Source organism: Lissotriton helveticus, chromosome 5_1, assembly GCF_964261635.1.
Source record: "Lissotriton helveticus chromosome 5_1, aLisHel1.1, whole genome shotgun sequence".
Classification (NCBI taxonomy): Eukaryota; Metazoa; Chordata; class Amphibia; order Caudata; family Salamandridae; genus Lissotriton; species Lissotriton helveticus.
The window spans coordinates 71,526,062-71,670,240 of record NC_136065.1 but is presented as its reverse complement, the minus strand read 5'-3'; the positions used below and the strand labels follow the sequence as shown (position 1 = coordinate 71,670,240).

General features: G+C 48.9%; 1 protein-coding gene across 1 annotated transcript; it reads left to right on the top strand.

The window, feature by feature from the left end:
• Nucleotides 1-32,928: 32,928 nt before the first annotated feature.
• Nucleotides 32,929-137,237, top strand: LOC144754142 (uncharacterized). Its single transcript, XM_078641722.1, has 9 exons — nucleotides 32,929-33,004; nucleotides 61,090-61,281; nucleotides 72,914-73,105; nucleotides 73,943-74,134; nucleotides 74,972-75,163; nucleotides 76,001-76,192; nucleotides 77,029-77,220; nucleotides 133,573-133,663; nucleotides 136,904-137,237. The coding sequence occupies exons 2-8, from the start codon at nucleotides 61,275-61,277 to the stop codon at nucleotides 133,626-133,628; spliced, it is 1,023 nt and encodes a 340-aa protein (XP_078497848.1). The 5' UTR covers nucleotides 32,929-33,004; nucleotides 61,090-61,274; the 3' UTR covers nucleotides 133,629-133,663; nucleotides 136,904-137,237.
• Nucleotides 137,238-144,179: the final 6,942 nt, after the last annotated feature.

Here is a 144,179-nt window from a genome sequence, read left to right as displayed (position 1 = left end):
ATGCACTTTCCAGCACGTAGCCGCACGAAATATGCCCAAAATGGCGCCCGAAAATTACAACTGCCCAATAGCATCTAAACTACTAAAAATACATCACCGCGAACACCAATGACCATTCACATAATAAAAAAACTAAGGAATGTTTAAGGAATGTGTCTTTCGCTAGCCCTTAACACACTTTTTTTCTTTCTGTACTAATAGGATCTCGGCGCTGCGCCCCGAGCCCTACAAACTGAGCAACCGCTACTGTACACGGCACTAATAGCGGATTGTCCAGGAGCGGGATATTATTGGCCAAGTCTTCTTCCAGAAAAATACTTTCTAGCCCAACCACTGGTTCATATTTGCGATTAAAATCGCCTCCCACTATCTTCAATGCCCTTGACTCAATCATGCTTAAAAAATTATCTAACTGCTCAATTACCGTTGATGGTTTACTTGTTAAATATGGTCCAGAGTATATATTTATTATATAGACTTCCTTTTCATCTGGTGTTTGAAATTTTATTCCCAGGATGTCCTCTGAGCAAATATCGACTTGTTTGACTTCTAGACCGAGAGTAACTTTAACCCAAATACAAAGGCCTTCCGGAGGCCTCCCTTTAACAGAAGGAATAGCCCTTTTACTAAAGGTTTTATATCCTACTTTATGTAAAGGATCTACAGACCAAGTTTCCTGCAGCATAATTATATCGTTTTGATCAATATATTCCTGCAACACCACATCCTCTAAGTTCCTTCTAAGGCCTGCAACGTTCCAGGAGATCAATACTATCTCCTTTAAGTTTCCGACCTCGCTTTCTTTCATACACCCTGTTACTGTGCTTAATACACTATCTGATGTAGTATGACTTTTACAACAATTAACATTATTAGCAGGAGCCATGCTTAAAGAAGAGGTTAAAATCGTTGCGGGCCTTTCCTCCTGGGTTTGCAAATGGACTACAGAGAATTCTACACATGGCGCTAGTAATTGTCAGTCTTGAACATCCAAGTCTGACAATGCATGGTATCTGTTTCTCAGTGGCACTGTATACTGCCTAGATGTTGAGTTCCGTGATGGTGGTCTATAAAAAAAAACCAATGGGAGTGCACAGATGTTAGTATTCATCAAGCTTATTTCCTCACCCCTAGTCAGAATACGGCGCACCAACTGCGGTCGACGAAAATGTACCACTATTTAATCCCCTTCTATACTTTTAGAGGAGCAGCCAAGCCAGCCTACCCTGCGAACCATTAGTATATCCTTTGTGTCCCCTAGATGAAAGTTCTTATTTTTAGCTAGCCAATCTATGGTTTTATTCCGGAGGTCTTTCCAACGTTCTTTCTTTCTCATTTGATCCAAGGGCAGGGACGCCAGCTAGTATTATCGTGTTTGGGCATGAAGCAGGCGGCAGATTTAAAATATCCGTGTTGGCAATTCTATTCGAATTCGACCCATCATGTACCCTATCCATTTTAGGGACTACTATACAATCCCTCAATGCTACTGGCGATCCTGGGCCAGTTGATGACGCCTGGGTTCTATCACCTATATCAGTCTGCATAATCTGATTAGTTACCTTTATTTCCTTCACTCGATTGCTGGGCATTTCTTTGTATTGTTCTATCCACTCTTCCGACCCTTTCAATATTTCTCCCAGTATTATCTCCAACTGGTCTGGCCTCCCTATTTCTCTCTAAGTTTTTTTACTATTATTTCTAGGGTATTCAATGTGTCCCATAGCTGTGTAAGGCCCTTATCAAGTAAGCCCTGCATCTCATTGACCATTATTTCAATACTACTAGTGGCATCTGTCTTGGCTTCTTTGAAGTTAGTTGTGCCTACATCAAAGATCACAGAAGTAGTAAGAATTTGACCCCTATTAGGCACATTTTCCTTGTTGGTACTATCCATTACCTTTACAGCCCCCCCACATTTAGGTTTTCTTGCAAGGGCCACCCGCTTCCCTTTTGTTTTGATTGCAGCTTTTCCCTTAGCCGCCGCATTTTTTTGCACCTTATGCCTAGTAACTCTACACTCCACTGCTTCCGGCGTCAGTTCCTGGGCACAACCAATGGAAGGGGAGCTTAGCAAGGATGAAGGAATGGTAGATGAATTGATAACTGACCCATTATTCACACTCAAATCTGTACCCGCCCGTTGAGATTCTCTTAATGTTAAGGGGTCCTTAGATAATCGACATTCTGTTAGTTCGATTTCATGAATCAATAATGATTCTGCCCTGACCAAAAAAGCGTCCAGTGTCCCGTCTGCACCCTACATTTCTCCATCTCCTAAGAAATAATTAGTTATTTGACTACCAAAGGAAAAGAACGGTAGATAGAAGGTTATACGCTTGCGCTCAATTGTCAAAAGTAATTATGAAACTTTATAAGGCTGCTACTAGGGATAGAGATGAAGTCTATCAAACCGTCACCATTAAATGTAGAAATCCACATCCACAAAGATATACACGTTGTATCCTGAGCAAATTAGAACAATCGTATAATGCAAATTATTAGTCCAGATGAAACATCATGATCCAAATTAGTGTCAATCTTCTTCTTTAATGTTCAAAATAGCATCCTTTTCAGTTCTAACCAACACGTGTGTCGTCTAATTAGCAGAATATGCATACAGACTTCATCAGGGTCAGTAAATGTTCAAAGTAGAATCCACAAAGAAGTAACACTTCAAGTTTAAAAGCTATCGATACCCTCATCAGGGCATAATCAGGTCACACAATCGAGTAAACTGCGTGTTTCGAGTGAAAGTGGCAGCACGAGTACTTCTTCGTGGTGGATTCTACTTTGAACATTTACTTACCCTGATTAGACGAAACACGTGTTGGCTAGAACTGAAAAGGATGCTGTTTTGAACATTAAAGAAAAAGATTGACACTAATTTGGATTATGATGTTTCATTTGGACTAATAATTTGCATTATACGATTGTTCTAATTTGCTCGGGATACAACGTGTATAGTTATTTGACTATGCAGCTTAGTCTCAAAACAGAGAGCAGGACAACAGTTTTAAGGAGTTTCACAGAGCACAATACTTCCCTGTGACAGCGCCCAACTTGTGTTTTTCCTGGAGGCAAATGTTAGTGAGGTGGCCCAGCCCAGCCTCTTCCGGGCAGTGACGGGTGCGGATGGGCCTGCCCTTGGCCCGGGCTTTGCCCGCGGGAGGCCCGTCAGAGTTTTAAGCGCCAGCTGGCGCGATGATGGTGTGCGACTTCCTTCTTGACGCAATGCCCCCTGGAAATTGCAGTCACTGGGGCAAACCGCTGATGCAGAGCGTAGGGCTTTCCAGGCGGTAAGAGTGAGCAAAATCCATAGCATGGGTCAGAACAGTGACCAGACCAGCAGCGAGTGGCGAGTGCTAGGGCGTCCCAATTAAATTATAACATCCCTACCAAGAAAAATATATTCGTTTTCAGCAGCGAGTCCCATCAGGAGACCAGGGAGAGGCTCGGCCAATGGGCTCCCTCCCCATGATCCCCCGGCGGTGCTCGCAACACCAGATTGCAACTTCCTACCCAGTGAACGCGTACAAATTGCCAGTTTTGAGGAGCCCAACGCCTCGGGTGCTTCTGCAGCCTTTCCCCAACTGCAAGCAGTCTACCAGCCCCGCCCACTTCGGGTTCCTTCCTGCACCACCTGTGTTCAATGTCCTGAAGGCAAAGAAAAAAGCTAGTTCAAAGCCTGTTGGGTGCGACCTATGGAATGTTCACGACTAATATTAAAGGTGTAGCTATTTTAGTGGCAATGGAAAGGGGCTATTGCTGCAAGAGGTCAAAGGCAATCTAAAAGGAAGATGGGTCCTGACACAATTAAAATACTACAATTAAGAGGAACTCTTTCAGTGGACAAAGCTGATGGAGACAACAAGAAAGTTTGAGAAAAATCCCAGCTGATTAATTTCCTACACTCTATAGAATCACAGCAGATAACAATCTAGGCCTTCCCCAAGAAAGATTAAAATGTGTACATTCTCATCTACTAACATGTACTAACAGGAGGTGTGCGAGATTGGTGATAAAACATGATGCGGTTAGTCAACTTAATGGGTGTGCTGAGGATTAGGAAAAACAAAGGAGAGAGCAAGGGATGATGCCCACTCCAAGTGGGCAGAAGGTACTCCTGTTCCCCTGGACAAGGATATGAAAAACAAAAGAAGGAGTATGCTCCGGCGTGTCAGGTGGGGGTCAACACTAGGAAAGGAGAAATGTTCCTTTTCTTTAATAAACCCCTCACTCACCACCTAGTGGTGACATGCTTCATCATCGGGGTCCACCCTGGTGGCCTAGCGTCACCAGGGTGTGCTTCGACACCTGAAATACAGTGGAGCGGGTTTGTGAAGTGTAAGTGCAAAAAAAAAGGGTGATGTTAAAAAATGTCCTGGTTTGTCTTTCAAAATTGAGTTTTATTAAAAAGCAACTGGACAATATTAAAACAAAATGCGAGATACTGGAAGGGGGAAGTTACGACCTACGTATCTCTCTATGTGTTGGTGGTGTTTTTAGGTCAACATGTTTCTACCATATGGGATAGTTCCCGGTATTCTTCAGGACCAAAGGAGATGGACGGTATGAGCCTCCTAAAGGACTCACCCTATCCTAAATCCTTGTGCAACCTGAGGCACAGTGTGTCTCGGTAAAAATGCTCACAACGTTGTGGAGCAAAAATTAAAACAAAAACCTGTGGGGAAAAAAAGAAATGAGTTGGCGTTAGGCGCAAAGCGTTATTACTAGCCTGTAACGTCGTGCAGATTCTTAGTGCAGTCATTCTGCATGCCACAGTGGTGATTATAGGACCTCAAATTATTGATGAGCATTGTGATATATCGTGGGTGACCGCTTATTATTAGGCCAGTAGGAGATATATCAATATCTGGTAGGTGCGTGCTAAATCACATGCTGTTTACCGCTATACCGCCATATTATTGTCTTGATCTGAATCACGGACACAACACCTCTTTATTTAGAGTATGTTGTATCGCGTGATGTACCTACCCCCTGCCCGACGAGGCATCAAACAAAAACGAAAATAGTAAGCCTGACCCCCGCCATCCTATATTTTTGTCACCTTCTGTGTAATCCATGTTCTGTCAGTCTTGTCTGTCTATTCACTTGGAGTCACCCCCAGCCACCAGAGTTTGACTCGTGATAAACCACATTGCGCGTCACAATAGCCACGCGCTGCTAAGATAATATGCTTATATTTTTTCTTTTATCCAACTAACCTCAGCGATAAAATGGTACTATCTGCATGTGATTTAGCACGCACCTACCAGATATTGATATATCTCCTACTGGCCTAATAATAAGCGGTCACCCACGATATATCACAATGCTCATCAATAATTTGAGGTCCTATAATCACCACTGTGGCATGCAGAATGACTGCACTAAGAATCTGCACGACGTTACAGGCTAGTAATAACGCTTTGCGCCTAACGCCAACTCATTTCTTTTTTTCCCCACAGGTTTTTGTTTTAATTTTTGCTCCACAACGTTGTGAGCATTTTTACCGAGACACACTGTGCCTCAGGTTGCACAAGGATTTAGGATAGGGTGAGTCCTTTAGGAGGCTCATACCGTCCATCTCCTTTGGTCCTGAAGAATACCGGGAACTATCCCATATGGTAGAAACATGTTGACCTAAAAACACCACCAACACATAGAGAGATACGTAGGTCGTAACTTCCCCCTTCCAGTATCTCGCATTTTGTTTTAATATTGTCCAGTTGCTTTTTAATAAAACTCAATTTTGAAAGACAAACCAGGACATTTTTTAACATCACCCTTTTTTTTTGCACTTACACTTCACAAACCCGCTCCACTGTATTTCAGGTGTCGAAGCACACCCTGGTGACGCTAGGCCACCAGGGTGGACCCCGATGATGAAGCATGTCACCACTAGGTGGTGAGTGAGGGGTTTATTAAAGAAAAGGAACATTTCTCCTTTCCTAGTGTTGACCCCCACCTGACACGCCGGAGCATACTCCTTCTTTTGTTTTTCATGTGCTGAGGATTAGCCATGCACATATGGGGTGTATACACTAACCCTGGATAAAGCACTACGCTATGCTCGCGTCGTTTGCGAAGTTTGCGCTACTTTGCACTACGCGAACTGCACGTAGCACTGTGCGAACACGCATAGCGTAGCGCAGCAGTCATTTTTTCCTCGTTCACGATCAGCAACATCAAGTTGCCGATCGGGAGCGTGAAAAATAAACCTCCCGGCAAGATTCTCAACGCGGGGAGGTCAGGTTTCCCATTGTGAGTGGTCACGTATGCTCGCGACCGCTCACGATGAGAAACTACCAGTAAGCGTTGAGAAAGCTGCTGCTCGAGTAAAAATCTACTAGAGTGGCAGAACACTACAGCTCGCACTGTGCAAGATGCCGTTTTCAATGCTTGTCCGCACTGTGCAATTATTGAAAAAAGCATCTAGCACAGTGCAAACAGGGTACTACGCAGTTCGCGTAGTGCTACGCGTAGCGCGAAGTGCACTTTGCAAAGCTACGCGTGGCGCTACTTCGTGAACTACGCGCAGGGTTAGTACACACTATGCTCAGAGAAGCATCAAAAACTCTAGGATAAATTACGAGAAAGATATTGCTTGTTGCAGATTACACTATAATGATCACTTCAAGGCGTGTGTAGGTAAAATCAAAACAAAGTAAATGTATTCTTTATTTGATGCAAATCTATGACTTTTGTTTACATCCATAAACATTGCGGTGGTACCTTGAAAAGAGTGTAACAGATAATAGTCTTGGAGGACAACAATAACAAATCTAATTGCTTTGATGGAAGAATAACAGCAAAACGATAAAGGGAAAAATAAAAAAAAGTCAATAAGAGTTAGTCAGGACTAACAAAGACAGTAACTACATTAAAATGTGTACTGGCAAAATTTGTAATCTCCTCAGAAAAAACAACTTTCTTAAACAAAGGAATTTCTGCATGGTAGATTAAAATACTGGCAGAAGCAACAGACACCTTAAGACACCAAAGACCAGTTAGTTCCAAGATGCCACAGTAGCAGTTTTATAGATGTCTTTAAAACCTACCAGAAGTCAAATGTATCTTGTAGAACCCATGAGGACGTGAGTTTGTACTAGGAAGTGCAGAGACCAATTTGATCATTGAGACACCACGCTGTGAACTATTCCAGTTCCACCGCGGCCTAACCAACCTTTCACATGCATGGGCTTATTGCAATAATACTTCCTGAGACTTCAGTAGCCAGCCACACATACTTTGACCAAGTTCCTGTATGGGTGGGGGTGTCCTTCAGTTCTGATATCTAGGGCCAGATGTAGGTAATTCGTATTTACCGATTCATAAATACCGAATTTTACCGATTCGGTATTTATGAATCGGTAAATACCGATTCAAGCAAGGGTGCAGGGGGTGTCACTTTGACACCCTCTAGCACCCCAAATACTGGCATGTGTCCCACCTACATCCCGAAGTTACCGAATCGGTAAAATTACCGATTCAGTATTTTACCGATCGGTAAATGGCCTCCTACATCTGGCCCTGAGTTCTTTCTGCAGTCAGATAGGACCTAACTTGCAGGACAGCGTATTTTCCAGGTTTTCCTCAGAAAATCAGGTAAACAAGCAATGTCAATGCCATAACGTTTACTTTATGATAATACTTCATCTTGGAGATCATTTTTATTGTGTGATGATGTATTGTACTCTTGAAGTGTAAATGGTCCCTGGTGCATTCCAACACAAGAGCTCTCAAAGAGGTTGAATACCGAAGCAAACAGCCAATAGCATAATGTGCGAAAAAGAATACTCCTTTGGGTGGGGTCAAAGGCCACACAATGCATTTTTAAAGTATTTGTAACAATAGGTCACACAGAGGTCAGAGCTGTCAAGCCAGGTCTAAAAAGATGAGAGCAACACGCCTAACCAGAAAATGTGCACTCGAGTAATATGGGAGCCAGAGATATCAATGAAAGGTTCACATGTAACACCTTCAAAGGCCCTGCATGATTCTGCCCTCTCCTGCAAGGGTTCCTGGGAGTACTATTGACAAATGGGAGCATGGCAAAGAAACACAGGGCCCAATCTTTATGTATAAGGCAGCAAGGCACTGATTGTAAGTGTGCACACCCTTTCAAACCTTGTCTCAGCATCGGTGGCATATTAATCTTAGCCACTTCCTGCTAAAAACAGGAAGATAAAGTGCACAGCTGTGTGCAGCTCATAAGGAGGCCTGACAAGCACATGGCAGAACCAAGCCAGCAAAACACAGCCCAGACATTCACCGGCAAATGTCAAAATGAGGACCGCGCCTGCGATCTGCCTATTATTGTGAGCCGCCCAAATAGCAACACTGTGCCTCTTGAGTGGAGCTGACCAAAATGAAATGATGCTACTGTTGAGAGACCATGATGACAAAGTACTGAAATACATTTGACCACAGCACTTCTCTTCCTTATTATTTTTGGTAAAGAAGGTAGGCAGAAGCAAACTTAACAAGCATTGGCATAGCCAATAGGTCTCGCCTTTGGGACCTTATAAATGTTTAGCCATGCAACGGTTGATGTTGTTGCACCAAGGATATTGTGCTGCATAACTAAATACTTATAAGGTCCCAAAAGCGAGACCTATTGGCTACGCCAATGCTTGTTTAAGATTATTTTGTGGATTTTATTACTGGATGGCGACAAAGTAGTCACAAACGGGATACACATATTGGCCTGCCTCTGCTTGCCAGGTAGTAGTGACTTCATAGGGCAATAGCAAGCCCATTTAATAATCGAGAAATCAAATGTTTTGGGTAGCTCCTGTCAAGAAATTTGTTTGCAAGGACCACTGACTCTTGGAAATAGTCACTGCGCCATTTGCAATTTGTTAGAATTGGGGGTCTCTGGTTGGCACAGGTATACACTTGTGACAAACAGGGACCCTCTCCTCTAATCAGGGTGTGAATTTTCCCCTAGAATAACCCCTGCTCACCCTTTAGGTTGCGTGGCGCAAGCAGTCAAGGCTAAACCCAGGAGAGGTAAGTTAGTTAAGCATTTGTAACCTTTCACAGTAAAACACACTGATTCCCCCCACAAATGGACACCAGGCGGTATTTCTATAAAAAAATACGTACTTTATGTAATATATATATATGTATGCAGGCAAATTAGTACAAGACCTTCTATAACGTTTCTTAGCTTGGGCCACAAGATATCAAATAATGGCAAGTGTTCTTTTTGGTTGCAAGTTACTTCTTGGTAGTCCTTGTTACTTGTAAACGCTAATTTTAAGTTCCAGGTACAGTTCTAAGCTATTGGGGCCAAGGTCGTGAGGGCGGGAGGCTTTCGTGCGCTTCTAGGCGCGTCGCACGGCCTGTTGAACGGGCCTCGCCGATCCTCACGCTTTAGGCGGTGCGCCGCGTAAAGTACGTCGCTTTCCACTACTGGGTACGCCTCGTACCGCTCTAGTGCAACTCGCACTGAGAGGCGAACAGGAGCTTCGGAAGCTCGGATATGCACCTCACCCTGTCAGCGCACAAGTGGACAAGCAGGAGCGTCCTCGGCGAACAGGCAGGGAACGTACCGATGCAGGTCTCAGTGTATGAGACCCCGGGGAAAACAGAACGTTGCGGGCCCGAGCCCAGTGCGGACAATAGATGGAGCGTACCATCAAAACGAGGAACAAGGATTCAGTCGTCCCTCGATGCAGGGGGACGGATCAGGCTCTTGGTGCGCTTCGTAGCGCAGACGTACCTTGGGGTCTGGAGAGTAGCAGGAGGATTCCGAAGTCAGGGCGTGGCACGGGGGCCTCCAGCACGGTCCGTACTGGGGCGGTTTCCTTCGTTGTGCGGTGCGGCATCTCCACAAGTCAGAGGGCACAGCGGTGCAGCCGGGTGCGTTCGCAGCGCACGGGTGGCCGTCCAAGCTTTAGAAGTGTGCTCAAGAGAGAAGGATTCCGGCGGGAGGGGGGAAGACAAGCACTCCAGGCACTCCAGTAACGAGCAGGGGCAGAGGAGCAGGCAGCCTGACCCGAGGGGCAGAGAGCGGCTCTTTGGCAGAGCGAGGCTCTCAACGGGTAAAAGGGTGGGCCGCTCCCGAGTGCCACAACTCTCGGAGGGGGCGAGGGGGCGCAGTCTTGCCTCCGGCGGGAGGAAACACACGGCTCAGTTGCAGACGAGCCAAGGCACAGAGAACCCACTAGTCCTGGGGTTCAGTTCAGGGGGCAAGCTCAGTCAAGCCCTTGGAGATAGCTTAGAGCACAAGTCAGCAAAGTCCTTCTCTGGTCTTTTCCTCTCCTTCCTCAGCAAGGCAAACTGCAGGCCAGTCCTTCCAGCTTCTTCTTCTTCCTTCTAGTTGGGCAGAGGTTCGTTGTGGTAAAACTAGATCTAGTTTCTTGGGAGCAGGGCTCCTTCTTTTATACAGCATTTCTTTTGTCCTGGCAGGCCAGGGGGGCCTTTGCATAGTTCCTTTTCAGCCCCTGAGTACTTTGTTGTGCAGACTCTGCCTTCTGCTTTCAGTGTGTGGGGCAGGGCCATCAGACGCTCCGCAGGAGGTGGACCCGGCATTGAGGAGACAAGTACACTCAGAAGCATTCTGATGACAGTCTTCCCTCTTCCTGGCCAGGTGTCGGGGCACTCCCACCACCCACTTAGGTGTAATCCTTGCATTCACCACCTGTCATCCCCCAGCCCTATCACTCACACAACCCAGACAGCAGATACACATCCTAGCAGAGGCATGCTGAAATGGTTAGGCAAGCAAATGCTAACTTTCTAAAAGTAGCATTTGCAAACACAGGATATTAAAATAAACTTTACTAAAAGAAGTATTTTATTATTCTGAGTTCAGGCATACTAAACGTGACCTTCTACCATGTTCCCTAAGCCTGCTGGGATTATAGGGTGTAATTATTCCAGCAGCCCATCTTGGCTGATGAGAACAGGTAGCCTTACAATAGTGAAAAACGAAAATGGCTGTTAATTCACTATCAGGACATGCCACACACACCAGGGCATGTCCTACCTTATGCTTACAAAGCACCCTGCCCTAGGGCCTACCATAGGGGTGACTCACATGAAGCAAAGGGAAGGTTTAGAGGCTGGCAAGTGTGTGCACTTGCCCAGCCAGCATGACAGTACCAGACTGCACACAGGTTCTGCAAGGGCAGACCCTAGACACATTTTAAAAGGCTGCTTCTGTGGGGGGCAAAACCAGCGCTGCAGGCCCACTAGCAGTATTGGCATTCACAAGCCCTGGCACTCCTGGTGCACTCTACTGGGGACTGACAGTAAATCCAATGAACCAATCATGGACATCAATCACATATACACTTTACAGTAGGGAGAGCATATGCACTTTAGCACTGGTCAGCAGTGGTAAAGTGCCCAGAGTCATTAACCCAACAAAAACAGGTCAGAGAGAATATTGGAGGAAGGCAAAAAGTTCAGGGATGACCCTGCAGAAAGGGCCGAGTCCAACACAACCCCCTTCCAGCCAAAATGCAGGGTAGACCAATCACTACCGTGATGGGCTTCCCTGCTCAGGGCAATAGAACATGGACCTGGCCCGCAACAGGAGGGGCATATTCCAGTTCTATGCCAATCTGAACCTATTTCAAATCCTCTGTCCATACTCTCAGGGTCCACCCAGCCAATCCATGGGGCACCCTTCTCTTCCTCTGTGGACACCACCTGTGCAGCATCTAACCTTAACCTGCGCACAGGTGTGTCCCAACAGACAGACAGCAAGTTACAGTGGCCACTGACAGTAGTCAGGGTGGAGACCCAGGCCTCATGCCTCTCAGGGCTCTCAAACCTCTGTGGCATCAGAGAGCGGGGGCAGTATCCCCAGGTGCTTGGCACCTTTTGTCCATTCTCTCTCCTGTCAGTCCAGGTATGACATCCTGGCACTGACCCACCAGCCCCAGGCCTGTACCTGGCGGCTGGACCAAAGACTTGGGTGGGCTCTCCCACACCCGGTCCTCCTCCTTGCGGCTCTGTACCCTCCCACCTGGAGTGGTACCCCCTTCCAGAATTGTCAGGGCACCTGTGGCAGGTGACCCGCACAATTCGCCCACCAGTTCAGGGGTGCTATCCTGCAACTGGGGTACCAGGTCAGGGGGGACACCCTGCACCTGGCCCTCTATCCCAGGGTCTAAACCCTCTAGTTGAACCGGGGTCAGAAGCGAGGACTCCCTCCCACTGCACCCCCTCCCAGACGGTTGTACCCTCCCACCTGGAGTGGCACACCTAAAAGACAGACTGGTAGGGACACTGATTACAGTGGTCCTACCCTCCAGGTCATACAGCCTATGAACCTGGCTTCCCAACTCCGGGACCCAATCCTGCAGTTGAACACTCACCTGGCGCTCCAGGACTTCCTGGGGAGCACACATGCCCCCCTGAGGGTAACACATACTTCCTGTGTTGTGTGACAGTCTGCCTGGCATCGATCTCCCAACCCCTATCCATCTGACAGTGTGCGAAGATCCCCCAGGACAGAAGTGGTGTCACCATGGTCACTTCCTGGGGATGCAGCCCTTCTAGCTGGCCCCTGACCCACTGGTTCTTCCACTGGGGACTCTCTCCCCCCCTCACCCCTCCATCTGGACCTCTGCACCCTCCCAACTGGAGCGGTACTGCCAGATATCAGAACAACTGGAGCTCCACTTACAGAGTCTCCACGTTCTCTAGCCCCTGGGAGATCCTTCTCAAATGGCCTACAAGTACAGCCTAGGCCCCCGACCTGATGTTCCCTTAAGAAATCATCCAGGCACTGAGACTGGGTTTCGGGTACCTTGGGACAGATCCCACACTCACTCCTCCTCCTCTAAGACAGGACGTGATCCCCTACACCCTCCCCACTACACTGAGACCAAGCTGGGCTACACTGAACCTCTTCCATCACACAGGACTGGAAGTTACCTGAGCCACTCTTGTTGGAATCACTCCCCAATGCTTCTTCAGACCCTCTGGAATCCACCAAAGGGTCAGCCTCCAATGTGAGCTCCCTGGGGTCAGAGAACTCACTCTCAAACAGATGTTGGCATAGCTCTGGAAAATAGGGACTTAAAATATGCTCTCCCAGAATTGGATCACGCAGCCCCCTACAACGGTCAACCAAACTATCCTTCACCTCACCATCCAGTACCTCCCACACATACTCCACACCACTCTCCTGAGATTGGCAAGACAGTATCTGACTGTCTCTATCCCACAACCCACACTCTTCTGGGCGGTTTCCATACTCACATTCCAGGACTTCAACTATGGGGGAATCCCTCCCACTACTAGGACAGTGAACCCCTGCGCCAGTTACCCTATTCCCTTCAGGGACGCTGCGCACTACTGGAGCTACCTCATGTCCTTGAACCTCCTGGCGTATGTTAACCCCCTCCTTCAAGTCAGGCGCCACATCTCTGGGTGTGTATACTATTCATTCAGCACTAGATACCGAAATGTTGCTGCCACCATCTGAGCTGGACTCCACCTCCAACTCAGCAAAGCTCAATCTCTGAGCTACACACATTTCTGGTTGTTGGGCTGAAGCCCTCCTGGCTTCAAGCCCCTCAAGCTCCAAATCAATTTTCCTCATTCTCAAGTCATGTTCCAATTGGAGCTTTTTCTCTTCCATTGCCAACTTTTGTTTTTCCATTTCCATCTGTCCCCTCAATTTTGCCATCTCCATTTCATGTGCCCTGGTTGCTGCCCTGTCTGCCAACTCCTCTGGCGACAGGCCTCTGCTGGGATCCACCATGCCATCTGGTGGTATGACTTCCACCACATTCTGTGACTCTCTTGACTCCTTCCAGGCTCTCAGCGCCTTCATGTATTGGGCTTTCTTTTTGCACCCTGTTTGTGCAACTCTGAACTTTTGGCAGTAGCCTCTCAATTGCTCTACTGTGTAGCCCTCCAGTCCCCGGTGTTCCCAATCCACATCTTCAATTCCAGAGATCACAGAGAGTGCTCTTCCAGCAGGGAGTGAGCCAGGCATGGCTTCAAAAATGGGAGATCTCTCAACAAAATTAAAGGACCAGAAATCTGTGGCTGCGTTATAGGTCTGCTCTCACTATGTGGTGATCAGCAATTTTACTGTAAATAAACTACAAATGCAAATTCGAATCCTCACCGCTGCCAACAATGTTAGAATTGGGGGCCTCTGGTTGGCACAGGTATACACTTGTGACAAACAGGGACCCTCTCCTCTAATCAGGGTGTGAATTATCCCCCTAGAATAACCCCTGCTCACCCTTTAGGTTGCGTGGCGCAAGCAGTCAAGGCTAAACCCAGGAGAGATAAGTTAGTTAAGCATTTGTAACCTTTCACAGTAAAACACACTGATTCCCCCCCACAAATGGACACCAGGCGGTATTTCTATGAAAAATACGTACTTTATGTAAAATATATATATATGTATGCAGGCAAATTAGTACAAGACCTTCTATAACGTTTCTTAGCTTGGGCCACAAGATATCAAATAATGGCAAGTGTTCTTTTTGGTTGCAAGTTACTTCTTGGTAGTCCTTGTTACTTGTAAACGGTAATTTTAAGTTCCAGGTACAGTTCTAAGCTATTGGGGCCAAGGTCATGAGGGCGGGAGGCTTTCGTGCGCTTCTGGGCGCGTTGTACGGCCTGTTGAACGGGCCTCGCCGATCCTCACGCTTTAGGGGGTGCGCCGCGTACAGTACGTCACTTTCCACTACTGGGTACGCCTCGTACGGCTCTAGTGCGACTTGCACTGAGAGGCGAACAGGAGCTTCGGAAGCCCGGGTACGCGCCTCACCCTGTCAGCGCACAAGCGGACAGGCAGGAGCGTACGCGGCGAACAGGCAGGGAACGTACCGATGCAGGACTCAGCGTATGAGACCCCGGGGAAAACAGAACGTTGCGAGCCCCGAGCCCGGTGCGGACAATAGATGGAGCGTACCTTCGAAACGAGGAACAAGGATTCAGTCGTCCCTCGATGCATGGGGACGGATCAGGCACTTGGTGCGCTTCGTAGCGCAGACGTACCTTGGGGTCTGGAGAGTAGCAGGAGGATTCCGAAGGCGGGGCGCGGCACGGGGGCCTCCAGCACGGTCCGAACTAGGGGCGGATTCCTTCGTTGTGCAGCGCGGCCTCTCCACAGGTCAGAGGGCACAGCGGGGCAGCCGGGTGCGTTCGCAGCGCACGGGCGGCCGTCCAAGCTTTAGAAGTGCGCTCAGGAGACCAGGATTCCGGTGGGAGGGGGGAAGACAAGCACTCCAGGCACTCCAGTAACGAGCAGGGGCAGAGGAGCAGGCGGCCTGACCCGAGGGGCAGAGAGCGGCTCTTTGGCAGAGCGAGGCTCTCAAAGGGTAAAAGGGCGGGCCGCTCCCGAGTGCCACAACTCTCGGAGGGGGCGAGGGGGCGCAGTCTTGCCTCCGGCGAGAGGAAACACACGGCTCAGTTGCAGACGAGCCAAGGCACAGAGAACCCACTAGTCCTGGGGTTCAGTTCTGGGGGCAAGCTCAGTCAATAGCCCTTGGAGATAGCTTGGAGCACGAGTCAGTAAAGTCCTTCTCTGGTCTTTACCTCTACTTCCTCAGCAAGGCAAACTGCAGGCCAGTCCTTCCAGCTTCTTCTTCTTCCTTCTAGTTGGGCAGAGGTTCGTTGTGGTAAAACTAGATCTAGTTTCTTGGGAGCAAGGCTCCTTCTTTTATACAGCAATTCTTTTTGTCCTGGCAGGCCAGGGGGGCCTTTGCATAGTTCCTTTTCAGCCCATGAGTACTTTGTTGTGCAGACTCTGCCTTCTGCTTTCAGTGTGTGGGTCAGGGCCATCAGACGCTCCACAGGAGGTGGAGCCGGCGTTGAGGAGACAAGTACAGTCAGGAGCATTCTGATGACAGTCTTCCCTCTTCCTGGACAGGTGTCGGGCTGAGTCATCAGTCGCTCCCCAAGAGGTGGGGCCAGCATTGTGGTGGCAGAGCACAGCTTTATTCAGAGTGAAGGACTGGGATATTTAAGGCCCAGCGGTGCCAGGGAACAACACCTATAACCTTCGAGGGATACCTGTTTCGGCGCACTAAAGACAGAGACACGGGAGACTTCCTTCGGCGTCAAAGATCAGAGTTTATTACTGCAGGGAGGCAAAAGTCACTAGAAGTACAACAGCGTGTAGATTCTACGAGTCTGCTTCAAATTGCATATGTGAGTCGCTCTCTTTTATACAAGATTTTGCCATTGCACAACATGTGAACAAAAGGTTACAACCCAGTTCCCATACTAAACTTCAAAAAGGGTCGCTTTCATGCTTTCAGAACCCCGGAACATAATTACAGTAACATCACCGGTTCCCAACTGTAAAAGCACATCTTCCCATCATTAGGCACATTCCACTTGAGTTGTAAATGAGCAAGAGAAAAGAGACAAGAACAGCTGCTAGGAAGTCAGGCACACCTAGAGAGAAGAGTTTGGGGGTAATATTGGAAACATGATCATAGGATCAAAGAGCTTGATCCCAGCACATGCACGGCTGAAACAATAGGCCGGCACGGCAAGATTACCCTCAAGCTGAGCCATTTGCCTCTGCAGTGTCATTCCTCCGGTCATAAAGACGCATGAAAGGAATATGCGTCTTCCGTATGGCTTGGGAACTAAAGGGTCATGAAGCGAACAGTTGCCTGCTCGCTGACTACGTGAGGGCAAGAAACAAAATGGGTGCCGTATCTAAAATGGAACCCGAGGGTTCAGATGAAGAAACACGTATTTAGGCGAACCGTGTCAAGTAGTGTAGCGAAAACGCGTACACTTACCGAACTCGCCATTTACGGTTCCTAGATACCAAACTCGTCCATATTCGGCAATGCCCAAAACACCGTAATGATTTTCACGGAACCTCAGATGCTCCTTTTGCCCTCATGTAGGCAAGCACTAGTCGAAATCATAATCGATCTCGATATTCATCAGATCATTCAGATGTTGCTGAAACATTATTCTATCCATCAATGCCTCATTGGTAACAGATGGCCTTCTTATACACGTTGTAGCACACAGGCCACATAAGGCAGGACCACACTGTACACAAAGACAACACGTGAACAGGAACGTCACAACAACCCCTATAATCATCAGAATCTTCCAACCCAGGTCGACATCAGGCCCCAAAACCATCCTAGAAGCGTCCAATTTCCCTCGTCCACGTGTATGGACTCCGAGATTTTGTGCAACTTGGAGATGGCTTGATAAACCGTTGGAGCGTTATCAGGTATGAATATGCAGCAGCTCGAATGGATGACCTTGCACACACCTCCTCTATCTGCTAGAACAATGTCTAGAACCATACGGTTCTGTAACGTCATAAGCCTATCCGCTTGAAGCTCTGCTGTCAAATTACCAAGGGCACTTGCGGTTATGTTAGCAGTTGACTCTACTACACAAGTTAACTGTCTCAGATTTCTGCTATTGACCATAGGGCCCCAAAACGGTAGGAAACCCTTAAAGAAGTCTCCTGCTTCTTGACCGGCAGTATCTTCTTTGCTAATAACACCTCTCTCAACTCTAGTTCTGTGATAATCTGAGGCAACAGTGAAAGTCGGAGGCAAGAGATTTGCAATATAGCAGGTACCTGAGAAGTCATGAGGTAACCACGTATATGCTCGATCATAACATACAAAATAGGTACCCTTGGCAGTTAGGAAGACAGGGGAAGAGAGCATCGGTAGAACATAAGTATCCACACAAGCGCTCTTCCCAAGCTGGGCTCTTGGATTTCGGCCACGACCTTGCAGACAAAAGTGGCCCAGGTGAGGTACAATCCAGATTGGAGATGAGCTTTTAAGCTGCCTATCACCCACTGATACACTATACTCAGTCTCACTTAGTTCCTTATATGCTCGCACCTCCTCCTCTGGGATAAGCGATGCGTCAAAAATATCTCTATCTAAATCAGCAATAGCTATCGCCAGAGACTTGTGGTACGGGCCAGGACCAAAGTTTGCTGAGCGTGGCTCTCGATGGGGGTAGGAATCTAGTGCACTACGAAACATAGTTTGAAATGCTCGAGCTGACCCTTGGGGGCTGTACGGAAGAACAAAATACGGGATACCCCTGTCCATGGTATGTGGCATTAGCCCACACACCCAACAATTTGTAGTATTTACCACCAACTGATGCTGATGCAAAAGTTGCACAAAAGAATTATTTCTAAATTCCGCACGTCTGACTTGCTCATGTTGGGGCAGTATGTGAAAAGAATGTGGAGAAACAGTAGAGACGAAATTTAGATCATGAGAAGGAGGAGTAGGTATAGTAGAAGGCAACAGTGATTGAAAACCAAAATATACTTCACCTACTAGCAGCATAGATACAGTCAGGAACAACATGGAAACCTGTAGCAAAAAACATCTTGTACGAAACACCTTATTTAACGTAGATCTTTGCGCCGACATTTTCTCTCCTTTCGACAGCTTAGAAAATTCCATCCTCTAACGACCGCCGCGACGTTCTTGACGCACTTTGTTCTGAGTAGCGATTATCAATTCCCGGGAGTTCCCAGAAATTGACAAAAGAAACCGACCTAGTGTCGATAGCTGCTAAACAGAAGAAAGTACCCGCACGGCCCTACGGCCAACCCAGATGATAGGTTCTCGATAAATTGAACATTCAATTTACTATAAGATTCTTGGCTGCACGAAAGAAAAAAAATAAAGGAAAAAGGTACACAAAAATGTCCACAATGTTCAGGGCAAATGTGAATTCCAAAAACTAATAAAAAAAAGTATTTTATTAGTCTTTTGTGCGTGGACGGAAAAAGTATCGGCTGCTCCCAGGGCGAGTCTGATCTTCAAACAGTGGATTGGATGGCAAATGAGTGTTCGATCGTTCAGGCAATTGTTCAGCACTCGAATTCTCCGAGGTTGACGGTAAGGAAATTGTTTGAGGGGGGTCAACAGGGGTGTCAGATATGGGCTGAGCTTCGCTGAACGGGACAAAGCGTTGTGGAGCGTCGGTTTCAGATGAGGAAAAACCTCTTCTCATCCAAGTATCCGCCGGCAAAGGAAGCGGGACCTTCTTGGTGTGGGTGGCATGCACCCAGTGCTTCCGTCCCTCTAGCCGAACCGCCGTCCTCGTTGCCAGTAGCACCTGGAAGGGTCCCACAAACCTCGGCTCAAGGTTTCGTTTTCGTCCGAAGTTACGGGTCAAAACCCAGTCCCCTGGTTGGAGCCGATGACCAGGACCCTCTTTTGTGATGGCAGAGCCTCAAAGACCTGTTGATGAATCAAACTCAATTTAGCAGTCAGATCATGAAGATAATCAATCAACATTGGATATTCAATTCTATCAAATTCTTTAGGCCTCGGGACTCCCCAAATATTAGCAGGACGGCCGAACACAATCTCATATGGGCTAAGCCCTACTCGAGAGTGTACAGTTGCCCTGGTCGATAAGAGAGCTAGAGGCAAAGAGTCAGGCCATGATAAACCAGTCGTTGCCTGAATTTTAGCAAGTTTTAGTTTCAGGGTGCCATTGTATCCTTCCACCAAGCCCGCTGACTGAGGATGATTAGCACTATGAAATTTCTGTACTATCCCTAAGCCACGACACACACTCTTCATCACACTCCCCACAAACTCACTTCCGTTGTCCGACCATACAATCCGAGGCATGCCGTATCTGGGGAAATACTCTTTGAGCAGACTTTTTGCTGTGGATAGGGCAGTATTATCCTTAAGGGGGTAAGCTTCAATCCATCTGGAGAATGCACATACTTCAACCAAAACATACTTCAAATTGTTGCATCTCTCCATGTGGATGAAGTCCAACTGGATAACTTCGAAAGGGCATGTAGGAGGGGCAAAATGACCAGGTGGAGTGGGAGTGCCCTTACCGGGATTATACATCAAGCACACCATACAATTCTTAACCACTCTCTCTGCACATTTAGTAATACCATCATTCTTCCATACAGGAGACAACAACTTGCATATGCCTTTTGCGCTTATGTGTGCTGTACCATGAGCCATTGTAACAACAGCGAGCACATATGCATCCGGTAACATCCATCTCTGTTTTTCTGACAAATCAACCCAACATCCATTCTCATCCAACTTCCCCGTACTCTCTTTCCATTTAGTCTTTTCCGCCTTAGTGGCCTCATTCTGTATTCCCTTCACACTCTCAACTGTGTCTTCACACATACTAGTCTCCGTTGGCCATCTTACTGAACTCGTAACATACATTCGATTTGTCAGATCTTTAGCTGTCTCCTTAGCAATCTCATCAGCAAACGCATTACCACGACCAACATCATCCGTCACTTTCCGATGCGCACTACATTTGATTATGGCCACCTGCTTAGGCAATGTAAGTGCATCTAGAAGGTCGTTCACAAGCTGTCCATGCTGAATCTTCGTGCCATGCGACGTTAAGAATCCTCCTTCTCTCCACAATCGCCCAAAACTGTGCGCCACACCAAAAGCATACTGGCTGTCGGTAAACACATTCACCCGTTTTTCTCTGGACAACACACATGCTCTCGTCAAGGCGATCAGCTCAGCAGCCTGAGCCGAATTCTGACTCAATCTTGCAGTTTCTACAACCGTACTCAATGTCACTACAGCATACGCGGTCGTCACATCACCATTCGGCAACTTAAAACAGGAACCATCCACATACAAAGTACCATCGGGATCTACCAATGGAGTATCTCTCAGGTCAATACGACCCTTTGTTTCCTCCTCAGTTCTCAGATAACAGTCATGTGGTGTTTCACCACTTGACTCCATGTTGATCGGTAACAATGTTGCTGGGTTCAACATATTACATCGTTTTATGCGTATGTGACTAGCCAGTAACGTCAACTCATACCCAGACAACCTTGCGCTCGTCAAATGTTGAGTTTTCGTTCGGTTCAAGAGAGTGTCAACTGCATGCGGAACCATCACCGTAAGCATGTTATCCATGACCAGACCTGCGGACTGTCGAATGGACGCCGCGGCTGCCGCTGTTGCTCTTAAACAACGCGGCAAAGCTCTAGCTACTGGGTCTAAGGTCGAAGAAAAATATGCGCATGGGCGCTGTTTGTCACCGAATTGTTGCGCCAGAACACTCAACGCACAACCATCCCTCTCGTGAACGTACAGTGTAAACGGCTTACTGTAATCAGGAGTACCTAACACAGGAGCCGAACACAACGCATCACGTAATTCAGAGAAACTTTTCTGACACTCTTCAGTCCATGGCAAAGGAGTCGGAACATCCTTGCACGTGAGAGCTAACAATGGTTTCGCCAATAGAGAAAAATTTGGGATCCATTGTCTGCAGTATGACGTAATACCTAGAAAGGCACGTCCGTCTCTCTGAGTTTTTGGCACAGTCATTCGAGAAATCGCTGCAATTCTCTCTGGGGTCAACCTTCTCCCTTCTTTTGACAATAAGTGACCTAAGTAGGTTACTTCTTGGCAACAATATTGCAGCTTGGAAGGTGACACCTTGTGATGTAAGTCATGTAGATAGCGCAATAGTGATACTGTAGCCGTTTTGCAAATAGCCTCCGTATCAGCTGCCACTAATAGGTCGTCAACGTATTGAATCAAAGCCGCACCCGTCGGTAACACAAATGCATCCAGTTGGCTTTTAAGTGCTTGGCTATAGATCGACGGACTTTCACAATAGCCTTGTGGTGCGCGTTTTAGTCTGAAACTGCGACCACCTAATGAAAATCCGAATAGGTCTCTGCTTTCCTCAGCGATCGGGATACTAAAGAAAGCATTCTTTAGGTCGATCACCGTGAACCAGGAGGCAGAAGCCGGAATCAGGGTTAGCAAGGCCGTGATATCAGGGACCACGGGAAATTGTGGAATCACTATTTTATTCACCTCTCTCAAGTCGATTATGAAGCGGTACACAGGAGGTTTAGATGGATCAGTTCGTTTCAAAATAGGCAACACAGGACTATTACACACGTTTCCTCGAGTTTCTTCAACGACATCCTTTTTGATCAGGTCGTGTATAATTGCTAATAGCGCCCGTTCTCCCTCAATGGAGATACGATATTGTGGTATACGTGGCAGTCCCACATTTGGTTTCAGCTTGATCATATAAGGTGGGATGTCCAAGAGACCCACGTCATTGGGACCTGTGGCCCATAGAGACGCAGGAAGGGAGCTCAATTCCGGTGGGAATTTATCGATCGACAAGTACATAGGAGAGATTACTCTCCGACCTAATGTAAGCTCCACTCCTTCAGGAGAGCAATACAAAGTCGCATATAACCGTTTTAACAAATCCAAGCCCAAAAGATTTTCACCACAACCAGTAGATAGAATCAATGGAGCCTCCAGCTCACAAGGGCCAATCGTAAGTCACAAAGGGCTGGAAACAAGATTGCTAACAGGGGCGCCAGAGAATCCAACGGAAACATTTGTTAAGCCAGACAAAGGTGCGCCAGGGAGTTTCGAATGCATGATGGAACTTTTCGTCGCACCAGTGTCTAACAGAAAAGGCTCAACTACGCCAGATGTAGCAACTGCGACGTAAGGCCCACTCTGATCAACCGGAACTGATACTACTCCCTCTCTTTGTCGGTGGCTGTCCTAGTAATGATCGTTTGCAACAGTCTCATGCTCTGCGTAGTAATCGTCCACATGATACTGTGTAGATCTAACTGACCCCGCATTTCGCTGGTCAAAACAATTATTCGCATCTGCTGACGTATTAGAGCGCTCAGTTTGATTTTGGGAGGTACCGCGGCCTCTACCTCGAGATGCTTGTTGAGGACCACCACGACTTCCACGTGCCGATACACCATTAAGTCGATCACGCAAAGCCGGACAATCATATTTTATATGTCCCTCTCTTCTACAATATGCGCACTGATTATACCCAAGCATAGATCTATAGTCAGGGGAATCAGATCGTGACTGCGTTCTGGAGGACTGTGACTGCGGCCTATACCGCTGTTGCGAATCATTTTGATTAGAACGTGGAGGATACGCTTGTTGCAACAAAACCTTCGTTTTAAGCTCTTTCGTTTTCTTGTCTGAATGATCACTTTCTTCTTTCTCTCTATTCTCATAATATTGAGCCGTTGCTAATATCTGTGCAGTGGTTGAAACAGCCCATGCACTTTCTGAATTTTTCAATTTGTTGCATAGTTCAGGCAACAAATTCGCTACAAATTTGTCAACAAATAACCGTTGACCTCCCTCAGTACCCATGTCCTGACCACTGTGATCAACAAATGCCTCTTCGAACCTCGTAAAGAAATCGGAGACACTCTCATCCTTCTTTTGTTTACAAGCTGCTAATTTGTCCCAGTTCACCTTCATCGCCGGCATGAGAGTTTTCATAAGTGTAATGATTTTGTGAGGTAAATCTAAAATTAACTGATCAGGCTTAGCCCCACCAACTTGTAATCCATCAGCCGTTAATAGTGCTGCCCAATCACCACCTAACTCGTTTGCATGATTTGCTTGGCGAATTTTCGCCCAAACCGGTTGCGGTACGACATTACCAAACAGCATGTCGATGTCGGCAAGGTTCATAACAGAAGCGTCCACCAATTGGGATAACTCCTTATAGTAACCAGCCGGATTTTTACGCGGATCAGGCAAAGATTGCTTCACTTGCAAAACTTCGGATCGTTTCCATGGGAGGTGTATCCAAACTCTTCGGAAGTGCGGTAAAACCGGAGGGTGAGCTTGTGGATCACCTGGCACCCAAAGTGGCGGAACCTCTCGCATAGGATACTGACCAGGAGCCGCTTTCCAATTCTCAGAGTCGACATCAAACGACACTCGAGAAGGCACTGTCGACCTATGGGCTAACAATCGCTCTAAGGCACGTCGTACATCTCCACCTACGATCATACCGTTCGAAAATTGACTCTGAAGCTCAGTCACATCGGGCGGTACGGTATCTAAATCATCATTATACCATTGCTCCCTCAAAAAGTTACACATTTCTTCGAACACGAGTCTCTGTGTAGGCTCATTAAACTGAGAAAACGTGTCGAAGACCACACGTGGAGGGTAATTAACAGGATGTCTTATCCACCTATGTGCCATTGTCACTAACGTCTCTCTCTCCCTTCCACCAGGGATTTGACTTCGTCTCTGAGAAGTTTCAGAAACGCTGGGTGGTAGTATGGATCCAGATAGTGGTGAATAGAGCGTAGCAACAGTATTAGGAATACGGGTACGAGCAGAAGGAGAAGAAGGAAAAAGAACAGGAGCGACAATATTAGAAGTGAACGTAGGAACAGTAGAGACAGACGAGACAGTCGAAGTAGCAGAAACTAGCGGTTGAGGAGGTACAGGCAAAGGTGCAGTAGGAATAGGAACAGGTGGTGGGACAAACGTAGGATTAACAACGGGCTGACCAGCAGCCGCCGGAACAACAGGAGGGACAACAGGAGGAACGACAGGCGGTACCACAGGAGGAACTACAGGGGCTGTAGCACCCTGTGCATAAGGAGGTGGCGAGTTCATGAAATACGTTAACAGGGGATCCTCCTTCGGATCCTCCTCTTTCTTATCAGGACTAGTTGGTAAAACCGGATAACATTTGTCTATCCTCATGTGATGTAATCTAGTAGAAACTTCTATTTGTTTTTCTTCTTTATCTCGCTGACATTGTTGTACAACTTGCATTATCGGAACAATACCTTCTCTTCGATCCTTTTTAAGCTGTTTGATTTCTTTCTGCTTGGCCTCTTTACGCCACAACCGAAAAGAATCAAACATAGCTGGCCTAGCTTTCTTTTTAAATAATTTAGCTTCAAGATTATCCAAAATCGTAAGTTCAAAACTTCCATGTGGTGGCCAACTAAGGACACCATCTTTTTTCGTGTAACGGACCCAATATTTATTATAAATAATAGGACCCACACCATGTCGACTATAGAGCTCATATATCGGAGTTCCAACTGGAGGTATCGGACACGAGTCCTCCAACCGGGAATCCTTGTTGCAACATTGAAAGAAACCAAGAAATCCACTATGGCTAGGCATCGTGCACACTAACCTAGTATCAAACTTCAAGGGTTACCGAAGCACTAATTCTTCGTGGAAGACAAAACCCTCGGTTTTTGGCAATTGCAACTGTCAAATAACAACTAAGGACCAACAACTAAGAACCACAAATGCAATGGAACCATGCATACAACAAAGCTTCAATAAGCTGCAACAACCACTAAGGACTGGGAGCGACCCACAAATACTTAACTGAGAGCTTCAATGGCGTCACCAGGAAGGCCCGTCTATCGTCTCGCTTGTACGAAAGGTCTACGCCGGGCGTCGAAAACAGGTCGACAGTCAGGGCATCGGTCCGTCGCAGCCGTCAGGAGGCGGGAATCTTCGCGGGAAAAAATCTTCGGACCACTTATTTCGATAACAGGATCGATGAAGCGGGGTGCACCTTTTCCTCGGAGATTTCACACGAAGTTCCTCACAATCGTCAGGCTTTGGACCGGTACCGCCGATGTCGCCCCGAGTTGGGCGCCTACTGAAGGACTGGGATATTTAAGGCCCAGCGGTGCCAGGGAACAACACCTATAACCTTCGAGGGATACCTGTTTCGGCGCACTAAAGACAGAGACACGGGAGACTTCCTTCGGCGTCAAAGATCAGAGTTTATTACTGCAGGGAGGCAAAAGTCACTAGAAGTACAACAGCGTGTAGGTTCTACGAGTCTGCTTCAAATTGCATATGTGAGTCGCTCTCTTTTATACAAGATTTTGCCATTGCACAACATGTGAACAAAAGGTTACAACCCAGTTCCCATAATAAACTTCAAAAAGGGTCGCTTTCATGCTTTCAGAACCCCGGAACATAATCACAGTAACATCACCGGTTCCCAACTGTAAAAGCACATCTTCCCACCATTAGGCACATTCCACTTGAGTTGTAAATGAGCAAGAGAAAAAAGACAAGAACAGCTGCTAGGAAGTCAGGCACACCTAGAGAGAAGAGTTTGGGGGTAATATTGGAAACATGATCATAGGATCAAAGAGCTTGATCCCAGCACATGCACGGCTGAAACAATAGGCCGGCACGGCAAGATTACCCTCAAGCTGAGCCATTTGCCTCTGCAGTGTCATTCCTCCGGTCATAAAGACGCATAAAAGGAATATGCGTCTTCCGTATGGCTTGGGAACTAAAGGGTCATGAAGCGAACAGTTGCCTGCTCGCTGACTACGTGAGGGCAAGAAACAAAATGGGTGCCGTATCTAAAATGGAACCCGAGGGTTCAGATGAAGAAACACGTATTTAGGCGAACCGTGTCAAGTAGTGTAGCGAAAACGCGTACACTTACCGAACTCGCCATTTACGGTTCGTAGATACCAAACTCGTCCATATTCGGCAATGCCCAAAACACCGTAATGATTTTCACGGAACCTCAAGAGTCCACCCACCTAGGTGTAATCCTTGCATTCACCACCTATCATCCCCCAGCCCTGTCACTCACACAACCCAGACAGCAGATACACATCCTAGCAGAGGCGGGCTGAAATGGTTAGGCAAGCAAATGCTAACTTTCTAAAAGTAGCATTTGCAAACACAGGATATTAAAATAAACTTTACTAAAAGAAGTATTTTATTATTCTGAGTTCAGGCATACTAAACTTGACCTTCTACCATGTTCCCTGAGCCCACTGGGATTATAGGGTGTAATAATTCTAGCAGCCCATCTTGGCCTATGAGAACAGGTAGCCTTACAATAGTGAAAAACGAAAATGGCTGTTAATTCACTATTAGGACATGCCACACACACCAGGCCATGTCCTACCTTATGCTTACAAAGCACCCTGCCCTAGGGCCTACCATAGGGGTGACTCACATGAAGCAAAGGGAAGATTTAGAGGCTGGCAAGTGTGTGCACTTGCCCAGCCAGCATGACAGTACCAGACTGCACACAGGTTCTTCAAGGGCAGACCCTAGACACATTTTAAAAGGCTGCTTCTGTGGGTGGCGCCACCAGCGCTGCAGGCCGACTAGCAGTATTGGCATTCACAAGCCCTGGCACTCCTGGTGCACTCTACTGGGGACTGACAGTAAATCCAATGAACCAATCATGGACATCAATCACATATACACTTTACAGTAGGGAGAGCATATGTACTTTGGCACTAGTCAGCAGGGGTAAAGTGCCCAAAGTCATTAAACCAACAAAAACAGGTCAGAGAGAATATTGGAGGAAAGCAAAAGTTCAGGGATGACCCTGCAGAAAGGGCCTAGTCCAACACAAATATTATGAATCCGTAGTGGTTGTCCAAGTGGTAAACCGTCACGCAATCCACTAGGATGGTTAATTGGATATTGTAGGAGCGTGTTTCTTTCATTTGGTTGCCGATACAGAAACGTGCCAAGTTTGGCATCACAGATCCAAATAGTTAAGTCAAAAAAAGGTAGCTTGTTGATTTTTGCATCAAAATTGAATGTGAGGGGAGAATTAATTGTTCAGCCAGTTAATAAAACTGGAGAGTGGTTCAGTGTTGCCTCCGAAAATTAATAAAACCTTGTTGCTGTACTCTGTCCGCTGGTAGATGTTGTCAAAAAACCGATTATTGGGTGAAAGCACTCGAAGTCGTCTACATAAAGAACTACAAAATTTGGAGCAAACCAGCCCCGATTGATAGCCCTTTCTTTTGTAGGTAGAAAGTGTCTTTGTACAGAAAGGGCCAAATTTACAATGAAAGTGACTCAGTGCGTGCTGCAAGCCATTTGTCTGCGCCGCACTGAGTAACTTTCAAAGCACAGGGATGCGTCATATTTATACAATATGTGGCATTCCTATGCTTCCCCCTGCACTGGTGCACAATGAGCTGCCATGCGCTGATGCAGGCACCCTTGCACCATGGTGCAAGGATGCCTGCGTTACAGGGATGATTGTTTATGTGCCGGAAGGTGTCCCTTCCTGCACATAAACAATCTAAAATGGCGTTTTTCACCTTCTATGTATGCTGATTAATGCACCACACACAGAACTTGTAAAACGTAATTTATTTAAACGATTGTTTATGTGCAGGAAGGGACACCTTCCTGCACATAAACAATCATTAAAGGTTATTTCCTCGTTATACGTGTGCTGCAGAATGCAGCACGCATAAAAAGAGGACAAAAAATGAGGAGAAATTAATACATTGCACCTTCCAGCGTCTAATGCAACCATTGACATTAGCAATTTGTAGGGCGCAGGATTCCAGATTCACTTGATTTAAGCCACACCCTTAGTTACATAGCCCACACCCCATTAAAGGACTCCTTTTTACACCTCTTTGGCTACACCTCTTTCAGAGACCCGTTTTTAGGTCTCACCTAGCCACGCACTGCAAGTGCTGTCCGCCTTGGCGAGACGTATTGTCATCGGTTTCTCTGCCGAAGCGGGACAGGAGATGTGCACGCGTACGGACAGGAGATGTGCACTTTGTATGCGTACACATCTCCTGTCCCCGCGTAGGGCTGGCTTTTGAACACAGCACGCGCATGGCGTATGTTGGACAGGCCCTTTTTGCAGGGTCATCCCTGAACTTATTGCCTTCCTCCTGTATTTTGTCTGTCTTGTTTTTGTTGGTTTTATGACTCTGGGCACTTTACCACTGCTGATCAGTGCTAAAGTGCATATGCTCTCCCTATTATAAATTAATGTATGGATTAGTGATTCCAGATTGGCGTGTTTGGTTTACTTGTCAGACCCTAGTACAGTGCACCGAGTGTGCCCAGGGCTTGTAAATCCAAATGCTGCTGGTGGGCTTGCAGCACTGGTTTTGACACCCAAAGAAGCAGCCTTGTGAAATGTGTCTAAGGCCTGCCATTGCAGAGCCTGTGTGCAGTCTCTTACTGCCATGTTGATTGAGCCAGTCCCTAAACCTTCCCTTTTCTTCATATAAGACACGCCTATGGTAGGCCCAAGGGCAGGGTGCATTGTCAGTATAAGGTAGGACATGCCCTGGTGTGCATGGCATGTCCTAATAGTGAATTACAGCCATTTTCGTTTTTCACTATTGCAAGGCTACCTGTTCTCCATAGGCCAGAATGGGCAGTAAGATTATTACATTTTGTAATCCTAACTGACTCAGAAAACATGGTAGAAATTCGAGTTTAGTATGCCTGAACTCAGAATGATAAGATACATCTTTAGTGAAGTTGATTCTAACATTCTGTATTTGAAAATACCACTTTTAGAAACTAGGTATTTTCTGGTCTAACTATCCAAACCTGCCTCTGCTAGGTTGTGTATTCCTTATCTGGAGCTTGAGTGACAGGGCTGGGGGATTCCAGGAGACAGGATGAGTCCGCCCAGTGTTGAATAGAGAGACCTGCATCTAGATGGGAGGGAGGAGTTGCACCTGGGACCTGAATAGGAAAGTGCTTGCCCCCCACAGTGCTGGCTCCACCCCCTGTGGTGCGTCTTATGTCTCTGCCCTTCACCGTGAAAGAAGAGAAGGAATCATGTCAACAAGGTGCTCCAGGGCTGTACTTTCCCTCCACAATGCTGGCTACACCTCCTGTGGGGCGTCTGATGTTTCTGCCCTGCACTGTGAAAGGAAAAAAAGAGTCAGGTAAACAGAGGGCTCCAGACTGGTTTGGACTGGGCACAGGCCCCTCTACCCTCAGAGGACAAAGGATTTTGGGGTATAAGTATTGGGACCATGATCCCAAGAAATCAGATCACTTTTGGACTACAAGAAGAAACCTTTGCTGAGGAGAGGAAGCTGAAGAGACTGAGGAGAGACTATCCCTAAGCTGAAGTGCTGCATGGGGGATTGACCTGCAGTGGTTGCCTGACTGCCAAAGAAAGGAGAAATAACTTTGTGTGCTTTATTTTCAACTTGTGAAGGATCTCCAAGGGCTTGGAAGAGAGCTTGCCCCCTGACCTAAGTCTTAGGACCAGTAGACTTCACCAGCCTTTGTGGATTGCTGCTGGAAACACTGTTTCAGTGGCTACATAGGCAGGGAGCTGTGGCCGACTGTAACGACCGGCCCGGTGTCCTGTAGGCACCGCATTGAACAACGCCCGCATGTTGCAATGTAAGCTCTGAGCTCACCGACTCCGTCCTGACGGCGTCACCGAGCCGTTGCCTGCACTGTAACCTGTGGACACCGCGACGTGCAACGCCTCGCTACACCGACTCGTACTGGTTTGACCGACGCAGTCACTGGTGCTGACTTCGAGTCCGTTGAACGCATCGGAGTTGGGCACCGTTTCGCACGCTTCGCGACACTCCGCCCGACTCGTAGCACTGTCTGGACTGATCGATGCCAGCTCCCGATCTCTGGCTCTGAAGCCGCACTGCAAGCTGGAAGCACCGCAACGAAGCACAGTCTCGCCCTGCAACGTACGCATTGGACCCACCGACTCTGTCAACTGGCCGCTGCCTGCAACGCATCGAGGGACAACGCGTCCTGCAACGCTTTCTTTTCTGCACCGTGACGAACGCCGGAACCGGCTTGCACGCCTTGCCTGCCGCATCAAGTAAAGGTACTGTGACCGAGTCTGTCTACCCTTGAGTGGGCCCGTATCGACGCGGTCTGCTGGATTTGTTAGACTCTGTGTTATTTTCATCATCGCTGTAGCCGGACAGGGCTACCGACTCGCATAGAACTCTGATTTAAGCCTTTTTAACAAGAACTCTTGATTTTTAATAGTACTGTGTATTATTCATATCGTTTTTGGTCTTGTGGTAAATCTATATAAAAGATACCTTTTTTTTTATAAATATACAACCTGTGTGGTGTCCATTTGTAGTGTTGTCACTAGAATACTGTATGTGTTCACAAATGCTTTACATACTCAGCCTCTGAGATAAGCCTGTCTGCTCGTGCCAAGCTACCAAGGGGGTGAGCAGGTGTTATTTTAGGAGTGTACCCCCTTACTCTGACTAGAGGAGAGGGTCAAGTACCTACCTGTGCCAACTAGAGACCCCCAATTCTAACAGCGCAATTTCATTTTCCCTCCCTCCCTCCCCCGTCCTCCTAGTTAGTTTCAGTGTTGTGCTCGGTGGTTTCTAATGGGAGACATGTGGTCTCGAGGGACCTGCGTCATCGGGACTAATGAACCACGAGATGAACGCGCTTTTGATGCCTAAACACATACCTGCTGCATCATCCCCTTTTGTATCGCTTTGTTCGCCCTAAGTGTGGCAGGGTATGCTCAGACGTGAGTCCCTTGTTCACTCGGCCACTGGATTCAAGATAGCCTGGCTGATGAGGATTATGAATCCGAAACCAGTCCCAGGATGCTTGTTTCCAGTCTAGGGAAGACATGGCTTGGCAGTTCGGGCTGTACTGTTCCCATGAGGCATAGGGTCAGACTGATTTGCATATAGCCATGTCTGAACTGGGGTGGCTGAGTGAACTAAAGAATGGTGATGGATTAAACCCAGATCAGTTGACTGGGGGTGAGTGTTTGATTTGTTCAAACGCTCCGTCCATCATCCCCTTTTGTATCGCTTCGCTGCAGAGGAGCAGTACAGATGACCCCTCCCCGCCCCCATGCCTTGTTAACCGCTGGACCACTTACGAACATGTCTTTCAGGGGCCTGCGCATAGGGACAGGAGAGGTGAACGCGTGCACATCGCCAGTCCCTCCCTGTCTCCTGCTCGCTGTGCCAGCACGGACGGGAGATGTGCCCGCGCACGGCCGTCAATTTTAAGCCTCGCAACATCTCTGTGTACGGTGATCAAAGTCACAGGCAGGGCTCGAGTCGGGGTACCACGCGTGTGGACGGCGTCCCCCCACTTATTTTACCGGGAGCTCGATAACTGTAGCAAATGGAGCCACACATTCACTCATTGGCCTCTCTGGGGCGAGATCGGAGCCCATTCAGAACGCTGCTCGTGCGCTGGCTTCTCAGATGCAATCGCATCTAAGGGGTAAGCGAGGGGAGTCAATGAGTCTGACGGTGCAAGCCCCCTTTCATGACGTCACTTCCTGCCGTGACGTCAGCGTCCCCCCACTTCTTTTTTTAGGACTTGTGCCCTGGTCACAGGGTGTTTTTATTTTCACCATCGTAGACTCTGCTACCACTGGACAGCACAATGCGGGCCTCCTCCCATGGTGCTATCATCAAACAGCATATATGTTGCTGCATACATCAAAGCAGCATCCGTTTACATCTTAGAATAAGAACAAAGGAAGCCCGGCTGCTAAGAAATAGGCGACGAGCCTGGTAACACCCTTGCGTACAGTGATAGGAGAGACAGGGTGTTTCCATTTAACATCGTAAACTCTGCAACTGCTGTATAGCACAATTTCCACCTCCTCCCGCCCTGCTTTAATTAAACAGCATATATTTGGTGTGTATTATGCGCGTACATTTTTTTTGTGAAAACATTATGTTGTATTAAGTTACAAAATATATTAAATTATTTAAGCAGCTAACAAATGCAGTGCCCTTGAAAGACCATCCTCCTTTAGCAGCGTTTTCCGTTCACCTTTCACCTTCTGACATTATAAATAACAAACCTTTTATCTATTTGCTGGTTTTAAAAACAAATAAATAAAAGACATTGCCATTTACAATACCAATAACTTTAAACTTTGCAAATGCGAGACCTATTTCATTGCAAATGCTTGTTTTTAATCCCAATTAACGCCATCTGCTTTAGGCATGTAATGATGTGTGTGTGTTAGGGATGTAATGTGCGTGTGCGCATGCCTGGGACGTGACGTCCTTCATGTGTGTGCATATGTTGTGGGGATGTGATTGTGATATGGTATGTGTTAGTGTGGTGTTCTGTTGAAAACATATGTTCCCAGCTTTATGAATGACTCCTATGTCTCTTTTCCTTACAGACTCCTTTCCACTCGATGGGGTCAAAGGTCAGGGCGTCCAGGAAGTGCCTTACACCTCCAGTAATGCAGGTACATTTGGGTCAAACACAGGTGACCTTCAGCACAAAGTCTAGAAACTCCTTTGAAATACAGAATTTGTAGCCAATAGGCTCAAGTCCCAGCAGTTTTGATAGCTCTTGTTTTTCTACAGGCTCCGGAGGGGTGACAAGCGCCCCCTTCAACGATTCTGGGGCGACAGGTGGAGCCGCGGGAGTGGGTGGAAATCAAGGTAAGATGCGCCCTCGCAGGCCACCAACAAAAGTGTAAAAAGTGAATGTATAACCCTGTGTGTTTGCCACGCCTCGTGCACTTCTCTTGCCCCCCTCTGTGTCCCTCCCTCCCGTGGGCTGCTTGTCCCCCTTGTCACCCCCACTTCCGTGTTTGTCCCTGCTGTTGCTTGCTCCGCCCACCCACCATTGTCCATCCAGACACCGACTCACCCTCCCTCGTCTTTTCCTTCCGCACCGCCATAAGCTAAACAAGCATTGAAAATGTAACAGGTCTCACCTTTGATTAAGTTAAAGCCATTTGCTTTGCTAATGGTATTGTATAGCAAAGATAATGGCTTTTACTTAATGAAAGGCGCGACCGATTGCATTTTTAATGCTTGTTCACTTTTGTTGCGTCACTTCAACACCCTAACTATTCCAAAATAACGTTTTCCTATTGTTGAAGCTACATACCGTATGCTGAGTCCTACGTCGGCTGATGGACAGCTGCTAATGTGCAAAGGGGTCACATTGATGGAGTGCAGAACACTAAGGGAGCATGTTAACAATAGTTGTCTCACATCAAATGGCTAGACTTGCCTGACCAAACCCGTTTCCCCCAACCTTTGAAAAAAGGTTTATGTAATGTCAGTTGGATAGCATGGAAGACGATGACATCGGCAGCTCTGGTGATGTAAGTGTCCCACGCCTCCCAAGTGACAGCACACTCTGTGCCCCTTAGCATAAGACCTTACTCGTGTTCGTGCTCAATGTCAATAAACGCGTTTATTTCACATTAAGAGTGCAGGGCTCGTCGTTGCAGTATTGGCGACATGGCGAACATGGAAGGTATTTCAGGAAGAAACGTTGTAAGTAGTGTTTATCGAGTTGTATTTCCGCATCATTAGTGGATGTTTGAGACATTATGGATATTGGTATTGGCAGGGCACAAGTCCTAAAAAAAGAAGTGGGGGGACGCTGTCACCGGAAGTGACGTCACAACAGGAAGTGACATCACAAAAGGTGGCTTGCACCATCAGACTCATTGCCTCCCCTCGCTCACCCCTTAGATGTGATTGCATCTGAGAAGCCAGCGCGTGAGCAGCACGCTGTGAGCTCCGAGCTCCTCGTCCCAGAGAGGCCAAAGAGTGAAGTCCAGCTGTTTGGCAGGGGGACGGCGTCCACCCGGTAAAATAAGTGGGGGGACGCCGTCCACCCACGTGGTACCCCGACTCGAGCCCTGGGTATTGGCTGATAAAGAGGCACAAGCGAGCCTAAAGGAAAGGAAGGCGGGAGTCCAGGTGGCCAAGGGACACCGCAGAGCTTAAACCTTTTGGGAGGACCTGATCCAGGAAGCATCTGCCACAAAGCATCTCGCTCTTCCCTCTGAAGGGAGGAGATAGTCTGAGGCAACGGACAGGTGTGAAGATGAGAGGGAAAGAGGGCGAGGGTTAGAGTGTGCAATGAGGAAAGAAGAGCAAGGAAGATGGAAGGACAAGAGCGAGATGGTCAGGAGAAAGGAGAGACGCACATGAGAGGTAGAGAAGGGACAGAATGATGGTTACCAGAGGGAACGAGAAGAAGAAAGTGAGAGGCCGGGATGAGGGGATGAAAATGAGAGACGATTGGGAACCCAGCGTGATGAAAGAAAAAGGGAAGACAAGGAGAGGGGAGAGCAAGAATGGAAAGCAGGAGTACAGCGGGTTTGGAGTGAAGGAGGTAGATAATTAAAGGAGAAAATAAAGGTGAAGCAATGAGAAGACACAGGGTGGAGAGAGGTAGGGGAATCCTGAGGGGAAAAGAAACGGACAGGATTAAAGTGTGGGGAGAAGGTTGGCAGGAGAAAGAGAGTGAGGATGTGTTAGATTTGGAGGTCTCTTGTTGGCACAGGTAGGTACTTGTGACAAATAGGGACCCTTGCCTCTAGTCAGGATAAGGGGATCACACTCCTAAATAACCCCTGCTCACCCCTTGGTAGCTTGGCACGAGCAGACAGGCTTATCACAGAGGCTGTATGTAAAGCATTTGTGACCACATACAGTAACCCAGTGACAACACTACAGATGGACACCATACAAGGTTTTATATCAAAAATAAGTATACTTTTATATAGATTTACCTCAAGACCGTAAACGACAAAAATACACAATACTGTTACTTTAAGATGGTACATTTAGCTTAGTTCAGTTCAGTTCTTAAGATGCAACACTTTGCATCAATGTACCTTAGGTTGCGTTGCGCTTCCACGACAAGCAAAGTCGCAGCGAGGGAAATACCGCAAAGTTCAGGTGCAAAGAAATAAAGACGTGAAGATCTTCCAGATGCGGCACGCTTCTCGGCGGATGCAAGAAGTTCTCGGTTCGATGCGTGGACTGCAGCGGTGAGACCCTTGTTCCGCGATGAGACAGCAGCAGCTCCAGTTCCGCACGATGCGACAACTACAGCGGCGACATCCAAGATGCGACGGCATCAACACCGGCGGCGGCGCGCATCTCGATGATGCGAGGAGCTATTCTTCGATGCAGTTCAGTGCGACAGTTCCAGCGGCGACACCCTCCTTCGGAGTTGCGACGGCGACACGCTGCGACCTCATTGCGAGATTCTTCTCCTGATGCGGTGCAGTGCAACAACTACAGCGGTGACACCCTCCTTCGGAGTTGCGACGGCAGCAGCAGCGACGGCGACACACTTCCTCTTTGTTGCGGAACGCTTCTCTTCAATGTGGTGCAATGCAATAGTTCCAGCGGTGACACCCTCCTTCGGAGTTGCGACGGCAGGCACAGTGACGGCGACACGCTTCTTCTCGTTGAGTCGCGCTTCCAGCTCCTTGCGACACGCAGTCCTTCAGAAGGCCCAAAACAGCAGCAGGCACTTCCAAAGAACTCTGGGGAGCTGGGGGTAGAAGTCTGTTGTCCCCCTTTTGTACCGTCCCTGAGACTTCAGCAGGAGGCAAGCTCTTTTCCAAGCCCTTGGAGATCCTTCATAAGTTGAAAGCAAAGTACACAAAGTTCCTTTCTCCTTCCTTTGGCAGTAAGGCAACCACTGCAGGCCAATCCCCCTAGCGGCACTTCAGCTTGGGAATAGTCTCTCCTCCGTTTCTTCAGGTTCCTCTCCTCAGCAAAGGTTTCTTCTTGTAGTCCAAAAGTGATCTAATTTCTTGGGATCAGGGTCCCAATATTTATACCCCAAAATACTTTGTTCTCTAAGGGGAAAGGGGCCTTTTCCCATTCCAAACCAGTTCCTGAGCACTCTGTTTACCAGACTTCTCCTTTCCTTTCACAGTGTAGGGCAGAAACATCAGACGCCCCAAAGGAGGTGGAGCCAGCATTGTGGAAGGCAAGTATAGTCCTGGAGCACTTTGTTGACAGGACTCCTTCTCTTCTTTCAGTGTGCAGGGCAGAGACATCAGCCGCACCCCAGGAGGTGGAGCCAGCATTGTGGAAGGCAGGCACAGACCTATTCAGAGTTCAGGTGCAACTCCTCCCTCCCATCTAGATGCAGATCTCTCTATTCACCACTGGGTGACTCATCCTGTCTCTTGGAATCCCCCAGCCCTGTCACTCACAAAACCAGACAAAGGAATACACAACCTAGTAGAGGCAAGCTTGAAAGGTTAGGCAAGCAAATACCTACTTTCTAAAAGTGTCTGCCACTGTCATTAGTCGTATCTGTACATCAGCCTCATTAGAATGTTGAGTTCGAGCTCACTTCTTAAACGCGCCTCAGAGTCTCCTCACGCATAAAGGTGTGTGTGGCGAAGCTATAATTGCCTTTGCGTGTGGTACAGAGAGGATTTGACAGTGTTTACTTTTTCCGTTGTCAGCCATTCTGCACGAAAGATTATTTGAGGAAACCAATGTGAATCGCAGCAATGTGCACTCTTACAAAATATTCAAGTTTATCTACATTGGGATGTGTTTAAAGCTTAGTGCAGCATTCAACAACCTGCAAGTTAAAAAATATATAAATAATCCGAGTGCGGTGTCCATTAAAAAGGGTGTCGGGCTCTCCACATCTGATCTGTATGTCCATGCGCGTGCATTTTTTTGTCCGTCCATAGGCGTGCTTTTGAGAATCGATTGCAAAAGGCCCTCGTATGCCGAGAGAAGCGCATGCACGCTTCTAATGCCAGGCGAGACCTTAAAAAAAGTGCTCAGTTGCAGCAATTCTGCTGCACCGCAACCTCGCTAACACATTGACAAAGCAACAGCTTTCACATACTTTCACATAGGCCGGCGACACCTACGAGCTTTGCCAAAGCCTCTTTAGAGTGTTGGAAAGTAGGGGATGGCGCAGGATCGCGGTTCTGGTCCTAGGCCGGATCTGGCACTCGGCAGACCAAGGGAACATGTTGAATTTTGCCTGGTGTCAGGGGAATAATTCAGCAGTGCCCGCACTGAGTCTGCTCGGAGCAGCAAGGTTGAGGTAGAGGAGGCATTCTAGTTTGAGATTTCTGCTGGGCTCAAAACAAAGGACTGATTTAAAGGTCCATCAGCCCCCCTTTTGCTCATATATCAGTCTTGCTGGGAGCCATCCGGAGCCTAACACCTAGACACCAATACAACAGAAGGAAATAAAGGAGCACATCTGTTATCACTTTACAAGTACTTAAGAGAAACTATTGGAGGCAGGCTCTTAACTGTATTCACCTCACGACATAAGAAATGTGCTTGCAAGAATGCAAGATGTATCTGTCTGTATGAGTATTTACCCAATGTTGATTTCGATGGCATCTACTCATTAGCTCGAGCCTGGGCAGCGCATGCGCTGCGAGCCATGCTGTATTGGAGTATGTACTTCAGACCCCGCCTACTCTCCGCCCATATTTGTCATTGGCTTGTGTCATTGTTCTGGGAAATGCTGGCTTCTGATTCGTTATTAGGCTTCTTAGTCCTCCCTTAGTACCGCCTTGTCTTAATTTGTAACCTCCCATGAGGACTGGCCTTTTTACTTTGGTTGTTACGCGGTACGTATTCTTTAGTCTGTAAGCTCTATTTTCTTTAATAATTTTCTCTTACGGCAGGAGGGTCAAGCATTTGGACTGCAAGAGTTTAAGCTATTGGCATTGTAAATGACCATGCCTTTTATTTATGTTTTAATAACCAAAGCATAAATAAAAGCCATTGTCATTTACATTGCCAATAGCTCAAACTCGCGTAAATGCGAGATCTATTGCATTGCAGATTCTTGTTTTTTTATTACATCAATGCACAGGAACTGTTACGTGAGACAAAAGGGTTATAAGGCTTAGCAATCACACATCATCCGTACTTGTAGACATTACCTGTTAAGAGTGAATGGTGGGAGAAACACAAAGTCAGGATGTAAAATGTAACGCAGTGATTGGGATTCTCTGTGGTAACAAGACTTTGTACCTCTCAAAGGACCCCCTGTTGTTAATCTAACAATAACCGCTGATTGAGAAAAAACACCATGATCTAAACCCATGACTTGCAGTTTGCATGCAGTTCCTTGATGCCGGTAAACAGGTCACTGCGCTATATTAGAAGGATTGCAGCCTATGAACTAGCAGTAGCAAAATTATCTCAGTGTCAAGAGCAGTTGCCCACTTTCCAACCTGCATGAAATACAAATCTGTGCTCTGCATGTTATGTAATATGCTTTGCAGCAGGCGCACTAACCCTCTGTGCTACTTTATGAGTCAAAACTGTGACTGGACCAAACACAGAGCTCTCCCTTGAATTGAAGGTGAGACGAGCGCTCACCGAGCACTAAATCCTCACGCGCTGTTGCTTAAGATAATTGTTTTATAGATTTGTTTTAACATTGGGTCCACCACACATCGTTTTTAACATCCTTATTTGAAGCACTTTAGTAGTTCGTCATTTTAAAATAATTATCATGTAGGCATCTTTGCACATTTTACCTTGCTGCTGAGTTTGGCTGATTTTCATTTTTAAACTCCGTCTCCGCTTTGCCGGTCCAACGCGGCTAACGCCGTTTGATTGGAGGGATGCGAACACACCTTCAGGCAGGAGCGGCCTGACTTCCGGTGGAGAAAGCCGAACACAGCATTCTCCCGCGCCGGGCCAGCTACTTAGGCAGATGCTGGGCTGGACGCGCAGTGGGCGTGCAAAAGGCAAGCTCGTCTGCGCCCGTCCGTGCCAAGTCCACAACAAGGGCAGGAAATGCTGCCCAAAATAAAAATTGAATACTCCTCAGCTGCATTACACATGTTTAATCTTGGTGGGCGGTGTAAGAGCTTGATAACCCCTGAGAAGCTACAAGAGAAATGCTCATGCCTCCACTGCAAAGTGGAAATCCCCAGTATAGGCACTATCCTCAAGTCAAAGATATCCACCAGCACGGTCCAATTTAAAGGGGGACTAATCAATGCCCGTTCACTGTGCAAGCACGGCCAAGACATTAGAGTACTTATAACGGAGCAACAACTTGACTTCCTATTTATTACTGAGACATGGTTGAAAGAGTGGTGCAAGCCAGATATTACGGTAGCTCCCTCTTCTTTATTCGAACCATAGGAAAGACAGAGGGAATGTATATCGCTGCAACCACTGGACTCAACCCTCCGTGGGGAAATCCATAAAATTATAACTGCGCTCAGGAAGACCATCTCAGTCTCTAGCTTTTGCTGTTCAAGGCCCAACGCCTTAAGACTCAACTCCTGAGCCCATAATGCCTTTTTCTCCTCTAAGGCTAGCTTCCTATTCTCCAACTCCAATTTCCGAGCTTCCATATGCTCATAGCTCTCGTTCTGGAGTTTCTCTAAAGCCAGCTGATGCTCCCTTTCTTCCCTCCTATCTACCCACTCCTCTGGGGACAGGGAAAGGGATGGGGCGCTGCCCCCTACACTGGACCCAGCAGGGGACTCCCTATCTATGGGTTCTTCACTATCTGCTGGCATCCATACACCGTCATCTTCTTCCTCTTCTTCAGACTCTTCAGGGCTCCCCACAGACCCACCAACCTCATTGCGTGCGGCCCGGGCCCTATCTTCCTCACTACACTCAAGATCCCATTAACCATTTTGCCATAGGATCAGGATGTTCCTAAGTTTGGACTGGGTGACTGACCCACCCACCTTTATGTCTCTCTCTTCACAGAACCTTACCAACTCTAACATACTGTATCTAAACAGACCACAGAAATCAAAAGCAGGCTCCATTTTGGCGGACGTTCCTGAGAAAAGTTTAACACAAGGAACCTAGGTGTCTGAGCTAAAACAGGAGTACACAATTCACAAAGGACACCTTTAGGAGAAGAAATAATGGAACTTTCAAAAAACAATAATCCCCAAAATATGATTATCTAAAATGCAGAGATTTGTGGTGCGGCCAGTTGCTACTGCGGTACAACGCAAACGCAAGTCCTTTTCCCACCGCTGACCAACAATGTTAGAAATGGGATTTCTGGTTGGCTAAGGCTTGCGCCAAGGTCAGGCAGAAACCACCATTCTACGTCAGGGCAAGGAATTCACCCCCTTGGTAGCTTGGCACGAGCAGTCAGGCCTATCTCGGAGGCAAAGTGTAAAGCGTTTGCGCGCACCCAGCAACAACACCCAAGTCCCACCACAATGGAAACTCCACACAAGGTTATATATAAAAATAGCCTTTGTATTGTACAAAACACATTAGATAATAAATACACACTTTACAATGTGCCATAGGCACGGGCAGAATTTACAGGGGATTAGGTACATGGGACAGGGCCACGTGGACCACTGTCAGCAATAAGCACTTGGTAGAACTAGCACTTCGCAGAAATAACACTTTGTAGAAATAGAATACTTGTAGAAATAGCACTTAGAACATAGAACATATAATAACTGTAGCACCAAATAGCAAATGTAGCACACAACCAGTAACCACTGGTAACAGGTAAGTACCACCTACGCAACCCTGACCACCGTAGGAAAATATCACGCAGGGTACCACAAACTCACTAGCATCTCTGTACTAGGCCAAACAACCTCCTAAGCATCACATACATTCAGAGGTATAAAACATCACATTAGGCAGCTAAATCACAATTGCGAAAAAATCACATAGGGCCAAAAACATGTACCCCACGCAAGGGCACAACACCAGAACTGTCCCCAGGGGCTGACAACGTCCTGTGTCCAGAAAAAGTCAGGGCAGGCTGCGCAGGCAGCCAAAGGAGATTGCGCAAAAAGGGGGCAAGCCTAAACGAAGCAGCTGCCCACTAAGTCCTAGGCAGCTGGGGATCTCCTCTGGGCTCTCTGTAGCCCCGTGAATAGCCTGCGCCACGTTGGAGCCCTCTGGCTCAAGAAACAAATGCCCTCTGGGGCCCCTCGTGGGATCGACAGAAATGCTCCCATCTTTGGGAGTCCCCTCTCTGGGGACTCAGAATCAACAACTGCCCCCTGAGCCTCTCGTGGGCTCTAATTATAATGGGCCCTCTGAGCCTCGTGGGCTCTAAACACTGAATGCCCCCCTGAGCCTCTCGTGGGCTCGAAGAAAGAATGCCCAGGTCATTGGAGTCCCGCTCGGGGGACTCTGAATCACAAAATGCCCGCTGGACCCTCGTGCGCCGGAATGAACAATGCCCCCAAATGCGCTGGAGTCCCGCCTCTGGGGACTCAGAGTAGGAAATGCCCTGGAATGCGGGGCGGCCCGCTACAACATGGGACCGCCCGGGAGAACTCCCAGAGACAACCCCAAGCCCCCACCTTACCGGGCTCCTGTCTCCGGGTGTCCTGGGCCACTCGCGGGGGATCCGGTCATCAGGCAGGGCTCTTCTGGCTCTGCTCCGGTCTGCGGGGCTCTCCCTTCACTCAGGGAGCCTCGCTGCTCTGGCAGCTGGTGCTCCTCTCTGACGGCTGCTGGGGCAGGGAGCACTGCCGGTCTCCCTCTCCACACGGGGGACCAGCTATGGGCGGCAAGGTTTCTCCAGCACACGCAGGAGCACAGGGTAGGCTCCCGTGGCTTCCTGCTTCCGGTTTCGGGTTGGGGTACTTCCGGGTCGCGGCTGCGGTAGCCAATGGCAGCGCTGCCCAGGGGTGTGGAGGCGGAAACAGAGCCTCTCAGAGGATCCCCGGGCTGGCGGCGGTGATCTTAAAACGGCAAAGGATGAGGGGTGGGCTCCCTCGAATTAACCCCTACAGCGGGGTAGATACACTATACAGGGTGGGCACCTGTCAGTGATTTCTAATTAAGATGCGGGCCAAATGCAGGGTGGGCACCTGCTCTGAAATAAGAGGCACAAAGGGGGATCCCCACGCCGGGGAATCCCTCAAGGTAGGGCTTGCAGCACCAGCGGCGCCACGCGAACTTCTTGGGGGGGGGGAGCACTCCCTAGGCGCTGGCAGGACACAAAAAGCCTCAAAGGTGCAGGGACCAGATCCAAGAGGTAAGGCAGGAGAGGGGGGCAAGGGCTGGGCCCAGGGGCCAGCTCACAGGGTCCTCCTAGGCAGGGAGGCAGTCCCAGTGGCGGTTCCTCCTGGCGCTAAGCAGCAGCAGCAGACCCCCCTCAAGTTAGGATCAGCAAGAGAAGAACATTTTGCAAGGGGTCAGAGCCCCTTTTTATACACATAATTCCTTTGTCTTTAGGTGCAGGGTGGGGGGAAAACCAGTCGCAGCTGGTTTTGGAGCTCTTTGTTTTTCTCAGCCCCTCTCCCTATTCACTGGCCAGGCTATGGACATTAGACGCACCACAGGGGGCGGAGCCAGCATTGTGTGGGGAAAGTCCAGCCCTATTCAGGTCCCAGGTGCACTCCTCCTCGGCCATCAACATGCAGATCTCCCATTCACCACTGGGGCAGACCCATCCTGACTCCTGGAGCCAGGCTCACCAGCCAGCTCCAGCCAATCACAAGCCAGCCAGTCATTTCGCCTAAATTACACAGACATGCCTACTTCTAAAAGTGGCACTTACACACTAAACACAATCACGCCGCACACATCGTCACGCAGCATTTAATCACACGAGTCCGCACATACCAAACTCAAGTCTGCACACCCCACGCATCAGAAACTACCAGGGACACATACATTCCCCATGGATTCCTATGGGGGGGCAGGCCAACCTTACAACACGCACACACTTTACCCTGGGACACAGTGGTAAAGTGCACAGAAGCCAAAAATCACTCACACTAAGTCACATATCAAAAGCAAAAAGTTTAGGGGTGAACCTGCCATAAGGGCCAAGTCCAACAGAATAGAACACGCACAGATTGCGCAAGCAGCCGCTCACACTCGCTAAATGGAACAGAACACGCACATATTGCGCAAGCAGCCACTCACACTCGCTAAATGGAACAGAACATGCACAGATTGCGCAAGCAGCCGCGCACACTCGCTAAATGGAACAGAACACGCACAGATTGCGCAAGCAGCCGCGCACACTCGCTAAATGGAACAGAACACGCACAGATTGCGCAAGCAGCCGCTCACAGTCGCTAAATGGAACAGAACACGCACAGATTGTGCAAGCAGCCGCTCACACTCGCTAAATGTAACAGAACACACACAGATTGCCCAAGCAGCCGCTCACCCTCGCTAAATGTCACAGAACACACACAGATTGCCCAAGCAGCCGCTCACACTCGCTAAATGTAACAGAACACTCGCAGATTGCGCAAGCAGCCGCTCACACTCGCTAAATGTAACAGAACAAACGCAGATTGCGCAAGTAGCCGCTCACGCTCGCTAATTGTAACAGAACACACGCAGATTGCGCAAGTAGCCGCTCACACTCGCTAATTGTAACACCACACACGCAGATTGCGCAAGCAGCCGCTCACACTTGCTAAATGTAACAGAACACACACAGATTGCGCAAGCAGCCGCTCACACTCGCTAAATGGAACAGAACACGCACAGATTGCGCAAGCAGCCACTCACACTCGCTAAATGGAACAGAACATGCACAGATTGCGCAAGCAGCCGCGCACACTCGCTAAATGGAACAGAACACGCACAGATTGCGCAAGCAGCCGCTCACAGTCGCTAAATGGAACAGAACACGCACAGATTGTGCAAGCAGCCGCTCACACTCGCTAAATGTAACAGAACACACACAGATTGCCCAAGCAGCCGCTCACCCTCGCTAAATGTAACAGAACACACACAGATTGCCCAAGCAGCCGCTCACACTCGCTAAATGTAACAGAACACTCGCAGATTGCGCAAGCAGCCGCTCACACTCGCTAAATGTAACAGAACAAACGCAGATTGCGCAAGTAGTCGCTCACGCTCGCTAATTGTAACAGAACACACGCAGATTGCGCAAGTAGCCGCTCACACTCGCTAATTGTAACAGAACACACGCAGATTGCGCAAGCAGCCGCTCACACTTGCTAAATGTAACAGAACACACACAGATTGCGCAAGCAGCCGCTCACACTCGCTAAATGGAACAGAACACACACAGATTGACCAAGCAGCCGCGCACACTCGCTAAATGGAACAGAACACGCACAGATTGCGCAAGCAGCCGCTCACAGTCGCTAAATGGAACAGAACACGCACAGATTGTGCAAGCAGCCGCTCACACTCGCTAAATGTAACAGAACACACACAGATTGCCCAAGCAGCCGCTCACCCTCGCTAAATGTCACAGAACACACACAGATTGCCCAAGCAGCCGCTCACACTCGCTAAATGTAACAGAACACTCGCAGATTGCGCAAGCAGCCGCTCACACTCGCTAAATGTAACAGAACAAACGCAGATTGCGCAAGTAGCCGCTCACGCTCGCTAATTGTAACAGAACACACGCAGATTGCGCAAGTTGCCTCTCACACTCGCTAATTGTAACACCACACACGCAGATTGCGCAAGCAGCCGCTCACACTTGCTAAATGTAACAGAACACACACAGATTGCGCAAGCAGCCGCTCACACTCGCTAAATGGAACAGAACACGCACAGATTGCGCAAGCAGCCACTCACACTCGCTAAATGGAACAGAACATGCACAGATTGCGCAAGCAGCCGCGCACACTCGCTAAATGGAACAGAACACGCACAGATTGCGCAAGCAGCCGCTCACAGTCGCTAAATGGAACAGAACACGCACAGATTGTGCAAGCAGCCGCTCACACTCGCTAAATGTAACAGAACACACACAGATTGCCCAAGCAGCCGCTCACCCTCGCTAAATGTAACAGAACACACACAGATTGCCCAAGCAGCCGCTCACACTCGCTAAATGTAACAGAACACTCGCAGATTGCGCAAGCAGCCGCTCACACTCGCTAAATGTAACAGAACAAACGCAGATTGCGCAAGTAGTCGCTCACGCTCGCTAATTGTAACAGAACACACGCAGATTGCGCAAGTAGCCGCTCACACTCGCTAATTGTAACAGAACACACGCAGATTGCGCAAGCAGCCGCTCACACTTGCTAAATGTAACAGAACACACACAGATTGCGCAAGCAGCCGCTCACACTCGCTAAATGGAACAGAACACACACAGATTGACCAAGCAGCCGCTCACACTCGCTAAATGTAACAGAACACACACAGATTGACCAAGCAGCCGCTCACCCTCGCTAAATGTAAGAGAACACTCGCAGATTGCGCAAGCAGCCGCTCAGACTCGCTAAATGTAACAGAACACACGCAGATTGCGCAAGCAGTCGCTCACACTCGCTAAATGGAACAGAACACACACAGATTGCGCAAGCAGTCGCTCACACTCGCTAAATGGAACAGAACACTCACAGATTGCGCAAGCAGTCGCTCACACTCGCTAAATGGAACAGAACACACACAGATTGACCAAGCAGCCGCTCACACTCGCTAAATGTAACAGAACACACACAGATTGACCAAGCAGCCGCTCACCCTCGCTAAATGTAACAGAACACACACAGATTGACCAAGCAGCCGCTCACCCTCGCTAAATGTAAGAGAACACTCGCAGATTGCGCAAGCAGCCGCTCACACTCGCTAAATGTAACAGAACACACGCAGATTGCGCAAGCAGTCGCTCACACTCGCTAAATGGAACAGAACACGCACAGATTGCGCAAGCAGCCGCTCACACTCGCTAAATGGAACAGAACACACACAGATTGCCCAAGCAGCCGCTCACCCTCGCTAAATGTAACAGAACACACACAGATTGCCCAAGCAGCCGCTCACACTCGCTAAATGTAACAGAACACTCGCAGATTGCGCAAGCAGCCGCTCACACTCGCTAAATGTAACAGAACACACCCAGATTGCGCAAGTAGCCGCTCACACTCGCTAATTGTAACAGAACACACGCACATTGCGCAAGCAGCCGCTCACACTCGCTAAATGTAACAGAACACTCGCAGATTGCGCAAGCAGCCGCTCACCCTCGCTAAATGTAACAGAGCACACACAGATTGACCAAGCAGCCGCTCACACTTGCTAAATGTAACATAACACACACAGATTGCGCAAGCAGCCGCTCACACTCGCTAAATGGAACAGAACACACACAGATTGACCAAGCAGCCGCTCACACTCGCTAAATGTAACAGAACACACACAGATTGACCAAGCAGCCGCTCACCCTCGCTAAATGTAACAGAACACACACAGATTGACCAAGCAGCCGCTCACCCTCGCTAAATGTAAGAGAACACTCGCAGATTGCGCAAGCAGCCGCTCACACTCGCTAAATGTAACAGAACACACGCAGATTGCGCAAGCAGTCGCTCACACTCGCTAAATGGAACAGAACACGCACAGATTGCGCAAGCAGTCGCTCACACTCGCTAAATGGAACAGAACACTCACAGATTGCGCAAGCAGTCGCTCACACTCGCTAAATGGAATAGAACACGCACAGATTGACCAAGCAGCCGCTCACACTCGCTAAATGTAACAGAACACACACAGATTGACCAAGCAGCCGCTCACCCTCGCTAAATGTAACAGAACACACACAGATTGACCAAGCAGCCGCTCACCCTCGCTAAATGTAAGAGAACACTCGCAGATTGCGCAAGCAGCCGCTTACACTCGCTAAATGTAACAGAACACACGCAGATTGCGCAAGCAGTCGCTCACACTCGCTAAATGGAACAGAACACGCACAGATTGCGCAAGCAGCCGCTCACACTCGCTAAATGTAACAGAACACTCGCAGATTGCGCAAGCAGTCGCTCACACTCGCTAAATGGAACAGAACACGCACAGATTGCGCAAGCAGCCACTCACACTCGCTAAATGTAACAGAACACACACAGATTGTTCAAGCAGCCACTCACTTGGGAAGGATTTCCCCCAACATACGACTTGCATTTAGCGCTCTTTTCTTATCATAAAATGCATCCTCACGTCCAAAATGAATGCGAGGATGCATTTCGGGCAAAGAAATGGCGCGAAATGCATCAGGACATGAATAGCAAGGAATTACCGAAATGACTCCAAGTACTCCAGTGTGATCATAGATCTGCCCAGGGCTAGGTAATGGCCGGAGGGAGCTGGTGGTGACCGTTTGTGGGGACTGCAGAGTGCTGAGGAGGGAGGTAGGTCTTGCGTGATGGGTGAGAAGGTGTGCGGACTCGTGCAAGGTCCTGGGTGTCCGGGTGGGAGTCTGGGTCCTGCAGGGGCGGTTGGCGGGTGGATAAGTGAGGCCGGGGATTAGGAGGGTGCTTGAGTGCAAGAGGAATTGTAGGAGACATCATAGTTGGATGAAGGTGTGTTGAGTGGAGAAGTCAGAGGTGTGAAGCGTTATATGTTGGAGGGAGCTCAGTAAGGGGGAGTACAGTAAGAGGGTGAGAGACCATCGGGTGTGAGTTAGCTGGGAGGGCTTTGAGGGAGGAAAAGGTATTATCAACCAAGGCCAGGACCTTATCATTTCCTTGGAACATGATTTTCCTGTTATCAACTATGGATATTGCAAGGCTGCTAGGTAGGGCAACGAGGGAGGTAATTTTAATTTTTTGTTGAAAGGGGATGTTTGACGGTGAGACAACTCATAACTTATTTTGTAAGGAGATGTACCAAAGGTTGGTGGAGTGTGTGAAGATGAGGAGTCTGTTTTAAAGGCTCCTTTCTGCTAGGATTTTGTGTTTCTGATTTTTCTTTGAGTATTTGGAGAGTTTTGAAGGGTATGTACTCGTGAAAGAGATAACGCTTGAGTTAGAGGGGGGTGCAGTGTCGGGCAGTGTCATTCCCATGATTATGGGGAATAACGATCGGGAGGGAAGAAAAAAGGATGGAGCCAGGAAGACACTTAAAATGTGACCTGCAGCTGCTCTAATGACCCCTGAGTGACAGGTAAGTGGTCAAAAACGGAAAGGCCCTGTTAAAAAACAATAGAAACAATTTCATGTGCAGGTCAATTTAAGAATCCTGGGGCATATTATCAAGGGGGTTTATCTCCGCTTTTTTGACTTTAAAAGCCAAGAAAGCGGAGATATAATTATCTCCCTATTACCTAGCTGTCGCTAACACCAGTTAGCGACAGCTAGTAGGAGATAGCGACCATCTTGGGCCCCACTTTGCATGTCAGTGATATTTATCACTAATGATATGCAAAGTGGGCGTGCCAAGATGTTAGCGACTGGAAACAGTCGCTAACATCGCTATCTCCTATTACCAACTTTTGGAGATATTCGCGCTAAGCGCAAATATCTCCAAACGCTAACACCTGCCCTGAGCAGTTCTTAGCCATGTTATCCAATGGGAGGTGGATAACATGGCTAAGAGCATTAGCTCGGTAATGCATGAATATCGCTAACTTTTCAGCGATATTCATGCATTGCGGCCGTTTTTTATCGCATTTGCGATAAACCTTGGTAATACCAAGGTTTATCTGCGGTAAAAATCGCCGCAGCTCAGCGGTAAAATTTTCTCTCTAACCAAGCAATAGCGATAATTATCGCTATTGCTTGGTAATATGCCCCGCTGTTCGCGCCTTTGCAGAAAGTTAAGACAAGAACAGAGGCTGGTTGTAGTTCTCTCGGGAAAAAGTGACAACCTTTAGTGGAGGAGGGATGCCGCGGGCATAGGGTTTCAAGGGTAGTTTCTTCAAGCATGAGACCAACCCTACTTGCTTTTGTTAATCTTCTTGCTGTGAAAGCTGTTGTGGTGACTATAACTAGGTGAGAATAACTGTTTGAGTTAAAGAACTGTTTCTGGTCTTGGTGTTAATTTTAATCAGACCATCTAAAGATTTGTGTGTCATTTTCTGATCCTTAGAGTGTTCTTCTTGTTATTGCAATTGAGAGCATGACTTCTTTGCATTTTATTCTTGTTTTGAGAACGTGTTGCCTTGTTTTTATGAAGAAAACAAATTGACCGGATGAGAGTATTTTGGACTCCTTGCCCTCACTGCCTAAAGAGGGTCAAGGGTACAAACTTGGTCACGTAACTGAAGCAAACCAGTGTTGTGGAACTGGAGCACTAGAGGTAACGAGCCCTCCGGAACCGAAGCACCAGAGGTAATGGGCCCTCCGGAACCGGAGCACCAGAGGAAATGGGCCCTCCGGAACCGGAGCACCAGCGGTAACGAGCCCTCCGGAACCGAAGCACCAGCGGTAACGAGCCCTCCGGAACCGAAGCACCAGAGGTAATGGGCCCTCCGGAACCGGAGCACCAGAGGAAATGGGCCCTCCGGAACCGGAGCACCAGCGGTAACGAGCCCTCCGGAACCGAAGCACCAGCGGTAACGAGCCATCCGGAACCGGAGAACCAGAGGTAATGGGCCCTCTGGAACCAGAGCGCCAGAGGAAATGGGCCCTCCGGAACCGGAGCGCCAGAGGAAATGGGCCCTCCGGAACCGGAGCACCAGAGGAAATGGGCCCTCCGGAACCGGGGCACCAGAGGTAATGGGCCCTCCGGAACCGGAGCACCAGCGATAACGAACCCTCCACTGGAACCGGAGCACCAGAGGGAATGGGCCCACCGGAACCTGAGCACCAGAGGTAAGGGGCCCACCGGAACCGGAGCACCAGAAGTAATGGGCCCTCCAGAACCGGAGCAGCAGAGGTAATGTGTCCACTGGAACCCTAGCATCAGAAGTAATGGCCCCTCCGGAACCGGAGCACCAGAGGTAATGGGCCCACCAAAACCGGAGCACCAGAGATAATGGACCATCCGGAACAGGAGCACTGGAGGTAATGGGCCCACCGGAACTGGAGCACCAGTGGTAACGAGCCCTCCGGAACCAAAGCACCAGAGGTAATGGGCCCTCCGGAACCGGAGCACCAGAGGTAATGGGCCCTCCGGAACCGGAGCACCAGCGGTAACGAGCCCACTGGAACCGAAGCACCAGAGGTAATGGGCCCTCCGGAACCAGAGCACCAGAGGTAATGGGCCCTCCGGAACCGGAGCACCAGAGGTAATAGGCCCACCAGGCGGGAGCACCAGAGGTAATGGGCCCACCGGAACCGGAGTACCAGAGGTAGTGGGGCCACTGTTACTGGAACACCAGAGGTAATGGGCCCACCGGAACCCGAGCAACAAAGGAAATGGGCCCACCGGACCTGGAGCACCAGAGGTAATGTGCCCACCGGAACCGGAGCACCGGAGGTAATAGGCCCACCAGGCGGGAGCACCAGAGGTAATGGGCCCACTGGAACCAGAGTACCAGAGGTAATGGGCCAAACGGAACCGGAGCACCAGAGATATTGGGCCCACTGATACAGGGGCAGCAGAGGTAATAGGCCCTCCGGAACCGGAGCACCAGAGGTAATGGGCTCACCGGAACTGGAGCACCAGAGGGAATGGGCTCCCCGGAACTGGAGCACCAGATGTAATGGGCCCTCCCTAACTGGAGCACCAGAAGTAATGGGCCCCCCGGAACTGGAGCACCAGAGGTAATGTGCCCACTGGAACTGGAGAAAAAGAGGTAATAGGCCCACCGGAACTGGAGCACCAGAGGTAATCGGCCCACCGGAACTGGAGCACCAGAGGTAATGTGCCCACCGGAACTGGAGCACCAGAGGGAATGGGCCCTCTAGGACCGGAGCACCAGAGGTAATGGACACACAGGAACAGGAGCACCAGAGGTAATGGGCCTGTTAGAAATGGGATCTCTGGCTGGCTGAGGCTTGCGCCAAAGCCAGGCAGAAACCACCACTCTAGTCAGGGCAAGGGAGTTACACGCCAAAGATAACCCCTGCTTACCCTCTAGGTAACGTGACGTGAGCAGTAAGGCTTATCCTGGAGACTATGTAGGTTAAGTGTTTGCGCGCACACCCAGCAACAACACCCAAGGCCCACCACAAAGGAAACTCCACACAAGGTTATATATAAAAATAGCCTTTGTATGACACCAAAACACATTAGATAAAAACACACACTTTACAATGTGCCAACAGGCACGGGCAGAATTTACAGGGGATTATGTACATGGGACAGGGCCACACGGGCCACTGTCAGGAATAGGCACTTTTAGAACTAGCACTTTGTAGGAATCGAATACTTGTAGGAATAACACTAAGCACATATAATAACTGTAGCACCAAATAGCAAATGTAGCACACAACCAGTAATCACTGGTAACAGTTAAGTACCACCTACGCAACCCTAACCACCTTAGGAAAATATTACGCAGGGAACCAGGACCTCATTAGCAACACCTGTACTAGGAAGAACAACCACCTTAGTATCACAATACATTTAGGGGTATAGTGTTAGAAATGGGATCCCTGGATGGCCAGGGCTTGCGCCAAAGTTAGTCAGAGACCACCACTTCCACATCAGGGCAAGGGAGTTACACACCAAGATACCCCTGCTCACCCCCTTGGTAACGTAGCACAAGCAGTAAGGCTAATCTCGGAGGCAATGGGAGTTAAGTGTTTGCGCACGCACCCCCAGCAACAATACCCAAGGCCCACCACAAAGGAAACTCCACACAAGGTTATATATAAAAATAGCCTTTGTATTACACCAAAACACATTAGATAAAAACACACATTTTACAATGTGCCAACAGGCACGGGCAGAATTTACAGGGGATATGTACAAGACAGGGCCACCTGGACCACTGTCAGGAATAGACACTTTTAGCACTCAGCACTTAGAACATAGCACATACAATGTAAAATCACTGTAGCACAAATTAGCACACAGTAACTACTTGTAACAGGTAAGTACCACCTACGCAACCCTAACCACCTTAGGAGAATATTGCGCAGGGAACCAGGACCTCACTAGTACCACCTGCACTAGGAGAAAAACCACCTAAGTATCACAATACCTGTAGGGGTATAAGCACATAACACATGATGCATAACATACATTCAGAGGTGTAAGGAACAAGGCACATGATGCATAAACAACACATTCAGAGGTGCAGGGAAGGAAAACACATGATGCCTAAAAACATTCAGAGGTGTATCAAAGAACACAATAGCGCCAAAATCACATTAGTCACCACCTGTGACTGTCCCTAGGCCAACTGGCCTTGTTGGGGCTAGGACGCCCTGTGTCCTAATGTCAGGGGCCTAAACGTGGCAGCTGCCCACAAAGTGCTGGGCAGCTGTGTAGGAATTGATGGGGCCAGCGTTGGAGCCTCCCAGGCTGTGAACAAAGGAAATGTCCCCCCTGAGCCTCATGGGCTCTTCAAAATAACTGTGGCGCCTGGAGCCTCTCTGGGCTTGCAAACAATGATGCCCCCTCGCAGGCTCGTAAATACGACGGGGCGCGCTGAGCCTCTCGGGGCTCCAGATGCACGCTGCGCCCGGAGCCTCTGGGACCCTAACACAAGGGCGCCCCGTGATGTTGGAGTCCCGCTCTGGGGGACTTGAAAAGAACCAACTGCCCCCGGAGCCTCAACAAGCTCTACCAACAATTTCCCTCACTCGGGGAGAGAGCACTGGGGGGGAGGGGGGCGGGCACCGGCCCCTCCCCTTCTTTGGAACAACCACTTTCCGTCACTCACCCGGTCCTGCAGCGGCTCTCGCTTCTCCTGGGGCGGCTCCTCTCGAGAGCTCCCGCTCCTCGGGGGCTCTCTCCACACTTCTCCCTCTCTCTCCGGGGCTCTCCCTCACTCTTGGGAGCCCCAGGGGGGGGAGACCAGGCGCCGGCTCTCTCTTCGTCGCGGCTGCGGGACGGGACTTCCGGTCCTGGCCGCGCCGCAATTGGCCGGCTACAACCACTTCCGGGTCGTCGCGGGCAGCGCGGCGGCTCTTCTCAGGCACCGCAGGCGGGGGATAAGTAGCAAATGCCGGGTGGGCACCGGCTCTTCTTCAATAATATTAAATCGAGGTGGGCACTCGTAAATAAATCACGAACGCAGCCAAAGAGGGGCAATGCGCCGAAAATCGGCAAACGGGTCCAATGCAGGGTGGGCACCGGCTTTTACAAATAAAGCGCACCCCAAGCGCTACAAGCCAAAATAAAGCGCTCTTAAGCGCTAGAAGGAAAATGCAAGCGCTTCCAGGCGCTGGGGCTCCCAAAAGCCCAGGGACCAGCACTAAAGCTCCCTAGGCAGGTAGGGGGGGCAAGGCTGGGCCCAGAGCCAGCTCACTGGGTCTCCAGGCAGGGAGGCAGTCCAAGTGGCGGTCCTCCTGCCCAGCAACAGCAGCAGCCCCCTCAGTTAGGATCCTGGAGGAGAACAAATTGTAAGGGGACACAGCCCCTTCTTATACTACTAAATCCTTTGTCTGTAGGTGCAGGGTGGGGGAGAAACGAGTTGCAGCTGGTTTTGGAGCACCCTTGATGTGCTCATCCCCTCACTCTATTCACTGGCAGGCCTAGGGTCATTAGACGCACCACAGGGGGCGGAGCCAGCATTGTGTGGGGAAAGCCCAGCCCCATTCAGGACACAGGTGCACTCCTCCCCAGCCATCAGCATGCTAATCTCCACACTCACCACCGGGCAGACCCATCATGACTCATGGAGCCTGGCATCCCAGCCAGCTCCAGCCGATCACACGCCAGCACACACACAGCCATGTCTAGAAGTGGCACTTCCACACTAGACGCATACATGCCGCATACATCATCTCGCAGCATTCAATCACACGAGTCCGCACATACCAGACTCAAGCCTGTACACCCCACGCATCAGGAACTACCAGGGACACATACATTCCCCATGCATTCCTATGGGAGGGCAGGCCTATCTCACCACATGCACTCAAAGTGCGCACGCACTTTCCACTGGGATACAGTGAAAGTGCGCAGAACCCAAAAATCACCATCACCAGGTCACCATTAAAAGCAAAAAGTTTAGGGGTGAACCTGTCAGAAGGGTCAAGTCCAACACAACCCCCTTCCAGCCAAAACGCAGGGTAGACCAATCACCACCGTGATGGACTTCCCTGCTTGGGGCGATAGAACACGGACGCGGGCCCGCAACTGCAGGGACACCCTCCTGTTCTACGCCACGGTGAACCCATGGGATTCCTTCTCAAACCACTGTCTGGACCAACTGGGCTACCCCACTGGTACTCCCTAGCTGTCCGCGGCCAGGACCACACCCTGGGCCACCCAGATGCCACTGGTCCTTGCCTATTCACATAGCGGGGGTAGTAACCCCTGGCACATAGTAGCCATTCTCCACTCTTTCTGTCTGCAAGACAGGACTAGACCGCCACTGGTTCTCCAGCCTAGGGTCTACAACCTCAGGCGGACCAGGAGTCTCAGGGAAGGCTCTCCTCCCCCTACCTCTTCTTCTAGGGTTCCTCCACCTCCGACGAGGGGTACACCTAGAACGCCATTCCAACCCAGGGTTTAACCCCTCAGGTTGCACCGGGGTCAGAGGTGGGCTCTCCCACCCTCTGCACCCCCTTCCAGAGGTCTGCCCTCCATAAATCTTTAGTACCGGGGTAATTGGCCTAGTATGTGACAGATAAAATTCTTTGGTAAGGGCTCCCGCCAATTGCGCATGTTTCGTGACCAGCTGCCAACTGGAGAGGTTCCTCTGGAAGAAGAACCGGTCAGGACACTGGTTACAGTTGTCCTACCCTTCAGGTCAGGTTGATCCTGAACCTGGCCTCCCAACCTCTGGTCTAAAACCTTTAGTGGAATAATTGCCTGGCACTCCAGGACTTCTGGGGATTCACACACCATCCCCCTGAGGCTAACAAACGACACATATGTTGTGTGACTGTCTGTCTGGCGCAGATCTCCCATCCCCTGTCCACCTGACAGTGCGCGGAGATCCCCCAGACCAGAAGTGGCACCACCCGGGTCCCCCCAAGAAGATCTAGCCCAACTGGGTAGTCCCTGACCCACTGGTTCTTCCACTGGGGTACTCATCCCCCAATCACTCCTCACTTCGGACTCCTGTGCCCTCCCAACTGGAGTAGCACTGCCGGACACTGGAACCCCTTGAACTCTATTTACAGATGCTCCAGGTTCCCTAGACACTAGTAGATCCTCCTCCAATGGACCAATAGGACAGCCTAGGTCCCCAACCTGGTGTTCCCTAAAGAAACCACCCAGGTTCTGAGTCAGGGATTCAGGCATCTGGGGACTCTCAGCCACCCACTCACTCCCGCTCCACTGAGACACGTAGTAAGCCCCTACACCCCCCTCGCTATACTGGGACCTAGCTGGGCTACTCTGAACCTCTTCCACCACGCTGGGCTGGAAGATACCCAAACCACTACTTTTGGAATCACTCACCAAGGACTCTTCAGAGCCCCTAGCACTTTCCCCGTGCTCTGCTTCCTCTGCAAGGGTTTCTGGATCAGTCAACCCACATTCCAACAGGTGTTGGCACAACCCTGGAAAAAAACTACTGAGCACCTGCTCTCTGAGAACCAGATCAAACAGTAGGGCAAAATCAGGTTCCGTGTGAACCTCTAACCAATCAGACAGTGCACCTTGACATTCATCCACAAACTACCCCCAAGACTGGTGAGACGGTTTCCTACTGCCCCTGAATCTCAACCTATACTCCTCTTCTGGGAAAACAGGTACAATACTCTGGGAACTGGGGATGGTACTTCCTGCACTGAAGTATATATTACTGCCACCACTGGACTCAACCCTCCCTGGGGAGTCCAGAAAATTCAAACTGCGTGCAGGGGACAATCTACCCTCCAGAGCTAATTTCTCTCTGGTGAAGGCCCTCTCAGCCTCCTCTATCCTCTCCTGCGCTAAGACCCTCTCAGTCTCTAGCTTTTGTTGCTCAAGGGCCAACGTCTTAAGACTCAACTCATGAGCCCATAATACCATTTTCTCCTCTAAGGCTAACTTCCTATTCTCCTATGGGGACAGGGAAAGGGATGATGTGCTGCCTCCTACACTGGACCCAGCAAGAGACTCCCTATATATGGGGTCTTCACTATCTGCTGGCATCCATGCACTGTCATCTTCTCCCTCCTCAATGCGCTCAAGATCCCATTGACCCTTTTGCCATAGGATCAGGCTGTTCCTAAATTCGGGCGGGGTGTCTGACTCACCCACCTCTATGTTTCTCTCTTCACAGAACCTTATCAACTCTAACATACTGTATCTAAACAGAACACAGAGATCAAAAGCAGGCTCCATTTTTGGGGACGTTCTTGAGAAAAGTTTAACACAGGGAACCTAGGTGTCTGAGCTAAAACAGGAGTACACAATTCACAAAGGACACCTTTAGGAGAGGAAATAATGGAACTTTAAAAAAAACAATAATCCCCAAATTGTGATTATCTAAAATGCAGAATTTTGTGGTGCGGCCAGTTGCTACTGCGGTACAACGCAAACACACATCCGGATCCCTTCCGCTGCCACCAGTATTAGAAATGGGATCTCCGGCTGGCTGAGGCTTGCGCCAAAGCTAGGCAGAAACCATCACTCTAGTCAGGGCAAGGGAGTTACACGCCAAAGATAACCCCTGCTTACCCTCTAGGTAACGTGACGTGAGCAGTAAGGCTTATCCTGGAGACTATGTAGGTTAAGTGTTTGCGCGCACACCCAGCAACAACACCCAAGGCCCACCACAAAGGAAACTCCACACAAGATATATGTAAAAATAGCCTTTGTATTGCAAAACACATAAGATAGAAACCCACACTTTACAATGTGCCAACAGGCACGGGCAGAATTTACAGGGGATTATGTACATGGGACAGGGCCACGCGGGCCACTGTCAGGAATAGGCACTTTTAGAACTAGTACTTTGTAGGAATCGAATACTTGTAGGAATAACACTTAGCACATATAATAACTGTAGCACAAATAGCAAATGTAGCACACAACCAGTAATCACTGGTAACAGTTAAGTACCACCTACGCAACCCTAACCACCTTAGGAAAATATTACGCAGGGAACCAGGACCTCACGAGCAACACTTGTACTAGGAAGAACAACCACCTAAGTATCACAATACATTTAGGGGTATAGGCATAAGAACATTACACATGATGCATCACCACATTCAGAGGTGTAGGGAAAAACACATTATGCATAAACATACATTCAGCGGTGTAGGGAAAAGCACATGTCACATAAAAACACATTCAGAGGTGCAGCAAAGAACAATTGTGCAGAAATCACATTAGCCAAAGCATGTAACGGTCCCTAGGCCAACCTGGCCTTTCAGGGGCTGACCAGCCCTGTGTCCAAAATGTCAGGGGGGGCCTAAACGGAGCAGCTGCCCACTAAGTGCTGGGCAGCTGTGGAAGCAATGGGGCCAAAACGTTGGAGTCCCTCTCGGGGGATACGAAACCAAATAAATGTCCCCAGGAGCCTTGTGGGCTCTAAACAAATGCGGGCGGGGAGCCTCGGGGCTCTGCAGAAGAATGGCCGGTGTGGGGGGGAGCGGCCCGCTGTCTGCCGGGGCCACTCTACCACCCAGAAATGCCCAAGAGCCTCGCAGGCTCTAAAACTGGATCCCTCGTGGGCTCGGGCACAAATGCGGGGCAAGGTGGGAGCGGCCCACTGCCTTCCGGGGCCGCTCTACCAACCAAAGGAAAATGCCCCCGAAGACGTCGGAGTCCCTCTCAGGGGACTCGAGATAAATTATGTGGCCAAGAGCCTCTCGGGCTCTAAATAGAAGAGATGACGCCATGAGCCCCTCGTGGGCTCTACACCATGGCCCTCACGCTGAAGGGGAGGGGCGGGCACCGGCAATGGGCCCAGACGCCCTCCTCTTTGGGAACGGACCTCCCGGCCCCACTCCCCGGCTGCTCTGGTGCAACTTCTGGTCTCGATGGCGGCTGCAGGCGGGAGAGCTCCTCCGGGCAGACTCGCTGGTGCCGCGGGCGGGGCTCCTCCTCTCCGGGGCCTCGCTGGCGGCCGCACCTCTGCTGGTGCACTCCGGGCTCTCCTTTTCAATGCAGGAGCGCGGGGTGGCTCCCGTCTGCTTCCCGCGGTCCCGCCCCCGGCCTGCCAGATTTCCGGTTTGAGCAGGGCAGAGGCGGGGAATTTCTCGGCAACAATAAGACCGCGGGGTGGGCTCTCATGAATTAAGCACAACAACAACAAAAAAGAGCCACAAAGGATTAGATGCAATATGCGGCAGGCAAAGCGGGGTGGGCACCCGCGCCGCAAATTACCACAGGGGGCGGAGCCAGCATTGTGTGGGTAAAGCCCAGCCCTATTCAGGCCCCAGGTGCACTCCTCCCTCCCCTCACATCAGCATGCTAATCTCAACACTCACCACCGGGGCAGACCCATCCTGACTCCTGGAGCCAGGCTCACCAGCCACCTCCAGCCAATCACACGCCAGACACAAATTACACAAACATGCCAACTTCTAGAAGTGGCACTTCCACACTAGACACAATCACGCCGCATACATCATTGCGCAGCATTTAATCACACAAGTCTGCACATACCAAACTCGAGCCTGCACTCCTCACACATCAGGAACTAACATGGTCACACACATTCCCCATGCATTCCTATGTGAGGGCCGGCCAACCTCACTACACACACGCACTTTACCGTGGGACACAGTGGTAACATGTGCAGAAACCAAAAATCACTACCATTGGGTCACCACACAAAGCAAAAAGTTTAGGGGTGAACCTGCCAGAAGGGCCAAGTCCAACAGGGCCCAACAGAACTGGAGCATCAGAGGTAATGGGCTCACCAGAACCGGAGCACCAGAGGTAATGGGCCCACCGGAACTGGAGCACCAGAGGTAATGGGCCCAATGGAACTGGAGCACCAGAGGTAATGGGTCCACTGGAACCGGAGCACCAGAGGTAATAGGCCCAACGGAACCGGAGCACCAGAGGTAATGGGCCCACTGGAACCGGAGCACCAGAGGTAATGGGACCACAGGAACTGGAGCACCAGAGGCAATGGGCCCACTGGAGCACCAGAGGTAATAGGGCCTCTGGAACTGGAGCACCAGAGGTAATGGGCCCACCGGCACCGGAGCACCAGAGGTAATGGGCCCTGTGGAACAGGAGCACCAGAGGTAATGAGCCCACCGGAACCGGAGCATCAGAGTAAATGGGCCCTCCTGAACTGGAGCACAAGAGGTAATGGGCCCACCGGAAACAGAGCACCAGAGGTAAGCGGCCCACCGGAACCGGAGCACCAGAGGTAATGGGACCACCGGAACTGGAGCACCAGAGGTAATGGGCCCACCGGAACCGGCACACCAAAGGAAATGGGTCCACCGGAACAGGAGCACCAGAGATAATGTGCCCACCGGAACCAGAGCACCAGAGGTAATGGGTCCACCAGAACGAGAGCACCAGAGGTAATGGGCCCACCAGAACAGGAGCAACTGAGGTAATGTGCCCACTGGAACGGGAGCACCAGAGGTAATTTGCCCTCCGGAACCGGAGCACCAAAGGTAATGGGCTCACCGGAACCGGAGCACCAGAGGTATTGCGCCCACCGGAACTGGTGCACTAGAGGTAATGGGCCCACTGGAACCGGAGCACCAGAGGTAATGGGCCCACTGGAACGGGAGCAGCAGAGGTAATGGACCCACCGAAACTGGAGCACTAGAGATAATGGGCCCACCGGAACTGGAGCGCCAGAGGTAATTGGCCCTCCGGAACCGGAGCACCGGAGGTAATGGACCCACCGGAACCGGAGCACCAGAGGTAATGCGCCCACCGGAACGGGAGCAGCAGAGGTAATAGGCCCTCCGGAACTGGAGCACCAGAGGTAATGGGCCCACCTGAACTGGAGCACCAGAGGTAATGGGCCCGCCGGAACCGGAGCACCAGAGGTAATGGGCCAACCAGAATTGGAGCACCAGAGGTAATGGGCCCACCGGAACCGGAGCACCAGAAGTAATGGGCCCACCAGACCAGGAACACGAGCGGTAATGGGCCCTCCGGAACTAGAGCACCAGAGGTAATGGGCCCCCGGTACTAGAGCACCAGAGGTAATGGACCCACCGGAACAGGAGCATCAGAGGTAATGTGCCCACCGGAACTGGAACACCAGAGGTGATGTTCCCACCGGAACTGGAACACCAGAGGTAATGTGCCCACCGGAACCGGAGCACCAGAGGTAATGGGCCCACCGGAGCACCAGAGGTCTTAGGCCCACCAGAACTGGAGCACCAGAGGTAATGTGTCCACAGGAACTGGAGCACCAGAGGTAATGTGCCCACCGGAACCTGAGCACCAAAGGTAATGGACCCACCAGAACCGTATCACCAGAGGAAATGGGCCAACCAGAACTGGAGCACCTGAGGTAATGGGCCCATCGGAAGCTGAGCACCAGAGGTAATGGACGCACCGGAACCGGAGCACCAGAGGTAATGGGCCCACAGGAACAGAAGAATCAGTGGTACAGAACCTACCGACAATACTGTCCCATGACAACTGCCTACCTGAATACTTAGGGCCTGATTACAAGTTGACTCATTATGTATCACCCCTGGTAAATAACGATAACACAGGGTACGTTATTTATTGGGTGCGATAAATGGTACCTATTATGAGTTTATGGGGAATAACATGGTTATTGTGATGTTTTAAGCACCAAAATCTGCATGATACGGTAAATACTGTATGCTTTCCCCTGTTAAATTTCTGCACGCTTGACCTGCCGAAATGTAATGCATCTTGTTATCAGATGCATTAAATAATACCAACTGGTGATTCCATCCCAAGTGTAAACAGGGATTTACGCACGGGCGGAATTAACTGCCCAATTTGTAATCAAGACCCTAGACTTTTGAGGGTTGAGCGTAGAGACGGCATTGACATGAGAAATGAACCTGTACGATAAAGTGTGCTGCATTTAACAGAATTAACCTGTATATTGAATCCACAACTACCTTCTTTCTCTCCCGCGATCCCAGATGCCACAGATGCCGGAGCAGACACTAAGGTGTCATCGGACGGTGCTCCCAACAATGGCTCAGATGATAATGATGGGGAGGAAGTGATTGTCATCATAGCATCAGATGATTTCGGAGATGGTAATAACAATGGAACTGACGTCCAAGGCTCAGATGGTGATAATGATAACGACAGTGGGACTTTCATGAAAGGTGAGCTAGTGATGTCATCAACGTCCAGAGAATCCAATGCAAGCGTAGAAAGGTGACCCTGCATGCCAGTGAGAGGTACCGGACCTGATTTAATGTTTGGCAGCCTACTCAGCGAACCCCAAAATACAAGACTGTATTCTCTACTGATGAAGGTTAATAAACCAGAAACATGTGTCTAGAGATCAGCACTATCTGCGCCAACCTTGGCGAAATACTAGAAAATATCAGAGCGAGCTACAATAGACTGCATCTCCCAGAATGCCAGGGGCGAACCTGGCCTGAGAGGTCAGCAGTGTGCTCCCACATCCTGTTGTCAGTGGTACAGAACTCACTGACGATACTGTCCCATGACTACTGCCAGCCTGAATACTTAGGGTCTGATTACAGCCTGAATAGTTAGGGTCTGATTACAAGTTGAGCCATTATGTATCACCTCTGGTAAATATTGATACCACGGGGTACGTTATTTATTGGGTGTGTAAATAGAACCTAATATGAATTTATGGGGAATAACATGGTTATTGTCATGTTTTAAGCCCCAAAATCTGCATGATATGGTAAATACTGTATGCTTTCCCCTGTTAAATTTCGGCACGTTTGATCTGCCAAAATTTAATGCATCTTGTAATCAGATGCACTTAATAAAACCAAACTGGTGATTCCATCCCAAGTGTAAACAGGGATTTACGCACGGGGCGGAATTAACTGCTGTTAGAAATTGGATATCAGGTTGGCTAAGGCTTGCGCCAAAGCCAGGCAGAAACCACCACTCTAGTCAGGGCAAGGGAGTTACACGCCAGAGATAACCCCTGCTCACCCTCTAGGTAACGTGACACGAGCAGTAAGGCTTATCCCGGAGGCAATGTAGGTTAAGTATTTACGCGCGCACCCAGCAACAACACCCAAGGCCCACCACAAAGGAAAAGCCACACAAGGTTATTGTTAGAATTGGGGGTCTCTGGTTGGCACAGGTATGCACTTGTGGCAAACAGGGACCCTCTCCTCTAGTCAGGGCAAGGGAACTACCCCTTAAGAATAACCCCTGCTCACCCTCTAGGTTGCGTGGCGCGAGCAGTCAAGGCTAATCTTCAGAGCGCTAAGTTAGTTAAGCATTTATGATCATACACAATAAAAACAATGACCCCCCACAAATGGACACCAGGCTGTATTTTGTATAAAAAATATGTGTACTTTATGTAAAAATAGGAGCTTTGCAGGATTATCACAAGACCATAAATAACAGTCATTTTGGGATGCATACAATACTTTCTTTAGATTAAGGATATAGGCTTTCTTTTTGTAAGTGTCTTTAAATCATGAAGAACGCTTCAAAAATGCAAAATGAGTCTTTCTTCAAGAGGTTATACCTTTCTTAGAAGTAGTTCTCTCAGTAATACTTTAAAGTCCCCCAAATATGCCGTTCGTGGCTTCTAGAGCGACCCGAGGGGGTAACCGTACAGTTCTGGCCTTTATATGGATGACAACCGTACTTTCCAGTCCGACGCGTACACAGTACCTGATGATGCGCTGACCATGCGGGTTGCGAGGCGTACTCGGGACGCGGGATTGCAGTGCCGGTCCAGCTCGTGGCAGACGTCGTCGTGTGGCAAGTAGGTTCCCCCAGAGGCGACAGCGGCACGGGGTGGCCTGTACTCAACGTACAGTGCAGCTCTCCTGGTGCGGCGCGTCCTCGGGGACACGGCAAGGTGCGCTTGCTGTATGATTCTTGCGTACGACGCGTACGGCGGGGGCTGCCGGGCTGGTGCGAAGCGTTCGGCCAATCGGGCAAGGCGGTACGTCTCGAAGGGTGCAACAAAGGCTGGTGCGATTGAGTACACCACTGGCGTATGACATAAACAATCCGGGGGTGCCGTTCAAAAGTGGGGAAAAGGCCTCTTCTCCGTGATGCGTGATGTTCGGGAGATGGTACACTTCAGTGTACGGAGCGTCTCCGGGACGGATGCGCTGGCTTTCACGGTTTCTCCCCCCAGTGGGGATGCGGCAGGCAGTGCGGGCGTCCTTAAGAGGAGGGCGAAGCGGGTGTGGGCAGCCCAGCGACACGTTGTGAGGACGGCTCAAAAGCAGAGCGGGTCACACGGGGCGGGCAGGCACAGGACGGCTTCGCAGCAGTCCAGGGACACAGGACACACTTGTGGCGGCTCCAGCGGCAGGGGAAGAACTCAGCAATTTCTTCACAGCTTTAGTAGGCGGGCAGAGTCCAATGTTCCTGGGACTCAGATCAGGGGGCCAGCTCTCTTCCAGGCCCTTGGAGATGAGCTGTGAAGCACAAGTTTTGTAGAAAATAAAAGCAAAGTCTTTCAGAATTCCTTCCTCTCCATTGGCAGCAAGGCTCCCACTGCAGGCCAGTCCCCCAGGATAGGGACAGTCTTTCTCCTTTAGCTTCCTTGGTCCTTCTCCTCAGGCAGAGGGGTCGTCTTGGTTCACAAGTAGGATCTAGTTTGTTAGGAGCAGAGCTCCTCTTCTTATACCCAGTTTCTTTTGTCTTCTCATGCCAGGGGGGCCTTTGCATAGTTCTATTCAGCTCTGGAGCACTTTGTTGTGCAGCCCCTGGCTTCTTCTTTCAGTGTGTGGGGCAAGGACAGCAGACGCTCCGCAGCAGGTGGAGCCGGCATTGTGATGACAAGTTCAGTCAGGAGCACTCTGTTGACAGTCCTGCCTCTTTCTGGGCTAGGTGCAGGGCAGAGTCATCAGTCGCTCCCCAGGAGGTGGAGCCAGCATTGTGGTGGCAGAGCACAGCCCTATTCAGAGTCCAGGGGCACTCTCATCACCCACTCTGGTGTAATCCCTCTATTCACCACTTGTCATCCCCAGCCCTGTCACTCACAAAACCCAGATAGCAGATACACATCCTGGCAGAGGCGGGCTGAAATGGTTAGGCAAGCAAAGGCTAACTTTCTAAAAGTAGCATTTGCAAACACAGGATATTAAAATAAACTTTTCTAAAAGAAGTATTTCTTTATTCTGAGTTCAGGCATACTAAACTTGACCTTCTACCATGTTCCCTTACAATAATGAAAAACAAAAATGGCTGTAATTCACTATTAGGACATGCCACACACATCAGGGCTTGTCCTACCTTATGCTTACAATGCACCCTGCCGTGGGGCCTACCTTAGGGGTGACTAATATGAAGTAAAGGGTAGGTTTAGAGGCTAGCAAGTGTGTGCACTTGCCCAGCCAGCATGACAGTACCAGACTGCACGCAGGTTCTGCAAAGGCAGACCCTAGACACATTTTAAAAGGCTGCTTCTGTGGGTGGCGCAACCAGCGCTGCAGGCCCGCTAGCAGTATTGGTATTTACAAGCCCTGGCACTCCTGGTGCACTTTACTAGGGACTGATAGTAAAACAAATAAGCCAATCATGGAAACCAATCAATGTACACTTTTCACAGGGAGAGCATATGCACTTTAGCACTGGTCAGCAGGGGTAAAGTGCCCAGAGTCAGTAAACCAACAAAAACAGGTCAGCGAGAATATTGGAGGAAGGCAAAAGTTCAGGGATGACCCTGCAGAAAGGGCCAAGTCCAACAGTTATATATAAAAATAGCCTTTGTATTATACCAAACACATTAGATAATAAACACACACTTTACAATGTGCCATAGGCACGGGCAGAATTTACAGGGGATTATGTACATGGGACAGGGCCACGTGGGCCACTGTCAGGAATAAGCACTTTTAGAACTAGCACTTGGTAGAATTAGCACTTTGTAGAAATAACGCTTAGCACATAGAACAATTGTGGCACCAAATAGCAAATGTAGCACACAACCAGTAACCACTGGTAAAAGGTAAGTACCACCTATGCAACCCTAACCACCTTAGGAAAATATCACGCAGGGAACCATGAACTTACTAGTGTAACTATACCAGGAAAAACAACCTCCTAAACAGAAAAACACATTCAGAGGTATAGGCAAGAAGCTTGGCACATGATACATAAAAACACCTTCAGAGGTGTAGGGCAAAAAGCATTATACATGATGCAGAAATCACATTAGGCAGGTACTCACAAATTGCGCAAGAATCATATAGGGCCAATAATGTACCCCACGCAAGGGCATAACATGCAAAACTGTCCCCAGGCCAACTGGCCTCCCAGGGGCTGAAACGCCCTGTGTCCAAAATGTTAGGGCAGGCTGCGCAGGCAGCCAAAGAAGATTTGCGCCAAGGTTCCTGGGGGCCTAAACGAAGCAGCTGCCCACTAAGTGCTGGGCAGTTGTAGGTCTCCTCTGCACTGGGGGAGCAGCCTGCTGTCAACCGGGGCCGCTCTACCCTCAGAAATGCCCCTGGTCATTGGGAGTCCCACTCTGGGGACTCAGAATTAACAACTGTGCCCTGAGCCTCTCGTGGGCTCTAATTACACTGTCCCCGTCGTTGGGGTCCCTCTCTGGGGGACTCGAAATCACAGAATGCCCCTGAGCCTCTCGTGGGCTCTTAAGAAAGAATGCCCCCAGAGCCTCTCAGGCTTGAACACAAAATGCCTTAATGCCCCCAGGAGCCTCAGGGCTCTAAATAACAAAATGCCTCCTCTGATGGTGTCCCGCTCTGAGGACTCGGGCGCCCTAAAACAAACTGTGCCTCTTAATGTCAGAGCGGCCCGCTCAGAATAGGAGCAGAGTGTCGCTGGTCCCGCAGCCGCGCGGCACCCAGGGAGTCCCCCAGCCCGTCTGGACTTACCAGGCGGCTCCTCCGGTGGGGTCATCTCCTGGGCCCGGGTGCTCGGGCTGCTGCTTTGGTCTGCAGGTGGGGCTTTCTGACGTTGGAGGCCTTCATCCGGGACTCGGGACTTGACTAGAACTCACGGAGGCGGTGTGGGCTCCCGTCCTTTCCTCACGTTGAGGCTTTACTCGCGGGTCTTCCCTCTTCCGTCTTCCGTCTTGGAAGCCCCGCCTCCCAGCACACCACCTCGCCTGCCTTCCTGGTCACACTCCTGGGTTGCTAGGGGACGCCCAACGCTGTGGCCAATCACAGCGCGGTGTTCCCCTGATGACAGCGACCGTGGGGAAATAGCCCTCTCAGCTCCCGCGCTGTTGGCGGTGATTTCAACACGGGGCACAAATACGTGGCAAAGCCAGGGGTGGGCACCCTCGGAAATGTAACTATTAAAAGCTGCAGACCTGCAGGGTGACCACCTGCTTAGATTTACAATAAAGATACAGGCCGAATGCAGGGTGGGCACCTGCTCTGAAATAGGCCAAAGGGGGGATCCCCACGCCGGGGAATCCCTCGAGATAGGGATCGCCTCACTAGCGAAGCAGAAGCGCTCTCTAGCAAATGGAGGCCAGCGCTTCCCAGGCGCTGGCAGGCAGGCGAATCAAAAATTCCTGAAGTCTTTAGGCAGGCAGGGGGGACAAGGCTGGGCCCAGGGGCCAGCTCACAGGGCCCTCGAGCAGGGAGGCAGTCCCCAGTGGCGGTCCTCCTGGTGCCCAGCAGCAGCAGCAGCCCCCCTCAAGAAAGGATCCAGAAAGAGAACATTTTGCAAGGGGACACAGCCCCTTTTTATATACAGAAACCCTTTGTCTGCATGTGTGCAGGCAAGGGGCGAACCAGATACAACTGGTTCCTGAGCACTATGTTTTGCTCAGTCCCTCTGCCTATTCACAGGATGGGTAGGGTCATCAGTCGCACCACAGGGGGCGGACCTAGCATTGTGTGGGGGAAAGCCCAACCCTATTCAGGTCCCAGGTGCACCCGTCCCTCACATCACTCATGCAGATCTCATATTCACCCCCGGGGCAGACCCATCCTGACTCATGGAGCCAGGCTCACCAGCCAGCTCCAGCCAATCACAAGCCAGACAGCCATTTCACGTAAATTACAAAGACATGCCAACTTCTAGAAGTGGCACTTCCACACTAGACACATTCACGTCGCACACATCATCACGCATCATTTAATCACACGCGTCCGCACATACCAATCTCGAGTCTGCACACCACGCATCAGGAACTACCAGGGACACATACATTCCCCATGCATTCCTATGGGAGGGCAGGCCAATCTAACCACATGCACTCAGAGTGCGCACGCACTTTACACTGGGACACAGTGAAAGTGCGCAGAAGCCAAAAAATAACTAGTACCAAGTCACCATGGAAAGCAAAAAGTTTTGGGGTGAACCTGCCAGAAGGGCCAAGTCCAACGCAACCCCCTTCCAGCCAAAACGCAGGGTAGACCAATCACCACCGTGATGGGCTTCCCTGCTTGGGGCGATAGAACACGGACACAGGCCCGCAACTGCAGGGACACCCTCCTGTTCTACACCATGGTGAACCCATGGTGTTCCTTCTAAAAACACTGTCTGGAACAACTGGGCTATCCCACTAGTACTCCCAAGCTGTCCGCGGCCAGGATCAGGCCCTGGGCCACCTAGGTGCCACTGGTCCTTGCCTATTCACAGAGTGGGGGGTAGTAACCCCTGGTACATAGTAGCCATTCTCCACTCTTCCTGTCTGTAGGACAGGGCTAGACTGCCACTGGTTCTCCAGCCTATGGTCTACACCCTCAGGCGGACCAGGAGTCACAGGGAAGGCTCTCCTTCCTCTACCTCTCCTTTTAGGGTTCCTCCTCCTCCTGCGAGGGGTACCCTTCGAACACCATTCACCCAACCTAGGGTTTAACCCCTCAGATTGCACCGGGGTCAGAGGCGGGCTCTCCCACCCTCTGCACCCCCTTCCAGAGTTCTGCACCTTCCCAACTGGAGTGATACCCATGGAAGATGAACCGGTCAGGACGCTGGTTACAGATGTCCTACCCTTCAGGTCAGGCGGATCCTGAACCTGGCCTCCCAACCTCTAGTCTAAAACCATTGGTGGAATAATTGCCTGGCACTCCAGGACTTCTGGGGACTTACACACCATCCCCCTGAGGCTAACATATAACCTTTGTGTTGTGTGACTGTCTGAGTGGTGCAGATCTCCCGTCCCCTGTCCATCTGACAGTGTGCGAAGACCCCCGAGAACAGAAGTGGTGTCACCTGGGTTCCCCCAAGGGAATCTAGCCCAACTGGCTAGTCCCTGGTCCACTGGTTCTTCTACTAGGGAACTCATCCCCCAATCACTCCTCACTTCGGACTCCTGTGCCCTCCCAACTGGAGCAGCACTGCCGGACACTGGAACCCCTGGAACTCTATTTACAGATGCTCCAGGTTCCCTAGACACTAGGTGATCTTCCTCAAATGGACTAACAGGACAGCCTAGGTCCCCAACCTGGTGTTCCCTAAAGAAACCACCCAGGTTCTGAGATAGGGCTTTGGGCCTCTGGGGACTCTCAGTCACCCACTTACTCCTGCTCCACTGAGACAGGCCGTAAGCCTCTACACCCCTCTCACTATACTGGGACCTAGCTGGGCTACACTGAGCCTCTTGCACCACGCTGGGCTGGAAGATACCTGAACCACTACTTTCGGAATCACTCACCAATGACTCTGCAGAACCTCTGGCCCTTTCCCAGCGGTCAGCTTCACCTGCGAGCTCCCAAGGATCCATGGCTTCACACCTCAACAGGTGCTGGCGCAACTCCGGCCAACAACGACTGAGCATTTGCTCTTTGAGAATCATATTGAGCAGTTCACCAAAATCATGTTCCAGGTCAAGCTTTACCCAATTGACCAGTGCATCATCACATTCCTTCACAAATTCCTCCCAAGACTGGTGAGACAGTGTCCTACTGCCCCTGAATTTTAACCTAGACTCCTCGTCTTGGGAAACAGGTACCATGCTCTGGGAACTAGGAATGGGACTTCTTGCACTGGGCTCTATATAGCTGCCACCACTGGACTCAACCCTCCCTGGGGAGTACAGAAAATTAAAACTGCACGCAGGGGACAGTCTACCCTCCAGAGCTACTTTCTCTCTTGTGAAGGCCCTCTCTGCCTCCTCTATCCTCTCCTGCGCTAAGACCATCTCAGTCTCTAGGTGTTGCTTCTTAACACCCAGCTGCACCATCTCCTTGGCATGCTCTAACCTGAGCTTCTCCAAAGCCAGCTGGTGCTCCCTTTCTTCCCTCCTATCTACCCACTGCTCTGGGGACAGGGACAGGGAAAGGGATTGGGCGCTGCCCCCTACACTGGACCCATCAAGGGACTCCCTATCTATTGGGTCTTTGCTATCTGCTGGTGCCCATGCACTGTCATCCTCTTCCTCCTCTTCAGACTCTTCAGGGCTCCCCTCCGACCCACCACTCTCCTGGCTTGAGGCCCGGACCCTCTCATTCTCACTGCACTCACATTCCCAGTCATCCTTCTGCCATTGGATTAGGTTATCCCTAGGCTTGGACTGGGTGTCTGACTCATTCACTGTGATGTCTCTCTCCTCACAAAACTGTACCAACTCATGCATACTGTACCTAAACAGACCACATAAGTTAAAAGAAGATATCATCTTGGCAGGATGCTCACAGACACGTGCAACATAGGGGACTTAACTGTCTGAGCTTAAGTAAGAGTACACAATTCACGAGGTATTCAGCAAGCTCCCTATCCCAGAGAACTCGCACTCATTTGTCAAGTGCAACACACCATTCATCCACACACACCCCCCTCGGACTGGTAAGGCAGTTTCTACCGCCCCTGCCTTCTCAACCTGACCACACGTGACACAGGTACCGAACTCTGGGAGCAGGGCGGAGAACAAATGTACTGGACACAATTACGCTGCTACCACTGTATCCCACCCTCTGGTGAATCCAGAAAATTCACACTGCACTTAGGGAATAGAAAACCACCCAGAGCTAGTGACACATAACTCGCAGTGCACAAGAAACACATTTCCACAGAAATGACATGTAACAATTTAGAAACAACAATCCCCAAAATGTGATTATCTAAAATGTAGAGTTTTGTGGTGCAGCCAGTTGCTACTGCGGTACAACGCAAACACAAATCCGGATCCTTTCCGCTGCCACCAATGTTAGAAATGGGATTTCCGGTTGGCTAAGGCTTGTGCAAAGCCAGGCAGAAACCACCACTCTAGTCAGGGCAAGGGAGTTATACGCCAAAGATAACCCCTGCTCACCCTCTAGGTAACGTGACACGAGCAGTAAGGCTTCTCCCGGAGGCAATGTAGGTTAAGTATTTGAACGCGCACCCAGCAACAACACCCAAGGCCCACCACAAAGGAAACTCCACACAAGGTTATATATCAGAATAGCCTTTGTATTATACCAAACACATTAGATAATAAACACACACTTTACAATGTGCCATATGCACGGGCAGAATTTACAGGGGATTATGTACATGGGACAGGGCCGTCTTGGAGGCCCCACCTCCCAGCACACCACCTCGCCTGCCTTCCTGGTCGCGCTCCTGGGTTGCTTGGGGACGCCCAACGCTGCGGCAAATCACAGCACGGCGTTCCCCTGATGACAGCGACCGCGGGGAAATGGCCTTCTCAGCTCCCGGGCCGCTGGCGGTGATTTCAAAACGGGGTACAAATACGTGGCAAAGCGAGGGGTGGCACCCTCGGAAATTTAACTATTAAAAAACGGCAGACCTGCAGGGTGGGCATCTGCTTAGATTTACAATAAAGATGCGGGCCAAATGCAGGGTGGGCACCTGCTCTGAAATAGGCCAAAGGGGGGATCCCCACACCGGGGAATCCCTCGAGATAGGGATCGCCTCACTAGCGAAGCACAAGCGCTCCTTAGCAAATGGAGGCCAGCGCTTCCCAGGCGCTGGCAGACAGGCAGGCAGGCAAATCAAAAAGTCCTGAAGTCTTTAGGCAGGCAGGGGGGACAAGGCTGGGCCCAGGGGCCAGCTCACAGGGCCCTCGAGCAGGGAAGCAGTCCCAAGTGGCGGTCTTCCTGGGGCCCAGCAGCAGCAGCCCCCTCAAGAAAGGTTCCAGGAAGAGAACATTTTGCAAGGGGACACAGCCCCTTTTTATATACAGAAATCCTTTGTCTACATAGGTGCAGGCAAGGGGCGAACCAGATACAACTGGTTTCTGAGCACTTTGATTTGCTCAGCCCCTCTGCCTATTCACAGGATGGGTAGGGTCATCAGTCGCACCACAGGGGGTGGAGCCAGCATTGTGTGGGGGAAAGCCCAGCCCTATTCAGGTCCCAGGTACACCCGTCCCTCACATCACTCATGCAGATCTCCCATTCACCACCGGGGAAGACCCATCCTGACTCATGGAGCCAGGCTCACCAGCCAGCTCCAGCCAATCACAAGCCAGACAGCCATTTCACCTAAATTACACAGACATGCCAACTTCTAGAAGTGGCACTTCCACACTAAACACAATCACGCCGCACACATCATCGCGCAGCATTTAATCACACGAGTCCGCACATACCAAACTCAAGTCTGCACACTTCACGCATCAGGAACTACCAGGGACACATACTTTCCCTATGCATTCCTATGAGATGGCAGGCTAATCTCACCACATGCACTCAGAGTGCGCACGCACTTTACACTGGGACACAGTGAAAGTGCGCAGAAGCCAAAAAATAACTAGCACCAAGTCACCATGGAAAGCAAAATGTTTTGGGGTAAACCTGCCAGAAGGGCCAAGTCCAACAACTGCCCAATTTGTAATCAAGACCCCAGATGCACTAAATAAAACCAAACTGGTGATTCCATCCCAAGTGTAAACAGGGAAGTCCCAAGTGGCGGTCTTCCTGGGGCCCAGCAGCAGCAGCCCCCTCAAGAAAGGATCCAGGAAGAGAACATTTTGCAAGGGGACACAGCCCCTTTTTATATACAGAAATCCTTTGTCTACATGGGTGCAGGCAAGGGGCGAACCAGATACAACTGGTTCCTGAGCACTTTGATTTGCTCAGCCCCTCTGCCTATTCACAGGATGGGTAGGGTCATCAGTCGCACCACAGGGGGTGGAGCCAGCATTGTGTGGGGGAAAGCCCAGCCCTATTCAGGTCCCAGGTACACCCGTCCCTCACATCACTCATGCAGATCTCCCATTCACCACCGGGGAAGACCCATCCTGACTCATGGAGCCAGGCTCACCAGCCAGCTCCAGCCAATCACAAGCCAGACAGCCATTTCACTTAAATTACACAGACATGCCAACTTCTAGAAGTGGCACTTCCACACTAGATACATTCACGCCGCACACATCATCGCGCAGCATTTAATCACACGAGTCCGCACATACCAAACTCGAGTCTGCACACCCCACGCATCAGGAACTACCAGGGACACATACTTTCCCTATGCATTCCTATGAGATGGCAGGCTAATCTCACCACATGCACTCAGAGTGCGCGCGCACTTTACAATGGGACACAGTGAAAGTGCGCAGAAGCCAAAAAATAACTAGCACCAAGTCACCATGGAAAGCAAAATGTTTTGGGCTAAACCTGCCAGAAGGGCAAAGTCCAACAACTGCCCAATTTGTAATCAAGACCCCAGATACACTAAATAAAACCAAACTGGTGATTCCATCCCAAGTGTAAACAGGGAAGTTACGCATGGGGTGGAATTAACTACCCAATTTGTAATCAAAACCCCAGACTTTTGAGGGTTGAGCGTAGAGACGGCATTGACGTGAGAAATGAACAGTACGATAAAGAGTGTTGCAATGACAAGAATCAACCTGTATATTGATTCCACAACTACCTTCTTTCTCTCATGCGATCCCAGATGCCCCAGATGCCGGAGCAGACACTAAGGTGTCATCGGACGGTGCTCCCAACAATGGCTCAGATGATAATGATGTGGAGGAAGTGATTGTCATCATAGCGTCAGATGATTTCGGAGATGGTAATAACAATGGAACTGACGTCCAAGGCACAGATGGTGATAATGATTACGACAGTGGGACTTTCATGAAAGGTGAGCTAGTGATGTCATCAATGACCAGAGAAATCCATGCGAGCGTAGAAAGGTGACCCTGCGTGCTAGTGAGAGGTACCGGACCTGATATAATGTTTGGCAGCCTACTCAGTGAACCCCAAAATACAAGACTGTATTCTCTACTGATGACGGTTAATACACCAGAAACATGTGTCTAGAGATCAGCACTATCTTCGCCAACCTTGGCGAAAAACTCGAAAATGTCAGAGCGAGCTACAATAGACTGCATCTCCCAGAATGCCAGGGGCGAACCTTGCCTGAGAGGTCAGCAGTGTGCTCCCACATTCTGTTGTCAGTGGTACAGAACTCACTGACGATACTGTCCCATGACTACTGCCAGCCTGAATACTTAGGGTCTGATTACAAGTTGAGCCATTATGTATCAACCCTGGTAAATAAAGATACCACGGGGTATGTTATTTCTAGGGTGTGATAAATAGAACCTAATATGAGTTTATGGGGAATAGCATGGTTATTGTGATGTTTTAAGGACCAAAATCTGAATGATATGCTAAATACTGTATGCTTTCCCCTGTTAAATTTCCGCACGTTTGACCTGCCGAAATGTAACGCATCTTGTTATCAGATGCATTAAATAAAACTAAACTGGTGATTCTATCCCAAGTGTAAACAGGGAGTTACGCATGGGGTGGAATTAACTACCCAATTTGTAATCAAGACCCCAGACTTTTGAGGGTTGAGCGTAAAGACAGCATTGACGTGAGAAATGAACAGTACGATAAAGTGTGTTGCAATGAACAGAATCAACCTGTATATTGATTCCATTACTACCTTCTTTCTCTCCTGCGATCCCAGATGCCCCAGATGCCGGAGCAGACACTAAGGTGTCATCGGACGGTGCTCCCAACAATGGCTCAGATGATAATGATGTGGAGGAAGTGATTGTCATCATAGCGTCAGATGATTTCGGAGATGTTAATAACAATGGAACTGTCGTCCAAGGCACAGATGGTGATAATGATAACAGCAGTGGGACTTTCATGAAAGGTGAGCTAGTGATGTCATCAACGACCAGAGAAATCCATGCGAGTGTAGAAAGGTGACCCTCCGTGCCAGTGAGAGGTACCGGACCTGATATAATGTTTGGCAGCCTACTCAGCGAACCCCAAAATACAAGACTGTATTCTCTACTGATGACGGTTAATAAACCAGAAACATGTGTCTAGAGATCAGCACTATCTGCGCCAACTTTGGCGAAAAACTCTAAAATGTCAGTGCGAGCTACAATAGACTGCATCTCCCAGAATGCCAGGGGCAAACCTTACCTGAGAGGTCAGCGGTGCGCTCCCACATTCTGTTGTCAGTGGTACAGAACTCACTGACGATACTGTCCCATGACTACTGCCAGCCTGAATACTTAGGGTCTGATTACAAGTTGAGCCATTATGTATCAACCCTGGTAAATAAAGATACCACGGGGTATGTTATTTATTGGGTGTGATAAATAGAACCTAATATGAGTTTATGGGGAATAGCATGGTTATTGTGATGTTTTAAGCACCAAAATCTGAATGATACGCTAAATACTGTATGTTTTGCCCTGTTAAATTTCCGCACGTTTGACCTGCTGAAATTTAACGCATCTTGTTATCAGATGCATTAAATAAAACCAAACTGGTGATTCCATCCCAAGTGTAAACAGGGAGTTACGCATGGGGTGGAATTAACTACCCAATTTGTAATCAAGACCCCAGACTTTTGAGGGTTGAGCGTAAAGACGGCATTGACGTGAGAAATGAACAGTACGATAAAGTGTGTTGCAATGAACAGAATCAACCTGTATATTGATTCCATTACTACCTTCTTTCTCTCATGCGATCCCAGATGCCCCAGATGCCGGAGCAGACACTAAGGTGTCATCGGACGGTGCTCCCAACAATGGCTCAGATGATAATGATGTGGAGGAAGTGATTGTCATCATAGCGTCAGATGATTTCGGAGATGTTAATAACAATGGAACTGTCGTCCAAGGCACAGATGGTGATAATGATAACAGCAGTGGGACTTTCATGAAAGGTGAGCTAGTGATGTCATCAACGACCAGAGAAATCCATGCGAGTGTAGAAAGGGGACCCTGCGTGCCAGTGAGAGGTACTAGACCTGATATAATGTTTGGCAGCCTACTCAGCGAACCCCAAAATACAAGACTGTATTCTCTACTGATGACGGTTAATAAACCAGAAACATGTGTCTAGAGATCAACACTATCTGCGCCAACCTCGGCGAAAAACTCGAAAATGTCAGAGCGAGCTACAATAGACTGCATCTCCCAGAATGCCAGGGGCGAACCTTGCCTGAGAGGTCAGCGGTGCACTCCCATATCCTGTTGTCAGTGGTACAGAACTCACTGACGATACTGTCCCATGACTACTGCCAGCCTGAATACTTAGGGTCTGATTACAAGTTGAGCCATTATGTATCACCCCTGGTAAATAAAGATACCACGGGGTACGTTATTTATTGGGTGTGATAAATAGAACCTAATATGAGTTTATGGGGAATAACATGGTTATTGTGATGTTTTAAGCACCAAAATCTGAATGATACAGTAAATACTGTATGATTTCCCCTGTTAAGTTTCCGCACGTTTGACCTGCCGAAATGTAACGCATCTTGTTATCAGATGCACTAAATAAAACCAAACTCGTGATTACATCCCAAGTGTAAACAGGGAGTTACGCCTGGAGTGGAATTAACTACCCAATTTGTAATCAAGACCCCAGACTTTTGAGGGTTGAGCGTAGAGACGGCATTGACGTGAGAAATTAACAGTACGATAAAGTGTGTTGCAATGAACAGAATCAACCTGTATATTGATTCCATTACTACCTTCTTTCTCTCCTGCGATCCCAGATGCCCCAGATGCCGGAGCAGACACTAAGGTGTCATCGGACGGTGCTCCCAACAATGGCTCAGATGATAATGATGTGGAGGAAGTGATTGTCATCATAGCGTCAGATGATTTCGGAGATGTTAATAACAATGGAACTGTCGTCCAAGGCACAGATGGTGATAATGATAACAGCAGTGGGACTTTCATGAAAGGTGAGCTAGTGATGTCATCAACGACCAGAGAAATCCATGCGAGTGTAGAAAGGTGACCCTGCGTGCCAGTGAGAGGTACTAGACCTGATATAATGTTTGGCAGCCTACTCAGCGAACCCCAAAATACAAGACTGTATTCTCTACTGATGACGGTTAATAAACCAGAAACCTGTGTCTAGAGATCAACACTATCTGCGCCAACCTCGGCGAAAAACTCGAAAATGTCAGAGCGAGCTACAATAGACTGCATCTCCCAGAATGCCAGGGGCGAACCTTGCCTGAGAGGTCAGCGGTGCACTCCCATATCCTGTTGTCAGTGGTACAGAACTCACTGACGACGCTGTCCCATGACTACTGCCAGCCTGAATACTTAGGGTCTGATTACAAGTTGAGCCATTATGTATCACCCCTGGTAAATAAAGATACCACGGGTACGTTATTTATTGGGTGTGATAAATAGAACCTAATATGAGTTTATGGGGAATAACATGGTTATTGTGATGTTTTAAGCACCAAAATCTGAATGATACGGTAAATACTGTATGCTTTCCCCTGTTAAGTTTCCGCACGTTTGACCTGCCGAAATGTAACGCATCTTGTTATCAGATGCACTAAATAAAACCAAACTCGTGATTACATCCCAAGTGTAAACAGGGAGTTACGCCTGGAGTGGAATTAACTACCCAATTTGTAATCAAGACCCCAGACTTTTGAGGGTTGAGCGTAGAGACGGCATTGACGTGAGAAATTAACAGTACGATAAAGTGTGTTGCAATGAACAGAATCAACCTGTATATTGATTCCACAACTACCTTCTTTCTCTCCCGCGATCCCAGATGCCCCAGATGCCGGAGCAGACACTAAGGTGTCATCGGACGGTGCTCCCAACAATGGCTCAGATGATAATGATGTGGAGGAAGTGATTGTAATCATAGCGTCAGATGATTTCGGAGATGTTACTAACAATGGAACTGACGTCCAAGGCACAGATGGTGATAATGATAACGACAGTGGGACTTTCATGACAGGTGAGCTAGTGATGTCATCAACGACCAGAGAAATCCATGCGAGCGTAGCAAGGTGACCTAGTGGTGTTAGAAGAACAGCCAGGTTTGATAGCTCATTGCCATGGACTCTAACCTGTGTCAGCTTAAAGGGTTAAACAGCAGCAAGTGCTAGTGATTGACTCCTGCTCGGGACCCCCTGCTGGCTGCTGATGTGCGCAGTGAAGCTACTCTCAGGGTGATCCAGGCACATATCAAAAGGAGGGATGCTCAGTAAGTGTGGAGCGCAAGGACTCCCAACCCGAAGCGTTTGTTGAATTGAGTTGTATAACGGGATGAGGTGTGGCACAGCGACCAGGTACGCCTGACTCTGGAACACAGGAGCTCACGGTTCGATCCCTGGTGCCGGCAGCAGGTTAGCCCAGCACCATGCCCCGGTGCCGGCAGCAGGTTAGCCCAGCACCATGTGACTTTGGGCAATAGCTCGCATAATCTTTGCGATGGCCCCCAGCACCTTTACACTTTCGGGTAATTATTTGCACTTCACAAATACTGGATTTATAACTTACGTTGTATGCAATGTGACATTGAGTTACATGTACTCTTGAGATTAACCTACCACCAATTTGTTGACTTCTGAAGTAGTCCTCTGGGTAATTGAATGAGGGGGGTAACAGTAATTACATTTACTGATGTATTCAGAGGGGGATTTTTGGGTAGTGTTGAATCCTGTAGAGGACACTTTCCTTCAGACTAACTTGAGGGGTGATCCTTGTTGAGGTACACACGCCTATGACGACCAGAAAGTGTTATTTATATTTTGTTAACTCATGGTGCAGACCTGAGTGCTGCACTCTGTATTCACCTGAACTCTTGTTTCAAGTGGATACTTGCTGCTGTCCATGAGCATCTGATGGATGTGACACTTTGAAGAGTGAAGCATTTTGAATGAACTGATGCCGGGCTCAAGCCGAGACTTAACACATTACTGCTACCTCATATAAGTGTGAACTTTTAACTATATCTCACGGTCAGACTATATAACTTCTTCCTCACTTGATTTATTTATCCATATAAGTGTGAATTTATAACTATAGCTCTTAGTCATTCTATATAACTTCTACCTCACTTGATTTATTTATACATTTTATCCTTTGATATGCACTGGAACGCCTTATAACCCTACCTCAATGATCATGGTTTGTTAGCACGACACAAGTCAAGCCGTGCTCGCCATATAACGCTAATTGCACAGTCTTTATGAATATATATATCTAATTTCATCCAGGCAGTATACTGCCTTCTACCTCATTATTCTTCTGTGGTTAGTACTGCTACTATAATGTCTATATGCAATTCTGTTCTGTTAAGCGCTCTGATACCCACGGGTCTTGTTTGCGCTATACAAAACACTATAAATAAATAAATAAATAAATAAATAAATAAATAAATAAATAAATACATTTTGCACTTTGACAAACGACGAGGAGTCTTGAGTTCTTTTAACTCCAGTCGTAACGCGCTGCATGGTGGAGGGTCAGTGTGAGGCACTCGTGCGGTGGAACACCTGGGGCAGATTTACGTTACCTAGCGCATCCCCAGGGATGCGCCAGTTAATGTGAGCCACAGTGCGCCACAGCTCCGCCACCCATAGTGCGCCGCATTTACAATGCGGCGCACCATGGGGCAAAAACGGCACAGATGCGTGACGCATCTGTGCCGTAAAGGCTGCGCATTGCTTGAGTTGCGTCGCAAGCGCGACGCAGCTCCAGCAAGGCTCGGGGGGGTGCCCTATCTGACCAATGCTGCATCAAGACCTACACCTGCTTCAAGCAGGGGCAGGCTTTTGACGCAGCATTGGCCTGAAAAGTGCCCTCTCAGCCACTTTTGCGAGGCGCACCTGCCCCGGAACGCCCACCCTGCGCCGGAACGCCCACAAGCGGCGCAGGGCTTTACAACGTGACGCATCTGCCTAGATGCGTCACGTTGTAAATCGTTCGTATGGATGCGCCACGTTTACGCCGCCTTGCGTGATGCAACAGCGGCGTAAACGTGGCGCAAGGGCCTCATAAATCTGCCCCCCTGTATCTAGAGGATGGTAGTAGAGGAACCCTCTGCTGTGTGAATCCTGGAGTTAGGTGCTCAGGTAGTGGCCTTGGGTTGGTGCTCAATCAAGTTACTTGTGCTGCATCTCAGACTGACATCCTTTACTGATTGATGGAGTTGTGCTTGAGGAGTGTGAGTAGGATCTTGTGAGTTGTGGGATACAAACACCAGCATCTCTTGGGTGAGGAGTAGTGTGCTGTGTGCACCTCTGCAAGATGCCTTGCTCCGCGCTCAATGAGCAGACCTCAGAGTTGTATCAGAGACCCTTGGAACTGAACCTCTCTGTGGGTGGCCTCATCATAAGATTGGAGAGCATCTATGTGTAACAGTCACTTATGGGTTATACTAGCTGGTGCTGTTGCATTATCCAAGGCATGCAGTAATGCCACTGCACAGCATGGGTCACAGGGAACGTGAGTGTAAATGCTGACATGTAGTAGTGTCATTGAAGAGCGCTAGTCATGTGGTGCGGGCTGCTGGAATTATTACACATTATAATCCCAGCAGGCTCAGGAAACATGGTAGAAAGTCAAGTTTGGTATGCCTGAACTCAGCATAATAAAATACATCGTTTAGCGAAGTTTATTTTAATATCCTGTGTTTGCAAACACCACTTTTACAAAGTTGATGCTTGCTTGCCTAACCATTTCAGCCCTCCTCTGCTAGGATGTGTATCTGCTGTCTGGTTTCTGTGTGTGACAGGGCTGAGGATGAGAGGTGATGAATAGAGGGATTACACCAGGATGGGTGGGAAGAGTGCCCCTTGAATTTGCAGTATAAGTATAGGGGCCCTGCTCCTAAGAAATCAGATCCTGTTTGACCACGAAGAACCTCTGCCCGACAAGAAGGACCTGGAAGAAGCTGTGAGGAGGAGTACTGTCACTGACCTGGGGGATTGGCCTGGAGTGGGTGCCTTGCTGAGGAAGGAGAGGAAAAGACTTAAAGAGAAATTGCAGAACTTGTGCTTCAAACTAATCTCCAAGGGATTGTGGGTGAGCTTGCCCCCTGAACGGAGTCCCAGGATTATTGGACTCCTCCTGCCTTCGCTGACTGCTGCTGAACTTGGGCCTTCTTTATCGCTGAAGCTGCAATCCCCAGTGCGCCCCGTCCCCCCTCCTTGCCGTGACACTGGTGCCTGGCCGTCTTCCCATTGTGTGAGCCCGCTCAAGCTTCGAGCCGTTCCTTGCATGTCCCGCTGGGCCGCCCGCACTCTGCCTTACTTTGCCCCTTTACGAGCTGCACTGCTCGCATCGCTGCCCCCCACCGCTGGAAGCTGACCGGAGTGCCTCTCTGATCGCAGGACAGCCCGTACGCACGAAGCGTCCGCGCCATCTCGCATCGCACTTGGGTTCACCGGGGCCGCTCCGCACGGAGAGAGCCGGCCTGTACGATTCGTACCGGCTGCCTCGTGCCGCGCCACCCGCCTTTCCCCCAGCAGCCCCGAACCGAAGGTACGGCTCGTATGCCGTGACCGTGCCCCGCAATCCGCATCGCCCACCCTGCTCCTGGAGGCCCCCCTGCTCTCCGCCTCACACTGAGATGCCGCCAGAGCCGGGGCCCGCCTCGTGAGGAGCCATCAGCATCTTGTGGGTGCCCGCACGTCCAGGACGCCGCCTACGAACCGGACTCCGCCTCGCAAAGGGTACTGTTATTTCAACGCGTGCTACAGAGTGTATGCCACGGGCCCAGGAGTCTGCAACGTTTGATTAATACTTTTTGTGACATTCGTTCAACGCTGAGAGTCGGACAAGAGTGCGCAACACACACAGAAACCAAGAACTACGCATTTTGACCAGAATCCTTATTTTGATTGCTGAATAGTAATGTGGCATGATTTAATACGTTATCTGGGTCTTGTATTAAGTCTTCTTGAGATATATATAAAGAAACCTATTTTTGATAAAAACTAGACTGGTGTCCATTTGTGGTGGGTCATCTAATTACTGTATGTGGTCATAAATGCTTAGCCCATAACGCTCTGAGATTAGCCTTGTCTGCTCGCGCCACGCAACCTAGAGGTTGAGCAGGGGTTATTTTACAGAGTAAGTCCCTTGCCCTGACTAGAGGAGAGGGTGCCTGCTTGTCACAAGTACTTACCTGTGCCAACCAGAGACCCCCAAATCTAACATTGGAGGCAGCGGTAAGGATCCCGAATTTGCATTTATGATTTATGTACAGTGATTGTTGAACACCACGCAGTGAGTTCAGACCAATAATGCAGCCACATACTTGTTGATTTTTGCTTTGCTGAGAAAGCTCCATTTTTAAAGAAGTCATGCCTGGTTCACTCAATGGAGGAAAGGCAGTATCTGTAATCCCTGACATTGAAGGAATAGACTGGGAAGAAGAGAGGCTGGAGAGCTACACTGTTGCCCAACTGAAGGGCTTCTGTCTCAAGTTTAGAGTTTCGCAGGCAGGATGTAAAAAAAAGCCACACTTCATCAAGGCGCTGAGGGCCTGGAGTGAGTCAAGAGCGCCTGCAAATGTTGTAGAACTTGAAACAGCAGAAAGCATCCATGAGTTTAGTGGAGTCCTGTCACCAGAGGAGTTGGCAGACAGGAAGGAAGCCAGGGCACACGAAATGGAGTTGGCAAGACTGAAAATCAATTGGCAATTGGAGCTAGAAAGCAAAAAGATGGCTATAGAAGAAAGAAGAATTCAAATGGAGCATGAAGTGAAATTGAGGGAGATGGAGCTGAAAGCTAAAAGAATGGAAACTACTCCCTCTGGTGGCAGCGCATCGCCAGTGCAGGTAGAATCAAGGGTGTACATGCCAAAGGATGTGGTAAAATAACGTTTTAAGAATGATGACATATGGCAGTGGTTCAAGGCCTATGAGGTAGCCTTGTCTTCCCACCGGGTCCCTGAGAGAGATTGGGGAGCGGGGTTGTGGGGGCGGTTCCTTAGTGAGGGGTGGGACACACTGCTAGATTTGCCCTCTGAAGTTTATAATTCTTATCCCCACATGAAGGAAGCTGTGATGACCAGGTATGGGTTAACTCCTGAATTGTACAGACAGAGGTTCAGGGGTCCTGGGAGTACGTATGTTGAGAATGTAACTTTTTTCTGCAGAGCACTGGATGGTTGGGTGAAGGGTAGCAAAGTTGATGATTTTCAAGGTCTCCTTGATTTAATTGCATGGGAGCACTTGTCTAGTAATTGTTTTCCTGAGCTACGCCAGCACCTGATTGATAGCAAGCTGACTAACCCTAGGAAGCTTGCTGAGGAGGCGGACCGCTGGGTCAGCACCAGGTTCCACAATGGTCAAGTGGGAGTCTTCGCCAAAAATGGGGAGGTTCCCCAGCAGAAGAGTGGAGTGGACAAGGGTAAACAGAGGGAGTTTCAGAAGAGGCCCCAAAGTAATCCCCAAGGGAACCAAGGGAAAGGTTCTCAGCCTCCCCCACCCCAGAAACCCGCCAGGGCCCCGACAGGTACTCCTGTTCAAAGAGGACCCCTGAAGTGTTACAAGTGTGGTGAACTGGGTCATTTTGCCAATGATCTCAAGTGCCGCCTGTTTCGTAAACCAGCACCCACTGGTTCTCCGCCCCGGCAGATGGCTAGTGTAGCCTTTGGGGAGGAGGTAGAAGTCAAGGTGGGTGGGATCCCGTTCAGATGACCCTGTTCTCTTTAGGAGACAGTGAGATGGTCCCTGAGAACCAACTGCCCTCTAACTCTAAGAAATATGGGCAGTGGGTGACTATCAATGGCCATAGGGTGGAGGCTCTTAGAGATACAGGAGCCAGTGTGACTGCAGTCCAGCAGCACCTGGTGTCTCAAGAGCAAGTTGTCCCCCATGCATACTGCTGTGTTCTCAACGCTGACAACACAGAGAGTTGTTGTCCAATGGCTCAGGTTCCCTTTGAGTGGGGGGGTCTCTGGTACTCTTCAAGTAGCTGTGAGAACTGCCATGCCTGTAGACTGTCTGTTGGGGAACGACTTGGAAAATTCACCTTGGGAGAAGGTGGAGAAGAAGGCTCACCTGAGGATGGTGGGTCTGCCTGACTGGGCGTGCGTGACCACCCGGTCAATGGCTGCCGGTAGGGGTGCTCACGTGGTCCTGGAGCCTGAGGGAGAGGCCCAGGAACCGGCCTTAGAGAGAAGGCGCAGGAGGCGTGGGAAACCGCCCCCTGAAGTTCCCACGGCCCAGGAGGGAGCAGACCTTGAGGGGGTTGCCCTGGAGCCTACCTGGGAACTGATAGCTGAACTGGGGGACCTGCCCGAGCTGACCCATTGGCAGCAGGAAGGAGGCCCCTCCAGGGAGGAATTGTGCAGGGAGCAGAAAGAGTGTCCTTTTCTCGTCGGTCTGCGGCAGCCGTCTGCAGACCAGGCCAATGGTGATCAGTCCGGGACACATTTCATTTATTGGGAGAATGACCTCCTGTATTCAGAGCCTAAGGTTGCTGAACCTGGGTCAGCCCGTGCGCTGGTGGTACCCCAGAGATTCAGAGCCTTCCTACTGGGGCTGGCTCATGATGTGCCATTAGCAGGGCATTTGGGGCAGGACAAGACCTATGAAAGGCTTGTCACCCACTTTTATTGGCCTCAAATGCACAAGAACTCAGATGCTCACTGTAGGACCTGTCAGACTTGCCAGGCAAGTGGAAAGAGTGGGAGGAAGCAGAAGGCCCCTCTCCAGGCATTTCCCATGGTCAGTACCCCATTCCAGCGAGTGGGGATTGACATTGTGGGGCCACTGGACCCCAGGACAGCCATGGACAACAGGTTTATCCTGGTCCTGGTGGACCATGCCACTCGGTACCCGGAAGCCATCCCTCTGAGGACAGTGACGGCCCCCGTGGTGAGACGTGCACTGATGGGAATTTTCTCCTGAGTGGGATTCCCTCTAGAGGTGGTGTCTGACGGAGGTACCCATTTCATATCCAAGTATATGAAATCCCTTTGGCAAGAGTGTGGTGTAACCTACAAGTTCACCCCCCCCAAGGAAATGGGTTGGTTGAGAGATTCAACCGTACCCTGAAGGGCATGATTATGGGTTTGGAAGAACCCATGAGGCGTAAGTGGGATGTCCTCTTGCCATGCCTTCTCTTTGCTTACCGTGAGGTCCCACAGAAGTCTCTAGGGTTCAGCCCCTTTGAGCTCCTGTATGGCCACCCAGTGAGAGGACCTCTAAGTCTGGTCAAGGAAGGCTGGGAGCAATCTCCCAGGAAACCTCCCCAGAATGTATACAGTTACATGCTGGCCTTCAGGAACCAGACTAGGCGTTTCAGAGCACTTGCTGAGGCACATCTGGAAGCCAGCCAGGAGGAGATGAAGCGTGGTATGACCAAAATGCCACTCTGGTAGAGCTTCAGCCTGGACAGAAGGTGTGGGTCTTGGCCCCTGTGGAGCCTTGTGTGCTCCAGGATAAGTGGACAGGCCCCTTTGAGGTTGTGGAGCGCAGTAGTACTGTCACCTATTTGGTGGACTTGCAGTCTCCCAGGAACCCCTTGAGGGTCCTGCATGTCAATCGCCTTAAGCCCCACTTGGAGACGTCCGAAGTGGGCATGCTCTTGGCCACAGATGATGGATTGGAAGAGGAGACTGAGCCTCTTCCTGACCTCCTGGTAGCAAGGGAGCAAGATGGGTTAGTGGATGGAGTTAACATCTCGCCCACCCTGACCCCTGAGCAACAGGATGACTGCCGCCAATTGCTGGAGCAGTTTTCTGATCTGTTCTCCCTGATTCCTAGTGTCACAGATTGGTGTGTCCATGATGTGGATACAGGAGACAGTTTACCTATGAAGCACAAGGCTCACTGGGTGACTGACAGAGCCAGGGCTTGCATCAAAGAGGAGGTCTCAAAGATGCTTGCTGTTAGCGTGATTGAGTCCTCCAGCAGACCTTGGGCCAGCCCAGTAGTCTTGGTCCTGAAGGCTGCAGCGCCGGGCGCCACACCCGAACTCCGGATCTGTGTAGACTACAGAGGACTCAATTCAGTCACCAAGACTGACGCACACCCCATGCCCAGAGCTGATGAGCTCATTAATCGGTTAGGGGCTGCACAGTACCTCAGCACGTTTGACTTAACGTCTGGGTACTGGCAGATCGCCTTGACTGATGGGGCCAAAGAGAGGTCAGCATTCTCCACACCAGATGGGCATTTCCAGTTCCGGGTTATGTCATTTGGGATGAAGAATGCCCCTGTCACCTTTCAGAGGTTGGTTAACCAGGTGTTGGTTGGGCTGGATGAGTTCAGTGCCGCCTACCTGGATGACATCGCAGTGTTCAGTGTCACATGGGAAGAACACCTGCGCCACCTCTGGGAAGTGTTGATGGCACTGCGCAAGGCAGGCCTCACGATCAAGGCGAGTAAGTGCCAGATCGGGCAGGGTTCCGTAGTGTACTTGGGACACCAAGTTGGGATCGGCCAGGTGGCGCCCCTTTAGCCCAAGATTGAAACCATCCTGGCTTTGAGGTTCCGTGACGATTTTTACTCGTGTTTATAACATTGTCGTAAATACATAATTTTGGTATCAGTGAACCGCAAATGATCCATTTAGTATATCCTGGTGTTTTCGCTATGCTACGAGCAAGAGCACTCCAGTTACAAACACATTTCTGTTCTACCCGTGGCATCCATCTTAGAACACGGAAGCCATTTTGTATTCCTTGCCCTCACATAGTCAATGGACACGCAATGACCTCTCTTTCATTAAAGGACACGTAGGCTTTAACCGGCGATTCACCTTGCTAGTGACACGTGCACCTTAGGCCAGCAACGCTGTAGCAGCATGACTCGGCAGGAACTGCCTCCCCAGCCTGAGGCCAGTCCTGCTATACTGGTTTTTGTGTTCGTTGGCCTGATCATGATTAAGCGGCCGAAGCTGGTAACCGTGCCCATTTACGACCCACAAACATTTCTTATCCTGTCTTTCTATCTTCTGCACCTGGCTCTGCTCCTTTCCTTCTGGGCCTTTATTAGGGGGAGGTAACGAAATTTACGATGAGGCGGTCCGGGTCTTGAATGAAGAATTGACATGGGATTATGATGGACTAGTGGGAACCCCTCATTTGTAATGTTTTGACATCAGATACTGTTGACAATCCCTGTGCAACGCCAAATATTTATTGTTTAAGACACGAATGTTTAGAACTGTGGTAACATGTAAAGAATTTGCCTGAAGCCCAATATTTAGTATATAAGGAGCAACCCTCTTTGTACAAATCGAACAGGCTCCTAGATACTGCCCATGTGTAGTTTCTGTGACTTCTGTGTCCCTGCAGTAATAAACCTTTGGTCTTTGACGCCACCATCGAGAAGCCCGTGTTTCTGTTTGTTTGTGCACCGAGACAGGTGGAACTCCGGGGTCTTCGGGTGTTATCCCTGACACCTCTGGACGGAACCAAAAAGTCCAGAACTCCAATTGGCGCCCAACGTGGGGCGACGTCATTCGGTACCGGTCCAAAAGCCTGAAGAGTTCGAGGAGCTTCGTGTGAAGATTTCAGAGGGAGGCGCCCCACTTCATCGATCCCGGCATATCGCAAAAGTGGCCCCGACGTTCTCTTCCACGAGGGTTCCCGTTCAGACGGCTGCAGTGGTCCGTTGCCTTGACCGTCGCCCTGTCTTGGACCCGAGGTGCAGTCCTCAGTACGGCGAAACGTGACGGGTTTCTCCTTGGTGACGTCTTCAGTGCCTCAGTTAAGTATTCAGTGGTTGCTAGTTGGTTATTTTGTAAGGGTTGCTCCTATTTGGATAATCCTTTTAGTTCTCAGTTAAGTTCAGTTCTGTAAGGTTATCACTGGTTATTCTGGTTACGATAATCATTCTGTTCAGTTCAGGTATCGATACATTTGTCAGTTCTGGTAGGCCTAAGTTCTTGGTTCGAGTGCGCATCTTTTCTGTTTGTGTCTTGTTTGTTTTGTGTTCCGGATTATAAAATGGTAAGTCGGAAAAATTGTATGTTGTCTTGTTTTAGTTGCAACAGTGATTCCCGGTTGGAGGACTCGTGTTTGGTTCCTCCGATTGGAACTCCCCTTTATGATCTTTATTGCAAATTTGGTGTGGGCCCTATCTCTTATAACAAGATATGGATCCGCTACACAGAGAAAGATGGTGTCCTTAGTTGGCCACTACATGGTAGTTTTGAACCCGAGGTTCTCGATAATCTAGAAAGAAGGTTGTTTAAGAAGAAAGCCCGGCCGGCAATGTTTGATTCTTTCCGTTATTGGCGAAAAGAATCTAAACAGAGAGAAATTAAAAAGTTGAAGAAAGAACAGAAAGAGCAAGAGTTGACTTTAGAACAGTCTGCTAGGCAGCTGCAACTCAACGAGTCTGAGAAAGCGATGGAGGTGGCCGATAGAGAGCGTAATTTAGCGATAGACAAGTGCTATCCTGCTTTGCCATCAAGTACGGCTAAGATAGTAGAGGACCCTGAAAAGGATCCCCTGTTGTCTTACTTGTTACGATCACCCCCACCGTATGCACAGGGTGCTACGGCTCCACCTATACCGAATGTTCAATTACCGGTTGCTGGACAACCTGGTGTCCCTGTTCCCGCTCCCCTGAATCAAGTTCCTGTACCTCCTGTGGTCAATATTAATGTTCCTTCGACAACCCCTCGTCTAGGGTTGCCGGCTTCTTTACCTATGCCTGTGTCGCTCACACCTGCTACTTCACAAGCTATTTTTCCTGCTACTCCTACTGTTCCTGATCTATCTGTTCCAACTGCTACTCTATTCACTGCCTCTGTTAATATTATGACTCCGCTTTCTGTTCGTCGAAGAATCACTGATTCTGTCTCTAATATTCTATCTCCCTTCTATAAAACTCTGATTAAGACTCCTACCTCTGACTCTGTACAGAGACGTAGTCAGCTTCCCAGTACTGAAGAAAAAGGAATACTAGATTCCACTGCTCTTAGATGGGTTTCGAAAGTTGGAAGATATAATGTACAAAATGTATTAGATACATTTATGCAATGGAACGAACCGACACAACGATATGTGTTCGATGAAATGTGTTTCCTTCTACGTGAGGAATTGGAAGAGGATGACCCTGAATCAAATCTAGGAGAATTAATTAATGTTCAGAAAGAGTTTGCTGCAGGTATGATAGTTGGACAAAATATAAAAGAAGCGATGGAACTGATTTTAAGTTATAGGAATGACTCATCCCTTCGTTCACCGAGAGAATTAGAGAAACATAGTACGAGACGAAATCGTCAGTATCCAATGAGAGAGGTTCCACCAATTTGGCGTGAAGCTGTGCAAGCTAATGCAAACCTTGGTATTGCAGCCGCTCCGGCCCAATTCCAGAGAGTCTGGATACATATTCCATGGAAGCGAGCTGAAGTATTAGCAGTGAAACAGGCTTTGCCAGATCCGCGTAAAAATCCTGCAGGGTACTACAAAGAGTTGGCTCAAACAGTTGACGCTTGTGTATTGAATCTTGCTGACATAGATCTGCTATTTGGTAATGTAGTACCGCAACCAATTTGGGCTAAAATTCGTAAAGAGAATCATCCAGTTGCCCTAGGTGGTGACTGGGCAGCTATAATTGCAGCGGATGGTCAACAAATAGGTGGTTCCAAACCTGAACCTTTAATTGCTAATTTGCCTGGTAGAATAATCGATTTAATGAAAACCTTGATGCCAGCATTGCGCGTTAACTGGGACAAATTGTCCGCGTGCAAACAAAAGAAAGACGAAAGCGTCTCCGATTTTTTCACAAGATTCGAAGAGACTTTCGTGGATCATAGTGGTCAGGATATGAGCACAGAAGGAGGCCAGAGATTATTTGTTGATAAATTTGTGCACAATCTGTTGCCAGAACTTAGTGGTAAATTAAAGAATTCTGAAAGTGCGTGGGCTGTCTCTACGACTGCGCAAATACTTGCGACTGCTCAGTACTATGAAAATAGGGATAAAGAAGAGAAGGAAAAATCAGATAAAAAGACGAAAGATTTAAAAACTAAAGTACTTTTACAGCAAGCTTATCCGCCTCGCATGAATCAAACTAATATGCAGCAAGGGTCATATCAAAGAACGGATTATAATTTTCAAAGGCCACAATACCAATGGAATCAATGTGCTTATTGCAAAAAGGAAGGTCATTACAAAAGTGAATGTCCAGTTCGAACGCAAAATAATGCTGCGGCAGCTCAGAGAGGTCGTGGTAGTTCTATGCAAAACTCTAGAGGTCGAGGACGAGGTGCTATGCCTCCGCAGACGAGTGATCGCCCCTCTAATTATTTCGATCAGCGAAATGGACAATCTGCCCAACAGAATAGGTCTCCACAGTATCATGTCGAAGACTATTATGAAGCTAGTGAGGAAGTTCAGCAAAGTGAGTACTAGGACAGCCATGGACAAAGAGAGGGAGTAGTATCAGTTCCAGTAGATCAGAGTGGGCCTTATGTCGCAGTAGCAACATCAGGTATAGTCGAACCGTTTCTGTTGGATACTGGTGCAGCAAAAAGTTCTATCATACATGCGAAACTCCCTGGCGCACCTTTGTCTGGCTCAACAAACGTTTCAGTAGGTTTTTCGGGCGCCCCTGTTCACAACCCTGTTTCTGGTCCTTTGTCTATTTCTGTTGGACCACGTCAATTGAAAGCACCCCTGATTTTGACGACAGGTTGTAACGAAAATCTGCTTGGTTTAGACTTGTTAAAACGCCTGTACGCGACATTGTACTGTTCTCCAGCAGGAGTACAGCTTACGTTGGGTAAAAGAATAATCTCTCCGATGTACTTGTCGATGGATGCGCTCCCACCAGAGCTGCGTTCACTCCCTGATACTATTTGGGCGACTGGTCCTAATGATGTAGGTCTATTAGAAATTCCACCCTATGTAGTAACTTTGAAAGCAAATGTTAAACTTCCACGAATTCCACAATACAGAATCTCTAATGAAGGTGAGCGTGCGCTCCTACTGATAGTACAAGACCTGATCAAGAAAGACGTTGTAGAAGAGACTAGAGGAAATGTCTGTAATAGTCCTGTACTGCCTATTTTGAAACAAACTGACCCTACAAAGCCTCCAGTATATAGGTTCGTAATTGATCTTAGAGAGGTTAATAAAATTGTGATCCCACAGTTTCCTGTGGTTCCAGACATTACTGCATTGTTAACGTTGATTCCTGCTACAGCAGCATGGTTTTCGGTTGTCGACTTGAAAAATGCCTTTTTCAGCATTCCGATAGCCGAAGAAAGCAGAGATATCTTCGGTTTCTCTCTAGGAGGACGAAGTTTTAGATTTAAACGCGCTCCACAAGGTTATTGTGAAAGCCCATCCATTTACAGTCAAGCATTAAAAAGCCAGTTAGATTCCTTTGTACTTCCTCGTGGTTCTGCTTTAGTACAATATGTCGATGATCTTCTAGTGGCTGCCGATGACAAGGAAACTTGCAAAACAGCTACGATTTCTTTATTGCATCACTTGTCAGATTTGAATCACAAGGTGTCACCTTCAAAAATGCAATACTGCTGCCAAGAAGTGACCTACCTAGGTCATCTCTTGTCAAAGGAGGGAAGGAAGTTGACCCCAGAGAGAATAAAAGCAATTACACAGATGAACGTTCCTAGCACGCAGAGAGAAGTACGTGCCTTTTTGGGTATTACCTCATATTGTAGGCAATGGATCCCAAATTTTTCTCTTCTAGCAAAACCATTGGTAGCCTTGACTGGGAAAGGTGTTCCGAGTCCGGTACCATGGTCTGCTGAATGTCAGCAGAGTTTTTCTGAGTTACGAAATGCACTGTGTTCAGCACCTGTATTGGGTACACCCGACTACAGTAAGCCATTCACGCTCTATGTCCACGAGAGAGAAGGTTGTGCATTGAGTGTTTTGACGCAGAAATTTGGTGATAAACAACGCCCTTGTGCGTATTTTTCATCAACATTAGATCCGGTAGCTAGAGCGTTGCCTAGTTGCTTGAGAGCTACAGCCGCAGCTGCAGCTTCCATTCGACAATCTGCTGGTTTAGTAATGAACAACATGCTAGTAGTTATGGTTCCTCATGCTGTGGATACACTCATGAACCGAACCAAGACGCAACACCTTACCAGTGCTAGATTATCAGGTTATGAACTGACACTGTTAGCTAGTCATATTCAGATCAAAAGATGCAATGTATTGAATCCAGCAACATTGTTGCCGACTAGCGAAGAGTTGAGTGATTCCGAACCACACGACTGTTGTTTCAAAACTGAGGAAGAAACAAAAGGACGAATCGATCTAAAAGACACTCCGTTGTCAGAACCAGATGGCACGTTGTATGTTGACGGGTCTTGCTTCAAATTGGAGAATGGTGATGTGACTGCTGCTTATGCAGTAACAACTTTGAGTACGATTGTGGAGACTGCAAGAGTGAGTCAGAATTCTGCCCAGGCTGCAGAATTGATCGCGCTAACAAGAGCGTGCGTTTTAGCTAAGGGAAAGAGAGTGAATGTGTTCACAGATAGTCAGTACGCGTTCGGCGTGGCCCATAGTTTTGGCCGTTTGTGGAAAGAAAGAGGTTTCATTACGTCCCATGGGACTAAGATTCAACATGGTCAGCTAGTTAATGACTTGTTGGAATCTCTAACCTTGCCGACTGAAGTTGCGATTGTGAAATGCAGTGCTCATAAAGCAATCACGGATGATGTTGGTCGTGGGAATGCTTTTGCTGATGAGATTGCAAAACAGACAGCTAGAAATATGATGAGTAGAATGTATGTTGCAACGTCTGCAAGATGGATTTCTGAGTCTGGAATGTGTGAGAACACAGTGGAAAGCGTGAAGGAAATTCAGAAAGAGGCGACTGAGGAGGAAAAACTTGCATGGAGAGAGAGCACGGGTAAATTGGACTCGAGTGGGTGTTGGATTGACTTGTCGGAACAACAGCGTTGGATGTTGCCTGATGCGTATGTGCTTGCAGTAGTAACGATGGCACATGGAACAGCGCACATCAGTTCAAAAGGGATTTGTAAGATGTTGGCTCCGGTCTGGAAGAATGACGGGATTAGTAAGTGTGCAGAGAGAGTGGTGAGAAATTGTATGGTATGCTTGATGCATAATCCTGGCAAGGGAATCCCCACACCTGCAGGTCACTTCGCTCCTCCTTCCTGCCCCTTTGAGGTGATCCAGTTAGACTTCATTCACATGGATCGTTGCAATAATCTGAAATACGTCCTAGTGGTAGTTGGTGCTTTCTCCAGATGGATCGAAGCATACCCACTGAAGGACAATACTGCTTTATCCACTGCCAAAATTCTTCTTAAAGAATACTTCCCCAGATACGGAATGCCACGGATTGTATGGTCAGACAACGGAAGTGAGTTCGTAGGGAAAGTTATGCAGAGTGTGTGTGCCGGCCTAGGGATTAGACAGAAATTTCATAGTGCGAATCATCCCCAGTCCGCGGGTTTAGTCGAGGGTTACAATGGCACCCTTAAACTGAAACTCGCTAAGATACAAGCATCCACGGGTTTGTCCTGGCCAGACGCATTGCCTTTGGCTTTGCTATCAACAAGAGCAACTGTACATTCTAGAGTAGGGCTTAGTCCTTACGAAATAGTTTTTGGCCGTCCTGCAAATGTTTGGGGGGTACCTAGACCGAAAGAATTTAAGCAGCTGGAATACCCAATGTTAATTGATTACCTTTTCGACTTGACTGCTAAATTGAGTCTTATTCACCAACAGGTTTTCGATGCATTGCCAAAGCCACCGGAGAGTCCAGGCCATCAGCTGAAACCGGGTGATCAGGTGGTCATCAGAAATTTTGCAAGAACAAAAAATCTTCAGCCCAGATTCATTGGCCCATTCCAAGTCCTGCTAGCAACGAGAACTGCTATTCGTGTGGCCGGAAGGAAAAATTGGATCCATACGACACATGCTAAACGTGTGCCTCTGCCACTTCCTTACGACAACTGGGTAAAGAAAGGAATCGGTGCCTCTGAAACGGAACAAGTCCCCAGGTTCATACCTTTCAGCGATGCAGAACTGATCACGGATTCACCAAATTCTGACTCTCCTCCTGAAACTGCTCTTTTGAACCCTGAACATTTGTCATCTACACCCAAAGAACATTTGCCATCTGCAAACGTGAACATTGCAACGTTAGCTGAAAATACATTGTTTCCAGATCAGACAGCTCCTGCAAAACTGAGATACAACTTACGTTCTCGCAATATGGACAAATAAAGCAGGAAACTGCCTATTTTCAGATTTGAATTTGCTATACATTGCCTCCAGCCAGGAAGTTTGCTAATACTTTGTATTGTTTCTTTTTGTTTTAAAATTGCCTTGCCGTCTGGGTAGCCGTAGGGTCGTGGCTGTGTGCCTAGTTGAATCTGCGGGGGTCAGACACAAGGTCGATCTTTCTGTTAGTTCTGGGAACTCCCAGGGCTGATAGAGGCATTTTCATCTACGTACACATCATCAGTGGTCGCGAACGGTCGTAGAAGATGGAGCTTCCTGAGCTACAACGAGAAAATGTAATTTATGTTCGCAGAAATAGACTGTACAGAATACTACACAGCAAATGCTTTCTAATGCAATGTGCAGTTACATTTTTAATTGTTTTGATAACGTTGGCGGGTGGAATCGTCTTTGGTGTACATTTGATTTTTATGCCAGTAACTACAGTACCTTCTCTTGATCCTACTACTTCTACGGTTTCTTCTATGCATTCTTTTCACTCATTTCCTGAACACGAACAAGCTCGACGCTCAGAATTTATTAACAATACATTTGTACAGCTCTTGCATCAACACCAACTGATAGTTAATACTACAGACTGCTGGGTGTGTGGCTTGATACCTCACACTATGGATAAAGGCATTCCCTATCTAGTCTTGCCTTTCAGCTATAATGGATCATTTCAGGCCTTTCAGACCATTTTTTCATATGCCCTTGAGACCTATCCTCCGCGTCCACCACGGTCCACTAAATACAACTCAGCCAACAAAGCTTTAGTCCAGGGAATTATTGATATGATTAAAGACGTCAATAATACTCCATCTTATCCTAGAGATGAATTACTGGTGTATTTGAGTTGGAACTCTACAGAGTATCGCCTTAGTTTGGGAGAAAACAAGCGTAAAAGCTCCACTTCAGTTTGGGTCGTGCCTCACCGAGGTCAGGTCTGTTTGCAAGGAAATGGGAGAAATCCGAGAGCTCAGCTAGGGAGGAGTGAGTGCGTTGAGACTTACGTATTTCCGTCTAACTCCTCCCCTGCCTTTCTGACTACCAGGGGTACCTACTTCATTTGTCAGGACAGAGCATATACATGGCTGCCTGCTGACTTTTCAGGTTCATGTTATATTGCTCGATTGTTACCCCCGACATACACTGCTTCTTCAGATTATCACAAAACCAGAGTAGCAAGAGGTGTCTTCAGCAAGGAAGATACCGCTGGTCAAGAAGCTGGAGACTTCTTCAAAGGTTTCCTTCCGTTTTGGGGGCCTATGGCCAATAGTAGAAATCTTCGTCAACTAACACGGGTAGTTGAATCTACTATTACAGAAACTGCTGGTGCCCTTAGTAACTTAACAGCTGAGCTCCAGGCGGATCGTCTCATGACGTTGCAGAACCGTATGGTTCTAGACGTAATACTTGCAGATCGAGGTGGGGTATGCAGAATGATCCAATCGAGCTGCTGTGTCTTTATTCCAAATAATGTTCCAACAGTCTATGAAGCAATCTCTAAGCTACATAAGATTTCCGACTCTATACACGTAGATAAGGGAAACTGGTCCTTCATGGAGTGGTTTTGGACTCTGGTATCAGCGTGGGGATGGAAGGTTCTGATGGTCATTGGTGTCATCCTAGTATTGCTGTTCTCGTGCTGTCTTATTATCCAATGTGGTCCCGCTCTGTGTAGCCTCTGTGCTGCAACCTGTTTCAGAAAACCACCTGCATTAGGAGAAAAGGCACGAGACAGGATGATGATACAACAACATGTCACTGACCTAATGAGCATAAAATTAGACTCTGACTCTGATATAGACTGAGTAATTGCCTATGTAAGGGCAAAAGGAGGGTCTGAGGTTCCGTGACGATTTTTACTCGTGTTTATAACATTGTCGTAAATACATAATTTTGGTATCAGTGAACCGCAAATGATCCATTTAGTATATCCTGGTGTTTTCGCTATGCTACGAGCAAGAGCACTCCAGTTACAAACACATTTCTGTTCTACCCGTGGCATCCATCTTAGAACATGGAAGCCATTTTGTATTCCTTGCCCTCACATAGTCAATGGACACGCAATGACCTCTCTTTCATTAAAGGACACGTAGGCTTTAACCGGCGATTCACCTTGCTAGTGACACGTGCACCTTAGGCCAGCAACGCTGTAGCAGCATGACTCGGCAGGAACTGCCTCCCCAGCCTGAGGCCAGTCCTGCTATACTGGTTTTTGTGTTCGTTGGCCTGATCATGATTAAGCGGCCGAAGCTGGTAACCGTGCCCATTTACGACCCACAAACATTTCTTATCCTGTCTTTCTATCTTCTGCACCTGGCTCTGCTCCTTTCCTTCTGGGCCTTTATTAGGGGGAGGTAACGAAATTTACGATGAGGCGGTCCGGGTCTTGAATGAAGAATTGACATGGGATTATGATGGACTAGTGGGAACCCCTCATTTGTAATGTTTTGACATCAGATACTGTTGACAATCCCTGTGCAACGCCAAATATTTATTGTTTAAGACACGAATGTTTAGAACTGTGGTAACATGTAAAGAATTTGCCTGAAGCCCAATATTTAGTATATAAGGAGCAACCCTCTTTGTACAAATCGAACAGGCTCCTAGATACTGCCCATGTGTAGTTTCTGTGACTTCTGTGTCCCTGCAGTAATAAACCTTTGGTCTTTGACGCCACCATCGAGAAGCCCGTGTTTCTGTTTGTTTGTGCACCGAGACAGGTGGAACTCCGGGGTCTTCGGGTGTTATCCCTGACACCTCTGGACGGAACCAAAAAGTCCAGAACTCCAGCTTGGGAACCCCCCAAAACCCAGACAGAGGTGAGAGCCTTCCTAGGTCTCACAGGGTATTACAGGAGTTTTGTCAAGGGATATGGCAACATTGTTGCTCCCTTCGCAGAGCTGACTTCCAAGAAGCAGCCAAAGAAAGTGATCTGGACTGACACCTGTCAGAAAGCTTTTGATACCCTGAAAACTGCCATGTGCATGGCGCCCGTGCTCATGGCACCCAAATTCTCCAAAGAGTTTCTTGTGCAGACAGACGCTTCAGAGCATGGTGTAGGGGCGGTTCTCTCACTGATGACTGAGGAGGGCTTTGACCAACCTGTAGCCTTCATCAGTAGGAGGTTACTTCCCCGGGAACAGAGGTGGAGTGCATTTGAGTGTGAGGCATTTGCTGTGGTCTGGGCATTGAAGAAGCTAAGACCCTACTTGTTTGGGTCTCACTTCCGGGTTCAGACAGACCACAGGCGCCTCATATGGTTAATGTAAATGAGGGGTGAGAATCCAAAGCTGTTGAGGTGGTCCATTTCCCTACAGGATAAAGATTTCACGGTGGAACATCGCCCTGGCACAGATCACACCAATGAAGTCTGTCCAGATTTTTCCGCCTTAGTGATGAGAACTCTCTGGGGTAGGGTAGTTCTCCCCACATTTCAGCTGGAGGGGACACGTGTTAGACCTGGCAGCTTGGCGTGAGTCTCCCTTCCACTTTTTGCTGCTGTGCCTCATATGTTTTGCTGGTGTTAGCTGCTCAGAGCACTGTGCCACTGCCAATCAGTGCCACAGTGCAAGTGCTCCCTATGAAAAGTGTATATGTGATTGGATTCCATGGTTGGCTTATTTGGGTTGCTGTCAGACCCCAGTAAAGTGCACCAGGAGTGCCAGGGCGTGTAACTCCAAATGCTGCTAGTGGGCCTGCAGCACTGGTTGTGTCACTCACAGAAGCAGCCTTGTAAAATGTGTCTAAGGTCTGCCATTGCAGAACCTGCGTGCAGTCTGGTACTGTCATGCTGGCTGGGCAAGTGCACCCACTTGCCAGCCCTAAACCTTCCCTTTACGCCATGTGAGTCACCCCTATGGTAGGCCCAAGGGCTGGGTGCATTGTCAGCATAAGGTAGGACATGCCCTGATGTATGTGGCATGTCCTAATAGTGAATTACAGCCATTTTCATTTTTCACTATTGTAAGTCTACCTGTTCTCATAGGCCAGAATGGGCTGCTGGAATTATTACACACTATAATCCCAGCAGGCTCAGGGAACATTGTAGAAAGTCAGGTTTGGTATGCCTAAACTAGGCATAATAAAATACATCTTTTAGGGAAGTTTATTTTAATATCCTGTGTTTGCAAACACCACTTTTAGAAAGTTGGTGCTTGCTTGCCTAACCATTTCAGCCCGCCTCTGCTAGGATGTGTATCTGCTGTCTCGTTTCTGTGTGTGACAGGGCTGGGGAATTCCAGGAGACAGGCTGGGGCTGCCAGGTGGTGAATAGAGAGATTACACCAGGATAGGTGGGAGGAGTGCCCCTTGACTCTGAATAGGGTTGTGCTCTGCCACCACAATGCTGGCTCCACCTCCTGCGGAGCGTCTGATGTCTCTGCCCTGCACACTGAAAAGACAAGCCAGAGTATCCAAAACAAAGTGCTCCAAAACTGGGTGAAACTAGGCTCAGGCCCCCTGGCCTGCAAGAACAAAAGATTTGCAGTATAAGTATAGGAGCCCTGCTCCTAAGAAATCAGATCCTGTTTGACCACGAAGAACCTCTGCCCGCGAAGAAGGACCTGGAAGAAGCTGTGAGGAGGAGTACTGTCACTGACCTGGGGGATTGGCCTGGAGTGGGTGCCTTGCTGAGGAAGGAGAGGAAAAGACTTAAAGAGACTTTGCAGAACTTGTGCTTCAAACTAATCTCCAAGGGCTTGTGGGTGAGCTTGCCCCCTGAACGGATTCCCAGGATTATTGGACTCCTCCTGCCTTCGCTGACTGCTGCTGAACTTGTGGCTTCTCTATCCCTGGAGCTGCGATCCCCAGTGCGCCTCGTCCCCCCTCCTTGCCGTGACGCTGGTGCCTGGCCGCCCCTGCATCATGTGAGCCCGCTCAAGCTTCGAGCCGTTCCTTGCACGTCCCGCTGGGCCGCCCGCACTCTGCCTTACTTTGCCCCTTTACGAGCCACACTGCTCGCATCGCTGCCCCCCACCGCTGGAAGCTGACCGGAGTGCCTCTCTGGTCATGCGACAGCCCGTACGCACGAAGCATTCGCGCCATCTCGCATCGCACTTGGGTTCACCGGGGCGAGCCGCACGGACAGAGCCGGCCTGTACAATTCGTACCGGCTGCCTCGTGCCGTGCCGCCCATCTTTCACACAGCAGCCCGCGAACCAAAGGTACGGCTCGTACGCTGTGACGCGCCCAGCAATCCGCATTGCCCACCCAGCTCCTGGAGGCCCCCCCCCCGCTCTCGGCCTCGCACTGAGATGCCGCCAGAGCCGGTTCCCACCTCATGAGGAGCCGCCAGCATCGGGTGGATGCCCGCACGTTCCGGACGCCGCCTACGAACCGGACTCCGCCTCGCAAAAGGTACTTTTATTTCAACGCGTGCTACAGAGTGTACTCCACGGGCCCAGGAGTCCGCAATGTTTGATTATTACTTTTTGTGACATTGTTTCAACGCTGAGAGTCGGACAAGAGTGCGCAACACGCACAGAAACCAAGAGCTACGCATTTTGACCAGAATCCTTATTTTGATTGCTGAATAGTATTGTGGCCTGATTTAAAACGTTATCTGGGTCTTGTATTAAGTCTTCTTGAGATATATATAAAGAAACCTATTTTTGATCAAAACTAGACTGGTGTCCATTTGTGGTGGGTCATCTAATTACTGTATGTGGTCATAAATGCGTAGCCCATAACGCTCTGAGATTAGCCTTGTCTGCTCGTGCCACGCAACCTAGAGGGTGAGCAGGGGTTATTTTAAAGAGTAAGTCCCTTACCCTGACTAGAGAAGAGGGTCCCGGCTTGTAACAAGTACTTACCTGTGCCAACCAGAGACCCCCAAATCTAACAAATACATTTGATAGCGCTGGTTGCGTGGTGTGTGGGAGTACCTGTTGACATGTAGTGTATTCATTGGAGAATAGTGGGCGCGTGGGGTTGTGGGAGTACCCATTGACATGTAGTAGTGCAACTGGACACCAGGTCACTGATTGTGTGGTGTGTGTGTGTGTGTACCTGTTGATATGTACTAGTGTCACTGGAGAGCACTGGTTGTGTTGTGTGCAGGAGTACCTGTTGACATATAGTTTATCCACTGGAGAGCACTGGTCATGTGTTGTTTGGGAGTACCAGATGACATGTAGTATATTCACTGGAGAGTAGTGGTTGCATGAGATGTGGGAGTACATGTTGAAATGTGGTAGTGCCACTGGATAGCACTGGTTGTGTGGTGTGTGGGAGTTCTTGTTGACATGTAGCAGTGCCGCTGAACAGGTGTTGTTGCAAATTGTGTCGGTGTACAGTTAATATGTAGTAGTGTGGGAGTACCTGTTGACACGTAGTAGTACCACTGGAGAGCACTGATTGCGTGGTGTGTGTGAGTACTTGTTGACATGTAGTATACCCACTGGAGAGCACTAGTTGCATTGTGTTTGTGAGTACTTGTTGACATGTAAATATCCACTGGAGAGCACGGGTCGTGTGGTGAATGTGAGTACCTGTAGATATGTCGTTTTTCCACTGGAGAGCACTGGTTGCGTTGTGTGTGTGAGTACCTGTGGATATGTAGTTTATCCACTGGAGAGCACTTGTTGTGTGGTGTCTGGGAGTACCTGTTGACCTAGTTTAGTCACTGGGGAGCAGTGGTTGCATGGTGTGTAGGAGTACATCTATACATGTAGTTTATCTACGTTTATCCACTGGAGAGCACTGGTTGGGTGGTGTGTGGGAGTACCTATAGACATGTAGTTTATCCATGTTTATCCACTGGAGACCATTGGTTGCGTGGTGTGTGGGAGTACCTATAGACCTGTAGTAGTGCCACTGGAGAGCACTGGTTGCGTGGTGTGTGGGAGTACCTACTGACGTAGTTTATCCACTGGTGATACCCTCCCGTCAGATGCCAGCAGCCTGCAAGCACAGGTTCCAGAGGCTTTACAAATAGGTTGATTGCAACCCCGTCTGAGTATTTTACTTCCAGACCGCAAGCGTGGCTCAACATATACCCGCTAATTGACCGAACCTGGTATGTCGCCACTTTGCTGGAATTTTTTCTTCTTGATAATTCGCTCCCACACACTTCTCACACAGCTTGCCTCTCCCCTAGGCCCGGACATTACTGCCCCAGCCTGGGTTTCTCCTACTTCCCCCCTGTGACTCATTCATGTTGTTCTCAATTGGGCATTAGGCAAAAGTACACAGGCATGCTAATGTAAATGTCCTGATGATGACCCTATTATGTTTAGTAAGGATCGAAACGCCTTCAACTCAATGTACACCATATACACTTTTTTACTAAATATTGCTCGTGTGTAATGGTGTCCCACTATATTTTGCTTTTAACATTAGAATGTGCTACACACAAACAGTTTACTCTGCCTGAGCCTTTTCTGTTACACGTTGTTCGTTCTATTCACTAAGTTGGATGCAGGCTTGTGTCCCACTTCAATTGTTCTTTGTTCATTTTTGAAAACAATCTAAATATTAAAATATCTGTCCGGCTGGACAGCTTCAAATATAGCTCTGACTGAGTCTATATTTATCATTTGTATGTATATTTTTCTGTTTCGGGACCACTGTGTTTAAAACTAGTTCATCCACTGGAGAGCACTTGTTGCATGGTGTGTGGGAGTACCTGTTGACATGTAGTTTATCCACTGGAGAGCAGTGGTTGCGTGGTTTATGGGAGTACCTATATACATTAAGTTTATCCACTGGAGAGCACAGGTTGCGTGGTGTGCGGGAGCCCCTATAGACATGCAGTAGTGCCACTGGAGAGCACTGGTTGCGTGGTGTGTGGGAGTACCTGTTGACATGTAGTTTATCCACTGGAGAGCAGTGGTTGTGTGGTGTGTTGGAGTACCTGTTGCCATGTAGTTTATTTACTGGAGAGCAGTGGTTGCGTGGTGTATGGGAGTACCTGTTGGCATGTAGTTTATCCACTGGAGAGCAGTGGTTGCGTGTTGTATGGGAGTACCTATAGACATATCGATAATCCACTGGAGAGCACTAGTTGCATGGTGTGTGGGAGCACCTGTTGAAATGTAGTTTATCCACTGGAGAGCAGTGGTTGCGTGGTGGATGGGAGTACCTATATACATGTAGTTTATCCACTGGAGATCACAGGTTGCGTGGTGTGCGGGAGCAACTGTAGACATGTAGTAGTGCCACTGGAGAGCACTGGTTGCGTGGTGTGTGGGAGTACCTGTTGACATGTAGTTTATCCACAGGAGAGCAGTGGTTGTGTGGTGTGTGGGAGTACCTGTTGCCATGTAGTTTATTTACTGGAGAGCACTGGTTGCGTGGTGTGTGGGAGTACCTGTTGACATGTCATTTATCCAATGGAAAGCACTGGTTGCATGGTGTGTGGGAGTACCTATTGACATGTGATTTAGCCACTGGAGAGCACTGGTTGCGTGGTGTGTGGGAGTACCTGTTGACATGTAGTTTATCCACTGGAGGGCAGTGGTTGTGTGGCATGCTGGAGTACCTGTTGACATGTCATTTATCCACTGGAAAGCACTGGTTGTGTGGTGTGTGGAAGTACCTGTTGACATGTAGTTTATCCACTGGAGATCATTGGTTGTGTGGTGTGTGGGAGTACCTGTTGACATGTCATTTATTCACTGGAGAGCACTGGTTGCGTGGTGTGTGGGAGAACCTGTTGACATGTAGTTTATCCACTGGAGAGCACTGGTTGCATGGTGTGTGATAGCACCTGTTGACTTGTAGTTTATCCAATGGAGAGCATTGGTTGCGTGGTGTGTGGGAGTGCCTGTAGACATGTAGTTTATCCACTGGAGAGCATTGGTTGTGTGGTGTGTTGGAGTACCTGCTGACATGTAGTAGTGTCATTGGAGCACTAGTTGTGTGATGTCTGGGAGTACCTGTTGACATGTACTTTATTCAATGGAGAGCACTGGTTCCCCCCTCCCCCCAAGACCTCCTCCTTGGATTCCCTCACAACCACCCGGTATCACATACATTTAATTTGTTTGATAAGGCTGGTAAAGGCTGGCTTTACTTTTCCACTCAGCTACCCACATAAAATACAGATCAGTTCTTTGTGGCAGGCACATTAACCCTCTGCGCTACTTCATGATGAGTCAAAACTGCCACTAGACAAAACTCCGATCTCTTTCTCTAGAAGGACATTAATCAACATATCTTGACATTCCGGTAGCTGCCTGAAAGCTCCGTCCATCACCACCCCCTTTTGTACCGCTTTTGGCCGCCAAAGGTGTGGCAGGGCGTGCTCAGACGATTCAAGCAAGCCGGGCTGAAGACGGCTGGAATGACAGAAACCGGTCCTCGGAAGCTTGTTTCCAGTCCAGGGAAGGCATGGCTTGGCAGTTTGGGCTGGACTGTTCCCATGAGGCACAGGGTCAGACTGATTTGCATATACCCATGTCTGAACTAGGGTGGCAGAGTGGGCTAAAGAACGGTGATGGATTAAACCCAGATCTTTTGACTGGGTGTCAGTGTTTGATTGATTCAGATGCTCCGTCCATCAACACCCCCTTTTGTACCGCTTTTGGCCGCCATAAGTGTGGCAGGGTATGCTCAGACGTGAGTCCCTTGCTCACTTTGCCACTGGATTCAAGCAAGCCGGGCTGAAGACTGCTGGAATGCCAGAAACCGGTCCTCGGAAGCTTGTTTCCGGTCCAGGGAAGGCATGGCTTGGCAGTTCGGGCTGGACTGTTTCCATGAGGCACAGGGTCAGACTGATTTGCATATAGCCATGTCTGAACTGGGGTGGCAGAGTGGGCTAAAGAACGGTGATGGATTAAACCCAGATCTTTTGACTGTGTGTGAGTGTTTGATTGATTCAGATGCTCCGTCCATCACCACCCCCTTTTGTACTGCTTTTGGCCACCATAAGTGTGGCAGGGTATGCTCAGACGTGAGTCCCTTGCTCACTTTGCCACTGGATTCAAGCAAGCCGGGCTGAAGACGGCTGGAATGCCAGAAACCGGTCCTCAGAAGCTTGTTTCCGGTCCAGGGAAGGCATGGCTTGGCAGTTCGGGCTGGACTGTTCCCATGAGGCACAGGGTCAGACTGATTTGCATATAGCCATGTCTGAACTGGGGTGGCAGAGTGGGTTAAAGAACGGTGATGGATTAAACCCAGATCTTTTGACTGGGTGTCAGTGTTTGGTTGATTCAGATGCTCCGTCAATCACCACCCCCTTTTGTACAGCTTTTGGCCGCCATAAGTGTGGCAGGGTATGCTCAGACATGAGTCCCTTGCTCACCTTGCCACTGGATTCAAGCTAGCCGAGCTGAAGACGGCTGGAATGCCAGAAACCGGTCCTCGGAAGCTTGTTTCCGGTTCACGGAAGGCATGGCTTGGCAGTTCGGGCTGGACTGTTCCCATGAGGCACAGGGTCAGACTGATTTGCATATAGCCATGTCTGAACTGGGGTGGCAGAGTGGGCTAAAGAACGGTGATGGATTAAACCCAGATCTTTTGACTGGGTGTGAGTGTTTGATTGATTCAGATGCTCCGTCCATCACCCCCGCTTTTGTACCGCTTTTGTCCGCCATAAGTGTGGCAGGGTATGCTCAGACGTGAGTCCCTTGCTCACTTTGCCACTGGATTCAAGCAAGCCAGGCTGAAGACGGCTGGAATGCCAGAATCCGGTCCTCGGAAGCTTGTTTCCAGTCCAGGGAAGGCATGGCTTGGAAGTTCGCGCTGGACTGTTCCCATGAGGCACAGGGTCAGACCGATTTGCATATAGCCATGTCTGAACTGGGGTGGCCGAGTGGGCTACAGAATGGTGATGGATTAAACTCAGATCTTTTGACTGGGTGTGAGTGTTTGATTGATTCAGATGCTCCGTCCATCACCACCCCCTTTTGTACCGATTTTGGCCGCCATAAGTGTGGCAGGGTATGCTCAGACGTGATTCTCTTGCTCACTTTGCCATTGGATTCAAGCAAGCCGGGCTGAAGACGGCTGGAATGCCAGAAACCGGTCCTCGGAAGCTTGTTTCCGGTCCAGGGAAGGCATGGCTTGGCAGTTCGGGCTGGACTGTTCCCATGAGGCACAGGGTCAGACTGATTTGCATACAGCCATGTCTGAACTGGGGTGGCAGAGTGGGCTAAAGATCGGTGATGGATAAAACCCAGATCTTTTGACTAGGTGTGAGTGTTTGATTGATTCAGATGCTCCGTCCATCACCACCCCCTTTTGTACGGATTTTGGCCGCCATAAGTGTGGCAAAATATGCTCAGACGTGAGTCCCTTGCTCACTTTGCCACTGGATTCAAGCAAGCGGGGCTGAAGACGGCTGGAATGCCAGAAACCGGTCCTGGGAAGCTTGTTTCCAGTCCAGGGAAGGCATGGCTTGGCAGTTCGGGCTGGACTGTTCCCATGAGGCACAGGGTCAGACTGATTTGCATATAGCCATGTCTGAACTGGGGTGGCAGAGTGGGCTAAAGAACGGTGATGGATTAAACCCAGATCTTTTGACTGGGTGTGAGTGTTTGATTGATTCAGATGCTCCGTCCATCAACACCCCCTTTTGTACCACTTTTGGCCGCCATAAGTGTGGCAGGGTATGCTCAGACGTGAGTCCCTTGCTCACTTTGCCACTGGATTCAAGCAAGCGGGGCTGAAGACGGCTGGAATGCCAGAAACCGGTCCTCGGAAGCTTTTTTCCGTTCCAGGGAAGGCATGGCTTGGCAGTTCGGGCTGGACTGTTCCCATGAGGCACAGGGTCAGAATGATTTGCATATAGCCATGTCTAAACTGGGGTGGCAGAGTGGGCCAAAGAACGGTGATGGATTGAACCCAGATCTTTTGACTGGGTGTGAGTGTTTGATTGATTGAGATGCTCCGTCCATCACCACCCCCTTTTGTACCGCTTTTGGCCGCCATAAGTGTGGCAGGGTATGCTCAGACGTGAGTCCCTTACTCACTTTGCCACTGGATTCAAGCAAGCCGGGCTGAAGACGGCTGGAATGCCAGAAACCAGTCCTCGGAAGCTTGTTTCCAGTCCAGGGAAGGCATGGCTTGGCAGTTCGGGCTGGACTGTTCCCATGAGGCACAGGGTCAGACTGATTTGCATACAGCCATGTCTGAACTGGGGTGGCAGAGTGGGCTAAAGATCGGTGATGGATAAAACCCAGATCTTTTGACTAGGTGTGAGTGTTTGATTGATTCAGATGCTCCGTCCATCACCACCCCCTTTTGTACCGATTTTGGCCGCCATAAGTGTGGCAAAATATGCTCAGACGTGAGTCCCTTGCTCACTTTGCCACTGGATTCAAGCAAGCGGGGCTGAAGACGGCTGGAATGCCAGAAACCGGTCCTCGGAAGCTTGTTTCCAGTCCAGGGAAGGCATGGCTTGGCAGTTCAGCTGGACTGTTCCCATGAGGCACAGGGTCAGACTGATTTGCATATAGCCATGTCTGAACTGGGGTGGCAGAGTGGGCTAAAGAACGGTGATGGATTAAACCCAGATCTTTTGACTGGGTGTGAGTGTTTGATTGATTCAGATGCTCCGTCCATCAACACCCCCTTTTGTACCACTTTTGGCCGCCATAAGTGTGGCAGGGTATGCTCAGACGTGAGTCCCTTGCTCACTTTGCCACTGGATTCAAGCAAGCGGGGCTGAAGACGGCTGGAATGCCAGAAACCGGTCCTCGGAAGCTTTTTTCCGTTCCAGGGAAGGCATGGCTTGGCAGTTCGGGCTGGACTGTTCCCATGAGGCACAGGGTCAGACTGATTTGCATATAGCCATGTCTGAACTGGGGTGGCAGAGTGGGCCAAAGAACGGTGATGGATTGAACCCAGATCTTTTGACTGGGTGTGAGTGTTTGATTGATTGAGATGCTCCGTCCATCACCACCCCCTTTTGTACCGCTTTTGGCCGCCATAAGTGTGGCAGGGTATGCTCAGACGTGAGTCCCTTACTCACTTTGCCACTGGATTCAAGCAAGCCGGGCTGAAGACGGCTGGAATGCCAGAAACCGGTCCTCGGAAGCTTGTTTCCAGTCCAGGGAAGGCATGGCTTGGCAGTTCGGGCTGGACTGTTCCCATGAGGCACAGGGTCAGACTGATTTGCATATAGCCATGTCTGAACTGGGGTGGCAGAGTGGGCTAAAGAACGGTGATGGATTAAACCCAGATCTTTTGACTGGGTGTGAGTGTTTGATTGATTCAGATGCTTCGTCCATCACCACCCCCTTTTGTACCGCTTTTGGCCGCCATAAGTGTGGCAGGGTATGCTCAGACGTGAGTCCCTTGCTCACTTTGCCACTGGATTTAAGCAAGCCGGGATGAAGACGGCTGGAATGCCAGAAACCGGTCCTCGGAAGCTTGTTTCCGGTCCAGGGAAGGCATGGCTTGGCAGTTCGGGCTGGACTGTTCCCATGAGGCACAGGGTCAGACTGATTTGCATATAGCCATGTCTGAACTGGGGTGGCAGAGTGGGCTAAAGAACGGTGATGGATTAAACCCAGATCTTTTGACTGGGTGTGAGTGTTTGATTGATTCAGATGCTTCGTCCATCACCACCCCCTTTTGTACCGCTTTTGGCCGCCATAAGTGTGGCAGGGTATGCTCAGACGTGAGTCCCTTGCTCACTTTGCCACTGGATTTAAGCAAGCCGGGATGAAGACGGCTGGAATGCCAGAAACCGGTCCTCGGAAGCTTGTTTCCGGTCCAGGGAAGGCATGGCTTGGCAGTTCGGGCTGGACTGTTCCCATGAGGCACAGGGTCAGACTGATTTGCATATAGCCATGTCTGAACTGGGGTGGCAGAGTGGGTTAAAGAACGGTGATGGATTAAACCCAGATCTTTTGACTGGGTGTCAGTGTTTGGTTGATTCAGATGCTCCGTCAATCACCACCCCCTTTTGTACCGCTTTTGTCCGCCATAAGTGTGGCAGGGTATGCTCAGACGTGAGTCCCTTGCTCACTTTGCCACTGGATTCAAGCAAGCCAGGCTGAAGACGGCTGGAATGCCAGAATCCGGTCCTCGGAAGCTTGTTTCCAGTCCAGGGAAGGCATGGCTTGGAAGTTCGCGCTGGACTGTTCCCATGAGGCACAGGGTCAGACTGATTTGCATATAGCCATGTCTGAACTGGGGTGGCCGAGTGGGCTACAGAATGGTGATGGATTAAACTCAGATCTTTTGACTGGGTGTGAGTGTTTGATTGATTCAGATGCTCCGTCCATCACCACCCCCTTTTGTACCGATTTTGGCCGCCATAAGTGTGGCAGGGTGTGCTCAGACGTGATTCTCTTGCTCACTTTGCCATTGGATTCAAGCAAGCCGGGCTGAAGACGGCTGGAATGCCAGAAACCGGTCCTCGGAAGCTTGTTTCCGGTCCAGGGAAGGCATGGCTTGGCAGTTCGGGCTGGACTGTTCCCATGAGGCATAGCGTCAGACTGATTTGCATATAGCCATGTCTGAACTGGGGTGGCAGAGTGGGCTAAAGAATGGTGATGGATTAAACTCAGATCTTTTGACTGGGTGTGAGTGTTTGATTGATTCAGATGCTCCGTCCATCACCACCCCCTTTTGTACCGCTTTTGGCTGCCATAAGTGTGGCAGGGTATGCTCAGACGTGAGTCCCTTGCTCACTTTGCCTCTGGATTCAAGCAAGCCGGGCTGAAGACGGCTGGAATGCCAAAAACCAGTCCTCGGAAGCTTGTTTCCAGTCCAGGGAAGGCATGGCTTGGCAGTTCGGGCTGGACTGTTCCCATGAGGCACAGGGTCAGACTGATTTGCATACAGCCACGTCTGAACTGGGGTGGCAGAGTGGGCTAAAGATCGGTGATGGATAAAACCCAGATCTTTTGACTAGGTGTGAGTGTTTGATTGATTCAGATGCTCCGTCCATCACCACCCCCTTTTGTACCGATTTTGGCTGCCATAAGTGTGGCAAAATATGCTCAGACGTGAGTCCCTTGCTCACTTTGCCACTGGATTCAAGCAAGCGGGGCTGAAGACGGCTGGAATGCCAGAAACCGGTCCTCGGAAGCTTGTTTCCAGTCCAGGGAAGGCATGGCTTGGCAGTTCGGGCTGGACTGTTCCCATGAGGCACAGGGTCAGACTGATTTGCATATAGCCATGTCTGAACTGGGGTGGCAGAGTGGGCTAAAGAACGGTGATGGATTAAACCCAGATCTTTTGACTGGGTGTGAGTGTTTGATTGATTCAGATGCTCCGTCCATCAACACCCCCTTTTGTACCACTTTTGGCCGCCATAAGTGTGGCAGGGTATGCTCAGACGTGAGTCCCTTGCTCACTTTGCCACTGGATTCAAGCAAGCGGGGCTGAAGACGGCTGGAATGCCAGAAACCGGTCCTCGGAAGCTTTTTTCCGTTCCAGGGAAGGCATGGCTTGGCAGTTCGGGCTGGACTGTTCCCATGAGGCACAGGGTCAGACTGATTTGCATATAGCCATGTCTAAACTGGGGTGGCAGAGTGGGCCAAAGAACGGTGATGGATTGAACCCAGATCTTTTGACTGGGTGTGAGTGTTTGATTGATTGAGCTGCTCCGTCCATCACCACCCCCTTTTGTACCGCTTTTGGCCGCCATAAGTGTGGCAGGGTATGCTCAGACGTGAGTCCCTTACTCACTTTGCCACTGGATTCAAGCAAGCCGGGCTGAAGACGGCTGGAATGCCAGAAACCAGTCCTCGGAAGCTTGTTTCCAGTCCAGGGAAGGCATGGCTTGGCAGTTCGGGCTGGACTGTTCCCATGAGGCACAGGGTCAGACTGATTTGCATACAGCCATGTCTGAACTGGGGTGGCAGAGTGGGCTAAAGATCGGTGATGGATAAAACCCAGATCTTTTGACTAGGTGTGAGTGTTTGATTGATTCAGATGCTCCGTCCATCACCACCCCCTTTTGTACCGATTTTGGCCGCCATAAGTGTGGCAAAATATGCTCAGACGTGAGTCCCTTGCTCACTTTGCCACTGGATTCAAGCAAGCGGGGCTGAAGACGGCTGGAATGCCAGAAACCGGTCCTCGGAAGCTTGTTTCCAGTCCAGGGAAGGCATGGCTTGGCAGTTCGGGCTGGACTGTTCCCATGAGGCACAGGGTCAGACTGATTTGCATATAGCCATGTCTGAACTGGGGTGGCAGAGTGGGCTAAAGAACGGTGATGGATTAAACCCAGATCTTTTGACTGGGTGTGAGTGTTTGATTGATTCAGATGCTCCGTCCATCAACACCCCCTTTTGTACCACTTTTGGCCGCCATAAGTGTGGCAGGGTATGCTCAGACGTGAGTCCCTTGCTCACTTTGCCACTGGATTCAAGCAAGCGGGGCTGAAGACGGCTGGAATGCCAGAAACCGGTCCTCGGAAGCTTTTTTCCGTTCCAGGGAAGGCATGGCTTGGCAGTTCGGGCTGGACTGTTCCCATGAGGCACAGGGTCAGACTGATTTGCATATAGCCATGTCTGAACTGGGGTGGCAGAGTGGGCCAAAGAACGGTGATGGATTGAACCCAGATCTTTTGACTGGGTGTGAGTGTTTGATTGATTGAGATGCTCCGTCCATCACCACCCCCTTTTGTACCACTTTTGGCCGCCATAAGTGTGGCAGGGTATGCTCAGACGTGAGTCCCTTACTCACTTTGCCACTGGATTCAAGCAAGCCGGGCTGAAGACGGCTGGAATGCCAGAAACCGGTCCTCGGAAGCTTGTTTCCAGTCCAGGGAAGGCATGGCTTGGCAGTTCGGGCTGGACTGTTCCCATGAGGCACAGGGTCAGACTGATTTGCATATAGCCATGTCTGAACTGGGGTGGCAGAGTGGGCTAAAGAACGGTGATGGATTAAACCCAGATCTTTTGACTGGGTGTGAGTGTTTGATTGATTCAGATGCTTCGTCCATCACCACCCCCTTTTGTACCGCTTTTGGCCGCCATAAGTGTGGCAGGGTATGCTCAGACGTGAGTCCCTTGCTCACTTTGCCACTGGATTTCAGCAAGCCGGGATGAAGACGGCTGGAATGCCAGAAACCGGTCCTCGGAAGCTTGTTTCCGGTCCAGGGAAGGCATGGCTTGGCAGTTCGGGCTGGACTGTTCCCATGAGGCACAGGGTCAGACTGATTTGCATATAGCCATGTCTGAACTGGGGTGGCAGAGTGGGCTAAAGAACGGTGATGGATTAAACCCAGATCTTTTGACTGGGTGTGAGTGTTTGATTGATTCAGATGCTCCGTCCATCAACACCCCCTTTTGTACCACTTTTGGCCGCCATAAGTGTGGCAGGGTATGCTCAGACGTGAGTCCCTTGCTCACTTTGCCACTGGATTCAAGCAAGCGGGGCTGAAGACGGCTGGAATGCCAGAAACCGGTCCTCGGAAGCTTTTTTCCGTTCCAGGGAAGGCATGGCTTGGCAGTTCGGGCTGGACTGTTCCCATGAGGCACAGGGTCAGACTGATTTGCATATAGCCATGTCTAAACTGGGGTGGCAGAGTGGGCCAAAGAACGGTGATGGATTGAACCCAGATCTTTTGACTGGGTGTGAGTGTTTGATTGATTGAGCTGCTCCGTCCATCACCACCCCCTTTTGTACCGCTTTTGGCCGCCATAAGTGTGGCAGGGTATGCTCAGACGTGAGTCCCTTACTCACTTTGCCACTGGATTCAAGCAAGCCGGGCTGAAGACGGCTGGAATGCCAGAAACCAGTCCTCGGAAGCTTGTTTCCAGTCCAGGGAAGGCATGGCTTGGCAGTTCGGGCTGGACTGTTCCCATGAGGCACAGGGTCAGACTGATTTGCATACAGCCATGTCTGAACTGGGGTGGCAGAGTGGGCTAAAGATCGGTGATGGATAAAACCCAGATCTTTTGACTAGGTGTGAGTGTTTGATTTATTCAGATGCTCCGTCCATCACCACCCCCTTTTGTACCGATTTTGGCCGCCATAAGTGTGGCAAAATATGCTCAGACGTGAGTCCCTTGCTCACTTTGCCACTGGATTCAAGCAAGCGGGGCTGAAGACGGCTGGAATGCCAGAAACCGGTCCTCGGAAGCTTGTTTCCAGTCCAGGGAAGGCATGGCTTGGCAGTTCGGGCTGGACTGTTCCCATGAGGCACAGGGTCAGACTGATTTGCATATAGCCATGTCTGAACTGGGGTGGCAGAGTGGGCTAAAGAACGGTGATGGATTAAACCCAGATCTTTTGACTGGGTGTGAGTGTTTGATTGATTCAGATGCTCCGTCCATCAACACCCCCTTTTGTACCACTTTTGGCCGCCATAAGTGTGGCAGGGTATGCTCAGACGTGAGTCCCTTGCTCACTTTGCCACTGGATTCAAGCAAGCGGGGCTGAAGACGGCTGGAATGCCAGAAACCGGTCCTCGGAAGCTTTTTTCCGTTCCAGGGAAGGCATGGCTTGGCAGTTCGGGCTGGACTGTTCCCATGAGGCACAGGGTCAGACTGATTTGCATATAGCCATGTCTGAACTGGGGTGGCAGAGTGGGCCAAAGAACGGTGATGGATTGAACCCAGATCTTTTGACTGGGTGTGAGTGTTTGATTGATTGAGATGCTCCGTCCATCACCACCCCCTTTTGTACCACTTTTGGCCGCCATAAGTGTGGCAGGGTATGCTCAGACGTGAGTCCCTTACTCACTTTGCCACTGGATTCAAGCAAGCCGGGCTGAAGACGGCTGGAATGCCAGAAACCGGTCCTCGGAAGCTTGTTTCCAGTCCAGGGAAGGCATGGCTTGGCAGTTCGGGCTGGACTGTTCCCATGAGGCACAGGGTCAGACTGATTTGCATATAGCCATGTCTGAACTGGGGTGGCAGAGTGGGCTAAAGAACGGTGATGGATTAAACCCAGATCTTTTGACTGGGTGTGAGTGTTTGATTGATTCAGATGCTTCGTCCATCACCACCCCCTTTTGTACCGCTTTTGGCCGCCATAAGTGTGGCAGGGTATGCTCAGACGTGAGTCCCTTGCTCACTTTGCCACTGGATTTCAGCAAGCCGGGATGAAGACGGCTGGAATGCCAGAAACCGGTCCTCGGAAGCTTGTTTCCGGTCCAGGGAAGGCATGGCTTGGCAGTTCGGGCTGGACTGTTCCCATGAGGCACAGGGTCAGACTGATTTGCATATAGCCATGTCTGAACTGGGGTGGCAGAGTGGGCTAAAGAACGGTGATGGATTAAACCCAGATCTTTTGACTGGGTGTGAGTGTTTGATTGATTCAGATGCTTCGTCCATCACCACCCCCTTTTGTACCGCTTTTGGCCGCCATAAGTGTGGCAGGGTATGCTCAGACGTGAGTCCCTTGCTCACTTTGCCACTGGATTTAAGCAAGCCGGGATGAAGACGGCTGGAATGCCAGAAACCGGTCCTCGGAAGCTTGTTTCCGGTCCAGGGAAGGCATGGCTTGGCAGTTCGGGCTGGACTGTTCCCATGAGGCACAGGGTCAGACTGATTTACATATAGCCATGTCTGAACTGGGGTGGCAGAGTGGGTTAAAGAACGGTGATGGATTAAACCCAGATCTTTTGACTGGGTGTCAGTGTTTGGTTGATTCAGATGCTCCGTCAATCACCACCCCCTTTTGTACCGCTTTTGTCCGCCATAAGTGTGGCAGGGTATGCTCAGACGTGAGTCCCTTGCTCACTTTGCCACTGGATTCAAGCAAGCCAGGCTGAAGACGGCTGGAATGCCAGAATCCGGTCCTCGGAAGCTTGTTTCCAGTCCAGGGAAGGCATGGCTTGGAAGTTCGCGCTGGACTGTTCCCATGAGGCACAGGGTCAGACTGATTTGCATATAGCCATGTCTGAACTGGGGTGGCCGAGTGGGCTACAGAATGGTGATGGATTAAACTCAGATCTTTTGACTGGGTGTGAGTGTTTGATTGATTCAGATGCTCCGTCCATCACCACCCCCTTTTGTACCGATTTTGGCCGCCATAAGTGTGGCAGGGTATGCTCAGACGTGATTCTCTTGCTCACTTTGCCATTGGATTCAAGCAAGCCGGGCTGAAGACGGCTGGAATGCCAGAAACCGGTCCTCGGAAGCTTGTTTCCGGTCCAGGGAAGGCATGGCTTGGCAGTTCGGGCTGGACTGTTCCCATGAGGCATAGCGTCAGACTGATTTGCATATAGCCATGTCTGAACTGGGGTGGCAGAGTGGGCTAAAGAATGGTGATGGATTAAACTCAGATCTTTTGACTGGGTGTGAGTGTTTGATTGATTCAGATGCTCCGTCCATCACCACCCCCTTTTGTACCGCTTTTGGCTGCCATAAGTGTGGCAGGGTATGCTCAGACGTGAGTCCCTTGCTCACTTTGCCACTGGATTCAAGCAAGCCGGGCTGAAGACGGCTGGAATGCCAAAAACCAGTCCTCGGAAGCTTGTTTCCAGTCCAGGGAAGGCATGGCTTGGCAGTTCGGGCTGGACTGTTCCCATGAGGCACAGGGTCAGACTGATTTGCATACAGCCATGTCTGAACTGGGGTGGCAGAGTGGGCTAAAGATCGGTGATGGATAAAACCCAGATCTTTTGACTAGGTGTGAGTGTTTGATTGATTCAGATGCTCCGTCCATCACCACCCCCTTTTGTACCGATTTTGGCCGCCATAAGTGTGGCAAAATATGCTCAGACGTGAGTCCCTTGCTCACTTTGCCACTGGATTCAAGCAAGCGGGGCTGAAGACGGCTGGAATGCCAGAAACCGGTCCTCGGAAGCTTGTTTCCAGTCCAGGGAAGGCATGGCTTGGCAGTTCGGGCTGGACTGTTCCCATGAGGCACAGGGTCAGACTGATTTGCATATAGCCATGTCTGAACTGGGGTGGCAGAGTGGGCTAAAGAACGGTGATGGATTAAACCCAGATCTTTTGACTGGGTGTGAGTGTTTGATTGATTCAGATGCTCCGTCCATCAACACCCCCTTTTGTACCACTTTTGGCCGCCATAAGTGTGGCAGGGTATGCTCAGACGTGAGTCCCTTGCTCACTTTGCCACTGGATTCAAGCAGGCGGGGCTGAAGACGGCTGGAATGCCAGAAACCGGTCCTCGGAAGCTTTTTTCCGTTCCAGGGAAGGCATGGCTTGGCAGTTCGGGCTGGACTGTTCCCATGAGGCACAGGGTCAGACTGATTTGCATATAGCCATGTCTAAACTGGGGTGGCAGAGTGGGCCAAAGAACGGTGATGGATTGAACCCAGATCTTTTGACTGGGTGTGAGTGTTTGATTGATTGAGATGCTCCGTCCATCACCACCCCCTTTTGTACCGCTTTTGGCCGCCATAAGTGTTGCAGGGTATGCTCAAACGTGAGTCCCTTACTCACTTTGCCACTGGATTCAAGCAAACCGGGCTGAAGACGGCTGGAATGCCAGAAACCAGTCCTCGGAAGCTTGTTTCCAGTCCAGGGAAGGCATGGCTTGGCAGTTCGGGCTGGACTGTTCCCATGAGGCACAGGGTCAGACTGATTTGCATACAGCCATGTCTGAACTGGGGTGGCAGAGTGGGCTAAAGATCGGTGATGGATAAAACCCAGATCTTTTGACTAGGTGTGAGTGTTTGATTGATTCAGATGCTCCGTCCATCACCACCCCCTTTTGTACCGATTTTGGCCGCCATAAGTGTGGCAAAATATGCTCAGACGTGAGTCCCTTGCTCACTTTGCCACTGGATTCAAGCAAGCGGGGCTGAAGACGGCTGGAATGCCAGAAACCGGTCCTCGGAAGCTTGTTTCCAGTCCAGGGAAGGCATGGCTTGGCAGTTCGGGCTGGACTGTTCCCATGAGGCACAGGGTCAGACTGATTTGCATATAGCCATGTCTGAACTGGGGTGGCAGAGTGGGCTAAAGAACGGTGATGGATTAAACTCAGATCTTTTGACTGGGTGTGAGTGTTTGATTGATTCAGATGCTCCGTCCATCAACACCCCCTTTTGTACCACTTTTGGCCGCCATAAGTGTGGCAGGGTATGCTCAGACGTGAGTCCCTTGCTCACTTTGCCACTGGATTCAAGCAAACGGGGCTGAAGACGGCTGGAATGCCAGAAACCGGTCCTCGGAAGCTTTTTTCCGTTCCAGGGAAGGCATTGCTTGGCAGTTCGGGCTGGACTGTTCCCATGAGGCACAGGGTCAGACTGATTTGCATATAGCCATGTCTGAACTGGGGTGGCAGAGTGGGCCAAAGAACGGTGATGGATTGAACCCAGATCTTTTGACTGGGTGTGAGTGTTTTATTGATTCAGATGCTCCGTCCATCACCACCCCCTTTTGTACCGCTTTTGGCCGCCATAAGTGTGGCAGGGTATGCTCAGACGTGAGTCCCTTGCTCACTTTGCCACTGGATTCAAGCAAGCCGGGCTGAAGACGGCTGGCATCCCAGAAACCGGTCCTCTGAAGCTTTTTTCCGTTCCAGGGAAGGCATGGCTTGGCAGTTCGGGCTGGACTGTTCCCATGAGGCACAGGGTCAGACTGATTTGCATATAGCCATGTCTGAACTGGGGTGGCAGAGTGGGCTAAAGAACGGTGATGGATTAAACCCAGATCTTTTGACTGGGTGTGAGTGTTTGATTGATTCAGATGCTTCGTCCATCACCACCCCCTTTTGTACCGCTTTTGGCCGCCATAAGTGTGGCAGGGTATGCTCAGACGTGAGTCCCTTGCTCACTTTGCCACTGGATTTAAGCAAGCCGGGATGAAGACGGCTGGAATGCCAGAAACCGGTCCTCGGAAGCTTGTTTCCGGTCCAGGGAAGGCATGGCTTGGCAGTTCGGGCTGGACTGTTCCCATGAGGCACAGGGTCAGACTGATTTGCATACAGCCATGTCTGAACTGGGGTGGCAGAGTGGGCTAAAGAATGGTGATGGATTAAACTCAGATCTTTTGACTGGGTGTGAGTATTTTATTGATTCAGATGCTCCGTCCATCACCACACCCTTTTGTACCGCTTTTGGCCGCCATAAGTGTGGCAGGGTATGCTCAGACGTGAGTCCCTTGCTCACTTTGCCACTGGATTCAAGCAAGCCGGGCTGAAGACGGCTGGAATCCCAGAAACCGGTCCTCGGAAGCTTTTTTCCGTTCCAGGGAAGGCATGGCTTGGCAGTTCGGGCTGGACTGTTCCCATGAGGCACAGGGTCAGACTGATTTGCATATAGCCATGTCTGAACTGGGGTGGCAGAGTGGGCTAAAGAACGGTGATGGATTAAACCCAGATCTTTTTACTGGGTGTGAGTGTTTGATTGATTCAGATGCTCCGTTCATCACCACCCCTTTTTGTACTGCCTGAAAGCTGGAGGCACAAGGAAATCGCCAGCAGGTGCTTTTACAATGTAAGATATTGCTATACACAGCACCTCCCTGAGGTTAGCGCCCCCCTGATGTCAGCGCCCCCCTCGGGGCCATCGCCCAGTGCAGCCGCACTGATCGCACCTCCATAAAGGTGGCCCTGGCTGTATGTCCAGAATGTCACCAGCTCGTCACAGTGGTGTATTCGCGCTCTGACAGAGTGGTCCTGAGCTGTGACCCCACGCGGGGCTCAGAGAGGACCTTTGTGCTTGGTCCAGGAAGGCCTTCAAAGCTCCGCACATGCTCTGTCAGGCGCTTACTGAAGATCATGAGCCCGTAGGAAGCACGGCACTGCTTCAGAGGGGACATGTATATCTTCAAGGTACGTAGATGTGGAGTTAAGAACAATCAATCTGTGCTTCGCTCTATGTAGTCACTTTTTACTTTATTGTGGTCGTCGATATTACAGATGCTATAGTTTTATGGGATGGAAATAATGTTGGTTCGCTGACATACACTGCTTCTCGTGCAAACTGAACCACGGCTATTACTGAAGATCCAAAATAAAGTACTTTGCGGACCTTGAGAATCAAAGTGTCTATGTTCCTGGTGAGCTTCAGAAGCCGATGTGTCTATATCTCTGGTGACCTTGATAAGCAAAGTGTATCTAAATCCCTGGTGGCCTTGAGAAGCTGGTGTATCTAAGTCCCTTGGGACCTTGAGAAGCAAGTGTATCTAAGTCCCAGGTGACCTTGAGAAGCTGGTGTATCTACATCCCCAGTGACCTTAAGAAGCCGGTGTATCTAAGTCCCTGGCTACCTTGAGAAGCCGCTGTATCTATGTCCCTGGTGACCTTGAGAAGCAAGTGTATCTATGTCCCTACTGACCTTGAGAAGCCGGTGTACCTAAGTCCCTGGTGACCTTGAGAAGCAAGTGTATCTAAGTCCCATGTGACCTTGAGAAGCAAGTCTATCTATGCCCCTGGTGACCTTGAGAAGCAAGTCTATCTATGCCCCTGGTGACCTTGAGAATCAAAGTGTCTATGTTCCTGGTGAGCTTCAGAAGCCGATGTGTCTATATCTCTGGTGACCTTGATAAGCAAAGTGTATCTAAATCCCTGGTGGCCTTGAGAAGCAAGTGTATCTAAATCCCTGGTGGCCTTGAGAAGCTGGTGTATCTAAGTCCCTTGTGACCTTGAGAAGCAAGTGTATCTAAATCCCTGGTGGCCTTGAGAAGCTGGTGTATCTAAGTCCCTGGTGACCTTGAGAAGCTGGTGTATCTAGACACCCGGTGACTTCGAAAAGCAAAGTGTATCTAAGTCCCTTGGGACCTTGAGAAGCAAGTGTATCTAAGTCCTTGGTAACCTTGAGAAGCAGGTCTATCTATGCCCCTGGTGACCTTGAGAAGCTGGTGTATCTAGACACCCGGTGACTTCGAAAAGCAAAGTGTATCTAAGTTCCTAGAGACCTTGAGAAGCCGGTGTATCTACATCCCCAGTGACCTTAAGAAGCCGGTGTATCTAAGTCCCTGGTGACCTTGAGAAGCCGCTGTATCTATGTCCCTGGTGACCTTGAGAAGCTGGTGCATCTAAGTCCCTTGGGACCTTGAGAAGCAAGTGTATCTAAGTCCTTGGTGACCTTGAGAAGCAAGTCTATCTATGCCCCTGGTGACCTTGAGAAGCTGGTGTATCTAGACACCCGGTGACCTCGAAAAGCAAAGTGTATCTAAGTTCCTAGAGACCTTGAGAAGCCGGTGTATCTACATCCCCAGTGACCTTAAGAAGCCGGTGTATCTAAGTCCCTGGTGACCTTGAGAAGCCGCTGTATCTATGTCCCTAGTGACCTTGAGAAGCCAGTGTACCTATGTCCCTACTGACCTTGAGAAGCCGGTGTACCTAAATCCCTGGTGACCTTGAGAAGCAAGTGTATCTAAGTCCCTGGTGACCTTGAGAAGCAAGTCTATTTATGCCCCTGGTGACCTTGAGAAGCTGGTGTATCTAGACACCCGGTGACCTCGAAAAGCAAAGTGTATCTAAGTTCCTAGAGACCTTGAGAAGCCGGTGTATCAACATCCCCAGTGACCTTAAGAAGCCGGTGTATCTAAGTCCCTGGCTACCTTGAGAAGCCGCTGTATCTATGTCCCTGGTGACCTTGAGAAGCAAGTGCATCTAAGTTCCTGGTGACCTAGAGTAGCCAGTGTATCTATGTCCCTAGTGACCTTGAGAAGCCAGTGTATCTATGTCCCTACTGACCTTGAGAAGCTGGTGTACCTAAGTCCCTGGTGACCTTGAGAAGCCAGTGTATCTATGTCCTTAGTGACCTTGAGAAGCCGGTGTATCTATGTCCCTGGCGCTGCAGGAGATCCAGCAGAATCAACCCACGGGTGCCTGGTGAATCCTGTCCTACTTCTGGGGCCAAGTGGAAAGAGTCACCGCTCAGTGGGATGTGGGCCGGCAACAAACTGAGATCCCCCACTGCCTGAAGCACTGTTCACTCTGCACAGATTCCAAAAATATAAGGGAGGCACCCTTATGCAAGGAAATGGGACCAGTCCATGAAAAACAAAGAAAAATAACCCCCCCAATGTTTATCAACAAAATGGATATGGAAGTAGAAGTTAAACCCACCCAAGGTTTGGATCATGCAGTATAGGTACTTGTAGTATCACAAGCCAAAAACTACTAATATTGTCACTAAAGAGAGAAATGCAAAACCTTTTAGATGAAATTACAAGTTGCTGCGAAGTGTAACAATAATTCCCCAAAGATCAATAATGTACTCAAGTTTCAATTATTTATTTAAAACCCTTATAAAAACACAAACAAAAACCAAATTGTCTCGAAATCCTACAAGTGCAACTTTATAAAGTGCAAATTCGTTTAGTCACCAGTAAATATCAAAACAGTGATTTTCTTAGCAAATTGGTATAATTTTCTTTTAATTCACTTCATTATTTCAAACCCAAAATATACAGATTAAAAAAATGTAACTTTAAAAACTGAAATTGTCGAGTGAGACACAAGATGGCGCCAGTGTGAGAGGATGTGTTAGCAGTTGCTCCGTGAGTCCTGGTCGGAGTTCTGGAATTCACCCCAGCTATGTCGGGTCAAGATTGCTAGCTACTGGCTACCGGCTCCTTTGCCTGCCGTACTACCGCTGCTGCTGTGCTGCCGATGGTGATTGTGATCCTGACAGTCAAAGACTAAGACTAACCCCCACATGCATCAAGTGGTTTTGGAGTCTCAAACTGTGCGAATCGGAAAAATCGGCCGTTTGCGATTCCAAAATCACTTTTTGGGATGCATGAAACAATTTTAGAAAACTCGCTTTTTTTTGCATTTCCTAAAAATGCAATTCCATTTAAGGAATCGCATTTGTGCGATTCCTTAAATGCAATGCATGAATTTAAAAAAAATGCGAATTTGGAAATAGGAAGTGCAAATTAACACGAGGTTGACCCTCGTGTTAATTTGCGAAATTCTGCAAAAAAGCTCAAAAATGCTTTTTGGAAAGTGTCATGTTACACACACACATGTCCTTTGGACATGTGTGTGTGAAACTTGCACTAAAACAAACATTTCAAAGGTGCAGGGGGGGTCCTTTGGACCCCCCTCCGCACCCTTGCAATGCATCAACAAAATGTCATTCGCAAAAATAAAATTCGCAAAAATGCATTGATTCCTATGGGCCTCTAGGCCCATAGGAATCAATGTAATACCATTCCTTAATTGCGATTCGCAATTAAGGAATCGCAAATTCCGAAAATTAAGAAATCCCCAAAAAATTTAGGATTTGTTGATGCATAGGATTTTGCAATTCCTAAATTGCGATTCCTTAATTTTCGCAATTTAGGAAATGCAAAATCCTACAATGATGCATGTGGCCGACTGAAACTAAAGACTTCAGAGAAAAGATGTTTGCAGCGGACAGTGGGCTTGAGAGATACTGGCACTAGTACTAGCGCTGGGAGCATTGGAATTGGGGTCTGCCGCAACGGACCAACGGGCACATCATCAATCGATTTTGGAGTCGCAAACGGTGCGAATCGGAAAATTCGGCCGTTTGCGATTCCAAAATCACTTTATGGGATGCATTAAACAATTTTTCAAAAAACGCAATTTTTTGCGATTTCTAAAAATGCGATTGCATTTAAGGAATCGCATTTTTGCGATTCCTTAAATGCAATGCATGAATGTTTAAAAAAATGCGAATTCGCAAATAGGAGGAGCAAATTAACACGAGGTTGACCCTCGTGTTAATTTGCGAAATCTTTCAAAAATACTCAAAAATGCATTTTTGAAAGTGTCATGTTACACACGCACATGTCCTTTGGACATGTGTGTGTGAAACTTGCACTTAAAAAAACGTTTCAAGGGTGCAGGGGGGGTCCTTTGGACCCCCCTCAGCACCCTTGAAATGCATTAACAAATTGCGATTCGCAAAATGAAAATCGCAAAAAGTTAATGCCTTCCCATTGATTCCTATGGGCCTCTAGGCCCATAGGAATCAATGTAATGCCATTCCTAAATTGCGATTCGCAATTAAGGAATCGCAAATACAGAAAATTAAGAAATCGCAAAAACTTTTGAGATTTCTTGATGCATAGGATTTTGCAATTCCTAAATTGCGATTCCTTAATTTTCGCAATTTAGGAATTGCAAAATCCTACAATGATGCATGTTTCCACATAACTCGAGCGACATCATGCTACACTGAACTATACTGAGGAAAAACACGGAGTGCACGGATGCACGGATTCTTTCACTTGAGCTCTGGCAAACAGATAAAGAGAAATAAACCCACACGACTTCACAGTATGCACCTCTGATCTGGACTTAGACCCGGGAGGCCCCGAGGCTGGGAGCAACTGTGAGTACAGCATCTGGCGCTTGGCACTCGCTTTTTTTTCAATGCCCTGCCCGTAACACCGCGTGTCTCCCATCCAGATCCATATCCTATCCGTACCTCGTGTATGCCCAGAGAGCCTTTCTTGCGCTTCCACTTCTCAGGACATCACCTTGCTGCTTCACTGCCTCACCACGGCATCACCTCACCGCTTCTCATACCCACGGATGTATGACATTACAACGCATGCTTTTACATCGCATGCCTTTACAACGCGGTATTTACAACGAATACCTTTACAACGCATAGTGCTTTGGGGCGCTGGATAGTGAATAGTTTAATTTACTATTCCAACTCCAGTCCCCGTGGATAGTAGGGAAGGTGTTGGATAGTAAATTAAACCTATTTCCTATCCTAGAGCGCCCCCCAGCGCAATGCGTTGTAATGGTTTGCGTTGTAAAAGTTGTGTCGTAAAGGCACTGCGTGGTAAAAGTTGCGTTGTAAAGGATATTTACCCATACCCACACATCCTAATCATCACTAACCTGCCGGGCTGCTGGAGTGCTAAGAGGTTACACTCGGTGATCGATAAACGGCGATAACCAGCGACAGCAGGTGCGGGAAGGAGGAGCAGCGAGTAAGAACAGCCGTGTCACCGCCGTGGCTCAGTGCAATCTGTGGCTCACTCTCCTCGGCTCCATACTGCCCTGCGCCGCGCTCCAACGCGCTCCGATCGAACATTCGGCCGGCCCCCTATCTGTTGTGTCCTAGCAGACACAGTCTAGTTGTTTTACTGTAATGAAACACCTAACACCCACCCATCACTGATGTCACGAGACCACGTCAGGGCAAAACAAGTGAGGGCAAAGCATGTCCGCGCTGCCGGGTGCTGGTGATGGACAGGAAACTTGCACGCATCACAGCGGCACCCCGAGGCCACTTCAAGCAGGACTCGGCAACAGCTCCTGCCCCTCCTTGCGCAGGGGGCGAGAGAGCACAGAAGGAACTAGGTCAGACAGCCTGCAAGAGCCCCCTCCCTGACAGCAGGCAGAAATGAGGCAGGGGGAGGCTGAAAGTTAAATAAATAATAAAGTACTCACCTGGCATCATCAAGCCTGAAACACAATGCCCAGCACTGGCAACTCCCTCAGCAGCAGGTTCCCCGACAGGAAAAGGAATAATTTAACCTGCACCAAGAAGCAAACAATAAGCTTCAGGGAACAAAACGAGAAAGACTGCCAGCAAAGTGGAATACACTGCCATCTACTGGACATTGGATGGTACTGCACCAAATGAAGCACAATAAAGGAAACAAGCACAAGACAGCACAAGGGAAAGCCTACAGAGGTGAAGCAAGCCTGCAGCGACGCGGACGGAGACCCATCACCACTGCAGAAGTGACGCCTGTGGCCACAGGTGTTCATCGCAAACGCAGAAGAGACAACCTCACGCTGGACGTCGAGGGAAAGTCAGAAACGTCTACCGCAAGCAGCAAGATCCAAAGGCAACCAACTGGAAGAACGCAAGTGTACCCCGGACGCGGACAGTACAGGACAGCGCCTGAAAGTAAGGAAGCCACACCCAAAGCACCAGAAGATTTGCGAGGCAAGTACCCAAGTGTGAAGGAGAAAAGTGCGACACGCAAGTGGAAAAGCGACAACGCCCAAGGAATCAAATCAACCGCAAGGAACAAAGCCACACTGAAAATGTATCATGACGGTACCAAGTGAAGCAAGAACTTGCCACTACACTGCACACTGACGTGCACTGGAAGAGTAACGCAAAGTTACCCCCAGCCAAAAGGAGGCGAAACAACCAAGCACGGTCAACGCCCCAAGAAGCTAAAGAGCCTCACCGGAAGCGCGCACGTGAAGTGCACCCACCGGAGAAGGTCGATGGAGAGGTAAAGTTAACCCTCCGGAAATGCAGAGCACACGAAGAGCGCAGGAGAAACTGCGCCAACGCAAAAAGCACTGCAGCAGAAGCACATGGCGATCCCAATGATCGCGGATAGCGAGAAGACTCACAAAGAGGAAGCTGTCCACCCCATCTGGTAGCAAAGAATATCACCCAAGAAGAAAAGGATGATCCGACAAGCCAGAGGGGCGCCCAAGAAATTCTGCCAAGTCAGGATGAATATGTCCTGCCAGAAGACGTCCGTAAACTGAGAGATCAGAAGACCTGGAGAGACGGACGCAACACCAACAATAACTGGAAGTAATAGGAGATGAGACAGAAGATCGTAATGACCGGTCCAGTCACTGAAGAGTGGAGAAGAAGACAGTGTCCTAAAGACAGGACAAAACCAGACAGAAACAGGCAGGAGTGCACGCTGCTTGAAGAAGCCTGGCCAGCAAGACTAAGAAAGAAAGGTGACCGCACCGTGTCGCGGAAAGGAGAAGGGAGAATAGTGGCACGATGCCATGAAGAAAAGAATAAAGAAAGAAGTCATGTGGCACGACGCCAAGATCCACAACTTTCTGGAAAAGGGGAAGGGAGGTGTAACAAGTCCACACACCTACAAGAAGAAGAAGAGGTGACACACCACAACATCGTGTACAGTGACCCGCACGTCCAGGAGAACACTGATAACACCAAGAACAGAACAGGCACCTATTCACAAGACCACGATGACCCGTGGACTGCAGGAAAGCACAGGCCGGACCATTGGTAACACCCACCTTTGGGATCGAGCGGAAGTCTGGAAACAGCCCGTGGAGATCCAAGGGGCAAAGGCCTCAGGGACATCGGTGGCAGAGAGTCCCGACACGAGAGATGAATCCATCGCCGTCTTACCTGCACGTCCCAGGAAGATGAGGAACTTGTGCGCAAAGGCAAGAGCCAACAACTACCCTTCAGGTGGAGCTACGGACTTTGTGAGGTAGTACCCCCATCGACTCCTGCATTCACACGCAGACTGTGGAGTTGGAGCCACGCTGTGGAATAATACCCGGCCCAGTGGAAACCTGGTAAAAGGGCCTCCGGGACATCTCGTGGCAGGAGAACACCTGAGAGAGGGACGTCCTAGTGAGAAGAATGTCCTTCGAACACTCCATCCTTTGTCAAGTAAAGCCAAGCTGCCTACAGTGAAGAAACCGACGGACCAGCACAAGATAACATTATCCAAGTCTAACATCTGGTCATCCTGTTTGACGTCATCCTCGAAAGCAAGATCTCAGTGGACTGACTAACACACTTCCACGGCGCAAGTAAAGAAGAGCACGCCCGCCGAGAACCAAGACTTCGAGCCAAGAAGAAATAAAGTCTCAGCCGCAATTTCCACCGTCATCATCAAGCAAGCAGCTGAAGAGACTCAATGTAAATTTGTAATTATTGTATATTTGTGTATTTTCTCCCAAAGAGTCGGACTTTTGTCTTTCCTTAATTTTTATCAAATTTTGGGAGGAATGTTGTGTCCTAGCAGACACAGTCTAGTTGTTTTACTGTAATGAAACACCTAACACCCACCCATCACTGATGTCACGAGACCACGTGACACAGCTAATAAAGAGAGCCGAGCGCACGTGCTCGAGGCTCATTAACCATCGAACCCCCTGGTGTCTGTGTCGCAGTCATTCAACCATGTGGGCCTAGGGCCCACACAACACAACACTATCCAGGCTTATCCTTCTTGTCATCTGCACACTCTGAACCGGAGGATTAAAAGGGCCCATGACGTCTGGTTTTACGTACGAAAAGGATGATAATCGTGGTTTGGTACAGACTGCTCTGTCTAACAGCAAGATCTCAGGGTTGTGGTGTAATTACGCAAAATAAAGCCAAAATAAGCCGAGGTCGGCTAAGACAAAGCATAGATGAGCTGAGAAACTTGAGAAACCCTGAGCTATAGAATTGTGCGGGGTGTTTGATCATGGTAAATACTTGTGTCAGGCAAATACGGTCATCTTAAAAAAAAAAAACTGGGGATAAGGGCACCAGCAGTGGGCACTCGGTGGCTGTGAAAATCAAACCCCGGACAGCCTGGCCAAAAGCCTATATTATACTGGAAAGACTGAAGTTTTTCTCACTGGGTTCTTTTATCACTGCATTGAGGAAGGGATAAATCCACGACTGTTGATCCCTGATTAGGCCCCGGGCCCGGGCCCGGGCCCGGGCCCGGTCAGGCAGCCAGAGAGGTGTGAAGCAAACGTAAAGTAACTTGACTAGCAGTACGCACTGTGTTCATTGTGATTTCAGCATCGATATCGCACAACCCGCATCCTGCTGCATCCCACCCTTCATTCTGCCCTTTAGCCGCTGCCCTACAGTTAAAATCAAGCACTCGGCCGGCTCGCCTCCAGGTCAGATTCTCAAGCATCATTTGCCTACTCAAGAGCCTGCTGAATAAAAGGGGCTCATAACACTTTTGAAAGAGTTCAAACAAAATCCTGAAGAATTGCTAGAGAGCGGGCCCTGAACAGACTCTACAGACTTTAAAAAAAAAGAAAAAAATAGACACTTGTGGCAGGGTGAAAGCTGGGGGGGCCAACAAGGGCACCAACAACGGCCACTCGGATGTCTGTCTCTGTGATGCTTACATCACGGGCGACCTGGACTAAAGCCAATGCTATACCGGCTAAAGCTAAAGCCCGAACAATATTTAACTAGAGCTGCTGTTGGTGAGAACGAAAGAATTGCAATAAGAGGGCAGGCTTTTTGAAGATTTACGAACATACATAATAACTACCAGATTGGCATCAGCGACATCAGTGGCAACAGTGGTAGTAAAGGGCCCGAAACTCTTTAAACTCCCCATCATAGCCTTAACAGCCACTGCAACATCCTCATCGACAACACAAAGACATACTCAGACACAGCTGAGTGGGCAAGCTTCAGTCCAGGTCTTGGCTCAGCTACAGATTCAGAATCAGACATACGACATGGCTGATCTCGCGGGAGCCCGGGGGACAAGCATGTGAGCAAATAACTGAACAGATTATCGAATCAACTATACATCTAATGGACCCGGAGGCGCCAGAAGAGTCTCCAAAAGTAGCCTCAGAGAAACAAAACTCTAACAATGTCCAGAAATCAAAGGACTTCAGAAACGACCAGAAACTAGAGGGTCCAAGGTCAAAGAAAACCACGAGGAGAAAAACAGCGGCCGCAGTATTGACAAATCTAAAGGCAAGGACAAAAATAAAAATAAAAACACGGGAAAAAACACAGACAAGACCACGGGAAAAAAAACAGAAAAGGATACGGACAAGGATATAGACAAGGATAAAATGAAAGGCAAAGAGAAGGCAAATGAAAAAGATAGTAATGGCTACCGAAGTATACGATAATGACAACGATAACTTGGAGTTATTGGCCAAAAAGGCGAAGAGACTACAGACTATTAAAAACTTGAAAGCGGCTGCAAAAATCACGGGACAACAGGGAGATTCTCAGCCCCGGATTTCGAACATATTTACCCCAATATCCAAGGAAGGGCAGAACAATCCAGCAAAAAATCTAAAAGTGAAAGAAATCAAAAGCGCTACCTCACCCACAATCACTTCCGAGGAAAGTGATCTCCTGCCTATACTCCCAACTGAACCCCCGAGACCCGAACACCCTTCCTCCATGGCACAAACATCGTCTCCGGGTAGAAAACGACCTCTAGAGTACAAAGTATCCGCCGAAGAGTCTGACTCAGATATATATGAGACAGGAGTATTTATCTCTAGCGTGACAAGTGACTCAAGTGAGGCAGGCGAGGAAGACGACCTAACGGAAAGAAGCTCTAGCCATAAACTAGCAGTAACAACCTTGGAGGTCGCTGACTTCACAGTCCTAGTGAAATCAGGGGCACCCTCTCAAAATACCACTCCAAAGAAAAGGCTGGAAAAAAAAGAACAAGACACAGAAGGCACCACAAAATGTCATACGATGAAACCACAGATCCCGGGAGCAATGCGGAGCAAGCTAAAGAAAAACCTAACAACACACGGAATAACTCAACCTCAAAAAATACTAGAAAATCTGAATCATGCATGCGCAGTATGGGGGATCCAGAAGCAAATACCTCACAACACCACGAAGACTACAGCGGCGGATTGGGAAACTCAACTGAGCCATCATTGAGCGAAGTGTTAAATTCCATCAAACTTTTTCACAAAGATGTTAAAATGGACAGCAATAGGAATCATGAGGCCATACAAAAACTTCAAGGCACTGTGCAAAAAGTAGGCCAAACATGCTCTGAAATCTCTAATCGAATGGCTTCTGTCGAAACTCACACAGAAAATCTTGAGTCCGACGTCACCAAGCTCCAAACTCAAGAAAAAGAGCACAAAGGAATTATTAAAGATCTGATGCAAAAAGTAGAAGATCTCGAAAACAGAGGCAGGAGGAACAACCTGCGCTTTCTTGCCATCCCCGAAGGTGCGGTGGGAACCGATCCAAGGGGCTTCATGGCAAATCTCCTAAAAACAACTTTTCCCGAACTCCAAGCCTGGAATATGAACAGCTAAATCCAACGCGCACATCGCTTCCCCTTGGTTCTCCCTAAACGCGCACATAAAACCCCACAATACCCAAGAGCCATGTTGGTCAACTTCGGGATTTTCATCTTAAGGGAAACAATCTACGACATTGCCAGACCTACAAATAAGAAAGAATATAAAGGTTTTACCTTTTTCGCGTGCCCATACTTCGCCCACGGCACAGTAGAACGGAGGTGGAGAATGAGGCAATTGTTCACCCCATTTGAGCAAATCGGAGCAACCATGTTCTTACAACATCCGGCCCGTCTCAAAGTCATTTACAAGGGAACAACTAAAAGCTTTTTTAGCGAAATCCAGGCTGAATCCTACCTTAAAGAAATCACAGAGATCGCTAAGCAAAACACCGGAAAACAACAAAAAGGCTCTAAAGAACAGTAAAATGGTTGAAGGACCAAAGTATTTAAAAACAAACATTCACGCCAGTGGTCTAGACACCGGGGGTACAACGATGAAAGACTAAACAGAGGGGGAAAGTTTTTCTTAATATTTTGGCTGGTTTAATAACTAAGTGAACTAACTTATCTTTATCCTATCTACCCAAAAAGTACCTACTGACGATCAAGCCACGGGGCAAGCTGGGACGTACTGTCTTCACTGATGCCTACACCTGGGTGCATGACCCAGGACTTCTCAATGGGAGGTGGGGGTAGGGGGGGCTCAAGGGAGGGCGGGGGGAAGGCTGTAAAAAAGGAAAAAACAGAACCAGAACCAAGTCAGGAGCCACTTTTTCTACTCAATCAATGACATTCTCCGAAAATATTGCAATCAAGGTTAAGTTAGAAAAAAAAAAACTACGGAACTCACTGCGAGTTGAGAATACAGGCACAATATGAGCTACGAAATACATCATTATGGGGAAGTTAACCATATGAACCTGGAACGTTTCAGGTCTCTTGGACAGAGATAAGCGCCAACGTCTGAGTGCGATAACATACCAAAACTCAGTAGATATTATCTGCCTCCAAGAGACGCACCTGCCCTGGGATAAGAGGGAGCTTCTTAAAATTAGGGGATATAATGTATTAGCTTGTACCACACAAACGTCTAATGTTAGGGGGGTAGCTGTACATGCTAAAACTTTTCTGGGACAAGCCACCCATTAATTAGTAGATGCTCAGGGCAGATGGGTTATTATCAAACTGGGCCTCGGTATCACTATTTGCTCTATTTATGGATCTAATCAAGACGATCCTACTATATTTGAGACACTGGAGCTAGAACTTGCTGCTATACAGGGCCCACTTATATTATGTGGTGATCTAAACATCTCGCTAGGCCCCCAATTCAACTTCCATGCACAACCACACTATTCTGGTCGTAAACCACGAGTTTTTAAAGCTATCAGTAGACTCTGCGACAGCTTTGGCCTAAGCGACATATGGGTGCTTAAAAACTACCCTGACCCTGGTTACACATATTACTCCTGCCCTCATCACAAATATGTTAGGATTGATTATTTATTTACTACAAACGATCTAGCCAGCCACGCTACAATTAATAAAGAACCTAAAATCATCTCCGACCACAATGTGCTCTCCCTCACAGTTAATATTACAACCGCTAAGAGAGAACGCATAAGCTGGACCTTTGATAGGAAGCTGCTAGCCAACAAGGAATATATTAGGCACATCACTAGTTGGGCTCAAGAGTTTTTTTACATAAATAGTTACAGTGCTTCTAGGAATGTTGTGTGGGATTGCTTTAAAACTGCTCTAAGAGGTGAAACAACTAGCTACCAAGCTAGAATACGGAAGCAAACAGCATAGGGTACCTTCAGAAACTGGGAGAATTGGCCAGAGCTGAGGAAGAACATATTGCGCAAATAGCGTAAGGTGAGAATGGGAAGCTTGTTATGTATCACCTGCTAGTTTTAAAAACCAAGCTTAACTCTGGCTTGACTCAGAAAGCTGCTGAGACGTATAAAACACATTGGAAAGAAGTATATGAGAATGGTGAAAAGGTTGGCAAACAACTCGCACTACATACGCGCCAGCAAATCTCATATAATGCCATCACAAACATACAATTAGGAGATCGGACGCTTACACAAAAACCTGATATAATCAACGCTTTCCAACAATATTACCAGACCCTCTATCAGGATGATAAAATAACCAGTAGGGCAGAATCAGATGTGTTTTTTGAGTAATCTTCTCGATCGTCCCGAGGCAAGTAATACTCTCGACGATAACATCAGGGAAGACCTTGAGAAAGAAATTACACTTACAGAAGTTCAGCTTGCCCTGTCCTCGCCGGCCTCTGGGAAAGCTGCGGGCCCGGATAAAATTCACCTTGAATTATATAAAATCCTCAGCCATACCCTAGTTCCGCTGATATACGATCTATTCTTAGGGATACAATGGAGCGGTACTCCTCCTATGTCATGGAGAGAAACAAACATAATTATCTTTCCAAAAAAGGGCAAACCTCCGGATCAAATATCATCCTATCGCCCAATTTCCCTAATTAATTCTGACTCCAAATTATATGCTAAAATAATGGCCATCCGGCTCGGGCGGGTCATCGAACATTTGGTCTCCCCATGGCAGCATGGGTTTATCCCAGGCAAAGGCACGACAGATCATACTCGGAGAGCCATCTCCCTGTTTGATATAATGTCTGCAACGGGAGGCAGGATGTCGATGATTCTTCTGGTCGCCGAGAAGGCCTTCGATCGTGTGTCCTGGAATTTTCTATGGGCAACACTGACCCGGAATAATTTTGGCCCTAAATTTGTCAAATCCATAATGGCTATGTACATTGACCCTAAAGCAAAATTGAAAATAATGGGTTCTGAATCTAGCATAATAAATGTATCAAGAGGCACACGACAAGGCTGTCCCTGTTCCCCAATATTATTTGCCCTCTATATAAATCCTTTAATTTTGAAACTTTAAAAAAAAACGTTAATTACACCTATAGTGGTTAACCAATTTGAAACTAAGGTATTGGTTTATGCCGATGACATTGCGGTATTAACACCTAACCCCTCCGAGGCAATGTCTGAAATAGAGGCAGTAACACAAGTTTACGGCCTTTACTCTGGGTATTCGTTAAATAAAGACAAAACAATCGTGCTGTGTACGGATAATGTCGTCTGCAACAACCGTAGGAAAACCGATAAAGCTACATATCTAGGTGCCAGTATAAGTCGGGATGTCATACAAATCCCGAAACTCAACTATGAGCCCTTACTAAACATTATAAGGAAAGACTTAGACCGGGTAAATAGCCTGCATCTATCAATAATCGACAGAGGACATTTTTTAAAGATGAATATCCTCCCTAGGGTGCTTTATCTCTTTCGAGATATTCCCTTGACTCCTGATGAGAAGGTCTTTAAAGCACTAGAATCTTTTATGTCTAAATTTATGTGGCAACAGGATAAAATTAGAAGATCCCTGAAGCTTCTGTCACTCCCTCATAATAGAGGAGGATTAGCAGTCCCCAATATTTTGTTTTACTTCTGGGCTTCATTTCTCCAAAAAATGGCCCCGCTTCTTTATTCCAATCCTATTTCAGAAGATCTCGAGGCTGCATCACTCCCGTCAATTTATGAGCTGTCCCTAGGTCAGAAGGCCAAAGGACTCTTTCTGAGGCAAGTGGAGGGAAGCTTTACAGAAAGAATAAATTCAAAGTCATCTCCAGCGCGTGGAAAATTTGGTCAAGAACAGCTAAATATATGCATATTCCAAAGTTCAATAGATATACTCCCCTAATGCACTCTAACCTACTCCCCGAACTATGGTATGATGCCATCGCAAAGAAATGGGAATCCTTGAGAATTACCTCAGTAGGCGACCTTCTGAGGGGGAACCTTCTCTCTACCTTTGCAGACCTACAAAAAACAATTCACCTTCCAAATGGGCACTACCTCAAATTTATCCAGACTCATACTATGCTCAAAGTTAAGGCCCCCAATATCAACCTGGGGAGAATTGAAATTATCGATACCATAGCTAAAAAGGCTACAAGAACAGGTACAATCTATGGCCAACTGCTGGAAAAACTACAAGATGATAAAGAACATACAGAATCTGCCTGGGCAGACAAACTTGACAACCCAAACATAGATATCGATATGAGTTTATATTTATCATCACGCTTACTTATGTCAGCTAGCTTAAAAGCCCAGACTTACAAAACCATATATAATTTGTATTTCACCCCTGCTAAGCTACATGCTTGGGTTAAAAGGGAGAACGATCACTGCCCTAGATGTCTTAAAGGCCCCGCAACATTAATACACATGTTTAGTGAGTGTGATGAACTAACACTAATTAAAAGAATGATTTGCGAATTCTGGGAAGAAGTGTTCGGTCATAAAATACCTGACTCCCCCACTCTGTATCTGCTAGGCACCGATAATACACTCAGTTTGAATAGAGATGAAGAGGCAATGCTCTTTATAGGCTCTGCAGTTCTCAGGGTAATACTAGCAGCACGGTGGAAAGACTCAGATCCACGAGCTTTCAAATGTGGCTAGCCCGCCTCCTTGGTGTCTTCAATCAGGAAAGCGCCATCTATGCTACTAGAGTGTTAAAATCCGCTATGCGTGGCAAGGCGATTTGGCAGCCCATCACTAACTGGAGGAGGGGGCTTTGCACAGGGCAATGATGAACTACTTAAAACTACCTTCTTTTCTGTGAATTCTTTATTCTTCTTTTTCATTCCGTACCCCTCCAAAAATGTGAGAACGTATCATCTATGAATTTGTTTATGTACCGTGTGATATTATTGTATTATGACTCCTGTCTTTGCTGGTTCTTACAAATAAAAGGAAAAAAAACCTGAAATTGTCGACGCAACGTTTCGGCAAAATGTTTCTTTGCCTTCTTCAGGACAGAAATTATTTCATTTTATCGAATAAAATTATATTGAGACCCAAAAGAAGTGGTCTCTTGCTTAAAATGGCAAAAACCACATATGGAAGAAAACTACGCTCTTCTCCCGTGGTCCACTGATCATGGGTATCTATGTGGTCATCTATAGAATTTACACGACACACACTTTAACATCGTTGATTGATTTCTCACGATATACAGTTAATCCGAATCGTTGAGGTAGAGTGTAGAGAATATCTATGATAGAAAGAGTCACAAAGACAACATATTTGTTAAGGTGTTGCTTGTGATGGAGTTTCCACAGTATTCCTTAAAATGGGTCCTCCGACAATCCAATCGGTATTGCCCAGCTGCATTGCTATATGGCTCGATTCTAGATGACCAGGTTGAACAATCACTGGACTCCGCACAATCGCATCACGGCTCCACTGGCCGTATGTCTCTGTCCTCAAATCCCAGGCACTCCGCACAGAGGCATCCACTGGGGAGATCACTCCTCCTGCAGGGAGAGATGCGGGGGGAAGCATCAGTATGGGGGGATACCCTCTGCAAAGGAAGATTGACCCCAGCCACTAAGCTAGTCTGTCGCCAAAACGGTGAGGCGACCTTGAAGACATAGGGTGGTGATTACTGATATGTTTATGGTCCCAGAGGCTTCTCTGCAAAGGGGTTGATTGTCGCCATCTTGGGTTGGCTATGGCTTCTAAATGTTCATAGTGTAACATGTACTTTGTGTTTATTTCAGGTCCTGGTGACTCATCAGGAGTAAAAGGCCACCAAAGTGCTCCAGTGAAAGTATGAGCTTGGTATTCCAGCATCCGAGGCACCACATACAGGTACAGTGCATCACCTGGGTTACAAGGACAGGTACAGGGCATCACCTGGTTTACAGGGACAGATACAGTGCATCAACTGGGTTACAGGGACAGATACAGCGCATTAACTGAGTGTCTGGGACAGGTGCAGAGCATCACCTGGGTTACAGGAAGAGAAACAGTGCATCACCTGGGTTTCAGGCCATGTGCAGAGTATTACCTGGGTTACAGAGACAGGTACAGTGCTTCACCTGGGTTACAAAGACAGGTACAGCACATCACTTTGGTTACAAGGACAGGTGCAGCACTTCACCTGGGTTACAAGACAGTTACAGCGCATCACCTGGGTTCTAAGAGCAGGTACAGCGCATCACCTGGCATACAAAGACAGGTACAGCGTATCACCTGGGTTACAAGGACAGGTACAGCACATCTCCTGGGATACAAAGACAGGTGCAGCGCATCACCTGTGTTACAAGGACAGGTGCAGCGCATCACCTGGGTTACAATGACAGGTGCAGCGTATCACATGGGTTACAAGGAAAGGTACAGTACATCACCTGGGTTACAAGGACAGGTACAGTGCATCACCTGAGTTAAAAGGACAGGTACAGGGTATCACCTGGGTTACAGGAAGAGATACAGCCCATCACATGGGTTATTGGGACAGGTACTGCACATCACCTGGGTTACAAGGACAGGTACAGCGCATCATCTGGGTTACTATGACAGTTACAGTGCATCACCTGGGTACAAGGACAGGTACAGTGCATCACCTGGGTTACAAGGACAGGTACAGCGCATCACCTGGGTTACAAGGACAGGTCCAGCGCATCACCTGGGTTTCAGGTACAGGTACAGGGTATCACCTGGGTTACAGGAAGAGATACAGCGCATCACATGGGTTGCTGGGACAGGTACAGTGCATCACCTGGTTACAAGGACAGGTACAGCGCATCACCTGGGTTTTCAGGGACAGGTACAGCTTATCACCTGGGTTACAGGAAGAGATACAGCATATCACATGGGTTACTGGGACAGGTACAGTGCATCACCTGGGTTACAGGGACAGGTACAGCGCATCACTTGCGTTACACAGGACAGGTACAGCGTATCACCTGGGTTACAGAAAGAGATGCAGCGCAACACCTGGGTTACATGGACATGTACAGCACATCACCTGGGTTACAGGGACAGGTACTGCACATCACCTGGGTTACAAGGACAAGTACAGCGCCTCACCTAGGTTACAAGGACAGGTACAGTGCATCACCTGGGTTACAATGACAGGTACAGTGCATCACCTGGGTTACAAGGACAGGTACAGCGCATCACCTGGGTTACAAGGACAGGTACAGCGCATCACCTGGGTTTCAGGGACAGGTACAGTACATCACCTGGGTTACAAGGACAGGTACAGCGTATCACCTGGGTTACAGAAAGAGATGCAGCGCAACACCTGGGTTACATGGACAGGTACTGCACATCACCTGGGTTACAGGGACAGGTACTGCACATCACCTGGGTTACAAGGACAAGTACAGCGCCTCACTTAGGTTACAAGGACAGGTACAGTGCATCACCTGTGTTACAATGACAGGTACAGTGCATCACCTGGGTTACAAGGACAGGTACAGCGCATCACCTGGGTTACAAGGACAGGTACAGCACATCACCTGGGTTTCAGGGACAGGTACAGGGTATCACCTGGGTTACAGGAAGAGATACAGCACATCACATGGGTTACTGGGACAGGTACAGTGCATCACCTGGGTTACAGGGACAGGTACAGCGCATCTCTTGCGTTACAAAGGACAGATACAGTGCATCATTTAGGATAAAGGGACCGGAATAGCTCATCATCAGTGTTACAGGGACACGTACAGCACATCATCTGGGTTAGAAGGACAGGTACAGCGCATTATCAGGATTACAGAGACAGGTAGAGCACATCATCTTGGTTAGAGGCACAAGTACAGCCCATTTTTTGGGCCAAAGGGAACATCTCATCATTAGAGTTACAGGGACAGGTACAGCGCATCACCTCGGATACAAGGACAGGTACAGCGCATCACCTGGGTTACAATGACAGGTACAGCGCATCACTGGGTTAGAAGGACAGGTACAGCACATCACCTGGGTTTCAGGGACAAGTACAGCGTATCACCTGGGTTACAGGAAGAGATACAGCGCATCACATGGGTTACAGAGACAGGTACAGCGCATCACCTGGTTACAAGGACAGGTACAGCGCATCATGTGGGATAAAGGGACCGGAACAACTCATCACCTGGGTTACTGGGACAGGTACAGCGCATCACCTGAGTTACAGATACAGGAACAGCGCATCATTTGGGCTAAAGGGACCAGAACAGCTCATCGTCAGGGTTCCAGGGACAGGTACTGCACATCACCTGGGTTACAAGGATAGGTACAGCGCATCATCTGGGTTACAGGCACAAGTACAGCGCATCATGTGGGCTAAATGGGCCAGAACAGCTGACATTAGGGTTATGGGACAAGTAATGTGCATCACCTGGGTTACAGGAATAGATTCAGCGCATCACCTGAGTTACAGGGATAGGTACAGCGCATCACCTGGGTTACAGGGACGACTACAGTGTACCACTTGGCTTGAAGGGACAGATACAGAGCATCACCTGGGTTAAGGGACATGTAGAGTGCATCACCTGGATCACAGGTTCTGGGAGTGTGCAGCTTGAGGTGACGTTGGAAGGGGAGACAGAATAATAAAATACCCTTCATTCTCTTGAATTGCCAGCTGTTGCACTGGGCACTCATTGGCTGCATACTGTTGCACTGGGCACTCATTGGCTGTATACTGTTGCACTGGGCACTCATTGACTGTATACTGTTGCACTGGGCACTCATTGGCTGTATACTGTTGCACTGGGCACTCATTGGCTGTATACTGTTGCACTGGGTGCTCATTGGCTGTATACTGTTGCACTGGGTGCTTATTGGCTGTATACTGTTGCACTGGGTGCTCATTGGCTGCATACTGTTGCACTGGGTGCTCATTGGCTGCATACTGTTGCACTGGGTGCTCATTGGCTGCATACTGTTGCATTGGGTGCTTATTGGCTGCCTGCTGCTGCACTGGGTTCTCATGAGTAAAAACGTAGGAAAGCGTGAAGCGTGGTGCACACTGCTTTGGGGCTGTGAGGGTGGTGGGAGTCTGTCCTATTAGTGGGGCGGGATTATACCACTCTAATGTAACAACATGCCTCCCCCCTGCAGGAGCCCTTCGACTGACCCTCATGCTGCGGTGACCAGCAACAGACCTACAGATGAGGTGGAAGTGCAGCCTACAGACTTATCAAACCAACTGAAGACAGCCAAGGTACTCTACTGGGCGAGTCCAGCGATGGCCCTGCAAGGGATCACACCTCAGGCTGCGCATTGCGGAGGCCAACCCTTCGACGCGTGGTGGTGACGCGCTCCCACAAACATGGCTCCACCTCATTACCAAGGACACATACTATGGGCTGCTTTCTTCTCCCTACCAATCAACAAACTGCTTGTGTGTTAAGCATGTGTGTAAGCAATGAGAAATAAACTATTTAAAACTAAACCGAGAATTAATCGACTCTCAATGGAAGTTCGAGCACTATTGATCGGCGTACACAGCACTTACCGTGAGGCACACACACGCGCTCTGCTTCTCACTCTCTGCTTTCGGTGGTGGCTCCTTCATTGGAGCGGAGGAACATCGTCCCACTTACGAACCCCACAAAGCCGCAGGGATAAAAAATAAAATGGTAATTGATTACCATTTTATTTTATCGTTTTGTCCTGAACCGAGTCTCGGGGTGGAGCGAGGACTGCTGAGTGAGCAGGGGGTAGTAGTGGGCAGAGGGCTGTCTTTGCGCTTTTTCAAAGTGCACACGTCTCTTTGGCCGGCCGTCTTGCGAGCCAGACATGCGCACTTTAGAGTGTTTTAAGACCGCTTGGTTGAGAGCAAGTGCAGGTATCCAGTGCTCTCAGCAGTGATGAGAGAGAGACCGCTCCCACCAATCAGGGCACTGCTCACATGCTGGTTAACAGCACATGAGCAGGCCTGGATTGATTGAAGGAGTTTGCTGGGGCCTGCATTGCAGTCTCAGCAGAAGTTGTTGGAGTGAGGAGGACGTTGTCTTTCACAATCTGTAAGTTTTTTTCTTTTTTTAAAATGTTGTTTGCCCACCCCCTCCACCGTCAGTAGATGCCAGCTACCCACTATCTGCTTTTCTCAAACTCTCTCTGTTTACCCCTTCCTCTCGATCTCGCTCTACCTCTCTTTCTCTCCCTCTTCAGTCACTAGTTCCCCAAGTAAATGCCTTGCCAGATGCTACAGTGGTCCTCTTCCAATCCAATCCATTCTCGATTTATAATGCGCTGCTATTCACCTGCTTGGGTATCCAGGAGCTGTGAGAATACTGCTGTCCGTGCTCACTCAAATAATCAGGTCTTGAGTCCTTTTTAGTTCTTGCGCCTAGCGTTGCAGTGCGCAGCGCTGCCTGCGCAATGAGAGACTTCATGTTGGGGCTTCTGAAAGCTGACCACACGCTCGTGCGTGTGATTTTGTTATTGTTGCAGGCTATTGAGCATTGCGTGCGTCTTTCTAACAAAGACAGCACGCAATTGGGCAAATCCGGGAGCACGTCCCGCATTTGCCCCGCCCACGGCCTACTGGTGTCTGTTACCCGCACGGCTGACATCTGTTTTGCATTATCCTGACCCATAATGCAAAACAGATGTCTCGCTGTGGCACTCGCGCGCGTGTGCGCGCACCACTTGTGTGCTTGTTCTCGCACCACTCGCTGGCTTGTTGTTTCTGCCTTTGGAAAAAGTTGTGCTGTAAAACAAATTGAGCATTGCCTCAGCATGTTTATTGATGAGATGTAAACACGGTACTAATGGGATTTTTCATACCAACATCATATAGCTTTTCTGTTGAGCTGATCTTTGCCACATTAAAAATGTTCTTGCAAATTTACAGTATTGAACAGCCCACACACATGCCCTCCAGCACTTGGCACTCCACAATCAATTATCGTAATGCTCGCGGCAGTGCTACCTTAATAATCTTATAACAGGGCATTACTCCACAAGGTAGCGTACTACCATTTTCTAATTCTAATACGCTTTTGCGCTTTTAATTTTGCCCTTGGTAATAAATCATAGAACAGAGCATAATCCCACGTTACTTTCTTTTGCATTGCATTCTGTCATCGCGAATTTCGATAGCATCTCTTTACATCCCAGCGTTTCACCACAATGCGTGCATGTCACACTTTCACTTCTCTACTCCATATTAAACAGCAAATTTGCTTTCTCATAAGCAAATTTGTAGCGGCTTAACACACAGATTGCCGTTCGTCCCTCACTCGCTCCCTCCCTCCACCCGTAGCGCCCCTCCTTTCTTTATTGTATGCCGGTGCTGGTCAGAGCGCGGCATGGGTATACACAGACGCTTTACTGGTTTCAAGCCGCTACCAACACTGTACATTAATGTACATAGCACACCTCCCTACATACTTACCACGGGCCACACACATGCCCTAAACAACTTTTTTTACTATCTCACACGCTAATTTGTAGCGCCTAAACACACAAATTCCCATTCGCCCCTTGCTCACTCCCTCCCTCCACTCCTCGTACCCCTCCTCCTTACATTGTATGCCGATCTTGACCACAGCCGGCGTGGCTATACACGAATACTGTACTGGTTTCAAGCAGCTGGCAAAACAATACAAAAATATACATAGCACACGTTCTGTCACTGTACAAGCAGTTATCTTAAGGCTAGCCACAGTGCTACAATAAAGATCTTCTAATGGAGCATTACCCTACAGGGCAGCACTACCCATACCCATATGCTATTACGCTACTGCACCTTTAATTTTGCTCTTAAAAAAAGTTACCCTCCATACTATACGGAGGCCAGATACATGTACTAAGCGCTTTTTTTACTTCCTCACAGGTTAATTTGTACACAGATTCCTGTTTGCCCCACTCCCTCCCTCCCCCGTTGGGGCCCTCCTGCTTCCATCATATGCTGCTGCTAGTGTAAGCCAAGCGTGGCTATAGACAGACGCTGTACCAGTTTCAAGTCCCTACCACAAAAAATACACTAATGTTCATAGCACGCGTTCTGTCACTGTACAAGCAGCTATCTTTAGCCTAGCCGCAGTGCTTTAAACATTTATTTTTCAAACGGGGCATTACCCCAAGAGGTAGCGTACTACCCATTTGCTCATACACTACTGCACCTTTAATCCTGCCCTTAATAGATCATTTAGTTGTACATACTTTTCACAGCCCACACACATGCCCATTAGCACTTTTTTTTACTGTCGCAGAGGCTAATTTGTACCGCCTTGCCATATGGATTCCCATTCGCCCCTCGCTCGCTCCCTCTTTTTCCTGATCGGGCCCTTCCATCCTACATTGTGTGCTGGTGCTGGTCAGAGCCCAGTGTTACTATACACAAACGCTGTACGGGTTTCAACCCCTGCCAACCAATAAATTAACCCCTCCCATGCTCATGACGAGCTCAGCTCGTCATAAGCCATGGTTGCCTTGTGCTCATGGCGTGCTGAGCTCGTCATAACGGCTCCAACGCTTGCACGCAGGGCTAATTCCCCCGCTGTGCTGAGCGTTCCACACAAGCGGGTGTGGCCGTATCGAGCACAGCTCGTCATGGGCACCCGGACACTGTGGCTCATGACGAGCTGAGCTCATCACGAGCACCGGGGCGCTGTGCGCGCCCCCAGAACAGCAGGGGAATTACCCCCACGGCCAAGGGGTTAATAAACATAGTACGCGTTCTGTTACTGCACAAGCAGCCACCATAAGCCTAGTGCAGTGCTGCAATGATCATCTTCTACCATAGCATTACCCCACAGTGTAGCGTACTACCATTTTCTAATAGGCTTTTGTGCTTTTAATTTTGCCGTTATCAAACATTTTTCTCCTACATACTTTCCACGGGCCACACAGATGCCCTTTAGCACTGCACAAGCAGCCACCTTAAAGCTAGCGGCAGTGATACAATAATAATCTTATAATGGATCATTACCCCACGGGGTAGCATACTACCCATTTGCTAATACACTCCTGCACCTTTAATTTTGCCCTTAAAAATTATTTTTACCCTACATACTTTCCACACCCCACAGACGTGCCCTAAAGCACACTCACCTGTTAATTTGTAGCGCCTTCGCACACGGACTTCCGTTCACCCTTCGTTCACTCCCTCCTTACTCCCATCGGTCCCTCCACCCTCCATTCTGTGCCAGTGCTGGTCAGAGCCCAAAGTTGCTTCACACGGACGCTGTATGGGTTTCAGTCCTCTACCCAAAAACAATACATTAAAATACATAGCACGCGTTCAGTTACTGGGTCGAGCCACAGTGCTACCACAATCATCTTGCAACGCAGCATTATCCCACTGGGTAGCATACTACCCATTTACTAATAGGCTTCTGCACCTTGAATTTACTCTTAATAAATAATCTTGCCTTACATACTTTTCAGGGCCACACACATGCCCTAAAGCACTTTTCTTTTTTTACTATATCACAGGTTACTTTATAGGGCCTTGAGACACAAATTGTCGTTCCCCTCACTCGCTCACTTCCTCCCTCTCCCCTACCCCCACCCCCAGTCCAACCCCTCCTCCCTCCATTCTATACCAGTGCTAGTCACACTCTGGCGTGGCTATAAACAGTCTGGCCAGACACATGCCCTTCAGCCCTTTTCTACTGTCCCAGAGGCTAATTTCGTAATCTTATCTATCACACCATCTATTGTGCACCCTCAGTTTGCTTCTAAAAGCAACAAGTTGTAGTTTCTGAACTACATGCTGCGACTTTTACTGTGTCCGTGAACGTTTTCATTGAATTGTGTTGTATTCTACATATTAGTTTAATATGTACTCTAGCCCTGCTGCCTCTAGCTGCTCAGCCAGAGTGTGTCTTGGTATTAGAATGTTGGTGTGCCTGTGATGCGTGGAATGCCTGGGTGACTGAGTGGGGTGAATGTGGCAGTTGGAGATGGGCTGAGTAGCTAGGCAGGCTGCTCCTGGTGGGGCTGGTACCACACTAGGCCGGCTGAAGTCATCTAATATGTAACCTGATCTGAAGACTGAATAAAGAAGTCTTGAATATACTACCTGGCTCCTGGTATCTTTCCACTTAGGACACAACAAATTGCAACCAAGAAAAACAAGCATTTGAAATGCAATAGGTCTCGCATTTACGTGAGTTTGAGCTTTTGGCATTGTAAATGACATACCCCCAGAGGCATCAAGCATCCATTTTTCGATTCCTTATTAGCGAAAAATAAGGATTCGCTAATAAGGAATAGCAAAATGCCATGCATGAAGAACTCGCTTTAAAAATAGCGATTTCTTAAAATTCCTTATTTGCGACTCGCAAATTGCGAGTCGCAATTAAGGAATACCTCCCCATTCATTCCTATGGGCCTAGAGGCCCATAGGAATGAATGGAAAGACAATCTCAATTTGCGATTCTCAATTAGAGAATCGCAAATTGAGATTGCAATTTCAAGGGTGCCAGGGTGTCAAAAGGACACCCTGTTGCACCCCTGAAATCTGCATATGGGTACATCTTGCACACACACATGCCCTAAGGGCATGTTTGTGTGTAAAATGGAACTTTAAAAAATGCACTTTAGTGCATTTTTCAAAGTTTTTGCAAATTACCACAAAGTTCAACTTCATGGTAATTTGCGCCCTTTATTAGCGAAATTGCTAATTTTTTTACTTTAATGCATTTCATTTAAGGAATATCAATTTGAGATTCCTTAAATGCAATAGCAATTTAAGTAATTGCAATTTTGCGATTCCTTAAATTGCGATGATGCATCCCAAATGCAAAAATACCGGTCGCAGAGGGGCAGGTTCTGAGAATCTGCCCCTTTGCGAGCGGTTTTTAGCTTGATGCATCTGGGACAATGTCTTTTAATTTATGTTTTGGTTTGTAAAACAAATAAAAGAAACTGTTATTTGAAATGCTAATAGCTTAAAGTCTCGCAAATGTGAGACCTATTGCATTGCAAATGCTTGTTTTGAATTTCAGTAGGGAGGGTGAGGTCCGTAGGTGAAGTGGGTCATAGGTGACGTGGGAGGTGCTGCCAAGACTTTGCAGGAGGGAGAAAGATGCGCCCTCCACTGTTGCTGCGGTGGGTGCGGGGTGTGGGCGAAGCAGAGAGGTGGAGCGCAGGTGTCTGGAGAGAAGGTGGAAATTCAGTCGGTGGTTGATGTATTCTGGTCCTTGGTTGTGGAGGGATCTTCACATCGGCCCCCACGCTCAATCCACTGCCATGTAGAACCACATACTACACACTAGTATTCTGATGCCTTGATTACGGGAATGCCTTTTTAGACAGGCCAACTCTCTTGACAACTTAAGATTATTAGCAATACTCAACCATACCCAATCACTTCACTGACCTTCAAAATAGCCCCCCAATCACCGCACAAGAGGCGGCACTAGCTCCCTCTAAGAACCAAAATACTGCACCAAAGATACCTGGAGGCCGAGAAGGTGCAGCCTCTAGGTATCTGCAGAGTAAGAGGCACAAGCAGAGCTGGCATGTACTGCCTGACACAGCCACCCTACATGTTCCAGGACCAGATGTAAGGTCACAGGAGGCAGGGGCTACTCGCTGGCCAGTCATCGACTCCAGAAAAACCTCCTCGGTTTCACCACACATCCATATGCTACTCCCTGCATGGCCATCAGGACTTGTTGTGACTGATGCCCGCGGGTACAAGGAATAACAAAGACAAGTCAACATAGTAACCACCCTCCCTTCAGTACACCTTCCCACAGGATTGATGCCCCGGCAGAAGCTTCGAAGACCTGAAAAGGTTGCAGTGAGCATTATGGAACTCAAACAAACATGAATCAATCCTAGAATCAGCAGTCCTTCCTCACCTACAAAAAGGGTTAGAAAGATTCCTGGAAATCCAAGATCAGTAAAGAGGTCTCAAAACCATGACCATGGTGAATCGTCTCTGTCCGATGGCCTCGCAGCAGTCTCTTAAAAGAATAGACATCTACTCTCACAACTTTTGACCAAACATTTGAGCTTTTTCTTTATTGTTTGGAGCCAAATTTGTCATATTTCATTAGCTGTTTTTTCCAGTCCCAAGGCAGGCAAGACCTCAAGATCTACGAATCCTACAGATATATCTCCATATTGTTGCCCAGTCAGAAGGGTAAATATGGTCGAGGATTAAGTAACTCTGGGCCATATTATCAAGAACAGCGATAACATTGTCGTCGCTTCAGCGGCAGGAAACTGCCGCTAAAGCAGCGATAATGGGCTTGATAATATGCCGTAGAGAATTCCCATAGAATCCCAGGTTCTGGTGTGAACATGGGCTTCTCTGGGAATTCTCTACGGCATATTATCAAGCCCATTATCGCTGCTTTAGCGGCAGTTTCCTGTCCCTAAAGCGGCGATAATGTTATCACCGTTCTTGATGATATGGCCCTCTCTC

Bases quoted from the DNA above. Each gene is read 5' to 3' on its own strand.
- LOC144754142 (XM_078641722.1), top strand. The intron at 74,135-74,971 runs GTGAGCTAGTGA...ATGCGATCCCAG, and splicing joins CAGTGGGACTTTCATGAAAG to ATGCCCCAGATGCCGGAGCA. The intron at 77,221-133,572 runs GTGAGCTAGTGA...TGTTTATTTCAG, and splicing joins CAGTGGGACTTTCATGACAG to GTCCTGGTGACTCATCAGGA.